The 143,469-nt window shown below is 47.7% G+C and overlaps 2 protein-coding genes and 1 non-coding gene across 3 annotated transcripts; 1 reads left to right on the top strand and 2 right to left on the bottom strand.

Moving 5' to 3' along the window:
* Positions 1–3,652: 3,652 nt before the first annotated feature.
* On the bottom strand, positions 3,653–3,721 carry TRNAT-UGU (transfer RNA threonine (anticodon UGU)). The gene has a single exon. It is a non-coding gene; the product is annotated as a tRNA-Thr (tRNA).
* An 8,182-nt stretch (positions 3,722–11,903) lies between these two features.
* ATP8B3 (ATPase phospholipid transporting 8B3) lies at positions 11,904–63,112 on the top strand. The gene is made up of 28 exons (XM_053293199.1): positions 11,904–11,972; positions 16,714–16,832; positions 28,404–28,545; positions 29,283–29,396; positions 29,955–30,053; positions 30,938–30,999; positions 31,507–31,579; positions 32,478–32,548; positions 32,923–33,005; positions 34,141–34,299; positions 37,433–37,521; positions 38,437–38,630; positions 39,032–39,240; positions 40,255–40,289; positions 41,232–41,388; positions 43,977–44,165; positions 48,296–48,408; positions 48,556–48,690; positions 49,282–49,393; positions 51,179–51,254; positions 52,280–52,421; positions 53,546–53,807; positions 54,804–55,027; positions 55,937–56,020; positions 57,471–57,710; positions 59,485–59,623; positions 60,767–60,897; positions 62,373–63,112. Exons 1-28 carry the CDS (start codon positions 11,904–11,906, stop codon positions 62,649–62,651), a joined length of 3,801 nt encoding a protein of 1,266 aa, XP_053149174.1. The 3' UTR covers positions 62,652–63,112.
* A 15,579-nt stretch (positions 63,113–78,691) lies between these two features.
* Positions 78,692–142,124, bottom strand: ONECUT3 (one cut homeobox 3). The gene is made up of 2 exons (XM_053300924.1): positions 141,035–142,124; positions 78,692–78,984 (listed from the first exon to the last, which is right to left on the bottom strand). Exons 1-2 carry the CDS (start codon positions 142,122–142,124, stop codon positions 78,692–78,694), a joined length of 1,383 nt encoding a protein of 460 aa, XP_053156899.1.
* Positions 142,125–143,469: the final 1,345 nt, after the last annotated feature.

Below are 143,469 nucleotides of genomic sequence, written 5' to 3'. Positions count from 1 at the left end.
TGGTGTGATGGGAGAGGGAGAAGAATTTCTCTCTATCCACTTTCTCCACTCCATGCATGATTTTATAGACCTCTATCAGGTCTCCCCTTAGTTGCTTCTTTTCCAAACTAAAAAGCCCCAAGTGTTGTAGCCTTGCCTCATAAGGAAGGTGCTCCAGGCCCCTGATCATCTTGGTTGCCCTCTTCTGCACCTTTTCCAGTTCTGCAATATCCTTTTTCAGATGTGGTGACCACAATTGTACGCAGTACTCCAGATGTGGCCGCACCATCATTTTGTATAAGGGCATTATAATGGAACATTTCTGGACACATAAAAACAGAGGTGAAATATCAGCACCATTCAGAGAGCTGACATTTCACGTCTGTTTTCATGTTTCCAGAAATATTTTTGAAGCCTTCCTTTTGGTCCCGAAGAAACGTTTTAATCCCCTCTCTCTTTGGCTTCCATCTCTCTCCAACACTTCCCTCCCTGAAACACACACATACCTGCCCCCCCCCCCAGAACTCTTGCTAGAACTTCACTGCAATCTACCCCAGAAACGACGCCGGAGCCGGACGGCGTTCACAGAGCAGCAACTGGAGGCTCTGGAGAGCACCTTTGAACGGAACCATTACCCAGATGTGGACACCAGGGAACGCCTGGCTGGATTCGTCAATCTGCCCGAGGCTCGGATCCAGGTAATATCTGGGGCACTGATTCCCTGGCTAGGGATAAAAGAGCAGCAGGGGCCCAGGAGTCGTGGAAGAAGGGTTCTATGCTCACAGGGAGCTAAGAAGAGCCCTGCTGGATCAAGGCCTCTCTAGTCCAGCACCCTGTTTCACACACTCAGTGGCCCATCAGCTGCCTCTGGGAAGCCCACAGGCAAGAGGTGAGGGCATGCCCTCTCTCCTGCTGTTGCTCTCCTGCAACTGATATTAAGAGGCATCTTGCCTCTGAGGCTGGAGGGGGCCCGTAGCCACCAGACTAGTGGCCATGGATAGACCTGTCCTCCATGAATTTATCTAAACCCCCATTTAAATATGTCTAAGTCACTTGAATGGCCTTGTTGAAGCCCATCCAAGCTAGTGGCCTTAGACCCTTGGTTCTAGCTCAGAATTGAGCCTAGCTCTCAGGGGTGTCCCCACCATTGTGCCAATGGGTTCAAAGAACCCGGGCCGCCAATGAAAAGGACCGCCGAAGCCCCATGGCCCGGGCTGCAGAGGAGCCCAGAGCGAACTCCCCCCTCCCTCGCCCAGGCTGCTGAGAGCCCGGGCGAATTCTTGGTTGGTTGTTTCAGGCAGCACTGGATGCCGGATAGGACATTTCCCCCTTTCTCTCCCTCTCTAGAGGGAGAGATAGGGGAAAACATCCTATCAGGCACCTGGCACTGCCTGAAATGATGAAGTGAGAGCTTGCTTGGGCTCTTGGCAGCCCGGGCCACGCCCCCTTTGTGCATGATGTCAAATGCAAAGGGGCGTGGCCTGGGCTGCCAAGAGCCCGAGTGAGCTCTCAGCTCGTCATATCAGGCAGCCGCCGGCGCTGCCTGAAATAACAGACGGAGAGTTTGCTCTGGGCTCCGAGCCACGTTCCTGTGCGCGTGACGTCACGCGCACGGGCATATGTGGAGGGGGCCGCCGAGCGGGGCAGGACCGGGCCCAGGCCACTGTACGGCTGGCTCCGTGACTGCTAGCTTCATCAGTGTTTGCTCTGACCGGCAGCAACCTTCCAAGGTCTCAAGCCAGGGTCTTTCCCCGCCCTAGCTGAAGATGCTGCCTGGGACTGAACCTGGGACCATCTGCATGCAAAGCCAGAGTGAGCTACAAAGGTGCTGTATACAGAGTCAGACCCTTGGTCCACATAGTCCACTGCTCGGACTGGCAGCGTTTCTCCGAGTTCTAAGAACATAAGGAGAGCCCTGCTGGGTCAGGCCCAAGGCCTATCTCGCCCAGCATCCTGTCCCACACTGCGGCCCACCAGTCTTTCCCAGGCAGGCCTACATGAAGATGCTGCCCTACAGATGAAGGGCTTTTTATCAGAGGCAGGCTAAAAAAATACCATGGTATGTCCCTAGTTAATAAGAGCCTTTGGGGGCACGTCTAACGCGGTGCAGAATGCCCTCGTTTTGTATAGAGCAGGGCTTTTTTGTTTGTTTTTGTTCGAATGCTGGTTGAACATCCAAACGTGGAACTGTCCCGCTTGCATTTGGAAGTGGTACAGTCCCAAGGAGGACTATACCACTTTTTTTAAAAAAGTGTCTTGTTTCCCTGCATAGGTGTGGTTCAAAAACCGCCGGGCGAAGTTCCGTAAGGGCCAGCAGGGGGCGCTGAGGAGATGCGTCCGCTCTGACCCCCCTGGACCCATGGGAGGAGACAGAGGGAGAGATCCAGAAGAACAGCGCTGTTTGCCGATGCCCTGGATCCGGCCCGTGTCCATGAGCGGTGCCTTGGGAAGAGAGCGGCTTGTGGTCTCCGTGGTGAAAGACGGTGCGGAAAATCCCGCGTGGTGCCCCTCGGGGGGCGCTTTGATAGCCCCAGGGACTCCCCGCCTGGGACAGGAGATGAGAAGCAGGCAGGATTTGGCCCTGCGGTATGGCTCTGCAGTGCCTTTGCACACCTGTTGGCTGGCCGCGTAGGCAGGGATCGGAGCGCTTCGTTCTGCATTCTCAGGGCTTCCCGCATCGGACCGAGGCAGCCTCGTTGAAACAAGGAGTGGGATTCCAACATTTCCCTACAAGCAAAGGCAAAACACTTTGGGGGCCTTTTAGTTTAGGTGACGGAGTGGGGGGATGTGGTAGAGGTTTATGACACGGTACATGGTGTGGAAGAAGTGGGGAGAGGGAAGAGGCTCATGCCCCTCACTCCCATAACCCGATTTCCAGTCAGTCCTCCTCACAATGGCCTGTTAACTCGTGGAACTCAAAGCCACAGGATGCGGCAGTGGCCACGGGTTTAGGCAGCCTTTTAAAAAGACTGGGACATACAAACATCTGAAGCTACCTTATACAGGGTCAGACTTATGAAGCTGCCTTCTACTGAGTAAGGCCTTTGGTCCACCTAGCTCAGTCTTGTCTACACTGACTGGCAGCAGCTTTCCAGGGTTTCAGGGAGAGACAATGACATTATTAAACAGATGTATCTCTTTTAAAAAACACCCTCCTCTGCCTTTCCAGGCTGAACAGAATGCTCAAGGCAGCTGAGGGCGTAAAAGAAAGACCAAAAACGACCACCAGACTGCGAGAACTTTAAAATATGTATGTTATTTTGTTTACTTCTGTGCTGCTTTTTCAAAGAATAAGTATCAAAACACACCAATGGATGTAACTGACTATCCTTGCTTCCATCTTACATCTGAAGAAGTAGGTTATAATGACCCACAAACGTTCATGTACTAAAACATCAGTCTAAAAGGTGTTACCTTATTCCATTTTGTTCTATCAAAATACATTGTCACGTTGCGAAAAGGTTCCCATTGTTCATTACAGAACAGCAAGTGCAGTTGATTAAGTCCAGTCCTTTCCACAGCAAGAAACGGACATAGAAATGAATAAATTAGGTCCATATGAAGCCCCCTGCTCCTGAGTCAGGCGCTTGGTCCATCTAGCTCAGTCTTGTCTACACTGACTGGCAGCAGCTCTCCCAGCTTTCAGGCAGGGGTCTTTCTCAGGCCTACCTGGAGATGCTGCCAGGGATTGAACCTGGGACCTTCTGCGTACAAAGCAGATGCTCCACCTCTGAGCCACACCCTATCAATTGAACTCAACATTGTCCAGGCCAAGTGGCAGTGAGTCTCCAAGGCCTTCTATAGAGCTCTTTCCCTGCTTTCACTGTCTGAGATGATTTTGAACTGTGCGCACGGAAAGTGTGTGCTCCGCTGAAACCTCCCCCTCCCCGGGTTTTGGGCTCTCCTCTGCTACACTCACAAGGACACATGACCAAAGGACAGCTGCCATCATACCCCAGTGGAACCTCCATGTACAGGAGAAGCCTATCCATGAGTAGCAGGTGCCGGGATAAACACCAGGGGAGGGCAGTTGCCGTCATCTTTATGCTGTGCTTGTGAGTTTAGCTTGCCTGGAGGTATCTGGCCAGCACCCGTTGTTGGAAACAGAAGACTGGGCTAGCTAGAAAGAATTTTGGTCTAATCTGATAGGCCTCTTCTTCTAGATCAGCAGCAGGGGCGGAGCCACCATTGGGCGAACGGGTTCAAAGAACTCGGGCCACCGCCAATCAGGGGCCGCACCTTGTGGCCTCGACACGCCCCCCCGCTTCTGACTTCAGACACGGGGGTTCTGGTTTAGCTCCCGAGCAGGGACTGTGTTGCCCCCGTTTGGGAGTTAAATGGTCGCTGCATTTGTGGCGCAGCCAGGAGTGGCTCTTCCCTGTCAGATGCAGGGGGCGGGGTGAGAGGGGCTGCCGCCGTGGCCAGACACTGGCCGCTGGCGGTCAGGCTCCGTGCCTGATCAGTCGCTACCATCTACTGATGGTAACTGCCCAGAGACGGAAGTTTGGGGCAGCGTGCAAATTTGACAAATAAATAAATAAATGAATGATAAATGAATACCATCTGCCAATGGAGCCCCCACATCCAGGGGCAGCGTAGCCCTGAAAATGACGCATGGGGGACAAACGGGGGTTTCGAAACCCTGCTCGCAGGCTCCCCTGCGGCCGGGGCTTCAAAAGAGCAGATGCCGCAGATAAGTAATGATCGAGGGAGGGCTGTTATCTTCATCAGGCCCTCCTTGGAGGCTTCCTGGAAATTTCGGACTCTCCTGCGTAGGAAGCGGGTTCCTGGGCTAGACCAGCCTCTGGCCTGACCCGTGACCCGTCAGAGGGCTAGGCGTGAGGAGAGCACGCCAACTATTCCTTCCCGGGGTTTTTTTTAGCAAGGTTTAAGCCATGCTTTCTCCTCTAGTCCTGCAAGGTTTTGCTTTTATTCCTCCTTCTCCACTCCGTTGAGCGATGCGAGGAGGTATCGGAAAACCTGCTGGCTGTGGAAGACCCCCACCCCGACCCGCTACCCTCCTGAAATTCTGTGCAAGCCCCTTGGGACTGGGAAGAACCCAGTTGTGCCCAGTGGGATAGGCAGAGCTGGTTATCGGACTGTAATCTTTGTGGCAATTAAAGAGTGTTCTTTTCTCCAGGTCCCTTCCTTCCCTCTCTTTCTTTTCCCCTTGCCCCTGGGCCAGTTTCTCTGAATCCTTTCCATCCCCTCCCACGCAGGCATCTCCCAGATTGCAGGTGTGGGAATCCCCTTTCTAGAATCGGTATTCAAGAAAGCGTATTCGCGGATTCTTGATTTCTCACAGAGAGAAGCTGCCATATACGGAGTCAGACCCTTGGTCCATCTAGCTCAGTATTGTCTTCACAGACTGGCAGCGGCTTCTCCAAGGTTGCAGGCAGGAGTCTCTCTCAGCCCTGTCTTGGAGATGCTGCTGCCAGGGAGGGAACTTGGAACCTAGGTGCTCTCCTCAGAGTGGCTTCATCCCCTGAGGGGAAGATCTTACAGTGCTCACACCTCAAATATCCCATTTGTATGCAACCAGATCAGACCCTGCGTAGCTAAGGGGACAAGTCCTGCTTGCTACCACCAGACCAGCTCTCCTGATATTTACAGGCATCTTGCCTCTGAGACTGCAGGCAGCTTGTAGCCACGAGAATAGTAGCCACTGATAGCCCTGTCCTCCACGAATTTGTCTAAAGCCCCTCTTAAAGCCATCTAGCCTGGTGGCCATCACCACATCCCATGGCAGAGAGTTCCATAGGTTAATTATACATGGTGTGGGAAAAGTCCTTCCTTTTCTTGGTCCTGAATTTCCTGGCAATCACTTTCATGTGATGACCCCTGGTTCTAGCGTTGTGAGAGAGGGAGAAAGTTCCCTGTCTCCAAAGGGCTTCCAAACTAAAAACAAACATAAGGGAGATACTAGCAACAGCTCCCAGAGAGATGCTATGCTGAGCTTAGGGGCAGTTACTCTCCCTCCGCTAGGAGAAGAACCCCCCCTTGCAGGCACCTCGTGGCCCACTTAGCAGAGGTGATTCCCAAACACAAGAGGGCCTGAAGTTGGTTCCCTGCCCCAAAGGGGTTACAATCCAAGTTCCCAAGATACAAGTTCCCTGCCCCAAAGAGGTTACAAAAGGCCGAAGGGAGATGGCAGCAAAAGCCGCTAGGAGAGAGGATGTGCTGGGCTTAGAGAGGGCCAGTTGCTCTCCGCTTGCTAACTGTAAGATAACCACCACCTGGGAAGGTGCCTCTTTGCCCAGTTAGCAGGGGAAATGTTTGTAAATATGGCACACTCAAAGCCGTTTGCAGTACATGAACCGACAAAGCAACTTTTGTAAATAAAGGTGAATCTGTATTGTGAGCAAAGCCAGGGATCCCTAAGAGTTTGCAACCCAGGGCTTCCAAAGCCTCCCATTTCGTGCTCTGAGCAGTGGGGCTAGCCCAGGGTTTCTTAACCATGGGCCCCCAGATGTTGTTGGACTACAACTCCCAGAACCCCCAGCCATGTCTGGGGATTCTGGGAGTTGTAGTCCAACAACATCTGGGGGCCCAAAGTTCAGAAACCCTGGGCTAGACTAGAAGAGGTCCCTCTGAGGTCCCTTCCCACTACATCCTTCTCCAGTTGTATGGTTCCACTTTGAAAATAAAGCCAGGAAGTTTCCCCCACCCGGCTTTTAGTTTGCATCTCCTCCGGCATGGAGGGGGTGCGTCCACATATCGACCCGATTTACCCAGAAGTCCCTGCAAGCTGTCAGTGGGGAAGCAACCTGCCTAGAGCGCAGGAGGCTGTTAGTTCGAATCCCCACTGGTGTTTTTCCCAGAATATGGGGAACTTTCTGATGCCCTAAGCTGCCTTGAGGCACCAAATGGCACAGCGGGGAAGTAACTTGCCTAGAGAGCAAGAGGTTGCTGGTTTGAATCCCCACTGGTATGTTCCCCAGACTGTGGGAAACACCTATATTGGGCAGCAGCGATATAGGAAGATGCTGAAAGGCATCGTCTCATACTGCGCGGGAGGAGGCAATGGTCAACCCCTCCTGTATCCTACCAGAGACAACCACAGGGCTCTGTGGGAGCCAGGAGTTGACACTGACTCGACGGCACAATCTTTCCAAGCTCTCAGGGAGCACTTCACACACAATTCGGGTTTTTCATTGTGCGTTAGAGAGCAGCTCGATTTATATCTGGGGTAAAAAAAAAATCCACTTTTTGCGTTGGTTTTTGGGGAGCCCTTTTGGGGACCCCTTTGAACTCACAGTAAAGCCACAAAAAACAAAAACAAAAACAAAAGACCCCCCGCAGTAAAACTGTTTGGGAAAGCACCTGGTCATTTGCGACTCCAAAATTCAGAAGAGGATAATGTTTAGCTGCATCTCTACGTCTTTGGCTCGGAGGAGTCTGGCAATAAGGCCCCAAGCAAAGAACGTGGATGAGATCCGGATGGCTGGCCTATCCACCTGGGGAAGTCAGGATATCCAACCAGATGCCGAAGGCCCTTTTGCAATGGGGCGGGCTGTGTTTAATTGCCTGGGTGTGCATGGCTGCCAGCATCCCGCTATCACAGGCTCTCATCAAGGAAACTGGATGCTCCCTTCAGAAGATCCAGCCCAGAGGTTTTTTCCCATGTGCCAGAGGGGCGCTTCGTTGGGCTTAAAAGGAGGGAACCTGTAGTCTGGGGGACACAGCAGCTGCTACACAGCGAGGACGAGGAGTGATTTCCAGGAAGCAGCCTGAGGTTTCTCCCAGGAAACGCGCGGATCCAGGTAAATTCCCTACCCCACTCCAGGACCTAATTTCTGCCATTGCTTTCTTGTTGGCTGGGGCCTGCTCTTAGGCACATTCATGGGTGAGAGGGGAGACCATTTCCTAATGGTCATGAATAAAGTGTGGACCCTCTTTGTTCAGAGACAGTCTACCTGTAAATACCAGTTGCTGCATGGCGAGGGGAGACTGTGGGCTAATGGTCATGAATACAGTGTGGAGCCTCCTTATTCAGGAACAGTCTGCCTGTAAATACTAGTTGCTGCATGGCGAGGGGAGACCGTGGGCTAATGGTCATGAATACAGTGCGGAGCCTCCTTATTCAGGAACAGTCTGCCTGTAAATACTAGTTGCTGCATGGCGAGGGGAGACCGTGGGCTAATGGTCATGAATACAGTGTGGAGCCTCCTTATTCAGGAACAGTCTGCCTGTAAATACTAGTTGCTGCATGGCGAGGGGAGACCGTGGGCTAATGGTCATGAATACAGCGTGGAGCCTCCTTATTCAGGAACAGTCTGCCTGTAAATACTAGTTGCTGCGTGGAGAGGGGAAACCGCGGGCTAATGGTCATGAATACAGTATCGAGCCTCCTTATTCAGGAACAGTCTGCCTGTAAATACTAGTTGCTGCATGGAGGGGGGACCATAGGCCAGTGGTCATGAATGCAGTGTGGAGCCTCCTTATTCAGGAGCAGTCTACCTGTAAATACTAGTTGCTGCGTGGTGAGCAACAGGGAGGGCAGTTGCCTTCATGCCATGCTTGGTATCTACTTTATATTTCTTTCTAGATATTTTGCGACAGGGAACCTTATTTATTTATTACTAATGTTTCTATGTGAAGTGCTTTGAGTTTTGCTGAAAAGCGGTATATAAGCAGTTGTGGGCTTTATGAACCCTTTGGTCTTATCTGGCAGGACTCTGCTGATGGAGAAGGGGCCTGTCGATAGCTATTAACCAGTGTAGCTAATAGAGCCTCCATGAACAGGAGCAGTCTAGCATTGAGTGTCGCCTGCTTGGGTGTAAACATGGGGGAAGGGCTTTTGCCTTCTTGCTCAGTCTGTGTGCTTCCCATAGGTCATTTGGGAAGATGGGGGTAAGATGGATCTCTGGGCTGATCTGGCAAGGTGATGCTTAGGAAACCATGGGACTTCAGGGCAAGTTTTGTGTGCCCTTCTGGTTTTGCAGAGCATGTTTTGAAGTCTTCAGCGGCCACATTTCCCAAACCATAACCAAAGTGTGCAACGTGGCCAGAAGGCAGGAGAGAAATCTTCTTTAAAATACAAGTGTTGATATATATTTTTTGCCTATATGATGATGATTTTAATTCAAAAATATTGGCAACACACCGCTTCTCATCCATCCCAAAGTCCCTGACGTGGTTTAGCCACTCACACTGATTCCTGGGAATGCATCGTTCTGCATTTCCGATTTTCACAACGGCGCTTCAGAGTCTGGGTCGCTTCTTTCCCGGAGTGTTGAGGGATCCCAAATCTGGACCCGTGTCAAATTGCTTGCAAACTGTAAAGCCTAAACGGAGTCTGCATCCAACTCCAGGGTTGAGGGAAGATCCAGATGAAGCAACCCAGATCCGCACCAGGGAGCTTTTGAACGAATGCAAAGTCACAAGATGAGCCGCTGAGAAAGGTGCCGGATGCACAGGGCAGTCTGAGCTGTGCAGAGGTGGGTGGTGAGGGTGCGGATACAGCTGTGTAGGCCCATGAACACTGATGATGCCTAGAAACTGGAAAAACAAGTTGGTCAGCTTCAGGACTGCCAAGCAGATCTGTTTGTTACGTATTTATTATGCACATGCCTGCCTTAAAATTTGGACCCATGTGTGCCTTAAATTATACACATGTGCGCCTTAAAGTTTTGATAACAGTGGCACACACAGGAGACCCTCCTTGCAAACTCATGTAGTTTGGGGAAGACAGGACTTTAGATAGCTTGTACCAAACCGTGCAGGGCTCTAAAGGTTGAAAAACCAGCGCTTTGGAGAGCACCCAGAAAGGAGATAGGCATGTGCAAATCGATTCGTGGCTGAATCGATTTGACTCAAATCTGGCCAATTCAAGTGATTCGACCTTGGATCGAATTACCTGAATCTGGTCGAATGACTGGATTCAAGGTTGAATCGAATCACCCTAGATTCGAGCTCGAATCGATTCGGTGATCGAGTAACTATTTTGTCCCCGCAATACAAGCCCTCCTCCGAGCCTCTCTGCCACTCTGGTTGGTTCTCACGACTGGCTGGCAGAATGCCTTGTTTCTTGGTGTGTATTCTCAGTTTGAAATAACTTCTTCATAGGGTTTCCCTATGAAGAACATATTTCTCAACTGAGAATCCACAACATATAAAATTTCCTAAAAGTTCACCCCTTTGCCTGATTACTTTGGGGATTGGGTGGTAGTTGGCACCAATGGGGCCCTACCACCCAACCCACTTTGCCGCCCCCTAGCCCTTAAAAATTAGGCCAGATTGATTCAAATTTGAATCGAATCAAATCAAATTCAAATTGAATCAGCCCCAGTTTCAGGGCAACAGATTCAGAATCGAATTGAATCGAATCAGGCCGATTCGATTTGAACTCGAATCAAATCGCAAAAATCGATTCATGCACATCCTTAACATGAGATGATCAGCAGTGCCGTTTACAAGAGACCGGCCTACTGTGGCCCAGTTGTAATCCAGTACTCTAACCACCACACCATATGGTTCTCTAGGGTTGGTGCACCCCGACAAAAAACAAACCCTGTTTCAGCCAGATATGTCTTTTGGTCCATGCCTAATGCTTCAGAAGGAGATGCCCCTCCCCCCTGCTCCCACACAACAAGGGTTAATTTTTTATAGTTCTGCTCCATAATCAAGTCAATCAAAGAAGGTAGATGGCATGCTCAATGAGACAGCTAAATAAATCTTCATGGATAGGCTGCCAGGGTTCCCAGCACGCTAGGTGCTGGTGATCAAACGCATTCTGACACAAATGACATCCTGGCACAGGGACTGATTAAATAGGCAGGAAAAACCTTAAACAAAGCCCAAACCACAAGGCCATTAATGTAGTCCTTTGGCTATACAATCACCTCCCCAAACACCCAAGGACTCAGCATCAGCTTCAGGATTCTGGGGACCTTGTGAATGCCGGTGGCTCAGACAGCATCCTTCTAATGCAAAACTGGCTTGTGGAACTCACTGCAACAAGATCATCCTTATCATGCAGAATTGACTTGTGGTACTCACTGTCGCAAGATGTGGTAACGGCCACCAGCTTAGATGGTGTTCAATGGGGGTTAGCCAAATGCATGAAGCAGCCAGCAGTGTGTGTGTGGTGGGGGTCTGTCAAGGCTTATAAGCCATGATGGCTTGAAGATGGAGCCTCTACACTCAGAGGCGGCCTACCTCTGAATGGCAATTGGTGAAGACAAGCTACAGGAGAGACTTCATTGCCTGCGCTCCCAGCTTCCCAGAATGGATGGCCCTTGTGGGAAACTGAGTAGAAGACCTCCAAGGTACCTGCCAAATGGGGTGATTCTTTTGGGCAGGATGCTGAACTCAGGCCATGATGTCACAGGCAAGGGGGTGTGGCCAGAGCCCGGAAGGGGCGTGAGACAGGAAAGAAAAGGAAACGGCAGATGGGATTGAGCAGGGGCGCACCTGGGTAATTTGGGTGCCCGGTAATTTTCGGAAGCATGCTGCCGCTGCCCCACAGAGGCTGGGGTGTATGTGGGGTGTGTGTGAGCTGAGCAGGCCTCCCCTACCCCTGTGGTGGTGGTGCTGGGCAGAGCGGAAGTGGCCGCTGCCACCACCACCACCATGAGAGTGGGGGAGGCCTGCTTGGCTTGCCCGCCACCCCCCAGCTGCGCACCTGGCGGCTAGAATTATTGACGTTTTCGGCACCATGGTCCGACGCCGTGGGCAAGCAGAAGGGCGTGTGTGGGGTGGGTTGGGGTGCTTGCAGGAGTCCCCCCGGGGCCTTGGAGGCCACGGACCGGGGCCCCAAGGTCTGGGGGTAATGAGCCCCAGAGAGCTCATGCAGGATCTCCGGGGCTTTGGAAGCTGCACGCAAGGGGGCATGGCCAAGGGCCCCGGAGGGCCGCGAGAGCTGTCCGAGTGAGGGAGAAAAAGGGAAATGCATCCACCCAGTAAGGAAACGCCAGCCGGGAATGAGCTCCAGAGAGTTCGCGCAGGCCCTCCAGGGCACAGGCCATGCCCCCTTGCGCATGACATCACACGTGAGGGTGTGTCGCTGGTGCGTGCATGCCAAAGAATCCAGCAGGGCCACTGGGATGAGAGTGGACACAAGCCCCCATTCCCTTAGCTACGCCAGTGCTGCTAACCCCTATGCTGCTAGCCCCTATGAGAGCAGAGACAGCAGAAGTGATAAGGTTCCAGCTTGCCTGGATGTCACGCCCTTTTGACCCGAGGGCTGCTTTTCCCTCTTGGGCCTGATGCCTACACGACAGTGATCACGCACAGGAGTTGCCAACTTAAAAACACGTCATAAGAACATAAGAACAGCCCTGCTGGATCAGGCCCAAGGAGGCCCATCTAGTCCAGCACCCTGTTTCGCACAGTGGCCCATCAGATGCCCCTGGAAGCCTACAAGCTGGAGTTGAGGGCATGCCCTCTCTCTCCTGCTGTTACTCCCCTGCAACTGGGACTCAGAGGCATCCTGCCTTGGAGGCTGGAGGTGGCCTTTCATCCTCCAACTAGTAGCTGATGATGATAGACCTCTCCTCCATGAAGTGATCCAAACCCCTCTTCAAGCCATCCAGGTTGTTGGCTGTCACCACATCATGTGGCAGGGCATTCCACAAGTGGATTATGCGTTGTATGAAAAAGTCCTTCCATTTGTTGGTCCTAGACCTCCTGGCAATCAATTTCATGGAGTGACCCCTGGTTCTAGTGTTATGGGAGAGGGAGAGAAATTTCTCTCTCTCCACTTTCTCCACACCATGCATGATTTTATAGACCTCTATCATGTCTCCCCACAGTTATCTTTTTTCTAAACCAAATAGGCCCGGGTATTGTAGCTTTGCCTCATAAGAAAGGTGCTCCAGGCCCCTGATCATCTTGGTTGCCCTCTTCTGCACCTTTCCCAGTTCTACAATGTGCTTTTTTAGATGTGGTGACCAGAATTGTTCACAGTATGCCAGGTGTGTACTTCCTTATTCCTTCACATATTTCAAGCGCATGAACTTCTAAAAACACACCCATATTTTTAAAAAGAAAAACAAACGCACACACAGGCTCTCCACTTCCGCTCTCCGAAAGCAGACACATCCGGAGTTCAATCCATCTAATTCAGGTTCTGGTTGCCAGCTGTCACTGTACTACAACTCCCATCATCCACAGCCCTCTGTGGCCATGGATGATGGGAGTAATAGGCCAATGACGCCTGGGGCCCCAACAGTGTATCTGGAGCATCTTAGCAACAACAACAACATATTTATATACCACTTTTTAACAAAAGTTTCCAAAGAGGTTTTAGAGACCTCATAATTAATAAGATGGATCCCTGTCCCCAAAGGGCTCACAATCTAGAAAGAAACATAAGACAGACACCAGCAACAGTCACTGGAGGTCCTGTGCTGGGGGTGGGTCGGGCCATTTACTCTCCCCCTGCTAAATAAAGAGATTATCACCACGTTAAAAAGGTGCCTCTTTGCCCAGTTAGCTCAGTGGGGAAGCATGGAAAAAGCCAACACCTTTTACAGGCTCAGCACCCGTAAAAGGGTCTCAGAAGGGCTGGGAAAGTTCCTCTCTGCCTTGAGGGCCTGGAGAGAGTAGACAGAGGCTTTCTTAGAGGAACCAAGAGTCCGATTAAAGGCAGATCTGCATGCAAAGAAGGAAACGTGATCTCTCCAAGAGTGACTGAAGCAGGGAGAAGAGGCGGGAGGGCCACAGCAAACATCTTTTGTTTTGCTTCTGTGGTCCCAGAATTTGTTCTAGCCGGCAGATTCTTTTTGTGGAGGTTGGCAAAGGGAGGGAGCGATTTTCATGCCTCCTCCAATGAGCAGTGGTGCTCTTTGGACCGGATTTGCGGGCGGAGGTCCAGTCCCATGCAGGCCTGGGGGACCTCCAAATGCTGGGGGGGGGGCTCCAAATGCTGAGTGTCCAAAATGTGGTATATCTCTGCAAGTCCATGGGAAGTACTGAATCTTATTCAGAATCTCTTCTAAAAATAGAAACAAAAAGTTTCCCACTTTCCCTGAGCATGTTCTGGTGTAAAGAATAGTGCACTACAGCTTATCTGGCAGTGGCAGAGGGTGGCAGGGAAGCCTTTTGGTCCAGGGTCCAAAATTACCTAGGTGCACCTCTGCCAATGAGTCCGTGCCCGTCATCTAGTCCAGCATCCCCCAAACTTGGGATGGTGGGCCTCACTAATCTTCTGAGTTAAAAGGAGCCTCACACTTCAGTCTGGCACCTGGTTTCTTCTTCTTAACTTTTAGAGTCTGTAAGAAGAATATAGATCACCCACAGAGGACCACTCATGTCTTTGCACAAGTCCTTCTCTGCATCAGGAGGACTGAATTACTGAATCGTAGTGAATGCAGAGACATGACAGAACAACAGACCTCCCCTCTACAAGGGCTGATTGGGAGGAGAAAAGCCAGACCAGTAACTCATGCAGAGAACCAATGAATAGCCTCCTTTGAAGGCTACTGATTCTGCATTATTTCACCTCTTCTCAGAGGAGTCTAACCTGGAGTGTCTACATGATTCATTGCTCTGAGATAGGCCCAGTTCAGACGTAATGTGGAACCGCGGCTCCATGCTCACTTCCCCCTGCTCTCCTGTCCGTGTTCGGACGACAGGGAATGCTGCCTCTCTGCAGTCACCGAGACTGCAGAGAGGAGGGAGAGCTGGCTGTGTGGGCTTCCTTCTTGACAGAAGGACAGCCCACACAGCCAATCAAGCCAGAGTGAGGGAGGAGATTCCTCCCTCAGCTCTGGTTCCATGTGGTCGAAATTGCAGTGCCAGTGTTTAGATGTAATGCTGGCACTGCAAAACTGGAGTTAATGGTGGCAAAACTCTACTCTGACCGAAGGTTCAGAATGGGGTTTGGCAAGGGAAACCACAGGTCCCTTTTTGCCCTTAAAAAATCTGGACATGCGGTTTTGGAAACTGGAGGTGAAATGAAACTCCAGTTTCAGATTTCATCTGAATTTGGCCATAGTTTCCTTCCACATAGTCTGCTGGTAGATGATTGGTTCAGGAGAGATGCAGAAGAGATTCCCTGCCATCCATGGAAGGAGCTATAGTGGGCTTAGACAAATGCATGCAGGTCCATCAGTGGCTACCAGTCTCATGCTATGGGCCACCTCATTTCTTGCCTGTGGGCTTCCCAGAGGCATCTATCTGGCGGGCCACTGTGGGAAACGGGATGCAAGACTAGATGGGCCTTGGGCTTGATCCAGGAGGGCTTTCCTTAGGTTCTCCCCCCCCCACTTTAAAATGTGTTCTGCCTTTCTTGGGGCAGTGCTTTCATGAGGCAAGGTGAGGCGGTCACCTCAGGGGGTGGATTATTGGGGCAGCAGCGGGGCATCGAGATACTATCCCAGAGCAGTTACTCATGCAGAGACCCAGAGATCCTCTGAGAGCAGGCCAGATGTTGTTTTCGATCCTCTATCTAGTCTTTTGTGTTTTGTTGATTGGAGGTTTGACCCTGGTCTGGGGGATCTTGTAGAGAGTACTGGGGGGTAGGGGGAGTCAGAAAGAAAAGGGAGGGAAAGGAGGAGGAGAAAATGGAGTTTCTTCTGAATAAAGTTTTAATTAAACCAGCATAAGATTGCTTCATCTCTACAAGGGAAGCAGTTCTAAAACTCCAGTCCTTCTCTGCCCGTAATATAAGAACATAAGAACAGCCCTGCTGGATCAGGCCCAAGAAGGCCCATCTAGTCCAGCATCCTGTTTCGCACAGTGGCCCACCAGATGCTGCTGGAAGCCACAGGCAGGAGTTGAGGGCATGCCCTCTCTCCTGCTGTTACTTCCCTGCAACTGGGACTCAGAGGCATCCTGCCTCTGAGGCTGGAGGTGGCCTACAGCCCTCCGACTAGTAGCCGTCTATAGACCTCTCCTCCATGAAGTGATCCAAACCCCTCTTCGAGACATCCAGGTTGTTGGCTGTCACCCCATCTTGTGGCAGAGAATTCCACAGGTAGATTATGCATTGTGTGAAAAAATACTTCCATTTGTTGGTCCTAGATTTCCTGGCCATCAATTCCATGGGATGACCCCTGGTTCTAATGTTATGGGAGAGGGAGAAGGATTTCTCCCTATCCATTTGCTCCACACCATGCATGATTTTATAGACCTCTCTCATGTCTCCTCCCTGCAGTCGTCTTTTTTCTAAACTCACCTGGAAATATTAAGCAATGTTCAGGTCAAAGAGAAGTGGGCTTCGGGTTGGCATTCAGCTCAACATTTATTTTTGAGTGACTGAAGTTTGGGTGGTAGCGGGTTACGCTTAAGTAGGGGGCAGCTCTTTTAGGCAGGCCCCCACAATACCATGACTATAATGCGTAATTAGACTTGGCGGAGCACGGAGGGAGATTTTTTCTACCGGAGATGGCCCAGGACGAAGGCCAAGAATGTGGCCAGGAATCTGGGGGGGGGGCAGTTGAGTGGCAGAGTGTGGATGCGGTCACTTGACCTGCTAGAGGAGGAGGAGGAGGAGGAGGAGGAGGAGAGGAGGAGGATGATGATGATGATGATGATGATGATGATGATGATGGGGTGTGTGTGCCGTGGGGTGCCCGGTTCAGGGAGAGGGCAAAATCGGAAAGGGATGCCCTGAGCCTGTCAGGGAGTGGAGTGGGTTTGTCTTCTCGGGAACAGGCGAGCCAATCTGTCAGGTAGGGTGCTTAGGAACAGGTGAGCGAGCCTGCAGGTATTCTCTTGGGAACGCTTCCCGGAGTGCGCGAGGGAGGAGTGTGGCGCTCTCCACCCCCCTCCCGTCTCTCTTAAAAGCCTCCCGCGCCCTGGCCAGGCCGGTCCCTCTTGGCCACGGCACGGAAAGCGCCGGAGGGCACTGGAAGCTTCCCCCAGGCCGGGAGGAGAGGGTACCCTGGGTTGACCCCGGCAGGCAGGTAAGACTTCCCAGCTCTCCGTTGCCAGGGACTCCCCGGGCGGGTTTGACTGGTATCTGCATCCTTTGTGAGCCCTCAGGGGGTGCAGGGAGAGAAATCAGAGCTCTCCAAGAATGTCATGGGGCTTGAGGGACTGGCCAGGGGGCTGGGTGCCAAGTGAGGTGTCGCAGCCTCTGCCTCCCAGCCGCCCGGTTGTGCCTGTATCTTCCATGCTGCTCCACGTTCAGGAGAGCCGTGCTGTATGCAGGCTCGCCATTCATCAGGTAGAGCGCGACCATCACAATGGCCTGCCTACAGGCTGCACCGCTCTCATTAACAGGTGCTGGGTGGCATGGGGAAATGGGCACAGTCGGGTCCCCCCACCCCACCCCGCCGCCCGGCTTGTTAGGATAAGCCACTGCTGACCGGGGGGTGTCTCATGGGAGCTGTGGTTGGTATGGATACCTTGAGACTCCAAGGACCGCCCGGGAGCCTCTTGGAGGGACAGCGCCGGAAAAGATGATCACAGGGACCCAGCAGTCGCCACATCTTCCTGACCAGGAAAGGCAAAAATTTGGGGATTTGAATTTAGGGTGGGGGGGAGGGAGGGAAGGGGCCCATTATGCACCACATGGAGAAAGTGGGTGGAGAGATGTGTTTTCTCCCTGTCGCCTAATACCGGGGACATGCAATCAAACTGGCGGAGAGGAGATTCAGGACAGATGAGAGACTGGGGCATTCTTCACCCAAGGCATAATTAATCTCTGGAACTCCACACCACAAGTGATGGCATAGATGGCTTTCAGAGGGGATAAAGCACCGAGAAGGAGGAGGAGGAGGTTATGACGATGAATATTTATATACAACAAATATTTATATACGATTAATATTTATATATGATTAATATTTATATACCACCTAATATTTATATACCACTTTTCAACAAAAGTTCCCAAAGCAGTTTACATACAGAAATGAATGAATGAATAAATAAATTAAATGGCTCCCTGTCCCCAAATGGCTCACAATCTAAAAATGAAACCAGCAACAGACACTGGAGGGATGCTGCGCTGGGGTTGGATAGGGCCAGTTGCTCTCCCCCTGCTCAATAAAGAGAGTCACCACAAGGTGCCTCTTTGCTCAGTTAGCAGAGGGTCAATCAATGATGGTGGCTGTGGGGAACAATAGAGGAATGGAGACTCCATGTTCAGAGGCAGGCTATCTGGGATGGGGTTAGGGCATGGGGTTAGCTAGCTGGGATGGGGTTAGGGCAGGCCTGCTCAACTTAGGCCCCCCAGCTGTTTTTGGACTACAACTCCCATAATCCCCAACCACAGTAGCCAATAGCCAGGGATTGTGGGAATTGTAGGCCAACATCTGCAGGAGGGCTAGAGTTGAGCAGGCCTGGGTTAGGGGATGGCTCTTGTCTTCAGGATCAGCTTGTGGGCTTCTCAGAGGCCCTGTTACAGACAGGACCAAGTTTGCCTTCAGGATATGATCCAGCAAAATTCGGCTTATGAGAGGAAGATGGTTTCAAAAACTAAAGCTGACACATTGGGACCAGTTGTACACATATCTTGGGAAAGGCAGAATATTCAGCGTTTGGCCACAGGTAGCAAAACTGCAATCAGCAAAAGGAACCGTGACTTCAGGGCACCTTGATGATTTCTTTGTTCCCCATTTCTCACTTCTTCATTCTGCTTTCCTCTTGGTTCTGCCTCCTGCTTTTTCACCTCTTGGTTCTCATCCTTCTCTGTGTTTGTCCTTTCTCCTCCACTGCTGAGACAACAGCATCCAGTGTGGGCCGTTTCTGTGTTTTAAATGGTTTTCATTTTTCAAACTGGAATGCACTGGTTTTTGAGCTGGGATGGAAGCCACCCTGAGCTCAAGGAGAGGCAAGATAAGATCGATATTCAGGGAATGAATAAGTAAGGTGTTCATCAATGTGGATTGTACTTTATAGCATAGGAGGGCAAAGCCCCAAGGAGATTACAGTGTAAAGTTTGCCGTGGAAAAGGAAGAGAGAGTGAGAAGAAATGGAATGAGGGAAAGGTAGGAAGGATTGGATACTTAGATTCTTTCTTTCTTTCTTTCTTTCTTTCTTTCTTTCTTTCTTTCTTTCTTTCTTTCTTTCTTTCTTTCTTTCTTTCTTTCTTTCTCCTTCCCTTCCTTCCCCTCCTTCCTTCTTTCTTTCCTTCCTTCCTTCCTTCCTCTCTTTCTTCTCCCTCCCTCTTCCTTCCTTCCTTCTTCCTTCCTTCCCCTTTCTCTCTCTCTTTCTTTCTCCCCCTCCCCCCTCTCTTTTTCTTTCTTTCATTTTTGTAACAGAGGAGATTACCTCGCAGACCAATGGACTCCCCCCACCACTTCCTTTTAACCATATAACGTTTAAAACAGCTCCCATTTTTGCTCCCAGAATTCCAGGGCATTCTGGCAATCCGCGCCAGCCCCTTTAAACTTGAACTTGTCCAAAGACCCTGCTAAACAGCTCAGGGACCTTTCCGCTGGTTACCCCCAAGTCGTCCCATTGAAGCAGTCCTTTTAGGCTACTCCCTGAGGAAGACTATTCAGTGAGTGTAACTGGGGCCTATGAATCGAGAACTTGGGCGGGGGGAGTGTTTAAAAAAAAAAAGCAAGCCAGGAAGATTCTGGTAGGCAGATGGAAAATGTCCGGAGAGATTCTTCCAGATAAAGCTGCACTTTGATGTCTGTCCAGTGCTTTGAATCAATGAGACGACTCTGGCTTGGGCTGCAGGTACCTTTGCTGGCAGTGGGCACTGGAGCAGGGCAGATTGGGTTGCCTTCAGAAGACTATGTACCTTGCTTTTAAAACAATACACGCACGCACACACACATACGCACGCACGCAACAATACCCTGCACTTCCTGCTGCAAATATTTGAAACTCGTGTTTTTCTCCATAAAGGAACAAGGAAGTTATTGGACAATGCGACCATTGTTTTTGTTAGAATCCTAGCATTTTATTATCCGTTTTGTTTGTTTGTTTATTTGATTTATTTTGTTTCTAGGCCGCCTGTAGTTGACAAGGGTAGTTGACAAGCAAAAGTTCAACCCCTTTAAAATTCAACCCCAAATACAAAATGAAAAGCAGTTCATTAAAAAAAAGAGAAGAACATAAAACTCATCTTTAAAACCATTTAAAACCAATCAAATATGGTTAAAAGCCAGGCTGAAAAGAGGGGTCTTTGTGGCTCTTCTGAAGGTCTCCCAAGAAGATAACTGAGCAAAATATAACATCCTCTGCTAACTGAGCAAAGAGGCACCTTTTTAAAGTGGTGATGCTCTTTCTCGAACAGGGGGGGAGCAACTGGCCCTCTCCATCCCCAGCACAGCACCCCTGCAGTGGCTGTTGCTGGTGTCTATCTTAGGTTTCTTTTTAAGATTGTGAGCCCTTTGGGGACATGGAGACTTTTTATTTATTTATATCTATGTAAACCACCTTGGGAACTTCTGTTGAAAAGCAGTATATAAATATTCATCATATTGGTATTTGTAAGATAAGCCCTTTTTTTTAAGAGTTGGAAGGGCCCCTTGAGGTCTTCTAGTCCAACCTCCGGCTACTCGCTGCAGGAATCAGCTGCAGCATCCCAGGCAGGCAGCTGGCCATCCAGCCTCTGTTCGGAAACTTCTACCAAAAGGGAGCCCATCACTGTATGGGCAGACTCTGCCAGTGCTCAACAGCTCTAACCATTATGGAATCCCTCCTAATGCCTAGCCTGAATCTGCAAAGGGACCCTGGGGGTCTTCTGGTCCAGCTCTCTGCTCAGTAGAAGAATCTGCTACAGCATCCCTGACAGATTCAGCCTGCCTCTGAACATCTCCCTAAAAAGAGAACCTGCCACTGCATGAGGCAGGTTGTTCCACTGTCCAACAGCTCTTACACCCAGGACATTTTTCTTAATTTCTAGCCTAAATTTGCTTCTGTGGCCTGTTGGTTTGATTCTCCTTTGGCCTGTTGGTTTGGATTCTCCTCCTCCTTTTGGCCCCGATTTGATTCTCCAGCTGTGTAGTTGTAGCTGTTTATTAATTGTTATTATTACTCTATAGCTATGCACTATGCAATTAGTTACTGGGTTGTAACATGTAACACCATCATTTTATGATAGCAGAGAAAGGGCAACTCCCTGCCTCAAGGAGCATACAGTGGGCAGCATTCAGAGTGAGTCAGGATTCCATTCCATTGAAACGAAGGGGACACAAGTTAGTCATTACTGGCTTGTCTCTGATCAATAGTGCTTAGTCATAACTAGCTAGAATGGATGATACCTGATATAAGTAGGATTAGCTTACTTAGTTTTTAATGTTAGAAGAGCTGGCAAGCAAGTTTGATAGAGAACCACCCACTCAGGTTAACAACATGCCCCACCCTGCAGAGTCCAGGGAATGTTACCCACACATGCTCAGAGGCACTCTTATCTTACTCAGTTTGCATTTCCAAGAGCAGATATGGACTATGCTTGACGCAGCTCCCGTCTTAGGATTTTTCAGGGTCAGTTGGTGAGGGAAAGGCAGAGGTCTGACGGTGCTCAGAAAAGTGTCAGGAGTGCTGAGAGATAGTGTGGATCCTGTCTGTGAGCGGCATTGTTGAACTTTGGGTTGCAACAGCTGATAGGCCAGAACCCAGTGGCAGATCTTATTCTATGCACACAGGAGGTCCTGGGTTCAGACCCTGGGAATGCCGGTGAAATGGAGCTCAAGCAGCAGCAAAGGAAAAGAGTCCCTCTGCAGGAGAGCTGCTGCCAGTCAGAGCAGAAAATACTGGGCTGGAGGGAACATTGCCTGACTCAGCAGGCAGCGGCTTGCGACATGATGCCACGAAAACCTGTTGACTTGCTCAGGGCCAGTCCAAGTTATTTCACTGCACGGTTCAAGAAACGTGCAGCCAGGAACCCGTGCCACATTGCAAAGGAAACTGAGGCACACCCCTCCGGAAGTACATAGCTGTATTCCATTGCAAAGGATTCTGGGATTCACCTCCCACATTCTGGCCTCACTTAGGCAGAGCCAGTTCATTTCTGGGCTGTGCCTGCTCCTCACACTGCCACTGGAGGCTCATGTGACTGGATGGAAAACATAGGAACACAGGAAGCGGCCTTGTGCTGAGTCAGACCTTTGGTCCATCTAGCTCAGTATTGTCTTCACAGACTGGCAGCGGCTTCTCCAAGGTTGCAGGCAGGAGTATCTCCCAGCCCTATCTTGGAGATGCTGCCAGGGAGGGAACTTGGAACCTTCTGCGCTTCCCAGAGCGGCCCCATCCCCTAAGGGGAATATCTTTTTTCTTTTTTGAAAATTTATTTATTTTTATTACAGAGAAGAAAGAAATTCCATCTCTTGAAATCAAAGCATACAAAGTTTTATGCCAAAAATCAATAGGATAAAATAAAAGGGGAATATCTTAGCAGTGCTCACACATGTAGTCTCCCATTCAAATGCAAACCAGGGTGGACCCTGCTTAGCACAGGGGACAATTCATGCTTGCTGCCACAAGAACAGCTCTCCTCCCATAATCACAGGATGTTAAAGCTGGAAGGAACCCTGGAGGTTTTCCAGTCCAACTCCATGCTCAGTGCAGGAATCTTCTCTCGCAGAGCGTCTCAAGCTTGGGTCCCTAGATGCTGTTTGACTACAGATCCCATCACCCCCAGCCACAATGGCTGGACTGTGCTGCAGCTTCCCTGAGATGGCCACCCAGCCTCTATTTGGAAGCCTCCAGCAAAGGAGCGCCCACAACTGCATGAGGCAGACGGTTCCACTGGCCAACAGCTCTTCCAGTCAGGAAATCCTTCCTAATGTCTAGCCTGAATCTGCTTCCTTGTCATTTCAGCACATGGGTTGAACCCTTGTCTCTCTTAGCCCTCTCTTGGAGATGCTGCCAGGGAGGGAAAGGAACTTGGAACCTCCTGCATGCAAGCAGGCAGGGGCTCTTCCCAGAGCACCCCCATCCCCTGAGGGGAAAATCTGGTAGTGCTCAACCAAGCTGATCAGAAGCCTGGAACTGGAGCACCTTCCTTATGAGGCTAGGCTACCGCATCTGGGGCTCTTTACTTTGGAAAAGAAGCGACTACAGGGGACATGACAGAGGTGTATACAATTATGCATGGAGTGGAGAGAGTGGACAGAGAGAAATGTTTCTCCCTCTCTCACAACACTAGAACCAGATGATCAGAGTATGCTCATATTCAGCATACATCTGAGGAGAGAATTGCCAAGGAAGTCTAACACAGACTTAAATATAGATATCGATTATAGATATAGATATATTCTGTGATATTTATTTATTTGTTTGTGTGTTTGTTTTCTCTTTATCTGTTTATTTTATTTAACATATTTTTATACTGTCCAAAACTTAAGTCTCTGGGCGGTCTACAACAAAATAAAAACAGAAATAAACATGAGTTAAAACAAAAGAAGTTTAAAACAACACAACAATTTAATATTTTTAAAGCAATATTGTAGAACAGCTTTAAAACCAGTAAAACAATATTAATTAAAAGCCTGGATAGGGCTGAGATGTTCTGAACGGAGGGCTTTATTGCCTAAAGAACACCTGCTCATTATCTGTTTTAAGAGGCAAAACAGAGGTTGGGCCATAGCTGCTCATTAATGCGTTTTGATGTGGCCTTCATCTCTGCTTTCCTCCTATATGGCACAAAAGACCTTTTAGGGTGGAGAACTTTCTCAGTTCCAGAGAAGGAAATTTGCTGCGGGTGCAAACGGCAATGAGCCAGCTGATTCTTTGGCAGGTTCACGTTTCAATCGGAGTCTCCCCACCTCCTCCTTGGCGTTGCTGCTTCCTTGCTCCTCTTAGGAGGGTGCTGGAGAATCTCCAAATGCATGATTTTATAGTGAATGAAGAGCCCTCCTGGTTTAGATCGGCTATCTGTCCTGGTGATCTCATTTCCCAGCAGAAGACTCCAAGGAGCTAATAAGCAAGCAGCCTCTCCCACACGTTTCCAGGTTGTACATATTCAGAGGTAGACTACCCTTGCAAATGGAAGCTCTCCTTGAGAACGTTGGAGGAGCCCTGCTGGGTCAGACCAAAGGTTCCCTCTAGTCCGAGGGCCAGCCCGACGCCTTCGGGAAGCCCATGAGCAGGCACAAAAGCAAGCCCTGTCACCTGGAAATGAAATTAGCAATGGCCACCAAAAACACAGAGATCCCCAGTGGCAGTGAATGTGATCATGTTTCCCCAGAGCGAGGCAAGCCAGGGTTCTCTCCTGTGTCTGGATGGTTTTCAGTCATCACTCTGTTGGCCTAGAGAGTTACACTAGGTTTCTCTCCAAAGTACCATTTATTTATTTATTTATTTATTTATTGTTATATTTATATACCACCTTTCATTAATGGTGTTTTAATGTAAACCTCCCTGAACCTTTTGGAAGGGCAGTATAAAAGTTTTAATCATCATCATCATCATCATCATCATTAAAAACAATCCCAAGGCAGTTTACAAAAGTTAAAAAAAACCATATAATAGAAATGACAGTTTAAAGTATTAAGCTAAAAATATGAAAACAAATCTGATTTAAAATATATAATATACAAACACACAAACTGTATATGGATAAAAAAACACAGAAACAGCAATAAAACCATCATGTAAAGGCCGGGGTAAAAAGCCACAATTTAACACGCTTTCTACAAGCTGTGATGGAGTCCGAGGAGCGAATGACCACTAGGATAGCATTCCAAAGTCTGGGGGCAGCAACAGAGAAGGCCCTGTCCCGCGAGCACAACAGCCGAGCCTCCCTCATGGTCAGCACCCGGAGCAGAGCCCCTCAGATGATCTCGTCAAGCGGGCAGCAACCCTTGGAAGCAGGCGGTCCCTCAAGTATCCCGGGCCCAAACCGTTAAGGGCTTTAAAGGTCAAAACTAGCACCTTGTATTGGACCCGGAAACACACTGGTAACCAGTGCAGCTCTTTCAAAATAGGTGTGATGTGACTTATGACTCCAAAATAGGTGTGGATAGGCTGATGACTCCTGGATCGAGGTGTGCCTCCCCGAAGAACAATTCCTCCCCTTTCCTCAGTAGGGTACCAGCCCCCTAGTTTTTGAGACTAGAAATGTCTCAAAGCAAGCTTTCGTTCTTTTCACAAAGCCGTCGCATCACAAACGCAGAAGTCAGTTTCTCGGAAATTCTGGAGCTGGGCGGATTGGTGTTCCACGGTGCCGGGGCGTAACTATCATAGGGCAAGGGGAGACAGTTGTCTGGGGGCCCACTGCCTTGGGGGGGGGGCCAAAGGCAAGTCACATGACTGACTCCCCCAGCTCGGGCTTCCTTCCGTTGTCTTCATCCTCCCAAATGGATGTGAGTGTTAAGACCCGGAGCGACCAGGACAGCCTGTCTTTCTCTAGTACCATGAAATGACTTGCATCGCCCACAATGTACAAAACCTTTTTAAAAATAATTTAGGATGATGTTCTATTGTGGCATATAGGTTATATATACATTTTACTATGCTTTTTGTTACCACTATTCAGCCTCATTTAAGACTTCCTTACTTCATGAGCTGAGCTTCAGTGCGGGGAGGGGGGGCATTTTAAAATCTTGTCTCTGGGCCCACTCCAACCTTGCTACGCCCCTTGCTACCGTGGTGGTGGGGGCGATGAATGCACCCCTTGCCTAAGCTCGGGCCCTGGGGCCAGAGGGAGTGGTGGCCGGGAAGCCCACACAGGTCCAGGGCTTGCCCAGGTATTTCCTCCTGGCTTTCGAGGCCTCGGGCTTGCCAAGGGGCGATTACGACATCCAACTGGGTGCCGACGATTTGCATGAACCCCGGTGGTTGTCCCAGGGCCCTGGGATGGTCTGATTCACACCGAGAAGGAAACGAGATCCCAATCATATGCTAATGCGATTAGGTAAGCGCTCTGTGCTTTGTTTTGCTACTGGTTTGGTCACTTGGATTAGAAGCACAGACCTGCCGGGAAAGAAGCCAGCTCTGGGAAGCACTCATTACCAAGACGGCGGCTTTATTTACGGTGCTAATTGGGCCCCCGAGGAGGACCGTGGCTCAGAGAAACGAAGGAGGCTGCCTCCTCCTGAGTCGGACCGCCGGTCCGTCTAGTTGCCTGCTCTGACTGGCAGCAGCTCCCCAAGGTCTCAGAGAAAGACTTGCCCAGGCTGACCTAGAGATGCTGCCTGGGAGTGAATCGGGGACCTTTGGCAGGCAAAGCAGGGGCGGTGATTTCGAGCGTGTCCATGCAAATCCCTCGACGATCTCCCAGGAGCCTGCAATGTCTCTTTTGCCCAACGTGGTACCAGAGAGACGCAGCTCGGGTTGCCAGCACCTCGGAACCTCCAGGAATCGGCATCCATCTCCAGGTGGCTCTCAAAAGCAGCCCTGGAGACCTCCATAGCTTGAGATGGTGCAAAAAACCCAGAGAGAGAGAGAGAGAGAGAGAGAGAGAGAGAGAGAGAGAGAGAGAGAGAGAGAGAGAGTTTTGGGGGGGAATCTCTCAGAATAGTTCCAATCAGAGCTGGCAACCCTGCTAACTGAGAGAAGAGGCACCTTTTAAAAGTGGTGATTCTCTTTATTAGGGAGAGCAACTGGCCCTATCCATCCCCAGCACAGCATCCCTCCAGTGGCTGTTGCTGGTGTCTGTCTTGTGTTTCTTTTTTAGACTGTGAGCCTTTTATGGATGGATGGAAGGATAGATAGATAGATAGATAGATAGATAGATAGATAGATAGATAGATAGATAGAAGATAAACACAAACACACACACACACCCCTTTGGGAACTTTTTGTTGAAAAGCGGCATATACATATTCGTCGTATTTGTATTTGTAAGCGTAGGGCTGAGGGTTGGGTATGGGTTTGAACCATGGCAGAGACAAAGGGTTCAACCCATGTGCTGAAATGACAAGGAAGCAGATTCAGGCTAGACATTAGGAAGGATTTCCTGACTGGAAGAGCTGTTGGCCAGTGGAACCGTCTGCCTCATGCAGTTGTGGGCGCTCCTTTGCTGGAGGCTTCCAAATAGAGGCTGGGTGGCCGTCTCAGGGAAGCTGCAGCACAGTCCAGCCATTGTGGCTGGGGGTGATGGGGTCTGTAGTCAAACAGCATCTGGAGACCCAAGCCTGAGAAGCTCTGCGAGAGAAGATCCCTGCACTGAGCATGGAGTTGGACTGGAAGACCTCCAGGGTTCCTTCCAGCTTTAACATCCTGTGATTATGGGAGGAGAGCTGGTCTTGTGGCAGCAGGCATGAATTGTCCCCTGTGCTAAGCAGGGTCCACCCTGGTTTGCATTTGAATGGGAGACTACATGTGTGAGCACAGCTAAGATATCCCCCTTTTATTTTATCCTATTGATTTTTGGCGTAAAACTTTGTATGCTTTGATTTCAAGAGATGGAATTTCTTTCTTCTCTGTAATAAAAATAAATAATTTTTTTAAAAAGAAAAAAGATATTCCCCTTAGGGGATGGGGCCGCTCTGGGAAGCGCAGAAGGTTCCAAGTTCGTTCCCTCACATCTCCAAGACAGGGCTGAGAGAGATTCCTGTCTGCAACCTTGGAGAAGCCGCTGCCAGTCTGTGAAGACAATACTGAGCTAGATAGGCCAATGGTCTGACTCAGTATATGGCAGCTTCCTAGATTCCTATGATTCTAAGGCCTCCTAGGTAGGTGATTTGGCTCAAGATGATTTCCATGGAGATTTAGAACTAGGGGTGCTTGAGATAACAGGTCCCAACAGGGCGAGATAACCCTACTTGTTCTCTCTCCTGCACAGATTCCAAAATGGACATCCAACTCCCTGCTGAGAATGACTTGAAAACAGCACAGCAAGGTAAGTGGAAGATGGGACCATCATGGGGGAGTACCTATGTTGTGGAAGCGTTTCTCCAAAAATTCATGCTCCCTTTCAAGAATCAATGTTCACTAAGAAGGCAAGGAACTCATTTAAATTAGATATCAACGGGCACCTACAAGGAATGGCTATGACATCTTGGACTTTTGGGTTTAGCGAAAAAGACACCTTAGTGTGGGGGGGGGGACACACCTGAGAGAGGTTTATAGAACAGTCTACAGTGAGGAATATTCGCCTCCCTCTCCTCATGCTGAAATCCGGGGCCATCCATTGAAATGGATTGGCAGTAAATCCAGGACCTACCCAAAGGAAAGACTCCATTGCAAAAAAAAAAAGAAAAAAAGCAAGATTATCCTATGGAACTCACTGCCACATGGTGGCCACCCCTTTTAGAAGGTCCTAAAAGGGGACTGGGCACATTCTTGGAGGAAGGGAGGGTCTATCGGTGGCTGTGCGGAGCCCCCAGGTCCACAGGCCTCTGAATTCAAGTGTTTGGGGGACAACCCCAGAGCTGGTGTGTTCGTGGCTGATGATGCTGATGGCAGGAGAGAGGGCACGCCCTCAACTCCTGCCTGTGGCTTCCAGCGGCATCTGGTGGGCCACTGTGAGAAACAGGATGCTGGGCTAGATGGGCTTCCTTGGGCCTGATCCAGCAGGGCTGTTCTTAGGTTCATATGGGGCTTCCATTTTTTTAAGGGTTATTTGGAGAGGATGATGTTTGGCATCTCCTGTCTGTGACATTTGGCTTTTTTTTTTTTTTTAGAGTTCTCAGCCTTTGTGTCTTGAGCAATTGCTTTGGGTCCTTTCTTCCAGATTTCACCTGGGTGGTGAAGGCGAACAACCGGGAATTCCACAACCAGTTCCGGAAGAGGTACGCCTGGTGTCTGAGCAAGAAAAAATATGCGGTAAGGCTTAAGTCGTTGAGTCACGTGGATGCCTTTGAAAGAGAGTTGGAGCGCAGAGGCTTGAGTCTTGAAGGGGAAAGAGTTGGGCCCTAGTTGGTCCATCTGCTGCCGCCGACTCTGACTGGCAGCAGCTCTCCAGCATCCAGCTAGGTCAGTGCTGTCTAGACTGACTGGCAGCAGCTCTCTAGTGTTGCAGACAAGGGATTTTTACTACCCTACCAGGCATCAGGAAATGAACCTGGGATCTTCTTCAAGCAAAGCAGGCTTTATTACTGGACTGCAGCCCCATTCAAGACCCTATATATACTCCCCCCCAGCCTCTGGTTTCTTGTTCTTTGAGCTTATGGTGAGGCCAGACACCTTCCTCTCATAAGCCTCGGCATTAAACGCAAGCCGGGTGCTTCAATTAGGGGTGCGCAGAACTGGTTCTATTCAAACGTGGTTCGAAAAGATCGGATCCGGTTCGACTGGTTCGGATTCGAACTGAACCAACCCCCCCCCCCAAAAGGGGTGCCAGTCCGAGTTCGAGCTGAACTGGCCCCGGTTCTGAACTGGGATCTCGAACCGAACTGCCGAAATCAGTTCTTGCACACCCCTAACTTCAATTAGAGCTGTAAACCCTGGAGAAACACTGCCAGTCAGAGTAAGCAATCAGAGGTGGACCGATTTTCTGACCTTGTGAGACAGTATAGCTATCCAGGGAACACACAATTCCTAACGTAACTATCTTCCACCAGGATAATGCCATCAAAACAGCCAAGTACAACATTCTGACTTTCATCCCTCTCAACCTCTTTGAGCAGTTTCACCGGCTGGCCAACCTCTATTTCCTCTTCGTCATTACATTACAGGTAAGAATCTCTACTTGCTAGCCAGCCATTTTAGGTAGGGGTACATTGTAGCAGAATGGATGTTGGATGGTTATTTTTGTCCGGTTAGATCTTCCTTCTCCTTTCTAAAGTGATCCTAATCAATCAGTAATCGATGTCCCCTCTTTTCTCCTGGTTTATGTCATTATTTTGTCTGGTTAGAGCTTCTTTCTGCTTCCTAGGGTGATCCTAGCCAATCAGGGATCATAGTGAATGTCGTGATTGATGTATGGCACAACAGCGTCAGATTTGGTTATACAATAAGGAGGCTGAAGGCAAACCCAATCGATACAGAATGCAGTGCTTCCTAGGCTGGTTATGTGGATCATCCCAACCAATCAGATCCTAGATTGCTCTCACTCTGAATGGTCAGACCCTTATGTCTGCTTTCCCTGCAGTCCCTGAAAAATCAGAGGAGAGACTTTTCATCACTGCTGGAAATGTTTGTGAAATGTAACTTCCTTGCAGCTTAGCCCTTATTATTACAATATCTGCACATATAAATATCTACAATATTTCCTCTTTTGTCTTGCATTCCAGACCATCCCGGAGATCTCCACCCTTCCATGGTTTGCACTGATTCTTCCTCTTACCATTCTGCTTGGCATCAGGGGCATTCGGGACTTGATTGATGACATTGTGAGTCCTGGGTTGGTTTCAGTGGTGCGTGGGAGTACATTATCCTATGGGAAAGGTTATCTGTAGTCTTATTACAATTAAAAATATGTATGCCCCACTTTTCAGCCAAAGGAAATTGGAAAAAACAATTAATCATCATCATCATCATTATTATTATTATTACATTTATATCCCGCTCTTCCTCCAGGAGCCCAGAGCGGTGTACTACATACTTGAGTTTCTCTTTCACAACAACCCTGTGAAGTAGGTTAGGCTGAGAGAGAAGTGACCGGCCCAGAGTCACCCAGCAAGTATCATGGCTGAATGGGGATTTGAACTCGGGTCTCCCCGGTCCTAGTCCAGCACTCTAGCCACTACACCACGCTGGCTCTTTACACCATAGGAACATAGGAAGCTGCCATATACTGAGTCAGACCATTGATCTATCTAGCTCAGTATTGTCTTCACAGACTGGCAGCAGCTTCTGCAAGGTTGCAGGCAGGAATCTCTCTCAGCCCTATCTTGGATTGGCCAGAGAGGGAACTTGAAACCTTCTGCTCTTCCCAGAGTGGCTCCATCCCCTAAGGGGAATATCTGACAGTGCTCACACTTCTAGTCTAAAAAAAGTCTACACTGTGCTCCTGCATGAATTGCTAAGCTGGAGGTACAGTATCTCCTGATTAGAAGGAGGCCAGACCAGGGCTGGTACTCCTGCAAAGAAGCAACAGACATTCTCCTCATGACACGCTAGTCAAGCTGCCTAGGCAAACATTTTGGGAATTAACTAGTGTAAACGAGAAGCTGTTGAGATGACAACTTCTAAGCGCTGATGAGCTTAAAAGCAAAAAGCTCCCAAATGCGTGTTCCTGGATGTACATCATTTGTTCTTCCTCTTTGCCTTGTAGGCACGGCACCGTAGCGACTGGGAAATTAACAGCCGGCCCTGTGAGATTTTGACTGGGAGAAGGTAAGGAAGGGCTGAGTTAAAAGGGGGTGCTTTGCTTCCATGAACAAGTTCTTCCCTATGAAAAGCGCACACACCCTTTGAACAATTTGTGCAGGGGAGAGGAGAGTGAGACCACACATTCCCTCCCTGACACCCACTCACAATGAGCGAAGTGTTTCCTTTCCTCGCTGTAAATTGGCTGTGTAATATCATCCAGTAGCTGGATGTAGCTGATTGGCTATCTGATGTTGTCACAAAGCCATTCCAGAGTGAGAGCAGGAAACATTACCATCACTCTGAGATAGCTTCATGGCATTGAAGAAACATTATAGATGAGACAACCAAATTATGACCCCACACTTCGTGTGTGTGTGTGTGTGTGTGTGTGTGTGTGTGTGTGTGTGTGTGTGTGTGTACCTACCTTATAGCAATGTGGATAGAGCCAGTGGTTGAAGCCTTTCTTACCCACCCTACATGACTGACTTCATGTTGTGGCTGGTCCTCTATCTACATTTCCTCTTTCCATAGTTTCAGTCAGAAGAAATGGCGGGACATCTGTGTGGGTGACATCGTATGCCTTCGCAAGGACACCTTTGTACCGGTAATCAAACCCCACTGCTTACTACATTTTTAAAATACAGCAGGATGTAAGTTGGAGCAGGATCACAGACATCTTGATTAAATTATAGGAACACAGGAAGTTGCTACATACTGAGTCAGGCTATTGGTCCGTCTAGCTCAGTATTGTCACTGCACAGACTGGCAGCAGCTTCTCTAAGGTTGCAGGCAGGAATCTCTCTCAGCCCTATCTTGGGGATGCCAGAGAGGGAACTTGAAACCTTCTGCTCTTCCCAGAGTAGCGACATCCCCTGAGGGGAATATCTTCCTGTGCTCACACATCAAGTCTCCCATTCATATACAACCAGGGTGGACCCTGCTTAGCTAAGGGGACAAGTCATGCTTGCTACCACAAGGCCAGCTCTCCTCTCTTTTATGGTTCTCCTCAGGTGTTCACTACAGTGAAAAAAACAACAGGTGGGGTATAGATTACTGCCACATTCCCCTTAGATTCAAAACTTTTGTTGACCAAATTATTTCATAATTCCAAGATTATGACAAACAAATAAACAAATCTCGCCCCATAAACACATCTAGGATTTCATAAAACTCAGCAGTCATTTCTCTGACAAAGAGGTCATCTTCCGACTTGGTATGAACTCACCTGGCTTGGGCTATAAGCCCAGAAGTGCCTCTGTGACTTGGTGATGTCATTCTATATCTTAATCTGATTGCCTATCATCCAATAGCCCTTTCAGAGGGAAGGCAAGAAGCACTGCCCTCACTCTGTAATGACTTTGTCCCATTCACAATGTGATCCACAGATCCAATTATGCTTGTGGTCCACTCCACTGTGTTATCCAAAGGTCAGGACATTGACAAGCAGTTACTGAGCTTCTATCTTCTACATGTCCTACACTTTCTCTGTTTTCCCCCCAAAGGCGGACCTCCTCTTACTCTCCAGTTCAGAGCCCAACAGCCTCTGCTATGTGGAGACAATGGACATAGATGGGTAATGACATTTCTTACATATGTATGACGTTTTGATCCTTTTGGTCATGACTGCACAGCTGCTTCAGCCCTCCAGTTGTTTTTGGACAACAACTCCCATCATCCTTAGCCACAGTAGCCAATAGTTGGCATGAGGGAGTTGTACTTCAGCATGTACAGAAGGCTGAAGCTGTGTGGCCCTGATTTAGGTAATTAAGTTGCTTGTTGCCTAACCTACCTTGCAAGTTTGTTGTGAAGCTAACAATTGGTCAAGCCTTTTGAGTACTCTTTCGATTGATTGATTGATTGATTGATTGATTGACAGAGTACTCTGGACATTAGTCATTAGTGGCTGACTTACTAATCTTTCTCTCCTTCTTCTAAACTGGTTTTAAGGGAGACGAATCTGAAGTACAGACAAGCCCTCCTGGAGACGCACAAAGAGCTGGCCAGGGAGGAGAAAATGGCCGCTTTTGACGGTGCGTATCAGTATCTACCTTTTTCTAAGGCTTCCAAGGAAGCTCTGTGTGGAGAGGTTTGGGCTCAAAATCCAGCAGGTGGGAGTCCACAGTTGCCCAGGGAGCCAGTGTGGTGTAGTGGCTAGAGTGCTGGACTAGGACCGGGGAGACCCGAGTTCAAATCCCCATTCAGCCATGAAACTAGCTGGGTGACTCTGGGCCAGTCACTTCTCTCTCAGCCTAACCTGCTTCACAGGGTTGTTGTTGTGAGGAGAAACCTAAGTATGTAGTACACTGCTCTGGGCTCCTTGGAGGAAGAGTGGGATATAAAATGTAATCATCATCATCATCATCATCCGTTCACCTGCCATGACCTCAAGTACTGGCATGAGGTCTCAGTCCCAGAAGACGTGGGGAGACAAAATGGCGGCCACAGAACACCGCCATGATTCAAAAATCCCCATTGGGTTTCCTTCTCATTCCTCTCCCATAAATGGCCAGAAAGCCCCTTGTTGTTGCCGCTGAGACATCGGAGGCAAGGGAGGCATTTCAGTTTTGCTTTCTTGATAGATAAACTCATGCCATGAGAGAGAGTGAAGTGGTGCATTTTGTGTACCTTGTCAGTTATTCAGCTTGTTTCCTAAGTGTGCCTTTTAATTCCACCTCATCTTTCAGCCTGAAACCAAGCCCCCAATAATGGCATTTGGTTTGGCACTTGGGAAGGGCCGCCATTTTCATTTTCTGTTCCCTAATTTCCCCTGTCAGATGAGGGGCGGGGGTGGGGAGGGGTGGGGAATGAAGCCGACGTTCAATGGTAGAGCATCTGATTTGTGTTCAGAAGGTCCCAGGTTCAATCCATGGGAGCATCTCCAGGTCAGGCTGGGAAAAACTCCTATGTAAAATGTTGGAGAGCTGCTGCCAGTCAGTGTAGGCAATATTGAGCTAGGTGGCCCAAGGGTCAGACTCAGATGGCAGTTGAAACAAAAGTAGTTCAGGAATATTTTAAATGCATAACATTCCTGAGTGGTCCAGATCCAGCACAATGGGAAGCTGGCCCCGAAAGGAAAATACTACTTCTTAGGGAGAAATCATACGGCCCCAACATGTGCCGAGAAGTAGGCCAACCAAATTTTCACATATTGTTTGGGTGCCCCAGGGACAGTAACTTGCGAGGAGCCGAACAGTCGGATGCACAGTTTCATCGGCACGCTGGAGTGGCGTGGGGAGAAGTACTCCCTTGACAGTGAGAAGATCTTGCTACGTGGCTCCAGGATCCGGAATACGGAGACCTGCTATGGTCTTGTTATCTACGCAGGTGAGTGGATGTGGCTGGGCCTGGACTGGAGTCAAGGTGATGCTGGAGTTTACCCCAGATGTAAGAACAAAAGAAATGGTCTTGCTGCATCAAGCCAAGGGTCCATTTAGTCTGGCCTCCTGACTGCTCCTGTACATGGAGGTTGAATTGATTTTATACTCAGCGAAGTTTGTGAGCACAAGCTTGTGAGCTCCATTTGTTCCTCACCAAAAGCTCTTGAATAAACTTAGCAGTCATAGGATAAGGGGACAGGTTCATGTGTGGATTGGTAACTGGATGAAGGACAGGAAACAGAAGGTAGGAATAAATGGACAGTTTTCACAATGGAGGGAAGTAAGAAGTGGGGTCTCCTGGGTATCTGTACTGGGACCAGTGATCACTGTACTGGGACCAGTGATCTTTAACTTATTCATAAATGATCAAGAAGTTGGGGTAAGCAGAGAAGTGGCCAGATTTGCAGATGACACTGAACTATTTAGGGTAGTGAAATCCACAACAGATTGTGAGAAACTCCAAAAGGATCTCTTCAAACTGGGTGAGTGGGCCTCAAAATGGCAAATGCGGTTCAATGGAAACAAGTGTAAAGTGATGCACATTTGGGGCAAAACTGCCTAACTTCACATATACACTGATGGGGTCTGAGCTGTCAGTGACTGACCAGGAGAGAGATTTTGGAGTCATGGTGGACAGCTTGTTGAAAGTGTCAACTCAGTGAACAGCAGCTGTGAAAAAGGCCAATGCCATGCTAGGAATCATTAGGAAGGGGACTGAAAATAAAAAGGCTAGTATTATAATGTCTGTATACAAATTGATGGTGCTGCCACATCTGGAATACTGTGTACAATTGCAGTCACTGCATCTTAAGAAGGACATTATAGAACTGGGAAAGGTACAGAAGAGGGCAACCAAGATGATCAGGGGCCTGGAGCACCTTCCTTAGGAGGCAAGGCTACAGCACCTGGGGCTTTTTAGTTTGGAAAAGAAGCGACTAAGGGTAGACATGATACAGGTGTATAATAATTATGCATGGTGTGGAGAGGGTAGACAGAGAGAAACGTTACTCCCTCTCTCACAACACCTGAACCAGGGGTCATCCCATGAAACTGAAGGCTGAGAAACGTAGGACCAACAAAAGGGAGGACAGCACGTAATTAATCTATGGAATTATCTGCCACAAGATGTGGTGATGTCCACTAGCTTGAATGGCTTTAAGAGGGACTTAGGCAAATTCACTGAGGTCTATCAAATGGCTACTAGTCTGGTGGCTAAAGGCCATCTCCAGCCTCAGAGGCAAGATGCCTCTCAATAGCAGTGGCAGGGGAGCAACAGCAGGAGAGAGGGCCTGCCCTCACCTCTGCCCTGTGGGCTTCTCAGAGGCATCTGGTGGGCTGCTATGTGAAGCAGGTTGCTGGACTAGATAGGGCTTGTGCCTAATCCAGCAGGGCCACCTAATGGTGCAGCGGGGAAGTAACTTGCCTAGGGAGCAAGAGGTTGCTGGTCTGAATCCCTGCTGGTGTGTTTCCCAGACTATGGGAGACACCTATATCGGGCAGCAGCAATATAGGAAGGTGCTGAAAGGCATAGTCTCATTCTGTGCGGGAGGAGGCAATGGCAAACTCCTCCTGTATTCTACCAAAGACAACCACAGGGTTCTGTGGGCGCCAGGAGTTGACACCGAGTTGATGGCACGACGACGACAATGGGAAAAGACATCAATGATCAGAAACCATGCCCAATTTCCTGTTCAAGATTTGGAATGTAAAAAATTGATAACAGAGTGTCAGTGAACTCCATTTATATCAGGAGGCAGGAATTAGGAGGGTTCTGTTTTTGACTGAATACCTAACCGTTCAAAATGAACCTCGACCGTGTCTAGTCCTCAGGGTCTGAAACTGCCTGAGGTTCAATCCTAGCTGTTTCTGCTCCCACCCCCACCCCCCGTCCGGAAATTGGTGATGGGGTCATAGCTCAGGGGCGGAACCCCTGCTTTGTAAGCAGAAGGTCTCAGGTCCAGTCTCTGGCTGGCAGCATTTCCAAGTAGGTCACCCCCTGCCTGAGCTTGTCAGTTCAGAACTGTTCACACTGATTCACATTGATGTTAGATGTGCTGGCTCAGCTTAAAGCCTCCTTCCAAGTACTCCGTCGTGGTTTATGTCCCAAGTGGGGGCGGAATGCCACAAAGGCCGCAATCCAACCAAAGCTGAGCACCTTTTATTCACTTCCTGATGAACAATTTGGTCATTTCAGTGGAGAAACTCAACGTGCAGGTGAGCCTCACCCTCTTAACATCAATCAGGCTTACTGTAAAGTCCCTGCACTGAGCAGGGATTGATCTCCAAGGTCACCTCCGATGCCAATTCTGTCTCCAGTTCTTTGGCTGGATCGTGCCCAAACATGGAAATAAGGCATAGAGAGTATAGAGTTCCTATGTAATTAAGAATAATCATTGGGGTTTTGTTGTGGTGGTGGTTTCTGCTGGTAAGAACATGACTGGACCGGCTACTAGGTGGAGAGTGCTGAATTGTTTTGTTTGCATGTAAAATATATTTATTTATCTATCTATCCTATTTATGTACTGCCTGATCTCTTGATCTCTCTCTAGGCAGAGTGCATAATCCAAATTACAATATAAAAATAAAAAACAAAAAACTTTCACAGAATAAAAACAAGGAAGAACAATTCACAGAACAACTGAAACAATTTCCCTTAAAAGGATTCATTAGACGCCTGAGAAAACAGGCGTGTCGAAAGCCTTGGGGCAGCCATGGAGAAGGTCGAGCCCCGAGTCTTGTATCTTAAAAAAAAAAAATTATGACAGATTTAATGGTGTGACTCAGTGTTCTCTCTAATTTTTTTCCACCTGTGTGAGGAATGAGTTTTGTTCTGGGTGGCAGTATCAATGCAGTGCGTCCACACATGCATTCAGAATGGGGTCTTCCTGATTCAACCTGAGCGGGATCTAAAATTAACTGAGCAGACATCAAGAAATGTGTGAGCGCGTGCATATGCGTATGCCTTAGAGGGAACACTGGTGTGACTGAATCTGTTGCCTACCTGGAAAAGGGCTGGGATTCTTTTTTGATGATGATGATGATGATTTGTATTCACATATCACAAACGCTTCTGCACGCAGGTTTTGATTCCAAAATAATGAGAAATTGTGGCAAAATCAAAGTGAAGAAAACCAAGCTCAGCCGCCTGATGGACCGCATCGTGCTTCTGGTAAAAAAACAAAACCCCAAAAGACAAACCAACAACCCTTCCAGAGATGTACAATTTGTCCAGAGCGAAGTGGGGAGGCAACTCGTTCCACACAATGAACAATTATTGCTGTAAATTCTCAAGCCTCACTCTCACAGAGGCAGTAAACCTGGGTTCCACTTACATAGGTACATGGGAAGCTGCCTAACACTCAGTCTTTCCCGTCTTAACAGAAGGCTCAAGGCCGGTTGAAGTAAAGTAAAGTTGTGCCCTCCAGTCGGTGTCAAATCCTGGCGCCCACAGAGCCCTGTGGTTGTCTTTGGCTAATACAGGAGGGGATGACCATTGCCATCTCCCACACATTATGAGATGATGCCTTTCAGCATCTTCCTATATTGCTGCTGCCCGATATAGGTGTTTCCCACAGTCTGGGGAACATACCAGCGGGAATTCAAACCAGCAACCTCTTGCTCTCTAGGCAAGTTACTTCCCCGCTGTGCCAAATAAATAAATAAATAAATAAATATCCCACAATTTCATTTATTTCTAGGCGGCTTTTTCAAGTTCCCCTTCATTCCAAAATAACAAATTCGATTTATTTGACAAGTTCGAAGAAAAGACAGCAAGAAACCGACATATGCTAACTGACAAGCTAAATCTCGATGAAGCTGCCTTCTGCGGAGTCAAACCTTTGGTCCATCTAGCTCAGACTTGTCTGCACTGACTGGCAGCGTCTCTCCACAGTTTAGGCAAGAGCGCTTCCCAGTCCTACTGGAGATGCTGCCAGGGGTTGAATCCGGGACTGAAGGTTCATTTATACCCCAAATCCCTGCAAGTAGAAAGCTAAGCGGTCAGGGGGAATCTCTCACTTGTAGCCTGCCTGCCTCGCAAGAAATCGCTCTCATAATTTAACCACTGTACCTTTCCCCCCCTCAGCTCTCCCTGAGTCTCATCCTTATCTCGTTCTGCTTCGCTATCGCCTCTGGAATCTGGGTTGAGAAGTTCCGCCAGGAACACAGTTACCTCGCCGTTTTCTTCGAGCACACCTCTGCAGCCAAACACGCCTTCTTTGCCTTCTGGGGGTTCATCATCCTCTTGAGTCTTGTCCTTCCAATGTCTATGCTCATCACGTATGTCCTGACTCTTCCTTTCCCTCTAGAAATGGGGCCAAAGACAGTTGGGGCAGGGCCTTGTGGCCGGGTGGGTTGCCCAAATGAAGGACCCTTTTGCAGAACCGTCTTAACAGTTTCCCAATTGGCTGGCTCTTCTTTCCTCCTACTAGTCAATGACAGTCATGTGACCACCCTCATAGAATTGAAAGGGGTGGGATCAGCCTTACAGCTGCATGAATTGCCTTACACCATGGATAAAGTGTGCCGTCGAGTCGGTGTTGACTCCTGGCGACCACAGAGCCCTGTGATTGTCTTTGGTAGAATACAGGAGGGGTTGACCTCCTGTATTCACCTCTGCTTGCCTAATGGGCAAGTCACCTCTGCTTGCCTAATGGGCCTTCTCTCTCCCCCTTTCCTAGCTTTGAGTTCATCTACCTGGTCAACAGCTGCTTCATCAACTGGGACGTGGAGATGTATTACGCCCCGAAGGACACTCCGGCCAAAGCCAGAAGCACGAGTCTGAACGACCAGCTGGGGCAGATTCAATACGTCTTCTCGGACAAGACTGGCACCTTGACTCAAAACATCATGACGTTCAAGAAATGTTGCATCAACGGGATGATATACGGTAAAATGTGGGATTTGAGACTCGTGATTCGGAAATATGAATTGGTACACCTTCGAAACCTGGGCTGCATTCTGAATACTATTCTCCCTTTGGGGTAGTCAGTGACCAGTATTCCATTTCCATTATGTTTCTTTCCACCTTCCCCCCCATGGTTTTATTTGGTGTCCTCTGGATTCTTCCTTTTCACTTCTCCTAAGATTCTTTTAAATTCTCCTGGATTCTCCTGTTTCAGTTCCCCTGTGTTCCTATTCTATCCTCTCAGTCTGTGCATTGATATGCAGGTGTCTTACTGTCCTAAACTGTGGTACTTTTTTGACTGTGCATAGGAAGGCATTATGTCTGCCACAAATTACCATTGGGATATATATTTGTAACTAGCAGGTGAGACCCATCATTAACCAGGCAAAATCATTTTGTGTATTTTACACTTCTAGGAAAGTTCAAGAAATTACATATATGTAATAGAATTTTTAATTAATGTGCTTGCAAAAGGGAAATAAAAGAACAGCTTGAAATTTGTGGGATTTCAACTTCAAATGAACGATAGTAAATTTGCATCTGAGAAAGATCTTCTGCTTCTCTTGGGCATGATGTCATTTTTGAATTATCGATCTGATTATTGAGTCTTAAGAATCTGTTGAGAATCATAACAGTTAAACTATAATTATTATATTCAGAATTTCTTCTAAAAGCATACAAAAGCATCTAAAACTTTCACCCAGCACATTCCAGTGTAAAAAGTAACGCACTTGGCAAATTTAAGTGTTGGGATTGTGTATGCAAAATCTGTAGGTCATTGGGAAGTATGACTTTATTTTGCACAAAAAAATTCTCTACAATATATAATAGAATACCACTATTACTAATATCGTTACATTAATAGCATTACTTTATTATGTGTGCTTTATCTTAAAAAGTCATATTGTTAATTTCCACTTATTTGCATAGGCTGTGTGTCTCATTTCTGCAGATTGCACTATTAATTAATCCGCCCCCCTCTTAAAACATTTGCAGGTTCAGACAACGGCAACACTACAGGCCAGTCAATGGTATGTCCAATATTCCTGCCACAGATTGCATGGTCCCTTTAAGACACTGTGGTCACATGAGAACTGGGAGGCGGAGCATGGCGCATGGCGGAGCATTCTCTGTCCACTGGGCTCTGTCTTGAAGAGTTACAAGCTGTCATTCCAGATTGCAGTGGAGTCAGTTTAAGCACCAAGGACTTCAGATCCTGGTGAAAGTTTGAGGTTTATCACAGACGCTTTGTGGGCACTAGAGCCAAAGATGCTTTTTTCCCTTCCAAATGTTTGCAGACATTTCAGAGCAGAACCTGTGAAGGCTGCTGCCCTGTGCTTTAAAAAATATCTGGTCCATGAGTGGACCTGGGAGTGGGTGGAGTCAAGGGAGGAGCTTGACCGGCCAGGGGGTGGAAGTCTAGTGAATCAGGGTGTGGAAATGACAGGGGAACGTACTATTCCTCTTTTATTTAACTAAAGGTCTCAATACTAACATCCTGAAGCAAAATATGAAACAAGCAAGTACAGTATCTGGCAGTGGGCAACCCTACTAGGGACAGGGCCTTTTCCGTGGTGGCACCCTGTTTCTGGAGTAGCCTCCTATTCTGTTCATGGAATAGCCTCCAGGCAAGTGAGGCTTGCCTGGTGCCTTTGTTCTTTTAGATGCCAGGTGAAGACCTTTCTGTTTACTCAGGCTTTTAAAAATTGATTTTTTAAAAAGTTTTTAAAAACATGTATTTTATTTATTTATTGTTCAGTTTTTATACTGCCTTTCATAATGCATCTCAAGGCGGTTATTTATTCTGTATTTTTTGTTTCATGTTGTGGTCTGTTTATTACGTTTTATGTGTTTTTATTGGATGTTTTTTAATGTTGTGTTGTGAGCCACCAATTTGCTATGGGGCGGCTAACAAATTACTACTACTGCTACTACTATTATTACCCCTCATCCCTATTTGCATTTTCATCCAGGAAGCCTTGTTGAACTGGAACAAGTACCACAACAGGAAGCTGGAGTTCTTCGACCAGTCGCTCATCGATATAATCCGGCAGAACAACGACGCTGCAGTGCGGGAGTTTATGTGCCTACTTGCCCTCTGCCACACCGTCATGGTGGAGGAGAAAGAGAGTACGCCGCACCATTTCCCCATCCCTTCCTTCACCCCACTGTCCCAGGATCTGGCCCTGGGAAGAGCAGCTTGCAAAACTGAGCAGCTGACTTAATTCCAGGGTATGCCACCCACAAAGCCGAGGAGGAAAAGGACCTTATTGTGTCGGGGGAGAAAAACAGCAGCCCAAAATCCCACAGATGTCCCGGCACACCTGGGATCCATTCTCCAAGAGCTCAGCTCTGGGTGGGTGGTTTCCATTTAAACCTCCAGTCTTCATGCATAGTGTGGGCTTCAAAAGCCACCAGTGATCTTGGAAACTCGTTTAATATACCATTTTCCAGAAGGATCGGAACAGACCCTGCCCATCAAGGTGGCCCAGGCATGTACTTGGGGGCTGGAATGATTGCCCTCTGTCCTCTGAGCCCGAAGATTCTGCCAAGGTCCATGGCAATCTGCTGCCAGTCACTACTGACATGATAAATTGCTGCCAAACAGAGTCAGTCCCTTGGTCTATCTAGCTTGGTATTGCCTACACTGACTGGCAGCAGCTCTTCTAACATGCCTTTCCTGGAGATGTCAGGGATTGAATCTGCAACTTTCTGTATGCAAAGCAGATCCTCTCCTGCTGAGCAACAGCCCTGAACTGGAGCGAAACCTAAACTTTCTTGGTTGCCTTGAACAGGAACTAAATCAAAATCATTAAACATACATAGTAATAACCAGTTCAAAGAAAGTGTTTCAGCAACCCAGCACCTAGCTTATTATTGTGTGATTGATGTTTTATTATGAATCATACTGTTGTAAGCAAAGTGCTGGTTTATTTTCATGAACTAGCTTTTGTTGTATGCATTCGGGTTCTTAAAATATTTAAAAGACTAAAAATAAACAGTTTCTCGTCAAAAGGTAGATATAGATATATTTTATTTACGACCCATGGTCAGCTTGCAAGTCAACTAGAAATAGTAGAATAAAAGGAATCCTACAAGAGGTTAACAGTTGCTAGAAAATAATAAAACATCAATCACATACAATACCAATCAAAGACTTAACTGGCAATTGCTAATGATAAAATATAAACTAAAAATTCAGGAAGAGCATACGCATGAAATAAAAGACTGACGTAACCACATAGCATTAGAGCAGAACTTCGCCACCTTATATGTAATAGATGGAGAATGATCTGCCAGAAGATAAGAAACACAAAAATCTCCTGAGTATTCTGGAAAGGGTGCCAGACAGGGAGATATCAGGGAACGTCTTAACTCTCTGTAAAACAGAGAGATAAATGATATTTCTCAAAACAGTTAGCCTTCTCTTCGTTGTAGAGTTACATCACAAACAAGAGTTTGATGCAACCAAGATGACCAGGGGCCTGGAGCACCTTCCTTTTACGAGGCTAGGCTGCAGCTTCTGAGACTCTTTACCTTGGAAAAGAGGCAGCAACAGGGAGACACAATGGAGGTGTATAAAATTATGCCTGGTGTAGTAAGAGTGGACAGAGAGTAATTTGTCTGCCACGTTCACAACACTAGAAGCAGGGGTCATCTCCTGAAACTGAAGGCCAGGACATTTAGAACCAACAAAAGGAAGTACTTTTTTTCACACAGTGCACCATTAATCTATGGAATTCTCTGCCACAGGATGTGGTGATGGCTACTAGCTTGGATGGCTTTAGGAACATAGGAAGCTGCCATATACTGAGTCAGACCATTCGTCTATCTAGCTCAGTATTATCTTCACAGACTGGCAGCGGCTTCTCCAAGGTGGCAGGCAGGAATCTCTCTCAGCCTGATCTGGAGATGCTGCCAGGGAGGGAACTTGGAACCTAGATGCTTTTGCCAGAGTGGCCCCATCCCCTATGGGGAATGTCTTCCAGTGCCCACACTTCTAGTCTCCCTTTCATATGCAACCATGGTGGATCCTGCTTAGCTAAGGGAGCCAGCATGGTGTAGTGGCTAGAGTGCCGGATTAGGACTGGGGAGACCCGAGTTCAAATCCCCATTCAGCCATGATACTAGCTGGGTGACCCTGGGCCAGTCACTCTCTCTCAGCCTAACCAACTTCACAAGGTTGTTGTTGTGAGGAGAAACCTAAGTATGTAGTACACCGCTCTGGGCTCCTTGGAAAAAGAGCGGGATATAAAATGTAAAAATAAAAATAAAAAAATAAGGAGACCAGTCATGCTTGCTACCACAAGACCAGCTTTCCTCTCCTTTAAAAGGGGCTTAGACAAATTCGTGGAGAGCAGGTCTTTCCATGGCTACTAGTCTGGTGACCGCAGGCCACCTCCAGCCTCAGAAGCAAGATGCCTCTAAATCCCAGTTGAAGGGGAGCAACAGCAGGAGGCAGGCCTCTTGCCTGTTGGCTCCCTAGAAGCATCTGGTGGGCCACTGTGGGAAACAGGATGCTGGACTAGATGGGCCTCCTTGGGCCTGATCCTGCAGGGCTGTTGATTCTAAACCAGTTCAGTAATACATCTGAACTGATTTCCAAATGACTTTTAAAAAGAGCTGGGTTGCTGAAACATGCAGATGACCCTGAACGGGAACTGAGGCCACGTTTTGAATGGTCTGATTGAGACCCTTGGATTCTGCCCTTCTCTTAGGTCAGCTGGTTTACCAAGCAGCGTCGCCGGACGAAGAAGCCTTGGTGACAGCAGCTAGGAACTTGGGGTATGCCTTCCTCTCCCGGACCCAAGACACCATCACGATCAGCGAGCTGGACATGGAAAGGACGTATAAGGTCTTGGCACTGTTGGATTTCAACAGTGTACGCAAACGGATGTCAATTCTGGGTGAGTGTTGGAGGAACGGGGACCTGGAAGTCCTTCTGGAAACCTTTCCCTGCATCTTATTATTATTTCTTGTTTACACAGTCAGACAGGTGTTATTGACTGGTTTGTTTTATCCAGACATCAAGTCCTTCCCAAGGACCTGGGATGCCAGAATTTTGTTGTCAATGGTTATAGATATCGTCACAGAATATAGGCTGTTCCCAGTAAAGCTGCTTTTTGGAATTGGCTGGTGGTGATTTCTGTGGCCCCTATGGTGTTGAGGTGCTCTTCAAGGTCTTTTGGAACTGCACCCAGGGCGCCAATGACCACTGGGATTATTTTGGTCTTCTTCTGCCACAGCCTTTCAATTTCAATTTGTAGATCTTTGTATTTGGTGGTTTTTTCTATTTCTTTTTCTTCTATTCTGCTATCCCCTGGTATTGCTATGTCGATTATTTTAACTTGTTTTTCTTTCTTCTCGACTACAGTGATATCTGGTGTATTGTGTGGCAGATGTTTGTCTGTTTGTAGTCGGAAGTCCCATAATATTTTTACATCTTCATTTTCTTCAACTTTTTCAATTTGATGGTCCCACCAATTCTTGGCTACAGGTAGCTTGTATTTTTTGCAGATGTTCCAGTGTATCATCCCTGCTACTTTGTCATGCCTTTGTTTGTAGTCAGTCTGTGCGATCTTCTTACAACAACTGATTAGGTGGTCCACTGTTTCATCTGCTTCTTTACAAAGGCAGCACTTGCTGTTTGTTGTGGATTTTTCGACTTTTGCTCTTATTGCATTTGTACTTAGTGCCTGTTCTTGTCCAGCCAGTATTAAACCTTCTGTTTCTTTCTTCAAGTTGCCATCCTTAAGCCATTGCCAGGTCTTGGTGTGTCTGATTTTCCACTTATATTGTGTAAATATTGACCATGCAGGGGCTTATTTCTCCATTTTTCTGCTCGGTTCTTGACTTGTTCTTTCTTGTAGGCCTGTTTTGTTTCATTGGTGTCGAATAGTTTCGCGTTCTTGACCATTTGAAGTGCATCTTCTTCACTGTCCCTTATATATTCTTCAAGGCCTCTTTTCTCCTCCTCTACTGTTTGATGGACTTGCAGCATTCCTCTTCCACCTGAGCTGCAAGGGAGGTATATCCAATCTACATCACTGCGGGGGTGCAGAGCATGATTGATGGTCATGATTTTCCTGGTCTTACGATCCAGCATCTCTAGCTCTGCCTGGGTCCAGTCTATTATTCCTGCAGTGTATCTAATAACAGGTATAGCCCAGGTGTTTATGGCTTGTATGATGTTCCCGCCATTGAGTTTGGATTTGAGGATTTTTCTGACTCTCCTGATGTATTCACTTCCAATTTTTCTTTTAACTTCAGTGTGTGCGATGTTATCAGCCTGGAGAATGCCCAAGTATTTGTAAGGTTCTTTCTCTTCCACGTTCTTGATCTTGCTTCCATTGGGCAGTTCTATTCCTTCTGTTTTTCTTATTTTCCCTCTGTTCATTATTAATGCAGCACACTTGTCTAGTCCAAACTCCATTGCTATATGGCTACTGAATATACGGACAGTGCTTAGCAGTGATTTGATTTCTGACTGGGACTTTCCATACAACTTCAGATCGTCCATGTACAGCAGATGGTTGATTTTACTGGATGTTTTAGATGTTTGGTATCCGAGGCTTGTTTTGTTTAGTATTTGTGAAAGCGGGGTCATGGCGATTACAAACAATAGAGGGGATAGTGAGTCCCCTTGGAAAATGCCTCTTCTCATGCTAACCTGTCCAAGTGCCTCGCCATTGATTGTTAACTGTGTACTCCACATGCTCATTGCTTTTTTAATAAATATCTGAATGTTTTTGCTGACACCAGTTGTTTCTAAACATTTTAGTATCCATGTATGAGGCAATGAATCGAAGGCTTTCTTGTAGTCAATCCATGCAACACTTAGATTGGTTTTTCTTCTCTTGCAATTTTCTAAAATCATTTTGTCAATCAGCAGCTGGTCTTTTGTGCCTCTGGTGTTCGGGCAATTTCCTTTCTGTTCAACTGGAAGCTGTTTGTTAGTTAATAAGTGTTGCATCACTTCATCTGCTATTATTCCAGATAATAATTTGAACATGGTTGGCAGGCAGGTTATTGGTCTATAATTACTTGGAACTGCACCTTTTGCTGGGTCTTTCATGATGAGATGAGTTTTCCCAGTTGTTAGCCATTGTTTAATATCACTGCCTTTCATAATGTGATTGAACTGTTTTGATAGTTGTTTATGAAGGCTTGTTAGGTGTTTAAGCCAAAAGCCATGCAGTTCATCGTCGCCTGGCGCAGTCCAATTTTTAATTTTCTTTGCTCTTTCACTTATTAATTCTGGTGTTATTATTAGATCTTGCATTTGTTGGTTACATTTTTGACCTCTTTCATCCAGCCTGCTTTTTTATTATAATCTATTTGATTGTCCCATAATTTCCGCCAGAATTGCACTGTTTCTTCTTTATTTGGTGTTTCTACGTTTCTTGCAGTTTCTCCTTCTATGCTTTGGTAGAAACGTCTCTGATTCGACTGGAATTGGAGATTCTGCCTGTGTTGTGTAATTCTGGCTTCATATCTGCTAATCTTCTTTGACACTGCTGTTATTTGCTGCTTTATTATTTCCAGGACTTCTCTAATTTTCCTTGAATCTAGGTGATATTTTTGGATTAGATACTGTTTGGTGTTTTCATTCTTCAGCTTCTTGTCTTTCATATCTTTCAATTTACTAGCATCTGATCTAAGCCTGGAGATTTTATTTTCTAATCTAATCTTCCATTTAGGTGATGTACTGCTTTCTTTTTTGACAGGTCCACTGATCTTATATCCGAGCTCTTGTGTTGTTATTGTTGCTGCACTGTACATTAGTTGGTTTGTTTCTTGCAAATTATTGGTTGTTATTTCTGCAAGTGCAGCACTGACATCTTTTAATGCCTGAGCAAGTTGTTTTTTGGCAACTGTTTTTAGAGCTGGAAGTCGAACCCTGGTGGTTGTTTGGTTCATGTGCTCAGTTATTTTTTGCTTTAGTTCTTGTTGCTTTTCTGTTAAACGGCATTCGGGTTTTTGAGGTGAAGGCAAAGGGGAGGTTGCCTGGTTTTGATTTTGAAACAGTTCAGCAACAGTGGCATCCTCGATTTCCAACACCTCCTCCACCTGCGCCTGAGCAACCGCTTCAGTTGGTGGTAATTCTTCTTCCATATCTTGAGCCTGTGTTGCTCTTTGCAGTTCTTAGAGCTCAACTCCTGTGAATACTTTATTTCTTATTATGAATCTTCTCTGGTCTGCTAGCCTTTGTTCTGTTATTTCTGTGTCTGGATGCTTCTCTTTCCAAATTTGGTACATTCTTTTAAAATAACCTATTATTATTATTATTATTATTATTATTATTATTATTATTATTATTATTATTAACCTCTTCTTCTTCTTCTTCTTATTATTATTAGTTTAGAGTTTGTTTCCGTTTTTTTGTTTTTTGAAACACGGGAATATAGAAAGCTGACTCAGACTTGCACATCTTTGTTTATGATCATTTCCTGAACTGGTCCTCTCTTAAATGGGAAGGGTCCGTCTTCTAGAACATTGACTTACACTCAGGAGCATAGCGAGGCTGGTGGTGGCCCATGTGTGGATGCCGCTGTCCCCTGGCCACGCCCCCTGCATCTGACATCATTTGGAAGGGATATGGGCCCGCGCTGTATTGTGCAGCGTGGGCCAGAACCACTCTCCCTGCCTTAAACGCACGGCCCCATTTGGGACCAATATAATGCCCCCACGGGGGGCCTGTCTGGGGCTGCGCTGGTGCCCCCGGATTGGTGGCGGCCCGGGTCCTTTGAACCCGTTCGCCCAATGGTGGCTCCGCCCCTGCTTACCCTGAATAGGTCCATCTGAAGCTGCCTTCTACTGAGTCAGACCATTGGTCTATCTAGCTCAGTCTTGTCTTCCCAGACTGGCAGTGGCTTCTCCAAGGTTGCAGGCAGGAGTCTCTCTCAGCCCTCTCTTGGAGATGCTGCCAGGGAGGGAACTTGGAACCTTGTTGCAGTTTAGGAATGCCTGGTTAAAACATCCGCCCTGGAGGTCCCTCTCTCCTAATTTCTTAAGAATGCTGGTCTCTTGCCCTCAGTGCGAGATCCTGAGGGCTGCATCAAGCTTTACACCAAAGGAGCCGACACGGTGATCCTGGAGAGACTCCACCAGGCACGGCTGAACGAGGCCACCACAGTCAAGGCGCTGGACGTAAGTGTGGCATTGCATGTAGGGAGTGAATTGGAGATGGGGGTGTGTGCTTTCTGCTCTAGCAAAGGGCCATCCTGGATGTGACCCCACACCAGACCCTTCATATAAGGCCCACCTCATAGCAACCCATATGGTTCTCTTCCCCAGAGCTTTGCCACGGATACCCTGAGGACGTTGTGCCTGGCGAGCAGAGAGGTGGACGAGGACGAATACAGCCTCTGGAGCAAGAAGTACCATGCTGCGAGCGTCCTGCTGCAGAATCGGGCCCAAGAACTGGACCAGGTGTATGAAGAGATCGAGAGAGATCTCAAGGTAAGAACTGGAGACGCTTAAGAAATGCTCTGGATTTCCCTCTGGATTCTGGAGTGCTGAATTAACTGCTTTTGTTTCTCAAGTGGATCCTCCAATCTTCCATTTTAAAAAAATTTCCTAACTGTATGCAGTGTATCGGGCAAGTGTAGTTTGCTGCGTCTCGTTCCCTCGCCACATTAATGACTGTGCATGTGCACATTGATGAAACACCACAAAGGAAAACCCTCTTGCTGCGATTCTGCATGCAGTTGTAACAAGAATCCCTCTCTGTGTGGTGTTTTACCAATCCTGAGTTGTGCATGGGCACATTACTGAAACACTGCACAGAGAGAATCCAGATGCGATCAAACAAAATGGTTGCTTTTTCCGCAGAGTTTCGGCAATCCAATCATTGTCCCTTTAATTCATTCATATTTCCTGCCCTGACTCTCATATTTTTGTTTGTTTTAAAATTATTATTATTTGTTTAAAAAAATTCAAATTCAGTGGGAGGAATGCTAAATTTGGAATTAGTTTTACATTTTCATCTCCATCCTTAACTTAGCTTGCTTGCTGTTTCAGCTTCTGGGTGCCACGGCCATAGAGGACAAGCTGCAGGACGGAGTCCCCGAGACCATCCAGATGCTCAAAAGGGGGGGCATCAAAGTGTGGGTGTTGACTGGAGACAAGCAAGGTATGGACCGTGTGGCTGACAGTGACCCAGCTCTTGTTCTGACATGACATGTTGGCCCCTATCCTGTAGGGATGTGCAAACCGGCACAAGCATGGAATTTTAATCAAATTCGAGCTAGGGTGGGAGGTGTTCAGGGATGCACAAAACCGAACATGCACAGTTCTGTTCGACTCTGGTTCGGACTCGAACTGAACCAGGCAAACCGGTTTTGTGCATACTCCTGCTATCCTGTGACTTCACTCTGTATCAATAAACAGAATTTTCGTGACCGGGTGGACATTTTGTGAAAAATGAAATTTGATGTGGATTTCAGTATTGCTCGCCACCCATGTGGGAAAACATTTTCCAGCCTTTTCTGAAATATTTTGACAGTGTCGACATGATTTCCTCATGTAACTTAAGAACCTAAGAACAGCCCTGCTGGATCAGGCCCAAGGGAGCCCATCTAGTCCGGCATCCTGTTTCACACAGTGGCCCGCCAGATGCCGTTGGAAGCCACAGGCAGGAATTGAAAGGGGCATGCCCTCCCTCTTGCTGTGACTCCCCTGCAAATGGGATTTAGAGGCACCTTCCGCTCCAGCAAAACTCCTCCAGAGTAGATGGTGGAAGCCAGAAAGCAGAAATTGGAAGTCAGCCTGTCATGGTTGCCTCTGGTGGATGACTCTTTACTCTCCAGTAGTTAGATTAGCTGTATGTGATATCAGGGAACTGTTATGAGCCAAGCGCCATTCTAGACATTACAGTGCAGGAGGGTTCATGTTCCACACGAGGGTATTGTCATCACAATGTCCAAGGAGAAAAGCTCGAGAGAAGAACTTATTATATAAGAGAAGTATTATTATATAATACTAGTTTACATATTTTATTTTATCTATATATTTAATTCTCTTAAACGTAACCCGTCACTAATCCGATGTGTGGCAGGTCAAAATGAAAAAGAGGAGAAGATTCAGTTTTATTCCTAACGTCACTGTTAGAATGTGTTGCTCACTCCGCCTTGTGTGTGCACAAATCGACCTACCTGCACTTGGGCTTCTGCGCATGCATCTCTCTTGTTCCTTCTTCTGCATGTGGCAAGCGTTGTTAAAAATAAACAGATATATTTATTATACAAGATATGGAGCGCAGAGCTGGTCTTGTGGTAGCAAGCATGACTTGTCCCCTTAGCTAAGCAGGGTCCACCCTGGTTATTGTTATTATTATTTTACATTTTATATCCCGCTCTTCCTCCAAGGACCCCGAGCGGTGTACTACATACTTCGGTTTCTGTTCACAACAACCCTGTAAAGCAGGTTAGGCTGAGAGAGAAGTGACTGGCCCAGAGTCACCCAGCTAGTATCGTGGCTGAATGGGGATTTGAACTCGGGTCTCCCCGGTCCTCGTCCAGCACTCTAACCACTACACCACGCTGGCTCCGTGGTTGCAATGGTTGCATATGAATGGGAGACTTGATGTATGAGCACCGCAAGATACTCCCCTCACGGGATGAAGCCGCTCTGGGAAGAGCATCTAGGTTCCATGTTCCCTCCCTGGCAGCATCTCCAAGATAGGGCTGAGAGAGACTCCTGCCTGCAACCTTGGAGAAGCCGCTGCCAGTCTGTGTAGACAATACTGAGCTTGATAGACCAATGGTCTGACTCAGTATATGGCAGCTTCCTATGTTCCTAAGATAAGCTTTAAAAAATTTAATGGTCCTATCATTCGGAGCAAGGGTGGAAGCAGCAAGGCTAAGGAACAAGACAAAGGTCTTCATGGGGCCACTTCTGGTCTGCTTTGTGTTTACAGAGACAGCTGTGAATATTGGCTTTGCATGTCAACTTCTGACGGACGACATGAATATCCTGGAGGAGAGTGAGATCCGGTATGGAGACATTGTGTGTGTGTGTGTGTGTGTGTGTGTGTGTGGCTTGCTTGGACCCAGGGGTCACTCTGTCTGCTTGTCTGTGTTAGCAATGCCCTGCCATAAACCTTGAGATCAGCATTGCAGCTAGGTACGTCTCGTGTGGGATCCTAGCTCTAAGCCCACTCTGCCCCAAGGATCAGATCTGGGGCTGTGGTGACTCAGTGGCAGAGGAGAGGTCCCAGGTTCATTCCTAGGCAGCATCTCCAGGTAGGGCTGAGAAAGGCTCCTGTCTGAGAGCCTGAAGACTACCTGCCAGTCAGAGCATGTGCTAGAGGGATTGAAGGGCTGACTCAGTAAGGCAGTTTCCTAAGTACCTATTCGGGATGAGTGACTGACCCTTCCCATCTAATAGGGGGCCAGTTTGGATGATTGTCTCACTGGCCCGCCCACTGTACAATTAGAAACAAACAATGCACCTATCTAGTGCACTGTTCCACCCCACATTTTCCTGTGCAGGGCGGGACCTCCGAATCACCATGAATTGTGTGCTTCCAGAGCTAGTAATATGGGGCCTATGGGTGCTCCAAATGGGCCCAAAGAGTTGTAATGAACATCTTGTGCTGTCACAACAGCTCAGTTAGCATGGAGTACCTTCGAAGAGTAGACCTTCCAAGTTCTCACTTCCTTGGTCGACTATTCCTTTCAGAAGCAGTTATGCCAAAAAAACCCAAATCAAACAAAAGCAAGAAGGCAAGAAAACAACAACAACCCCCATACACAAAATGTCAGAGCCTAGTTACAGCCGAGCTTCTTCTCCAAACCAAAGTGACCTTTTCCCTTTCACTGACCATTCCCTTTGAACAGTTAGAGTGTCAATGAACATTCCGTGGCTTCACAGCATTTTGGTAGTTTGCAAGGAGTGGTACAGCGTTGCAGGCTGGAAGCTGATGGAACATTTGTTTTGTTTTTCCTTTTGGCCAATTCTATTTATAAGGAGCTCAAGATGTCTGCCTTGTCCCTGTTTGTCCCACCCTCTTTTGCAGTGAGTTCCTTGAACCTTCTTGGTACAGCAACAACAGCTTGGCCAGCAGTGAGGAACCCCTGTATGAAAATGGCTCGATCCCACCTTTCCGGGCACCCGTTCTTCATGGAAAGACAGCACTGGTGGTCACCGGGGACTTCCTAGTAAGATGTGGTTTTTTATGGGCCCTCAATCTCCCCTCCTTTCAGGTCTTTTGGGAAATTGTTTCCTCCCATTTGGAAGCGTTGAAAGCATCTGCCTGCCTTCCAACCCCCCACAACATGCATAGCGAGTCTTGTTCGTGGGGAATTCTCCAGGTTAGCGATCCCTGGATATATTTTTATCTAGCTCTGATCTCGCTCAGGTTGGATCCATCATCACGGCCACCATTTTGAGGATGCTCTTCAAAATGGCAGGAAGACTGTTCCAGGCACAGACCTGTGCTTGCGCAAGCAGACCGCGGCATAGCTTGCTTGACCCACAAGCAAGTGGGTCAACAGCAACAACAGCAAATATTTCTATACCACTTTTCAACAAAAGTTCTCAAAGCAGTTTACACAGAGAAATAATAAATAAGATGGATCTCTGTCCCCAAAGTGCTCACAATCTAAAAAGAAACATAAGATAGACACGAGCAACAGCCACTGGAGGGTTGCTGTGCTGGGGGTGGATAGGGCCAGTTGCTCTCCCCCTGCTCAATAAAGAGAATCACCACTCTAAAAAGCGGCCTCTTTGCCCAGGGTCAAGCAAGAATGGTTTCTTACGTGACCCACAAGAAACTGTCTCATTTATTCATTTATATTTTTCAGTGTAAAAATTAAGCAAGAATGGTTTGGTTTGGTTTTGCTTGATTTTCATGGTTTGCCTGATTTGATTTTACTTGATATTTATGGTTTCTTCTTTGGTTCTTTGTTTGATTTCTTGCTTGACCCACAATTAGAACCATCTAATTAATTTATTTATATTTTTCTGTGTAAACCCCTTTAAGGACTTCTGTCGAAAAGTGGTATATAAATAGTAATAGTAGAAGGAGTAGGAGGAGGAGTTCTTGCTTGAAAAAAGAACATCAGAATGGTTGTGTGACTCACAGGGACAAATTTTCAGGAGGTTCTGACAGCTGCAGAGAGAACATGGGGGGCAGGGGGTCGCCTAAAACAAACCCCTCCTCTCTTGAGTGTCAGAAAATGTGATTCCACCAGCCTAGCATCAGTCTGGATGTTGGCCATTGATCGTCGGGACTGTCCAGGAACCATCGGAGTCAACATCTTTTTGTGTGGTTTCTTTGCAGGAGAAAATCCTCCATGATGAGGGAAAGAAGAAATCAAAGAAAAAGGGAGGCTGTTGGGACTGCCACAGGGCAGAGGTGGAGAAGGACCACAGGGTCCTGGCGGAGAAGGCGTTTGCAGAGCTGGCCACCTCCTGCCAGGCGGTGATCTGTTGCCGGGTGACACCCAAGCAAAAGGCTCTCATTGTCCAGATGGTGAAGAAGCACCAGAACACCATCTCCTTGGCCATCGGGGATGGGGCCAACGACGTGAACATGATTAAAAGTGAGGCCTTGTCCCATGTTCTGAGGTCTTGCTCTTCAGTTACCTCTTCGCCTCTGACTGAAGCTATTCTGGGAGATCCTTTGCTCCCGTTATGTTTCACAAGATCAAGCTATGAAAACCTCCAGGATGGCTTTCAAACAGCCACATGGAGATGGTTGCCAGTTGTCGTGCCCTCCCTCGGGTGGGTCCACAGGCAGGGGCTTGGGAGGCTCAGCCTCAGAGTGGTAGTAGTTGGGCAGTTTGAAATGCGTCTAGATAATAAGTATCATCCAAAACTGCCGGGAGCTGAGAGGCCACCACCTGTTCAATCACCTGCTCAATCACCAAGATTGGAAACGAGTCTGTAATTAGCTAACTCTGGGAGATCCAATGTAGGTTTCTTCAAATCAGGTCTAATAATCACCTCCTTAAGACAAGGAGGCATCCTGCCCAACCTCAGAGAAGCATTTATAATATTTACCAGACCTTCTCTGATAATACAATAACCAGATGAAATAAGCCAAGTTGGGCAAGGGTCAAGAGAACAGGTTGTAGGACATACAGTCCGAAGCAGTTTGTCCACCTTGGCATGGATTCACACAGTCACACTAATTTTGGTAACCCACATTGAGCCTTGATTCAGATGATGTGTCTAGTATCTAGGGTTGTTAACTGATGATCTTAAAAATACTCAGTTGCATGGGTCAGAGGCACTGTTCCCTCTAACCAGGATTTCCAGATGTTGTTGACTAGAACTCCCACCATCCCTAGCTACAATGGCCTTTGGCTGGGAATTATGGGAGTTGCAGTCAACAACATCTGGGAATCCCTATTAGAGGGAACACTGGTCAGAGGAGCAGAGACTGGTGATGTTTTGGCAGGTTGAAGTACAGCCTAGTGTGTTTTAGTGGGTCAGGAGAGGTGAGTTGAGCATGTCACGGGTAGAGCCAGACAGCTCCAAGTCTTTTGAGGAAATGTTGAAGAGCTCTTGCTCTCTCTCTCTCTCTCTCTCTTCAGCTGCTGACATTGGAGTTGGAATCAGCGGGCAGGAAGGGATGCAGGCCGTCCAGTGCAGCGATTATGCCTTGGCACAGTTCCGCTTCCTGCAACAGCTCCTCTTTGTCCACGGCCGGTGGTCCTACCTCCGGATCTGCAAGTTTCTCCGCTATTTCTTCTACAAGACATTTGCTGGCATGATGGTGCAGATCTGGTTTGCTTTCTACACAGGATTTTCAGCACAGGTGAATGTTTAAGATCCTTCCCCATACCCTTGAGTTGTTTTATGCTCACTATGTGATCCCTGATTGGCTTGAATCACCATGTGAAAAAGCCACCCATCTCTAAGCTAGTGTACCATAGAGCTAGATCTGGTTTCCTTTCTACACGGGATTTTCAGCGCAGTTGAATGTTTAACATTATTTTCCATAGTTCATACCCTTGAGTTCTTTATGCTCACTATGTGATCCCTGATTGGCTTGGATCACGAACTGAAAAAGCCATCCATATCTATGCCAATGTACTATAATTCTAGAACATAAGAACAGCCCTGCTGGATCAGGCCCAAGGAGGCCCATCTAGTCCAGCATCCTGTTTCACACAGTGGCCCACCAGATGCCGCAGGAAGCCTACAGGCAGGAGTTGAGGGCATGCCCTCTCTTCTGCTGTGACTCCCCCGCAATTGGTATTCAGAGGCATCCTGCCTTGGAGAATGGAGGTGGCCCTCCGACTAGTAGCCATTGATAGACCTCTCCTCCATGAAGTTATCCAAACCCGTCTTAAAGCCATCCAGGTTGTTGGTTTGCTTTCAACACAGAGTTTTTAGAGCAGGTAAATAGTTCATACCCTTGAGTTATTTTATGCTCACTATGTGATCCCTGATTGGCTTGGATCACGAAGTGAAAAAGCCATCTGTCTCAGCCAATGCACTATGGTGCTAAGCTGAGCTGTGAACCCTGAAATCTCTGACTCTTGGTGGGTGCTATATTAACTTTTTCTAAGCTGCCTCAAGAGTCTTTTTCCAAGCTGATAAGGCAGGATATGGATCTTAAAATACTTAATAAATGAAATAAATTACAGAAAAGCAAGCAACGGACACGTGTGTCGACCAACTGGCCCTTAATTCCGCTCTCCTTTTGCTCCTCCTTTTTCAGCCGCTGTTGGAGGGCTGGTTTCTCGCTCTTTATAATGTGTTCTATACTTCCTATCCCGTGTTCTTCATGGCGATCTTGGAACAGGTAAGTCACAGATAAATATCACAGATTAAATTAGGTGGATTTGTAAAGCCCCAAAGATCATTGCTCTTCTTGGCCTGCAGTGTGCAGCATCCATGTATTCTCATAGAATCTTAGAGTTGGGAGGGGGCCTTTGAGGTCTTATAGACTAACCCCCCACTTGAAGTAACCTATATGACTGAGGACTTGGAACTCCCCCCCATTCTGAGTTGTAGCGGACTCCAAATCCTAAAGACCACTATGCTTTCCCTCTGGACGTGCCACAGAGCTTGTGGAGCAAGGAATCTCCTCCAACTCCCTGCATGCCAGGAAGATAGCACCTGGGGAGCAGGGGTGTATCTAGAGTAGGGCAGGCAGGGCATGTGCCCCGGGCACCATTTCAAGGGGGGGTGCCATTTTTAAAATTAATTTTTTTAATGGCCACCAAAAACAAAATGGCCACCACACATGCTCAAATGGCTTCTGTGAGGCCCTAGGCCATGCCAGGCCTCACAGAGGCCATTTGAGCATGCGCAGTGGCCATTTTGTTTTCAGTGGCCTTAAAAAAAATTTTTTTTAATGGCCACGGCACATGCGGTGGTAAAGTTATCTGAAAGATGGGTGCTAGATGTTTGGACAGGGGGCGCAATATCAGTGCTTGCCCTAGGTGCTATTTTCCCTAGATACGCCTCTGGTGGGGAGCCTTTCCTCCTTAACATCATGGCCTGTCGGCCCCTGGGAAAGATGACTGTAAATCTCAAGGGTTGGGTGGGGGGAATTCTCCACTCCTTCACATGTCATAATTGGACATCAATCAATCAATCAATTTATTTATTTATTAATACTGCCTGATATGTAAATCTCTAGGAGGTGTACAGATGCCAACATTAAAATCACAGGTTAAAATACAGGAAACACAAAACAATATAAAACAAATTATGAAAATTCTAATTAAAAGCTTGAGAGAACAGGAAGGTCTGGAGGGTCTTCCTGAAAACAGACAGAGAAGGAGATGCTCTTATTTCAGCGGGGAGCATCTTCCAAAGCCCTGGGGTTTTGGAGGACCCTGGGGGATCATTTTCTGAGCCTCAGATTGCTTCAGAAAATGATCCAATTACTTCCCAGGCTTGTCCATCTCCACTCACAAATAACAAGGAATGAATATATATATCTGGTGGTTGTGCCAGCAGAGATGGAAGGGAAGCAGGACATGAATATTTGACATTCACTTCAAACTGAGGGCCTAAATTGGAGTTTAGTGAGTGAACCTTCGGGCTGAGTTAGGGTCTGGTTTCCCACATTCGGACGTTCAGGTTCGGGGACATCTGGCTGCTTTGCCCCCAGTTCCCCGTTATGTCTGGATCCGGCCTAAGTCTTTGGAAGAGGCTTCACAGCGGGGCTTTGGGAGCTGGGAAAGCCCCTCCGCCTCCTTCCGGGTGAACAGCTTCCCTCTCTTTCTCCCCGCAACCTCTAGGATGTGAGCGCCAAGAAAAGCTTGCAGTTTCCTGAGCTTTACAAGGTCGGCCAGAAGGACATGCTCTTCAACCTCTGGACCTTCTGCGTGTCCTTCATCCACGGCTCTTTCGTCTCCTTGGTCAACTTTTACATCGCGAGCTGGGCCTTTGGGGACCGCGCCAGCACCCACGTCGTGGGCGATTACCAGTCCTTCGCCATGATTATCGCAACCGCGGCCGTAGTGACCGTCACGGCTGAGGTGAATTTGGGGAGCGTTCAGGGGGTGTGATTTTCTGGGCTGACTTGAAATCTCTTCAGAGGGGCAGAAGAGGGCAGCCAAGGTGATCAGGGGCCTTCCTTGCGAGGCGAGGCTATAGCCTCTGGGGCTTTTTTGGTCTGGAAAAGAGGTGCTTACGGGGAGACACGATAGAGGTGTATCAAATTATGCATGGAGTGGGACAGAGAGAATTTTTCTCCCTCTCTCACAACACTAGAACCGGGGCTCATCCCATGAAACTGAAGGTTGGGAATTTTAGGACCAACAAGAGGAAGTACTTTCTCACACAGCACATAATTAACCTCCAGGTGCCACAGGATGTGGTGACGGCCACCAGCTTGGACTTGGTCCAGCACGCCTGCTCTTATAAAATATTCTATGTAAACATATGAAGCTGCCTTCCACTGAGTCAAACCATCCGTCCAACGGAATCAGTATTTTCTACATCAGGGCTGCACAATTTTCCCCCCTCTGGCTGTTGTTGGACTACAACGCCCATCATCCCCAGCCACAGTGACCAATGGGGGTGATGGGAGTTGTAGTTGGACATCTGCAAGGCGACTGAAGCCCTGGTCTACACTGACGGGCAGCAGCCCTCCAAGGTTTCAAGCAGGTGCCTTTCCCAGCCCTACCTCGAGGGAGGTTGTCAGGGTTGAACCCGGGCCCTTCAGTAGGAAGATGCTTCAACTTCGACTTTTCCCATGGATTCTCTGAAAGGTCTTCGAATGAGCAAGCCCATTCCAAACTGGGCGGGAGGGGTTAGGAGAACGGAGCAGGTTCCAAGAGCCCTAAAGGAGGAGTGGCTGAGGAAACAGAACACCTCTGCACCACGAACCGGGGAGCTCACAGCCTGGGCAGCCTCAATGAGGTCTAGTGAGCTGCCAAGTTTCACCCCCGCTCATGTTCTGGGTGTTCTTTTCAAGGGCAGAAGGGAACACTGCGGTTTGTGGCCGACAACCTCACATCATGCTCTGTGATTGGCAGATAGTGGGCCCATTCACACGACCATTTGAGAGGGTGGGAGGGAGGGCAGGCAGAGAGGAAGGCTGCATAACCTTACTTTTATTATTATTATTATAATTATTACATTTATATCCCACTCTTCCTCCAAGGAGCCCAGAGCAGTGTACTACATACTTGAGTTTCTCTTTCACAACAACCCTGTGAAGTTGGTTAGGCTGAGAGAGAAGTGACTGGCCCAGAGTCACCCAGCAAGTCTCATGGCTGAATGGGGATTTGAACTCGGGTCTCCCTGGTCCTAGTCCAGCACTCTAACCACTACACCACGCTGGCTCTCAACTTTCCCCACAGAGAATCCCTCAGCCCCTGCTGGGCATGCTGATCGTGGGCCCAGATGGTCTGCTGCTGCCCCAGACAGCAGAGAGGTGCATCGCCCCAGCCCACACAGGAGCAGTTAGCCCGAGTTAAGGGGCCGCTCATGCCCCTCACCTCAGCTAACCGGAGGGCTCTGTAGGTGGGTTTGCTGCCACCGCTGCGCCATAATCCATGTGGATCCTGGCAGTTCTCACAGCCAGCCAATTCCAGGCTTTGCTGCCTTAGCCTGGTCTTGACTGCTTATGAGGACGGCCTAAATATTGACCTTCTAGGTGGGCTAGGTATAAATGTTGGGAACATGACCTTCTGCCCTGGCCTGGTCTAGTCCTCAAAGGGAAGGATAGCACCAAGCAGATCACTTGGACGCAGGTTTGCAGAATGGCTGGCTCATGGGCCTTGTTCTGCTTCTTTCCCTGGGCAGATCATGATGGACATTAAATTCTGGACGGTGTTCAATGTGCTGGCGATCGTTGCCAGCTTCGCACTCTACAGCTTTTTCAGCTACCTCACTCAAAGTTTCCAGGCCTACCAGCAGGCACCCACCGCCTTCCAGTTCCCTGGTAAGTTTTCTTTAGAAGGAGCTTTGATTTCAGTTATTTTTCACTCACACACTACTTTGGGTTGCAATCAGGGCTGGGCTCCACAGCGAGGAGAAGTTGGGGATTTGTCATGAGGGACCGCCTCAACTGGGCAGCCATGCCGGTGAGCCAAAACACGTCACGTCAGAGGATGAGCATAGGAGTGAGGCATGAGGGGAGAATGAAATGAGCGTGAGAAAATTCTGCTTGCAGAAAAATGCAGAATTCTCTTTGTAAAAACTTCTGCCTGCAGAAGAATGCAGAATTCTGTTTTCAAAAACATGCTTGCAGAAAAATGTCCGATTTCTGTTTGCAAAAAATAAAAAAATAAAAAATCCTGCTTGCAGAAAAACGCTAAATTCTGTTTGCAAAAAAAAATTCCTCTTGCAGAAAAATGCCAAATTCTGTTTGCAGGCCCTATCAGGTAAGATAGGCTCCATGGAAGGTGCCTCATTCAAGGACCACCACCAGTTTTGGAGCCAGTGCTGACATCTGCCCTGCACATAGAAACTCACCGCATAAGTCACATCGAGATGAATGTGACTTAGCAACACTCAGTTGATGACACCATGTTGCTGTCTGTCCTGAAGTAAGAATTAGACAAATTTGAGGAGAATGGACCTATCAAGGGCTCCTAGCCATGGTGATAGCTTGATGGAACCTCCACTTGCAGGGAGAGTCTACCTAGGGTATATAACCTGGGAGAACTGTTGGCTTTCTTTATCTATAGAGGCCCATACTTTCATATAGCATACACTTGTTATTCCAAGCACAACATTTGAACTGCCTTCATACCATCATGTTTCTGGTGCCAGAGAAACAGAGTCTATTTGGCTGTCTCACAGGTCCAGATATTATCACACATGTACACACCACAGTAACTAGGGGTGTGCACAAACAGTTTGTGCCGAACCAGTTCGCCTCGAATTAGGGTCAGTTCAGGGGCTTGATCATGGACCGAACTGGGGCTGGTTCAGTGATTGAACCAACCTAGGTCTGGTTCCGGTGAACCGATTCAGCACGATAAGTGGACAGCTAGGTGGGGGCGGTGAACCGGGGGCCAAACCAGTTTGGTGCACACTCCTAACAGTAACTGATCTGCTCACAGCTTCCTTTTCCTTCCAGATGCTAGCAAGAATGCACTGACCGACCCAACTGCACTCCTTGTCGTCTTGCTCTGCTTAGTGGTGAACATCACCCCCTCCCTCACCGTCCGCTTTATACACAGCTTTGCAGGGCCCAGGACCATGACAGAGGTAAGCATCGCTCTGGGAATCTCAGCCAAAGGGCAGTGCCAAAGGGGCATTCTTGTTGGGAGATCCTTTGGTGGAGCTGGTCGAGAAGGCTGGCTGGCTGGAGGCAAAGATCAGGAACAGAGATGCATAAGCAGCTGCCGTATACCGAGTCCGACCCTTGGTCCATCTAGCTCAGTATTGTCTACACAGACTGGCAGCACCTTCCCCAAAATTACAGGCAGGAATCTCTCCCAGTTCTATTTGGAAATGCTGCCAGGGAGGGAACATGGAACCTTCTACATGCAAGCAGGCAGGTGTTCTTTTCAGAGCAGCCCCATATCTGAAGGGGAATAACTTATAGTGCTCACACATGTAGCCTCTCATTCAAATGCAACCAGGGTGGACCCTGCTTAGCAAAGGGGACAATGTTGTAGCCTTAGGAAGCAAGGCTAAACACTGCGGGATATTTAGTTTAGAAGAAAGCTGACTGAGGGGCAACATGAGAAAAGTCTATAAAAGCATGCATGGTGTAAAGAAAGTGGATAGAGAGAAATTTTTCTCCCTTTCGCATAACCAAGAACCAGGGGTCATCTTTAGGACTGACAAAAGGAAGTACTTTTTCACACAATGTATAATTAACCTATGGAATTCTTTGCCACAAGATGTGGTGACGGCCAATAGCCTGGATGGCTTTAAAAGGTACTTAGTCAAATTCATGGAGGACAGGTCTATCAATGACTACTAGTCTGGTGGCTATAGGCCACCTTCAGCCTAAGTAGCAAGATGCCTCTCAATACCATAAGAACATAAGAACAGCCCTGCAGGATCAGGCCCGAGGAAGCCCATCTAGTCCAGCATCCTGTTCCACACAGTGGCCCACCAGATGCCTCTGAGAAGCCCACAGGCAGGAGTTGAAGGCATGCCCTCTCTCCTGCTGTTACTCCCCTGCAACTGGTACTTAGGAACATAGGAAGCTGCCATATACTGAGTCAGACCATTGGTCCATCTAGCTCAGTATTGTCTTCCCAGACTGGCAGCGGCTTCTCCAAGGATGCAGGCAGGAATCTCTCTCAGCCCTATCTTGGAGAGGCTGCCAGAGGGAACTTGGAACCTAGATGCTCTTCTCCATCCCCTGAGGGGAATATCTTCCAGTGCTCACACATCCAGTCTCCCATTCCTATGCAACCAGGGCAGACCCTGCTTAGCTAATGGGACAAGTCATACTTCCTACCACCAGACCAGCTCTCCTCTCCTCAGAGGCATCCTGCCTCTGAGGCTGGAGGTGGCCTATAGCCCTCGAACTAGTGGCCGTTGATAGACCTCTCCGCCATAGAGGAGTTGCACCAGTTGCAGGGGAGCAACAGCATGAGAGAGAGCCGTGGGGGTTATGCACGGCGTTCCAATTTGGGTGAGGCTGGGCTAAGGAAGGGGCTTGATCAGCAAACTGGGCTGCCGTTTGTGCTTTGATACACCTGCACCCCGTTTTTTTCTGGCAGAATCTTCAGGCCAGGAACATGCAGGGGAAACAGAAGACGGTGGAGCTGACGTCTCACATCCGGCGGGACTCCCTGTGGAGGCGTTCCGGCTACGCCTTCTCGCACAGGGGAGGCTATGCCGACCTCATCTCCAGAGGAGCCAGCCTCCGGGTCAAGGACCCCCACGCCCGCCCTCAACTCAATGGCTTTTGCAGGGCCCCACTGCCCGGCAAGGGAAACCCCACCCCGGCCAAGGGCAATGCCGTCACCGCCGGTCACAACGTCGTCCAGTTGTGCTGAACAGACAAAGACAGAAGGCCGAGGACTTGGTTATTGCCACCAAAACCTGGCCGAACCAGCAGGCCTGGACACAGATCCGTTCCCCTCTGCACCTGCCGAGGACTGGAGCATCTGAGACCCGTCTGCAGACACTCAACGGGGCTCAGTCCCATTCCAGCGCAGGGAGTTGGGGGTTCCAATCCTGGTGCCAGGTTTTATTTATTGAGCTTTCCTCTTCTTGCCTACTGCCCACAGACTCTGCGGTATCCCCGCCAACGGCCAACCTTCCTGCGTATGCGCAGCAAGGAGCAAAGTGCAACCTCCCATACACCGTCAGGTGTGCCATTCACAAAACTCGTGCTTGCCTCACAGATGTACTTCGAAGGCTCATGGGGACTTGATTTGAGACTATCCCCCCCACAGAATCCGGGGATATGTAACGTCATTTTTTAAACCAAGGGGCCTCGGGGCTCGTAAATGCCTAAAAGCTGCCGCTTCCAAGCGTTGAGTTCCCTGAATTTCTGTTGCAGTGGAGGTGCATTGTGGAGGGGGGGTGCACTCTGCACATGCTCATGGGCATGCTTGCCTCCTGTTATTATGTCACCTATTTCAGGGGTAAGTCCTGGCCATCAAACCTATTCCTGGTACTAGTGTGCCAAAAAAGGAAAGAAAAACAAATTGGCTTACTGGATTAGAACAAGGCTCCACCCTTAAGAACATAATAATAGTCCTGCTGGATCAGGCCCAAGGAAGCCTCTCTAGTCCAGCATCCTGTTCCCCACAGTGGCCCACCAGAGAGATGCCTCTGAGAAGCCCACAGGCAAGAGCTGAGAGGGGCATGGCCTCTCTCCTGCTGTTGCTCCCCTGCAACTGGGATTCAGAGGCATCTTGCCTCTGAGGCTAGAGAGTTCTCTCTCAAATTGATGTCCTTGGACATCCACAAGTAGGGCATGAAGATGCTTGTCTCCCCCTGTTCCCCCACAGCTTTTGGTACTGGGACTCACAGGTAAACTGCCTATGTACATGGAGGTTCGATTTAGCAATCAATAGCTCTTGGTAGTCCTTCTGGGCAAGCTGGGCAAAGAAAAAAGCCCATGCGATTCCATCATTTCAAGGTCGCATTTATGCTGCAATGCTTTCACTAGCATTTCTCTCCTTACTTTTTACCTAAACTGCCCTGAGATTTTTCCTAGGAATGCGATATTTTGAAAATTTATTTATTTATGAATTAACATCACCTCCCTTCGGCCATCTTGCTCGTAAGGCCCAGCTTGTAAATCCTTCAGACTCAACAGCTGTTTTTTAAAAATGGTGTTAATGTCTGTGGGTTGCCAGTCCAGCTGAGTTACTGAATGGGTCCTCTAGGGGGCACCAAAACAACACAGTTGGGGAAACACGTGCTGGCTGTTGTGCACACCGCTGCCCTCTATTGGACACGTACAGTACAGCCACAGGACTGGATTTACAGATCTCACTGTCGCCTTTCCCGGAGGGGAGGGTTACGTGACAGCACTTTTTCTGATGCATTGGGGTCTGGACTAAAACTAGGTTTCTGTTCATGAATGCCCTGATGTTTCTGCTCCATCCTATGCTTTACAATAAAGCTGATTCAGTGGTTTTGAAAAATCCTGGAGGGTCCTGTGTTGCTTTGGTTGCATTGCAGGGAATGCTCAAGTGGGCGGTTCCGTCGTCTTGAGCAATGGCTTTCTCTCGGGGCGTCTGGAACTCCTTGGAAGCTGTTGGCAGCTTGGACGCTGTTGTTGAACTACAACCAGAGGCGCTCTTACGCCTGGACGTCAGGGTCTAGGGCCTCCACACCCCCTGGGGCCCCCAAATCCTCTTTAGTCTGTCCTGGGTGGTGTGGTTGGTGCCCCCAAGAACCTACGTGTCTAAAATGATGCTTAACTTGCAGTGGGGCGCCTCCAAAGGCCTTTAGGTCCAGGCTCCAAAATTACCCAGGTGCACCTCTGACTACAATTCCCATCATTCCAGAAAATCGGGCACTGTGGCTGGGGATGATGGGAGTTGTGGGCAGCTGGAAGACCCCAAGAACTGATGGGACGGAGTTGTGTCTCCCTGCCTTGAGAGGAAGATTTTGTGCAGGGGGGTCATGGAATCTGCTCTATCTGTGGTGCAACCCTAAACTGAGTGCTTGCATGGTGCAACTGATTTGGAAATTCCCACCTGTGCCCCCCCCCGGCTTAAGAAATCTGGCCTACCTGGCCTTATTCATTCATTCATTCATTCATTCATTCATTCATTTAAATTTTCTTATATACCGCCTACTCCAAAGACTCTAGGCAGTGAACAACAATACCAACAACAATTAATTAAAATATTAATAATTAATAATTGATAATTGATAATTAATTAAAGGGCAAATGCCTGGCAAAGCAGGCAGGGAGGGGGCTGAATGAATCTGGGGGGGTGAGTGTTCCAAAGAAGAGGGAACACTCAAAAACAAGAGGCCTTGTTTCTGGAGCGCAAACAACACATTCAAATTTCTCCATCTTTCCATTTTGCCCCAGTCTCCAGATTTTGTCCAGAGCACTGGGCTTCCTCAGTTTGTCATAACGTTCCATTCTCACTCTATCTGTGGCTTCCCCTTCTTCTGCTCTGCCAGTGTCCACATGTTGAGAACACACGCCAACAACCACTTTTTTTGGATCTGATCGTAGGTATGGTTGGCTCTTTTTGTGGGGTGTCTTATATATCCACCAAGAAGCACCCTCAGGCATTCTTAGTTGCACGGCTGCCTTTGTGTGTGTGTGTGTGTGTGTGCTTTTAGCAAAAGGTGCGTGTCATTAGTGCAGAGGGGCAGAAAGATGGACTTGAATGGAAGAAAGTGAAAATGGCAGCTAACTGTACAATGCAGTTTTAAGCATTCTCTCTCTCTCTCTCTCTCTTGCTGCAATGTTTTAGCGGTGCACACACAGAGTACTTTTTTTTTTTTTTTTGCAGTGGGGAAATGACTTGACTAGCAAGCCAGAGGTTGCCGGTTTGAATCCCCGCTGGTATGTTGCCCAGGCTATGGGAAACACCTATACCGGGCAGCAGCGATCTTGGAAGATGCTGAAATGAAAGGCATCCTCTCATACTACACAGGAGGAGGCAATAGTCAACCCCTCCTGTATTCTACCAAAGACAACCACAGGGCTCTGTGGGAGCCAGGAGCTGACACTGACTCAATGGCACACTTTACCTTTATGCACCAGTACTAAGTACCTGCACCTACCAGCACCTGGGATCACAGAGGCAGGGTTTTTTTTTGCCTTTGTTCCATGCAGGGACCCCTCCCCACTGCTGTGATCCCAAGTGGGGAGTGGGTTTCTGAGCACCGCAATGCACAGGGGGCATGGCCCAGCTCCTAAAACAACTGACGCTGTGCTCGGGAACTCACGCCCGGCCGGGGATTGCAGCAGTGGGGAGGGCTTTGCCATCAGGACCTGCAGGGAACGAAAGGCAAAGCCATCCCCTCCCCTCCCTGCAATCCCAGGCAGGGTGGGCTTATGAGCACTGCACCGGGCGCATTCAGAGCTTGACCATGCCCCCTGGGTGTGTGATGCACAGAAGGCGTGGCCAGGCTCAGCACTGAGGTAAGAGTACCAGCATTTTTTTAAAGCATTGCACAAGAAGAATTTGGAGGTGGTTGTATGTACAATCATCAAGATTCATTTTCTTTTGTAAAGGCTGGATGGAACTAAAAGGTGCCATAAACCACCTTTTATAAGAGCCAGTGTGGTGTAGTGGTTAGAGTGCGGGACTAGGACCGGGGAGACCCGAGTTCAAATCCCCATTCAGCCATGATACTAGCTAGGTGACTCTGGGCCAGTCACTTCTCTCTCAGCCTAACCTACTTCGCCGGGTTGTTGTGAAAGAGAAACTCAGGTATGTAGTACACCGCTCTGGGCTCCGTGGAGGAAGAGCGGGATATAAATGTAATAATAATAATAATAAAAGTAAATAATAAACGGGGCATGTGCTTTCATCGGAAGGACAAAGACCCCCTTGGCTTTCAGATCAACACAAGACAGGGGATTGCAGGATCAACTGATCTAGGAGGCCGGGGCGCTTTCCAGACTAGACCCTGCAATGGGGTCAGGACGAATCTCAGATGTGTGCTTCCACACTTCCTGTGTCATGACACCGCAGTCTCTACGCGGACAGCAGGGTGCTGTTCACATTTCCGATGCCTTGTCTCGAATTGAATCACTGCAATATAGAGCTAGGACGTCGTATATCCGGCGTAAGGACGTTGCTGTTTCTTCGGGTTGTTCGATACTGTGAGACTGCTCCCCCTGCTGTTTATGGCCTGAATGCAACTTTTTCCGGAGGCATTTTGCTGCTAATGAGCAGCTAATCTGGAAAGCGCCCAGAAGGAAACTTCAGCAAAGTGTAATAGCAGGAGTTGGGGGCAGAGAGGGGGCGTCATTCATTGTGTGAATGTTGGTTTCAGGAGCTTACGAAACAAGTATCCCAGTTTTCCTCTACAAAATATTGGACAGTATGTAGTTAACCATGCTAGGGGTCATTAGGAAGGGGACTGAAAATAAAACGGCTAATATTATAATGCCCTTATACAAAACGATGGTGCGGCCACACCTGGAGTACTGCATACAATTCTGGTCACCACCACATCTAAAAAAGGACATTGTAGAACTTGAAAACCTGCAGAAGAGGGCAACCAAGATGATCAGGGGCCTGGAGCACCTTCCTTATGAGGCAAGGCTACAACACCTGGGGCTTTTTAGTTTAGAAAAAAGACAACTGCGGGGAGACATGAGAGAGGTCTATAAAATCATGCATGGTGTGGAGAAAGTGGAGAGAGATAAATTCTTCTCCCTCTCATATCACACTAGAACCAGGGATCATCCTATGAAATTGGTTGCCAGGACATTTAGGACCAACAAACGGAGGTACTTTTTCACACAAAACATAATTAATCTATGGAATTCTATGCCCCATGATGTGGTGATGGCCACGTACTTGGACGGCTATAAAGGGGGCTTCAATAAATTCATGGAGGACAGGTCTACCAATGGCTACTAGTCTGGTGGTTGTGGGCCACCTCCAGCCTCCAAGGCAGGATGTCTCTGAGTACCAGTTGCAGGGGAGTCACAGCAGGAGAGGGGGCCTGCCCCTTTCAACTCCTGCCTGTGGCTTCCAGAGGCATCTGGTGGGCCACTGTGTGAAACAGGATGCTGGACTAGATGGGCCTCCTTGGGCCTGACCCGCCAGGGCTGTTCTTATGTTCTAACCCAATTCCCAGTGATAAACATCATTCCCAAATTGTGCTTGTGTGCTGCAATAAAAGCAGTTCGATTCAAGGATCTTGTGAAACCAAAGTCCCCACTCACAGAGGAGGCTGGCTGATGTACCTCTGCATGATTTTGCTGCTTAGCGTTACCTCCTTTCAATCAGCCTCCACTGTGAGGGCAGGGAATGAGGAATCCCACATCTGGGCATAGAGTGCAGTTAGAGAATCCAGTCTCTCCCAAAGCAGAGGAGGCTGCTGGTCACAGCTCTGTATGAGTCACTGTTCTTGTCAGGGCTTCTACTGGAAATGGTCTTTTGAATCTCATCTACAGCAGAGGAAACTGCCTGTCACCCCTCTGCATGAGTCAGTGGTCCGGGCTTCCCTTCCTGCAGCTGCGCGTTGAATGGGATTGGCTCACTCGGGGTGCCCAGACGCACTGTTTGGATCTGGTCTTGGCCTTCAGTGAGTGGACCTTGCCATCTCTCCCAGGGCAGAGGAGGGGGAAGCACGCTCCAGAACAGTGACTCATGCAGCAAGGAAGCAGGAGGAGGGCACCCTTGAGACTGGGTGGTTCTTACTTTGCAGCGCTCTAAAAGTAACCTTTCCAGGTCTGGTGCAGGTGTGGTGTGTGCGCCTCAGTATTCTGGGGGAACCTCTGACAGAAGCTTCGGCGGTGAGTTTGCTGCACGAAGAGGCTGCAGGAGCGGAGGTGAATGACAAAAAATAATTTATTGAAGAACCGAAATCTGTAGGAACATACAACACAATGATGGGACAATCGAGAACAACATGAACAAATAGAATTTCCCCCCTTTCAAAATTCTGCCAAGAGGATTGGAGCAGGACCGCCTAGATGCTGGGACTCAGCTCCAGATGACAGAAATGATTTCTAATTTTTATTTTTATTTTATTTTTTAATAAAGTGCCCAACACATAAGAATTCTCTTTATTTAAATAGCTAAAAACCAAACCGAGATTTTGAAAATCACTTAAATGTAGAATTGCGAAGATTCAGAAGAACAGGAATTGCGCATTTCTGATCACTAAAAAAGCAAAACCCTAGAACCCTTGAGAAACCAGAATGAAACTTAGGATCTATATTGGAACAAACGCCAGACCCAGTCCAAAATTCAGCATTTGGTATTCGGGCATCACTGTTGTTGTTAGAACCAGCTCCCCCCCCTCCAGAAATAAAACTTGAATTGGCCAGCATGGATTTGACAAAATGTGATCTTCGGGAATCCCAGATCATACCCAAGTTACCCCTGCTAACTTGGCAAAGAGGCACATTTAACGTGGTGATTCTCTTTTATTTAGCAGGGGGAGAGTAACTGGCCCTATCCACTCCCAGGACAGGACCTCCAGTGACTGTTGCTGGTGTCTATCTGATGTTTCTTTTTAGATTGTGAGCCCTTTGGAGACAGGGATCCCTCTTATTTATTTATTATTTCTCTCTGTGTTAATTCTCTTATTTTTGCAAGGGTGGTATAGAAATCAAATAAATAGATAAATAAATAAATAAACAAATAAATACTGAAAATGTTGAGGTGGTGGCGAAGCCCCAAACGTTGGGGACCATAACTAAACTTCTAAAATCTGAGACCTGGATCAGAAGTTCTCCAATAAGAAATTTCAACCATATTTGTTTCCCAAGAAGGCATTAAATTGCCTTGCTTCTTTCACATTTTCGGGGACCCGGGGGGTGGGGGGTGGGACAGAATTCACCGGCACTTTTCCCAGCTGGTCATCACCATTTCTGTCCCCTAGAATATACTATGTCATGATACAGAGGTGGTGGGGTGGGGGTGGGGGTGGATGGCAGAAGAATCTGGGAATTCAACAAATTCACCGAAAATCATCAAGATGTCACCGAATTTGGTGCATTCATCAAATTCACCAAAATGTCCCCCCACTTTCACAGCCTACAAATGGGACCATGGAACAGAGGGGCTGCATTCCAGCCCTTGTCTGTTTGATTTCCTGCATGGAATTGATGTACACAATTCCGTCATTTGGGATTCCAGACATTTTAAACCAGAAATATGTACCGGATTTCCAAGGCGGGTGAAATATGATCTCCAACAGGTACAGCCTACCCGTCCTCACCCCTCTCAAAAAGTCTGACTATCCTGCCTAGAATGTACCTATTGCTATCACAAAACTCAAGTTGGGTTTCCTTTGGCATTGTCTTAAGACCTCATTTGTGGGGAAAGAAGTCCGCAAAGATTCATAGCTCTTTTCTATTACAATTGTTTTTCCAATTCCGAAAGAATGATGTCATTTAAAAAACAAAATTCTCTGAGGTTTTGTTTTCCTTCTATAAAAACCGCAGAACCAAGAAAGGCTCTGGGAGCCACAAGGTATGAAGAGAATCGTAGGATTTGCTTCCAGAAATGGGAACCCACGAGTTGAGTTTCTCCTCTTCCAGCCTAACATTACGGAAACCTGTGAGGTCACAACACAGTCCCATGCTTCCTGCCCTCCTCCGTGACCGTCAGTAATGTGAAGCAGCAATCCTGCAAAGATACGCGAGGTGTGCTGATGTATAATGGGGCAGAGGAATGGGCAGCAATGGAGTCATCGGTTTGGGTAACGGCTAATGATGATAATGATAACTGCTATTTCCCATCATGTCTTAATCTGCCCTTTTAGGAAGAGGGACAGAATTCCTATCTCTGGCACTTGGACCCGTTTCAGATTGGTGGTGTCCTCTGAGACAAGGAGGAATGAATTCTTTCCCAATGGTCTGGCAAATAAGAGGTAGAAACACTTGGCTTTTACATTGCGAAGTTCCAATAGGTTAAGCCCAACAGGAGCAAAATTGCCGAGATCATCTCCTGTTGCTGTTGAAATTCGCAGAGCTTCGATGGCTCATTTTTTAGACAACTCGTTCTTGTTTTTGTTATCCAATCGCCTGACTCTTTGGTCTTTTGTACTTGGGAGCCGCTTTGAAACTTAGAGGGAAATTTTAAAATAAATGAGTAGAATAGATTGGCTACATGAGTGGGAGTGGATGTGCCAAGGTAGGTTGGATTGGATTGCACTTGGCTGCTGCTTTTGATGGACATGCTATTAATATTTATGCACCATTTATAAAAGAGCATTAGAAGGCACAAGCCAGGAAACGCTTGTAGAAAAGTGGCATTTGTTGAGAGGAGTTTGGAATGGCCACTTCTGAAACAAGAAATGCCTATTTGTATGCTTCTCTCTTTTGTAACAAGTTTATAGGGTGGGATAAAAAAGACTGTGGGGGTTTGGCAGTGGTTGTGGGGAAATTATACACAGATTTAGCACAACATGCCTTGGCTTTTTCTTCAGGTGAGGAAAAGAGAGAGAATCAAAATATGGGATTGCTTTGGTGTTCTCCCTCTGAAACACCTATGCTGCGTTCTCTCCTGCCAAATGTTTGTACATTTCCCCCTGTTCTCTGGGATAGCTGTAGCAAAGCCTGTCTCCAAAGGAAAAAAGGTTTCTTTCTTCTTCCTCACAGTTCCCCCCCCCCAAATGCATACCTGAGGAACGACCACTGCCACACTTTTGTGGTTGAGAGAATTGTCCGCAGGGCAAGAATTCAGATTGTCAATACTTCCGTGTTTTTTTTAAAAAAGAAAGAATCTTTGGTATATGGAGAAGATTGTTCCTGAAACCTGTTTGGGAACTGAGCAGATGTCGAGCTAATGTTGACCACAGCCATGCCTGTGGGAATTGGGAGAGAGCAAAGGATTCTGGGACTGACAGCCATGTTCTAAATAATTTTGGCCATCTCCATGCAAACCAGAACAGGCCTTCTCATAGTTGGCCACACTGTTAGAAAGCGTATATAATCCTGAGGCCTCTCTCTCGTTCGCCTTTAATTGCGGTCAATTGTTGTATGTTGTTCTGTAGGAACTGACACCATAGAAATGGGTCTGTTTCATCTCTTGAGCCCTTCATTTCAAGAGATGAATGGTCTGGCCCAACAAAAGTCATCTTTATTCTGAATCTGGAGTTCAAAGGAGGCACCATCTGGAAAAACTGCCCAAAGGTGCCCAACACCTGGTTACCATCTTTAATGAACTGTGACCCAGAAATACTGGAACGGAAAGACATTTGGACTATAGCCAATCTAGATGTGGTCTTGGCTACAGACAAAATGAATTTGAACCTATTTTCTATCCCTGGCATCTCCAGGGCTGGAGAAAAACTGGATGACTATTACCAAGATGCTGTGCGAGGTTGACCAATGTTGTGACGTGACCTATGTTCAAAATTTTCAACATTACCCTACACCAGAACATCAGTTTCAGACTTGAACTTCTGTGATCAAAGCCTCCTCATCTGAATTCACCAGCAAATTTCAGGATGTCCAGTGTTCTCCCTTGAGTTGCCTGACATGACATGATCATAGATATAAAAATATTTCTTTAGTGGGCCTCAGAATCCTCTAAGACTGTTGGATCAAATTGTCCCTTGAAGATGCCAGAGGAAGAAACGTGACTGCAACCAATAAAATACTTTCTGAAAATAAGGAGTACTCTCATTTTATTCCCCCAAACTGGGACTTTTAAAGTCATTGAAAGCGGATAGAAAAGGACTATGACATAGATGACTTGGAAATGTCCTTCCCTGATACTGGTTTGATTTTGGTTCAACATCCCAAGAAAAGTAAAGACAGTGTTGTGTTGAGCGTTCTTTTGGAGTGGTGCCCTATCATGTGTGGTTCCCCTTGTCTCAAAGGTCACCGGGGCGTCAGGGGTGGGGGTTACCCATGGAGAAACTGGATTAATTGCATTTTTGCAAATGATTGTCTCTCTCTTCTGTATAAAGACACTTGTGATTGGATGCTAAAACTGAACACACAGATCCGGATGAAGACGTCAACTTTGGTTTGTTGAATTTGTCAGAAAGGCAGGACAGCGGAACAGATTGGGTGAGCTTCCACCAAGACACACTTCTCTTATTTGGCGGGCCATGAGCACGATTTGTCTTCCATTATCAAGACGGTGCCCAATCTACTCTTGGACAAGCATCGCCCAACGCCCACTGTTTGAGTCCGTTTGGTTTCTGTGCTGTTGTTTTTTAACAACAGGCTAATACACAAAGGAAAGAAGACAGTGGAAGAGGGGAACCAAAAACAGAATTGACAAAGAAACATCCACAATCACATGAAAAAATTTGGCCCATGCATAGACCTCCGCGTCAAAATGAAATCTCAGACAAACAACATCCCCCATCCCATCCTCCCACCCCACCCACATCCCCAATAATTATTACATTACTTCAAGAAAGAGTATATTTCTTCATGCATAAATCAAATTTTCATTGCGTCGCCTTTTTTTTTTTTTTTTGGCCTTTTTCTTCTTCTTAAATTACATTTGAACACGTAAACACATATAATAAATACTCTTGTCAGACATGACTCAGCGGAAAAAGTAACACATCCCCAAAGCAAAGGGCATTAGTATTATTTGTGATTTTTTTTTAAAAGGACTTGTTTAAATATGAAATCTGTAAACTCCAAGGATCCTTCGTTTTCTCTCTCTCTCTCTCTCTTTCTCTCTCTCTCTCTTTTAAAAAAAATCATGAAACGAACCAGGTTTTCCCTTCCCTTTCCAAACATTCAATATGTCTCCCTTTGAGCACATCAACGAAATAACATGCCATCTTCTGCAAAATTATAATTTAACAGTATAAAGCTTCAAGTTGCAAGTTGCAAATACCAAAAACTAGCTAAGTAATTTTTTTTGTCACATAAACTATACATTAAATATTTTTGAGGTATTTCAGAGAACATTGTCAAAGACTTGACAGGTTTGTGCTGGAGAAGTGGGTTGATTTGTCGTCGTTTCCTCCTGAGGGGGAGAATATCTTTGGTATCAACAAGTCGTTTGGGTGCTGGAACAAGAGGGAGGTGTGATGCGGTTCAAAAGGGAGGGACAATTTGCTTGGGGAAGAGCAATCTCGGTGGAGAGATGGATTGACCGGTTGTGGTATTTGGGCTGGCTTAACCAAGAAGTGGGTCAGGTCACCATTTGAAACTTTAGCCAGTGTGGTCTAGCGCCGTGGTTCCCAACCTGGGGGCCTCCAGATGTTGCTGAACTACAACTCCCATCATCCCCAACCACAATAAATTGTAGCTGGGGCTGATGGGAGTTGTAGTTCAGCAACATCTGGGGGCCTCCAAGTTGGGAACCCCTGGTCTAGTGCTTAGACTAGGACTGAGGAGATCTGAATTCAAATCCCCATTCAGCCATGAAACCCACTGGGTGACTCTGGGCCAGTTGCTTCTCTTTCAGCCTTGCCTAACCTACCTCACAGGGTTGTTGTGAGGATAGACAGAACAGGAACAAGCTAATTTCCCCATACACCATTCTTTGTTTTAGAATTTCCTCTGTGTGGCATCCTCACTTTCCTAAATCCTGGATTAACTAGGAGGATTTCTACACTAAAACTGGTTTGGAGCCCTTGCGGTGTGCCGCAGGTTTCCTTTGCGCGGGTCCTTCAGCGCTTCGTTTCGGATGTCCCCCTTGGACCATGCAAAAGCACTGCAAGAAAGCCATCTGCATGTGACTGTATGGGGGTGTGTGCATTCTTTTTGTGCTTTAGCTGTGCTCAAGCGTGCATGTGTACACTGGTGCAACACAGCACTGCTTGATGGATGCACATGTCCGCTCTTGAGCTGAGGAGAAACACCAGACTCATGATACAATCATAGATGCATTTATTCCCAGAGTGCTTATCTGCAGTGTTTTAATCACAGGGGATGAATTCGAAAGAGGACAGTTGTTCTGCGAAAGTTCTGTTTTGCTTGACTTCAGGCCTATTTGCATCCCATCCTTAAGGAGTTTAAGGATGTATGCAAAGCAATCTCGGGTAACTTGCTGTTACCCAAGAAAAAACAACAAAAACACCAAGAAAAAAAACAAAAGGGGGGGGGGAAAGGGGGGGGAACAGCACTTGCTGGTTTTGGACTACAACTCCCATCATCCCCAATTACAGTATCCAAAGGCTGGGCTTGATGGGAGTTGTAGTCCTCCCCCACCCAAGAAAGTCCCCCAAGAATCTGGAGGCTGCCCAACCACTTCCACTGATATGTGGGCCAGAACCCATTTCTCACCTCAAGTTACTCTCTGCGCATGGATGGCCTAGGTGTGCCTTTGAACATTCATGCAGCATTGGGGTGTGTGTGTGTGTGTGTGTGTGTGTGTGTGGATCATTCAAGGCTGGTTGAGGAGGGAGGGAAACTTGGGGTAGGAAAGGTTGGTTTTTGTTCCATCACCCAAAGACCATGAGAGTCACCAGAATCCATCTGATTAAGAGAACTGAGGTAATATCATATGAGTTTGTCGGACAAAGAAACCAGAAGGAAATGGTTTACACCTTTGGTACAAGAAAAAGGCACTCATCTCTCATGCTAAAGATCACGTTCTCTCTCTTTCTCTCTCTCTTTCTCTCTCACTGGGAATTTGGAAGGGCTAGAAAGAGCAGGAGCCTCTTAGGAAAGGAAGAAGGGGCGGGGTGGACGAAGTTTCACAACGGTTAGCGGGGGGGGGTCCCGGGGGGGGGGGTCGTACATGCGTGTGTGGCGTCCAGCACAAACCGGGCAAGAGGAACAAAATCTTTGGTATCAGACGTGATTTTCAAATCACAAAAATCGAAAACTCAAGTGAGGTAGCCTATATTCTCGGGTTCTCACTAAAAATGTCTTTGCATGTTCGGGGGCCGTCCGTCAGAACGATGCCTTCCTTTCGCCGCCACGTGACGTTTCTTCTCGCCAAGGGCAGGCCCCGTCTCTTATTTTCATCTTTTGGGTGGCTTCACAGCCCTTAAATACTTCGCAAAATCAGGTGAGGGGATCCACCCTCATCATCGGCCTCCACCGCTCGCATCGACACATCACAACAAGACCAGAAGACACAGCGGGTGGGGATGCTTGAGGGGAACGGACACTGGGAGGGAGAGAAGAAGAATTCCTTTTGGCTTCCTCCCTTTTATACCTCTCTTACTTTTGGCAAAAAAATCACCTTGGCATTTGCTGTATTCCCTTTCCCGGCTCGGTTCTCTCCTTCGAAGCCATTGTCTTTTTGGTTGGTCCAGCCATCTCCCCCTCTGTTTCCCACACCCTGATGGTCACACCCAATAGACTAACTGGGACATTTGTTGTTGTTTTTAAAACAAAGAGTTGGGATAGATTGGTAGAGTCTATTGATTCCCCCCCCCCTTCCTCCTTTCTGCTGGAATATTATCATCTGGTGGGATTTTCATTTTGCCATTCCAGAAGGTGCCTAAAGCCATCACTCAACATCGTCTTCAATGTAAAGCGAATGCAAGAAACCGCAGCTCAAGAATGGTGCCCTTTTACCCGCATCAATTGGATATTGTTCCTTTTTTTAAATTAAAAAAATTAGAATCCCAAGTTACCAGGGAGGTGGCAAGGGTGAGATCCGCCCCCCATCATGGCACCTTCTCAACCTCTTTCCTCCTGGGCAGAGGAGGTGCTAAAACTTTGCCAACCAGACTTGGGGGAAATTTGATTGATGGTGGCATTTCTTGTCTGGTTGATTCTGCTGCTTTTGCTTTGCACTTGCTTGCAATATATGGTGCCAGTCACCATGGAGAAGACATGCTCCTTCCAGAGCTAAAGAGGAGTACCATCACGTATCCATGTCTGTATTTTTAAGGCAGGCTGTTAGTTGGCACACACAAAAAAATAGTCGGCCATCTTTTCTACGTTGCTGGAAATCCATTTGAGCTTTTTGTAGAGTTTATTATTCTGGGGCTGGCTGGGGAGGGGCTTGTTTTCTTTCACTCTTCCCCCTGCATGATTTATTCTCTGTATATCTATTTTTGCAATCAGATTCAAGGTCCTGCCCTCAAGTCGAACCATCCCACTATAGATGTCATTGTATTTCTAATTTGTATCTCCCCCGCCCCCTTTGTTGGTATCAGAAACAAGGAAAGGAGGCAGAACGCGGGTTAGTGGGTATCCTGGAAGGAGATGGACAGAACCAATCCAGCATAGGACTAGGAATGCTCGGAGACCAGAATGAAACCAAACGGAACGGAAGGTCAGCTGCCAATCCAGTGCCTGGGAAAGAGAACTCAACTCCTCCTAGTCAAAGGTCATCTTCCCTCTGATTTTTTAAAGCTTTATATATATTTTTTCAATACCCGATTTATGTATCTAAAATGTGCTTCGTGACCCGCTTTTAATTCTAGGTGACACAGTGCAACTTAGCTTGGATTCCCCATTACTGATTCCAGGGGAGAGGAGGGGGGGGATTTGATTTTCTAGAGTTTCTGTTCCCCCCTCCATGCTTTGGCTTGGAATTTCTTTGAGAGGAATCATCAAAGAACAAGAAGTCTTCTCTTGGGTGCATTTTGGTTGATTAGGACCGTGTCTGTACACTTGGCAAAAGTTATGGTGGATTTCCATGGGGTGTTGTCTGGAAGGTGGAGCCTTCAGCTAATGGACTGTGGAACATGGAATGAGAAAGGGTATTAAACTGAGGGACATGTGTGTGAGGACAGCATGGAGATGTTTAGATGGTGTTTTTGGAGGTGGATTTCCACGCCTTGCCCTTGTTGGCGATATGGACACTGCAGTAGAGACTTCTTTTTTGTTTTCTTTTAAATAAGCAAGCAAACAAAAACCCTCTCAGACCTCATATTTGGCTTGGGAACCAAGACACCCCTCTGGACCACACTCACATGATCCGCAGTTGATTCTCGTCGCCACTCGAAGGCAACTGCTGTTGCTTCAAAACAAATTGCAAATGATCTCCACACAATGCAGTCAGGTGCTTTTTTCGACACTGGAAATGCATTCCAGCTCAGCAACCATGACCTTTAAAAAAACATGTGGGCCGGGTAATGGATACTTCAGGCCTAAGATCTGCCCAGATGAGACTGCCTTATGCTGAGTCAGACCATTCTTGCTCAGCATTGTCTGCACTGTCTAGCAACAGCTCTCCAGGGTTTCAGAAAGAGCAGGGTCTTTTTTCCAGCCCTATGGCTGATGGTGCCTGGGCTTGAACCAGGGACCTGCCGCAGGCCAAGCAGGTGCGCTACCACGAAGCCATGGCCTCATCCATTTCTCATCCCAGAATGCAACCCTCTTATGTCTTGCTGGTGTCAACATAACCACGGGTGGGGGTGGGAGGGGGGAGTGAGCAGGGTGGAATTAAAATCCAGAAACTGGGGCAAATATAAGTGCATCTTAGTGAGCTGAACTAGTTTAACATGGAGACGAGTCCCTCACTTTCTTGCTGCGTGGTGCTGGGCTGTTTTTAAGGCATACACCACAAACTCACTCCTCAGAGGGCAAAGACATCAGCCCTCACGTTTGCGACTTCTGATCCCATCACCCCCACCTTGATGCCTGGGTCAGGCGTCCTTGGGAGGGCAGTGCAGACAATGCAAATCCAATGGCCCCCTCGCCCTCTTTCCAAACCCACAGCATGCAACCAGCTCACACTCTCTGGCCTGGAATCCTATGGAAAGGGAAACGGTCTCGCCACTAACCCTCCCACTCCACCAAGGGACTGTGGTTGCTCTGAAGACGAGTTGCAGGAACAGCCTTCCACAAGCCAGCTGTGGGCTACTGCAGTGCTGTAGATGGGAATCTGGGCTGGGTCCCTCCCAGGGATGGCGTGGCCTCCCCAGGGGCCTGCCACGGACAGTCATGAGGTATGAGCGGCTTGGCGTTGCTCGGCGTGTGTGTGGGTGGGGGTGGGTGCATGGGCGCGGGATGTGTGTCTGGACGCATGGAGAAGGGAATGGGCGCGTGTGGAGGTGGAGGGATGTAGGGAATGGCGAGTAAAAATCATGCTTTGGGGAAAGTGCTTGTCGATGAAGACGGGACTCCGGGGTTGGTGCCGGGCTCTTCCTGCCAGCGGTTCATACAGCGCCGGCGGGCGTTCATGAAGAAGTTGCTGACGGTGTTCAGCTCCAGGCCCAGCTGCTGGGAGATGGTCATTTGCATCTCTTTGGAAGGACGCTTGTTCTCTTTGAAGATGGCAATCAGGGTCCGGCGCTGGAGGTCCGTGAAGACCAGCCGCTGCTTCTTGGGCTGCAGATTCCGGTCCTTCTGCTGCTCCTGTTCTTTACGTTTGCACGCTACACGGTGGGAAAGAAGAAAAGAAACAAGGACACGGCCATTACACGGAGGCGGAGTGGGGCAGGGGGCTGCTGCCAACTTCCTGGGTAAGCACTTCCCCCCCGTTCTTGCCCCTCCCTTTGGCAACAACTCCCTCCCCCCCCCACCCGGGGAGCAAGCCATTCATGTCATGTCTGCAGTCCTTCATGGGGACTTTCCTAAAAAATAAAGTCAGGGGGAAAGCTATCATCCTTGATTGACCCCAATTGGGCGGGGGGGGGGAGGGAGGAAAGCTTCTCTTTCTCCACTTTCTTCATGCACAGTTTTACAAGTCATGCTCCCGCTTAGTCACTTTTCCTAAACTCAAAAGCCCACCACACTGCCGCCTTCCCTTGAAAGGAAGGTGCTTCGACCCCTTGATCACTTTGGTTCCCCGTTTTCTGCACGTTTTCCATCTCCAGGATATCCTTCGTTGGGAATCCACAGTATTGCCAGTGTGGCCACTCCACAGATTTCTATAAGGGGGTTACAGAGTCATAGAATGTTCGAGTTGGGAGGGACCTTGTCATCTAGTCCAGCCCACGGCTCAGAGCTAGAAAGTGCTGCAGCGTCTCTCACAGCTTCTTTCCAAACTTTATAATACTTTCTGTTTTACTTTTGGTCTAATGATTAGCATCAAATCTGCCTTTTTTGCAGCTGCCACACAAGCAGGGGCATAGCAGCCGTTGAGCAAACGGGTTCAAAGAACCCGGGCCACCATGCTCCGGGGGCCGCACCTGGTGCCTCAGCCACACCCCTGCATCTGACATCAGATGCAGGGTGTGTCTCCACGTTAGCAAATGGGGCTGCCTGCCCCATTCGGAAGTAAAATTCTGCCAGTGCCATGTTTGCAGCATGGCTAGGATGGCTTCTCCCTGCTTGCCAAGGCAGGGAGAGGTGTTCCCGGAGAGGCTTGTGAAGTTTCAGCCAGTTCTGGGCTCCCAGCCTGGCTGGGATTGCCTCTCCCTGCCTTTGCAAGCCGGGAGAAGCCATCCTGGCCACGCTGCAAATGCAGTGCTGGTCGGATTTTACTTCCAAAGGGGATGTGTGGCCCCGTTTACTAACGTGGCCACCTCCCCTGTGCAGGGAGCGTGGCTGGGGTGGCAGGGGGGACAGGGGCCACCGGTGTCCTCGCTACGCCACGGCACACATAGAGTTGGTTCTCTCCACCACTCATCTATTTCCGCCTCTGTTAAAGAGGTTCAAAAAACCTTTATTGCCTTTTGATCAGAGGTGACCGTGAGATCAGAGAAACTGGTGTGCACACCATATGAAGTCAAATCACTCGGGAAGCACCTTCAGTTCTCTTTTAAAAGTATTTTCTGTCTGCAGCCTTCTTTTTCTTTACAAACGACTGATATTTTAATTCATGTGTTGTTGTTTTTAGTTTGGGTACAGCCTGAATACCTCCATCAAACCCCCAGCAGATGAATGAACAACCTACCCTATGACCATCAGATGCTTGCAAGGGAAACAAACAAAAATAAACCTTTTTGGCACAGAACAGTAACTTTTTTTAAAAAAAATTTAAAAAGAGAAAGATACCAACATTTCTTTAAAATTAGGAAAAGGGGGGGAACAAAAAATAAATAAAGACAAATTTGCAAATTAGAACTTGGATTAAAGCATTTTCTACAGTCAACAAAGCTTTTTGACTCCCCCAGCCCCCATCAACCCACTCATACAACTGAAATGGGTGTTGATCTCCAGCAAACGCACCGGCATCATCGGCCAAATAGAACCCCCAAACTCCGAGTGCATGGGCTGTGTGGAGTGGAACCTATGCACATTACCACACGGATGTAACCTAGAAGGGTCTTACTGCTGGGGGCTTGTGGTCATAAGGACAGCCCTGCTGGATCAGGCCCAAGACCTTTCTAGCCCAGCATCCTCATTCCCCACAGTGGCCCACCAGATGCCTCCAGGAAGCCCACAGGCAAGAGGGGAGGGCCTCTCTCCTGCTGTTGCTCCCCTGCAACTGGTCCATTGCGGCCCACTGGTCAGCCTTGGCAAGGCGGTTTTGTACACACCCAGCTGGCGGGCAGAGGGCCAATAAGAAGCGAAACCAGTGCCGCAATTCCTGGCCTGCTGTCCTTGCTAGGCCTCTGAGCCACCTTGCCCTACCATGGCGGCTTCTGCACCGTCATCCCAAGAACTCTTGCTTCCTCAAATGGCTCCATCCGTGCTCCCCTGCCAACCCTTCCCAGAGGATGCCAACATGACTCCACCCTTTCCTCGGTCTCCCATCAAATCTCCCTTCAAAGCCACCACTTCCATGGAGCCGTTCAACGAGCCCCCTCGTCCCCGTCGCCAGTGGTAACCAAGAGCTAAAAGAGACACATAACGAGTTCTACAAATGGAGAATCCCCCAACTTTCATTTTTCAAACAACAGGTGTGATGAGGGGTGGAGAATTTTGCTTGGAGCTGCTTTCTGAGGGACCGGGGCGGACCACACACATTTCCCATGAACACACAGTGTGATGTTTTGCTTTCGCTTCTGATGTCACTTTATACGAAATTTCACCGCCAACCCTCCCTCAGTGACTCCACCATAGCTGTAGCCGTGAATGATGATACCTGAATATTTTGTTCTGGGACTCAACTAATGCTTCCCCTACCTGTATTTTCTGGGGTGTCTGGTCTCTCCAACACACACACACACACACACACACACACACACACACACACACACACCCCACCTGCATCAAGCAAACCACAAAATACCCAAATATTGTGCAAGAGCATAAGGTCATTCTCATGACCGTTCTGGGCAGGGCTGGGGAGGGTGGGTGGGAAAGCAGGACACAACCTCCCTCCCTCCACACGATCCACAGGACTCTGCTTTGCACCATGCACCCAAGTGACCAGGAAATGAGTGATCAACGAGTGGTGAGGGGTGGGCAGAGGCGTATCTAGAGAAAATAGTGCCTAGGGCAAGCACTGAAATTGCACCCCCTGTCCAAATATCTGACACACGTCTTTCAGATAACTTTACCATAATATCAGCTGAAAAATACAAGTCAAGCTTGTTAATCTTTTAATATTTCAAAAACTATTTAGCAGTGGATGTAGCCAGACCAAAAAATGCTGGAAAACTACGAATTTCAGTATGCTGGGGCTCATGAAATACCCAAATACTATGTGGAGATGTACTTGGAAAACTAAACAGAAGTGCCTGCCTAATTCTCTACTATGCATTGTAGCATAGCTATTATTTACGTTTTAAAAATAAATGGAGAATTTGACTTTTCCAAGATACTCTGAAAATAATTAAAGGTTATGCAGAGTAAACTGTGTCACTGCTTGGAATATATTCTAGTCTTTCAGAAAGACAGTTAAAATGAGAGAAAGAGAGCAAGAAACTCCCAGTGGGCCTTAATACTAAGGATTTCATACTGATTCAAAGACAAACTCACCATTAATAGCCATATTATTAAGACATCACATTTAACTCACTTATCACAAGAAGCAAAGTAAGAGCAAATGAATACAATTATAGCTCATAAGCTTCAGCTCAGTATTCACAAGCCCTGATTCTCTGTACATAGTGCCAAACTAAATATGTGTACAGATATAGATAGATAGATAGATAGATAGATAGATAGATAGATAGATAGATAGATAGATAGATAGACAGACACACACACCTGTAGCCCCTTTGGGGGGGATTCCTAAAGGCCATGTTTGGGGGGCTGCAAAGGTTACCCCTCCCCCCGCTGGCCTCTAGGGCCTCACAGAGACTATTTGAGCATGTGTGGTGGCTGTTTCTTAAAATAATTTTTTTTTTAAAAATGGCCGCTGAAAACAAAATGGCCACTGTGCGTGCTCAAATGGCCTCTGCAAGGCCTGGCATGGCCTAGGGACTCACAGAGGCCATTTAAATATGCACGGTGGCCATTTTGTTTTGGCAGCAATTTTTTTTTCATTTTTAAGAATGGCGCCCCCCCCCCTTCAAGTGGCGCCCAGGGCACGTTCCCTGCCTGACCCACCCTAGATACGCCCCTGGGGGTGGGGGAGGGGAAGCAGGCTGCTGCCTCCCACACCCCACAATGCACTACATGAGGAGCATGGTGTATTGGGGGGGTTTCCCGTCCACCTGGGCTCTCTGGCCATCCAGTTCTGTTGGGGACTGGGGTAGAAGTGTGTGCTTGTGCCCTTCTTCCTCAGTAAAAGGTAGAGAACTTGGACTACCCAGCAGGTAGGGATGCCCGAGGCCATGTAGGGCCACTCATGTGAATGCCCTCCCTGTTGTCAGGATCCTATCATGTTGAGAGTGCACTTGCCTGGTAGGCATAGCTGGACTTCACCACTCCAAGAAAAACTTCCCTCCTATTCCTAACCCTGCTTTATTTTGCTGCCAGTTTTTTTTTTTTTTTTGTCTGACTCCTTTCTTGAGACTGCAAAAATACCCTGACTTTGGGCCTCCCCCCCCGCCCACTTTGTATTTTAGGTGCGGATATGCTTTGTTGCTCCAAGGGGGGGAAAAGTCTTCCTAGCCCCTTTACATCCCTTTAAGAGATGTTTTAACCGGCAAGACTTCTTAAAATTGGAAATCAAGAAAAGGGGAGGCGGGAGGGAGGAAGGAAGGAAATGCAAATTTGTGCACCAAGCCAGGCAGAAAGTGAGGTTCCCATCACACTGCAAATGCAATTGGCTGGTAGGTGTGCTTAACACCAAGAAAATCTCCTTGCTGTTCCTTATTTCCATTCAGCCTTTTTTTCCTTTGGGGGTGGGGTGGCTGGGAGATTTCTGAAAATGACAAAGATGCCCCAACTTTATGCAGCAAAATTTTCATGCTGCATGGCTGGCGTCCTGTTGAAAGTTCCCTCGACTCATTGCTGTGGTTGTACTTAACAACACCCCCAAATCTCTACTTAGTATTCCTATCCCTTATATTTATTCAAAATATCGATAGACTGCTTTTCAACGAAAGGTTTTCAGAGCGGATTACATAGCAATGCTGTAAGACAAGGGGCCCCTGCCCCCAAAGGGCTCACAAGCTAAACACCCACAGGAGGAATGCTGTGTTGAGGTTGCTCTCTCCCGGCTAAATAGAAGAGAACCGCCACTTCAAAAGGTGCCTCGGCTCCGTATGCCAGGAAAAAACCTTTTAAGGCCCTTTTCTTCTGCCTGTCCCTGCGAGGGCTTGGCAGTGCCTCTTGCAGCTGCATTATGTGGAAAAGAAGGGCTTAGCCATGGATATTTCCCATGGAAACTCTCTGATGGTTTGTTTTTGCTTTGGATTTCACTTTGTGCAAAATTTCGGAGCCAACCCTTAATGACTCCACCCTGCCTGTAGCCGTCTTGGAGATGAAACCAGAATGCCAATCTTTTATTCTAGGACTCTGCCCACTTCTCCTTTTTCTGTTTTCTGAGATCTCTTCTGTGCACACAAACGCACACACACACAATTCACATGACCACTGGGTCTGGGGAAGGCTGGGAGGGAAGGCAGGATACTACCTGCCTTCCCACACACAATCTGGAGCCTGACCACTTGCGCACCCACAATAGCGGTGAAGCAGTCAGCAACGAGCAATGGGGAAAGCAAAGCCTGGCCGCCAGATATCCCACAATGCACTGTGTGAGCAGCACAGTGCATTGGGATATCTCCCAGCTGCCTCCCTTCCCTCCGGCTCGATGGTATTTTGGGGATTTTGCCATGGACATTGTCTCAGTTCTTTGTGCAGGGCATGCTTGTCTATGTTCGAATGTGTCTATGTACTGGCTTGCGGGGGTGGGTGGAGTCTCGGTTTGTTTGTCGGCTCCTCACTCGCTGTCTTGAATTCAAACTGAGAGGTTCTCCCTCTCTCTGCATAAGAAACAGTTAGTCTGTTTATTGTTTTCTTAGCCTATGAGCTAAGAAGTTTTGATTCACACAAAACTGTATTCTACCCGGGTTTGGGAGCTGTGTGTGCTCCCAATTTCTGGTTGTGTGGAAGCAAGGTAGGAGGAAAACCTGGGTAGAGGAGACTGTGTGGAAGCAAGAGAGGAGGAAAATCTGGATTGCCTTTTACTCCTACCTTGCTTCCCCACAACCACTTCTTCCCAGGTTTTCCTCCTCCCTTGCTTCCACACCGCTGAAAACTGGGAGCACACACAGCAGCCAAACCCAGATTTGACACTGTTGTTGACTGTGTGAATGACCTCTATGTTTTCGTTAGTAATAAATATCAAACTCTTGTTTCTCAGTTAGAGCTGGCTTCCTGTGTTATCGCTTAGACAAGAGAAGTAATTACTCTACAACAAATATGACTAAATTAAATGATTTTAATTGTAAACAGCCCAGAGACGCAGGTTTGGGGCAGTATAGAAATATTTTAAAGAAAGCAAGCAAGCAATAGATTAAATAAATAAATAAGTAAATAAATAAGGGTGCTGGCTGCCCACTCACACACATGACCAGGCAGGGAGGTAGAGGTGCGCGTGCCCTCTCTGACTTCGCTTTTAGGCAGAGGAGCGCCAGGATTGGGAGCAATCCCAGCGGTTCTCATGACCAGACCTACTCAGTTAGGGCTGGTTGGAGAATGACCTCTTAGTGCATGAAGTCAACTGTAAGCAAACTCATTATCACTATGAGTAACCTTCAGCAAGACTATCCCGTTTTACCCAGTGAGAAACAACAAAAATGAAAACTTGGCGTTTATATCTATTGACACAGCAACAGAATATTTTATTGCGGGCTGTCAACAAAGACTCAACATTCAACCAAAGGGGGTTCAGCACTTGTTGATTCAAGAGAAATTGCCATTGTGAATCAAATTATCACCAGTTCCTAAATATAAAGACGGTTTCTTAGAAGGCCCCTCCCAAGGCCTTGTGCTGTAGGGAGGGTGATTTGTCCCAGCCCCATCCCTAGCACAGGCCCTAGAAGACGCCATATTGGCCAGGGGCCTTGATGGGGGCAGGGCTAGCATGGCTGCTCCAGCAGCTCCCTGCCCCAAACATTCAGTCCCACGTTTGCTCTCCCCTCCCTCCCTTCCCTAGGGGCAGAACAGGTCTATGGGCTGGTCGTCCTTTTGGGGGCCGAGTAGGAATTTTTGGCTTCCAACGCATTGGCCTTGTTGGGGTTTTTCCCCCCGCCTACTCCGTTCTGCTATCCTAGCCCTTGTAGGTCACAGCTTGGCGGAGACAGGGCGGGCTGCGTGGTAAGGGGAAAGGGGTGTGACATCGGTGAGCACCCTTGGACAGTGAAATGGGCAAATTGGGCAATCAATCCCTTGTGGTTTGGGTGCGGCCCAGGGATGATGATTTGCCATGAAACCTGCTTCAGGGCTTCACAAATCCTAGGGCTGGGCGGTCCGGGGGTTGTGAAGGTCTAGAAGTGTCCGGACCCCTCCTGGGGTTGACTATGAAGGGAAAGGAGCGGGTTTTTACCTGCTTACTTCCAGAGTCAGGGTGTGTCGCCCATGCAAGGCACAGGGAAGGACTGTGAAGTCTGAACCTGATCTTTTCAGGCCCACACTGTCTGTGGGGCTGGAGTGCTAACCCTCCTACAGTCCGCTAACTCAAATTAATTTGATTAATAAAGTTGTGGCCCTTTATACCCACTATTTGGTTGTCAGTGTCCTCTGGGTGCTGGGGACAAAGAAGGTTGCCATTTTTGGCCTAATTTCTTTAAGCTTATGAGATCACCCGGCTGTGTGTATGTGTGTGTGTCCGTGTGTCCCTCACTATCAACTTCACAATGCCTGGACCAATATGAACCAAATTGGGTACAGTTGTAGGGACACATAGGGACACCTCAACGGTGTGGTTTGTGATGGTGCCAGTCACCCTGATTCAAGATGGCAGACATGCGGACATTTAAGGCTGAAGTGGGCTAACTTGTGAGGATGTTAATTCTCAATTAAGATTATAGTGAAAGGAAAGTATGCAGATTGGTACTCACCAGAACAACTTGCTAAATTATATTGACTAAACTAAAAAGACAGATAGTAGACCAGAGAGATTAGAAGTCATATCAAGTTTATGACGATAATATTCAATGTTGTATGTATATATCATAGTACTGAAACTGATATATTTCTAAAAAGCACAAAATAAGATAATATTCTTCTTTTAAGTTTTAAGTTATGATAAAAAGTGGTCAGTTATGTGTTTTTTTCGTATTCTTTCTTTAAACTGTGTTTTTTTGGGAAAAACAAAAGCATACCTAGGAATAAACTTCTTGAACATGTGAAATGGAGTCAGGTCCTCTGCCTCTCTCTCCCAGTACTGTCTGCTCTGACTGACAGCGACCTTCCACAGTCCAAGGCAGACAGAGGCCTTTCCCCGAATCCTTTAAAATTAGAAATGCATCTGCTCTAACATTGAGCTACTGCCTTCATTTGAAACTGTTATAAATCTTTTCAAAACAAATATCCTTTTTAAACTATTAATGTGGTTAAGGACTTATCCAAATCGCAGACTGAGCCAAGCATCGGAGGAACGAGTCATCACAGAGAGCTAAAGAGTATGCAGAAAAACCATCACCAGCCCACAGGCTTGAACTCCAGAGGGAAAGGGTGCAAATCCCCAGCATCTCTCAATGTGGAAATTGTGCACTGGTCATGGTGAAACTTAAAGAAATCTCTGCCATTCCTTTTTCTTTCTCTTTTAAAGAAGAATTCCTTTCTGCAAAACCAGTTTAACATGTCCTCTTCGCAGCTCAATATAATTACAGCTCCACAGAGCAGGAATCGATAGCAGCCCTCGTTGGATCTATAGACAGAGGCTCTCCGAAGCTGTCTCCAGTGGGGGTCTTTCATATTTCACATCCCCCGTGGATGGGCGCACTCCAGTGACAGCAGCTATCAAGAGACGCCGGGGCACTCGAGTCGGAAATGGCCGCACTTCTTTGCTCTACAGCTCATGAGGGGAGGGGACACCCTCTTTGGGGAAATATAATAATAATAAACAGGATCTATACACCTTTTTAAAAAAAATAAAAAGAGTGCTCCAAAGACTTCACAATCCTTACCACAACCCAGTAAGGTAGTACGATATTTCACGGTCCAAATTCAGATTCGGTCCGAATCCAGATTCTGTGGTAGATTCGGTCCGAATCCGAATTTGTTCTGCTTTGCAGCATGTCAGACAAGGCGTTAGTTTGTTTTAAGATATTTGTATCCCGCCCCTCCAGTACACTACAGCTTGGGGCCGCTCACAACATTAATAAAACAGATACAATATAAAGCAATAAAAAGTTAATAAAATTTAGAAGGTTAAAAGGTCAAGCTAAAAGCACATTTAAAAGTCACACATTTTGAAAGTTTCAAATTAAAAATTAAACATGCAGAAGCTAAAAACTAAGAAGCCTACCAGATATAAGCAGAGGATAGAACATTAACAAGCTTCTCTGAAAAGATGTCTTTGTTTAAAAATAATTTAAAAAAACCAAGGAGAGAGACATGTGCTAATAATTTTTTCCAAGGGATGGGGCCCAGAGTGTCCAAAACACTTTGCAAGATTCATTAACTCAGTGGACATTTTAAACACTGGTTCTGTCTGGATTCAGACTGTGCTTGCACGTCAGATTTGATTGCCTTCTGGCAAAGGAGGTTTTCCCGGATGCTGAATGGGTTTCTCTGCAGAAATGGCTGGGTTTTTGTACCAACAACAGAACCACAAACTTCCTACAGGTCCCAAACCCACCCTGAATGAAATGCCTAGAAAATGATGCAAAACCTAGGAAGAGTAGGAAGAGCCAGGAAAAAAGACACTTATATCCTGTGGAGCTGCTGCTAGTCAGTGCAGACAAAGGTGAATGGCTGTATTTACCTGGATCCAAGATGGGTGTCGTTCCAAGTTCTTTGATGTTAGAAATTGGAGGGTCACTTAAATTCCGAGTGCTGTTCCATTTGGGTAAATACAGTTGGAACCTGTTTTTTATGGGTATCATCTTAAAGTCAGGGTCTTCTATTTGAGTAAATGAAGCAGGTGGATCAAGGGTCTGACTCAGTGGAAGTCAGTTTCATGACTTCAAAAGAGCCCGTAGCTCAGTGGGAGAACAACTGTTTTGTATACTGACAGTCCCAGTTTCAATCCCTGGAAGCATCTCCAGGTAGGGCTAGGAAACCTGTCTGAAACTGTAGGGAGCTGCAGCCAGCCCGTGTAGACCAGGGATTCTCAGCCTTGGGTCCCCAGATGTTACTGGACTTCAGCTCCCATAATCCCCAGCCCCAATGGCCTTTGGTTGGGGATCCCTGTAGACCAGGGATTCTTAACGCTGGGTCCCCAGATGTTATAGCATTTATATTTATATACCGCTCTATAGCTGGAAGCTCTCGAAGCAGTTTACAATGGTTTAGCATATTGCTCCCAACATTCTGGGTACTCATTTTACCGACCTCGGAAGGATGGAAGGCTGAGTCAACCTTGAGCCCCTGGTCAGGATCGAACTTGTAACCTTCTGGTTACAGGGCAGCAGTTTTACCACTGCGCCACCAGGGGCTCATCAATTGGACTTCAATTCCCATAATTCCCAACCAAAGGCCACTGGGTTTGGGGATTATGGAAGTCCAATACCATCTGGGGACCCACCGTTGAGAATCCCTGGTGTAGACAATACTGAGCTAAGGGTCCAAGGGTAGGCTCATATACTTCCCAGATCAAACCCCTACCTCTGGGGATTCTGAGGGTAACCCTCCAAGGCTAAATATGGGCTAAGTGAGAGGCCTAGGCTCAAGCTGTAAGGAAAATCCAATACTTGTTGTGCACTTGAGATACCCTCCAATATTCCAGAGAAGAAAACAGAGACATCTTTCCCACAATCCTGTCCTCACATCAAGGAGTGCCCTCCTTGTACAGAAGAAATGTGTTACCGTTGAGCCATGGAGCCTCCCTTTATGAAGCTGCCAGAGTGGGATTGATTCTGGTCAGTTCTGGCTGGTAGCATCATTCCAAGTACTTTTCCAACCCTACGGCCCAACATTTTTTAGAGATCGAACCTAGGTCACCACATCTAAAAAAAAAAGACACTGTAGAACTGTAAAAGGTGCAGAAGAGGGAAACCGAGGTGATCAGGGGCCTAGAACACCTTTCTTATGAGGCAAGACTACAACACCTGGGGCTATTTAGTTTAGAAAAAAGACAACTGCAGGGAGATATGATAGAGGTCTAGAAAAAACATGCATGGTGTGGAGAAAGTGGATAGAGATAAATACTTATCCCTCTCCCATCGCACTAGAACCAGGGGTCATCCCATGAAATTGATTGCCAGGAAATCTAGGACCAGCGAATGGAAGTATTTTTTTCACACAACGCATAATCAACCCGTGGAATTCTCTGCCACAAGATGTGGTGACAGCCAACAACCCGGATGGCTTTAAGAGGGGCTTAGATAACTTCATGGAGGGGAGGTCTATCAAAGGCTTCTAGTCAGAGGGCTATAGGCCACCTCCAGCCTCTGAATGCATCCCCTCAGGGGATGGAGACGCTCTGGGAAGAGCAGAAGGACCCAAGTTCCCTCCCTGGCAGCCTCTCCAAGATAGGGCTGAGAGAGATTCCTGCCTGCAACCTGGGAGAAGCTGCTGCCAGTCTGTGTAGACAATGTTGAGCTAGATGGACCAATGGTCTGACTCAGTATATGGCCGCTTCCTATGTTCCTATGTACTTGTTGCAGGGGAGTCACAGCAGGAGGGAGGGCATGCCCTCAACTCCTGCCTGTGGCTTCCAGCGGCATCTGGTGGGCCACTGTGTGAAACAGGATGCTGGACTAGATGGGCCTCCTTGGGCCTGATCCAGCAGTGCTGTTCTTATGTTCTTATGACTATTTCTACCCAGCCAAGGCAGTCCTTTGGGTCAAGTGCGCATACACACAACCACTCTGAGTAACCCTGACTGGCAGCATCAAGCCTGCAAGTCAAGATATTTTAAGCCACCAAGATTTGAACCTGGGACTTTCCCCACCAAACCAAATCATCCCACTCATTCTGGCATGCTTTTGCCAAATAACCTGGGACGGATCATGATTTTTCCTCTGATTCCCTCAGCTGCTTCACCTTGGTGTCTCAAAGCAGGGGGGGAGGAAAAGGGGGGGGTTAAAATCCTTTGAATTGTTTCTAAAAGAGGGGGCTATATAATAGGGACAATCAAGGGACTTGCTGTGTACAGCCAGTGATTATCTCTCCCTATGTGAGCTCTTCAGAGCATTTCACTCAAGATACCTGACGACTCTCTACGCGGCAGAGGGTTGGGAGACAAGCAATTCTGCCATTGTGTCTGCAAATGCTTTCTGTTTTTCTCAGCCCTCTTCAACACAAACTATAATTTTCTCCCCTCCCCCCCTCCCCCGCTTAAGTGCCGGTGATTTGGAGCAGGCACAAAAGACCGCTGGGGGATTTCAATGCAGGCTGCCTGGTTGGAAAGTGGGGCAAGGGAAATGCGCGTGCACAAGGTTTCCTTTGTGTGTTGACAAAAGAAAAAAGTTTGAATTGCTGCAGAAGGTGAACATCCGGAGCTGCTGCCTACTGAGTCTGACCATTGGTCCACTAGGCTAGTATTGCCTGCACTGACTGGCAGCAGCTTGGCAAGGCCTTTCGCAACCTTGCAACTAGAAAGTATTTTTTTTTAAAAAATAATAAAAATAGGATAATTATTTATTTATTATTATTATTATTATTATTATTATTATTATTATTATTATTACATTTATATCCCACTCTTCCTCCAAGGAGCCCAGAGCGGTGTACTACATACTTGAGTTTCTCTTTCACAACAACCCTGTGAAGTAGGTTAGGCTGAGAGAGAAGTGACTGGCCCAGAGTCACCCAGCTAGTTTTATGGCTGAATGGGGATTTGAACTCGGGTCTCCTCGGTCCTAGTCCAGCACTCTAACCACTACACCATGCTGGCTCCATTCTGAACTATTCTGAACCATTCTGCATGCAAAGCAGCTGCTTTAACGGCCTGTAACAAGAGCTGAGAACTCCTGGGTGTGAAAGGGAAGCAGAGATGCTTACAGCATTCACCACATCTCAGCTGCTTCTTGGGTTTTGGAGCTCCACATTTTGTTTCTAAATTGGAATGGATATACGAAGAGCCCTCTTTTGTTCTGGTTTTTATTTCTGAATTTTGCACAGAGTGCTTTCCAAGTGCTGCTTATTACAGTTGGTTCCCCCTTCAGCATTAATGATGTGCCAATCAGGGGCATAAGTACTATTGGGCAAGGGGAGACATTTGTCTTGGTGCCCTCTGCCTCAGCCCCCCCCAAGGGTAGTCACATGATTATTGTCCCGGCTCCTCATCTATCTAGCTCATGATATCTTAGCATCTATCTAGCTAAGCAGCATAAATCCTCTTACCTCTAGTGTTTCTAGTGTGTTCTAGGCATTAAAAGTAGAACAAATATATAGTATTCAATGTATATCACTATATATTGTGAAGTGTGCATGTGTGTATTCAGTGAAATGTATTCCCAGCATACTTATTTTGAAATATCAGACTTAAACCCTTGTATTAGTTGGTTCTGCTGTTTTTTACACCTTGTAACTAGCTGGGATAGTTAGCAGAGACATTGGACCAGGAGAAGGAGAGGAAAGCAGTGTGTGTGTGTGTGTGTGTGTGTGTGTGTGTGTGTGTGTGTGTAATAAAATCTTATCTCTGGGCCCACTCCAACCTTGCTACGCCCATGTGCGTCAGGGAAGTACTAAAGAAACAGCAAATATAATGTAACTGTATGTGCAGGCATGCCAAAATTATTTTTGTGGGATGTTTTAACAATTTTTGGGAGTGCACATGCACATCAGTAAGCACACAAAAGGAAACTTCATGCGTTCAAAAAATCAACCATATCCCCCCCCCACCCCGCTTAGGGCTACCTGGGCACATGAGTATCAATGCTGCTAGGCACATGAATAACCTGAAGCAGAGTAAATCAACTGCCTGCTCCAACTCTGAAATTTCGTTTAGAAAAATACAAATAAAATCGTAATGACCATGGCAGCCACAGCCACAATAACAACTCACATATAGCTTTCGAATGTTCAGTGCCCCTCACAGACAGTATTGGATGAATCACAGTCACAGGAGAGCTGGTCTTGTGGTAGCAAGCATGGCTTGTCCCCATAGCTAAGCAGGGTCTGCCCTGGTTGCATCTGAATGGGAGACTTGATGTGTGAGCACTGCAAGATATTCCCCTCAGGGGATGAAGCTGCTCTGGGAAGAGCAGAAGGTTTCAAGTTCCCTCCCTGGCAGCATCTCCAAGATAGGACAGAGAGAGATTCCTGCCTGCAACCTTGGAGAAGCCGCTGCCAGTCTGTGAAGACAATACTGAGCTAGATAGACCAATGGTCTGACTCAGTATATAGCAGTTTCCTATGTTCCTATCAATATCTCCATTCAAGTCAAGGATGGGCTTTTAGCATTACAGTTGTCATAAACCCTGCTGGCCACTGGGTGGAACTATGGCTGCATGTGCAAACACCACACACAACTTGTGTCTCTCTCTCACACAGAGAGACAGAATCATAGAATCACAGACTCATAGAACTACCTGCTTTCGTTTCCTTGATGCCTTAGAAATCTCTCCATTGTTCACTTTTTAGCCTTCTTTCCAGTAGGCTTATGAGATCACCGACATTCCATGTGTGTGTGTGTGTGGTCACCATCAACTCCACAGTGCCTGGACCAATACAAACTAAATTGGGCACAGTTGTAGGGACATGTAGGGACTCTTCAATGGCGTAGTTTGTGATAATGTCATCCACCCCGATTCAAGATGGCAGAGGCACAAGCATTTGAGGCACAAGTGGGCTAATTAGTGGACCATCTAACCGATTTTAATCAAATTTCGTACAGCTGTAGTGACGGCTCAAGGGCGAAGGGACGGCTCAAGGGTGTAGTTTGTAATGATGTCATCCACCCTGATTCAAGATGGCGGACACATGAACGTTTGAGGTGCAAGTGGGAACCGATTTGGACCAAATTTGGCACAGTTGTAGGGACACCGCGAATGCATAGTTTGTGATGATGTCATCCACCCCATTTCGAGATGGCAGAGTGAGCTAATTTGTGAGCTGCCCAACTGATTTGGACCCAATTAAGTCCAGTTGTAGGGATAGTGAAAGGATATTAGGCAAGTTCATTCTTACTAGAACAACTTGTTTTATTTCTGGATTTTCCACCGCGCACTGCACATGCATGATCAGGCACTCCTCTGTGTTTTTTGCCCTCCTCTGCCTAGCTGATATGCTTATGAGTGCTGATGAAACACTGCAAAAAAAGCAGCCTTGCTGGGACCCTTCCCATCAATGCACCAAGGGACTTCTTTGTACAGTGTTTCCCTAATGCATATGTGCACTTATGCACACCCCAAGAATACTACACAAACAGAATCTCAATCCATCTACATGCATGCATGGTTTTATCAATGCGTAGAGGTGGAGAAGAACAGGGAGAAATAAACACTGAAGCAAATTGTACACATACAGCACAACATTCAGAAATTTTAAAAAGCACAGATGTTGGGTTTCCTAATGCAATGTCTGGATTTAAAAAGCAAGAACAGGTAATCTGAAATGCCCAAATCCGGGGAGATGAAGGTAATGCATTTCTATGCTAATTAAGTGAAAGGAAGTTTTCATGGCTAGGAGTGGAGAATTTATTTCTGTTCTCTCCAGTTTATATTTGCTCTGGGAACGGCAACCATTATCTCTAGAGGGCACCCTGTGGGTTCTTTATAGCGATGTTCCATTCTGCTTGTGGTTCACATAAGAACTCCTTAAGGGCTTGTTCAGAGGGGCGGCTTCGAAACTGCTGAGTGGTTGACCCCCCCACCCCCGGAACATCCTTCCCATGTGCAAGAACAAGGAGAGGATGCACAGCTGGCATAAGCAACTCCTGTGAGTTGGACATCTAGCTTTTAAAGGTGGGGGGCAGGGTGTGGATGACCCACAAGGCAGCAGCAAGAGGAAATCCATCCACTCTTGATGGAGAAATGTCACGATCCTATTATGAAGGAATTAGACAGATTTATGCAAGGGAGGTCTACCATTAAGCCAAAGAGTACCTCCATGTCTAGGCGCAATCTACCTTGGAATCTACCCAGTTGCTGGGGAGTAACCACTAGAGAGGATCTTCATGTCTCACTTACAAGCTTCCCAAAAACTGCTCGTTTGGCCATTGTTTGGAAGCCAGATGCTGTTCTAGATAGACCTTTAGTCTCCCTCAGCAGGTGAAAAGACAAAGCGGATCTCCATGTTGTGTTTCAGAAACCCTCTTCCGCTTTAGGAGCCTCTGCTGGAAACCGGAAGCCGGCCTAGAGAGCCCCGTTTGCCTGCCTGCTGGGACCGGTACCCTCGGAGCACGGGCAGCCTGCAGAGTCCGTCCCCAGGTTATTGATATGCAGCCGGCGTGCCCTGAATAAGCGTGCTCTCACTAGCAGACTGTCTGCGGCAAGGCAAATTAAATCTTCCTCTGAACTCTGCAAATTAGGATGTAAGACAATACAAAAAGCTCCTGAGCCTGTCGCTGGATCCGTCTTCACCTCTTTGGAAAGGGACTTAGCCATCTGTGAGAAGGGAAGGGGATGGAGAGGGAGAAGGCGGAGTGGGGGTGGAAGGAAGGAAGGAAGGAAGGAAGGAAGGAAGGAAGGAAGGAAGGAAGGAAGGAAGGAAGGAAGGAAGGAAGGAAGGAAGGAAGGAGATCAGGGGCGTAACTATCATAGGGCAAGGGGAGACAGTTGTCTGGGGGCCCACTGCCTTGGGGGGCCCCCAGAGGCAAGTCACATGACTGACTCCCCCAGCTGCACACTTGCTGGGCTTCCTTCAGTTGTATTCATCCTCCAAAATTGATGTGGGTGTTAAGACCTGGATCTACCAGAACCACATCTCTTTCTCTAGTACCATTAGATGACTTGCATCATCCACAATTTACAAAACCTTTTAAAACATAATTTAGGATGAAGTTCTATTGTGGCACATAGCTGTGTTATATTACTATGCTTTTTGTTACCACTATTCAGCCTCCTTTAAGATTTCTTTACTTCAGGAGCTGAGCTTCAGTGGGGGGGGAGGGCGCATTTTAAAATCTTGTCTCTGGGCCCAGTTCAACCTTGCTACGCCCCGGAAGGAGATGCAAACAAGGAAGGGTATGGATAGTCAGGTGCAGAGAGGGGTGGGAAGCACCTAGAGCACCTTCCTTATGAGGCAAGGCTACAACACGTGGGGCTATTTAGTTTAGAAAAAAGACGACTACGGGGAGACATGACGGAGGTCTATAAAATCATGCATGGAGTGGAGAAAATGGATAAAGTGAAATTCTTCTCCCTCTCCCATAACACTAGAACCAGGGGTCATCCTATGAAATTGAGTGCCAGGAAATTTAGGACCAGCAAACAGAAGTATTTTTTCACACAACGCATAATCAACCTGTGGAATTCTCTGCCACAAGATGTGGTGACAGCCAACAACCTGGATGACTTGAAGCGGGGTTTGGACCACTTCATGGAGGAGAGGTCTATCAGCGGCTATTAGTCGGAGGGCTCTAGGCTACCTCCAGCCTCCAAGGCAGGATGCCTCTGAGTACCAGTTGCAGGGGAGTAACAGCAGGAGAGAAGGCATGCCCTCAACTCCTGCTGCAGGCTTCCAGCGGCATCTGGTGGGCCACTGTGCGAAACAGGATGCTGGACTAGATGGGCTTCCTTGGGCTGATCCAGCAGGGCTGTTCTTATGTTCTTATGAAGTGAAGGGAGGGACACTGACAGGCGAGAGGAAGAAGGAAGAAGAGTCTGAGAAGCGATTTCTTCTCTGTTAGCAGGACCCCTGCTAACTGAGCAAAGAGGCCCCTTTTTAAAGTGGCGGTTCTCTTCATTTAAAAGGGGGAGAGCAACTGGCCTTCTCCATCCCCAGCACAGCACCCCTCCAGTGGCTGTTGCTGTCTTCTGTTTCTTTCTAGATTGTGAGCCCTTTGGGGACAGGAGGGAGCCCTCTTCTTTATGTCTTGTTGATTCTTCTCAGTAAACCCCTTGGAGAACTGTGGTTGAAGAGCAGTATATATTTGCAGTCGTCGCAGTAGTCGTGGATTCCCGTCCCTCTCCGGAGTGTCTCCTTTCTGTTTCTGCGCGTCCCCCCCCCTTCCCTCTTCTCCCTTCCCTCCTTCACTCCCAATCTCTTCTTCTGAGCCCGCGCCAGCTAATGCGAAGAGAGCCAATTGCTCCTAATAAACTGCCAGAGTAACACAGCATGGCAGGCAGAGTCTGCGTTGGGTGCCAGAGGGTACCGGGGGGGATCCGTGTGACAGCTCAATTTATACCTGGCGCACGTCGGGAGAGCAGAGCAGAGCCTGCTGGGATGCAAGGAGACGGCTGGCTGAGGCAGAGGAGCGAGGGTGGAAGGGGCTGGTGGGAGCCCCCTAGAAGCATCCCTTGGCCTGTTTTCAGGGCCGGGCGAAGACCTGGCTGCTCTACTCCCTGCGTGGAAAAAATAGGTCCCAGTATTGACAGACGAGGGTCTGCTTTTGCCAGAGGGAAGCTTGAGCATCACTCTTTTGTGCCAGGGGATCGCGAAGTTCTCCCCAACTGAAATCCAGAGTGGTTGGGGGAGAGCCCTCCCCAGGGGAAAAAAAACACATTAAGCCAGATGATTAGATCAGCACTAACTTCTTAGAGCTGGGGAGCAGGGAGTCTGCATATTCCTCGTTTCACATCAGAGATGGCCAGAAGCAAAATCCAACGAAAATCCAAGGGTTAAGAATATAAGAATGTAAAACACACACACATACACACACATTTCGGCCTCTTTAGAAGCACAGAAGCAGGGGTGTAGCGATAACTGAGTGGATAGGTTCAAAGAACCCCGGGTCCCCAGCTCCTAAGGGCCCTCAGCAACACCCCTCCCTATTTTATTCATCATCTCCCTCACTCTGAAGGGCCACCGGGAAGTGGGGTGAATATAGGCCCCCTCTCCCCTAGCTACACCCCTGCACAGAAGAAGGCAGGAAGGGAGCCACTTTCCCCTCTTTCCTGTCTCCAGCAATTGGTATTCAAAGACAGGCTGCCCCTGATAATGGAGGTTCCATTTAGCCATCATGCACATAGCTTTTGACAGAGCTCTTCTCCTCCAAGAATCTGCTTAATCTGCTTAAAGCCATTTACACAGCGGCCCTCGCCACGTCTTGTGGCCATGAGTTCCATAGATTAATTCTGCATTGTTTGAAAAAGAGCCCTTTCTGTTTTCCATCCTATGCCTCCTTCCAGTTACTTTGACTGGATGTCCCTATGTTCTCGTATTATAAGAGAGGGAGAAAAAGAGCTCTCTATCCACTTTCCCCCACGTCACACACAATTTTATAAACCTCTGCTGTGACCCCCCAAATCTTCTTTTTTCTAATTTTAAGGTCTCCAAGAGCCAACCTGTCCTCAATGACAAGGGCTCCAACCCTTGGTTTATTTGGTCACCTTTGGGTGCACCTATTTTTTGCAGGTTCTGAAGAACCTCGCGGTTTTTTGAGAAGCAACATCTCCGACACTTCCTGACAAATGGTTGCACCTCACGCAGCATTCTGAGAGGCAACAACCCTTGAAACATGCAGCGACGGAAACTGTACATTTGCTCTTGCTGAGCATATTCATAGGCTTCCGTGAAATTTCCCCCCGAGCTGGGCTTTTGGCGAATCATGTTGTGGGGCACCCCAACCGGCAAAAAGATCCCAAATTGGCTCTGCAGCCATTTGCTGCATGATGATGGGGAGGGGAAGGAGGAAGAGGAAGAGGAAGAGGAAGGGGAGGAGGAAGAACAGGAGGAAGAGGTGGGGAGGAGGAGGAGGAGGAGGTGAGCGTGATTAAGGATGGCACCGTCCACCTGCATGAGTGTCCAAAAACAATCAAGTTGACAAGGCTTGGCACAGCGAATTCCGGCTGTCCGTTCACGCCTTCTAACAAGCGTTGTGGCCATATAACAAGCTCCTGGCAGGCTGGGCAAGGCTTCACACTGTCCCCGGGTGCCTGGCTCAAAATCCCACGAGCAAGATTGATGGGGAAAGATTTCCTCTTGGTGCAAGGGAGAGCACGAGCCCCAGACGCTGGGGCTTCCCAATAAATCTGCACATGGCACAGTCCTCCAACTAGAAATACCCTACGCCAAAGCTATTCATTAGAGGGGCCGATCAATGGGCTCTTTTTTTTTTATTATTCATCCACCAAGTGCATTCCAAGGCCAAATGCTGCAAATATGTCAGCGTAATTAGAGGCCAAGGGAAGCACTCTGCCACACGGACTCCGTCCCCTCGCTAGGCTGGGTTTGATCTCTTAATATGAATGCATATGCAAAATTATTGGTACTTCACTGATCATTAGGAAACATTAAATGCTCAGTTGCTCTGCAGAAGAGGCCTGCCTTTGAGCTACTGGTCAGCCGCAGTGGGCAAACTCCCCGCGGCTCAGTTCAGTATCGGCTTGGCAATTAGGAGCTTTCTTGAAGAAATCTTGGGGGGGATTCCACCTTTTCCTGAGAGTTCCAGAAACAGGGGAAGCTGCTATCTACTGAGTCAGACCCTGGGCCCATCTAGCTCAGTATCGTCCACCCTGACTGGCAGCAGCTCCCCAAGGTTCCAGAGAGGGAGCCTTTCCCAGCAGTCTTGTTGTCAGCCTAAACCAGGGCTTCGCAACTCAAATGCCCTAGTGGGCCGAAACCATCCACAACTTGGCGTGCAGGGGCCAACGTCAATTTTTAGCACATTACATTGAAATTAAAAAATATTATTAGTTACTTCTGGATCTATTCCCCATCAATGGACCCAAGAATAGTGGCCAGAAAATAGGTCCTGTCCCTGCTTAATCAGTGGGGCCCTTGGAGCGCATGTCAGCCGCAAATAAAAGCCAAATCCTCTCCTCTTCCAAACTTGTCATTGCTTTCAGGCTGCAACCCTAGGCCTGAATACATGGGAGTAAACCTCGCTGGGAATACCATGGAACATATTTATGAGCAAACATGCGTAGGATGGTGCTATAAGGAAGTTTCCAGCTCCTGTGTTGCTGCAGCATATTTGGGGGCCAGTAAAATAGTCTGTGCAGGCCAAATACGGCCCCCGGGCCTTATGTTGTGCAGGCCTGGCCTAAACATTTGCAGGGATGCAAAAAAAAAAAAAAAAAAGTAGGGGGCAGTTTATCAGGCTTTTAAAAGACAATATTCAAGCAACATTCCGTTTGGTTTTTGGGGTTTTTTTTTAATTGCTTGTTTAAAAAAAGTGTAGGGAAGCAAAGAACAATTTGGTGGTGCAGGACCACTCTAGACCCCATCCCCGGCGATGGGTTTGTTTCCCAAACCAACCGGGAGATTGCCAAGGATTGATCATGGTAAGAAGATGCTGTACCGCTGACCTAGGAGTGATCCAAACTGAACACCAAACGCAAGTGATCAATGGGAGTTTTCACCAAAGTTTCAAGAGAGTTCATCATGTGGGTGGGGGGCGGATATGGAAGAATTCCTGTGGGGATGCCCACAAAACAATCTGAACACAAACTGCAGCTGTGCCAAACCTCACCTTGCATTCTTAGCCAGCGAAGAGCTCCCGACAATGCACCACATGGACATCTCAGGCTGAAGCAGTCAAGAGCCGCCTAATAGGACCCAGCTCCAGCACCAGAAGCGGATTAAGCCTTTTGCCGCACGTAGGCATCCAAGAACTTGCCGCCCCTTTCTGGGGCTGCCATATACTGAGTCAGACCATTGGTCTATCTAGCTCAGTATTGTCTTCACAGACTGGCAGCGGCTTCTCCAAGGTTGCAGGCAGGAATCTCTCTCAGCCCTCTCTTGGAGATGCTGCCAGGGAGGGAACTTGGAACCTAGATGCTCTTCCCAGAGCTGCTCCATCCCCTAAGAAGGGGAATATCTTGCAGTGCTCACACATCAAGTCTCCCATTCATATGCAACCAGGGCAGACCCTGCTTAGCTATGGGGACAAGTCATGTTTGCTACCACCAGACCAGCTCTCCTCCTCCGTGGACTCACGGCTGAGAACCCCTTGTCTTCCGTTAAAGAGCCCCCAGAACAGGGTGGGTTAATGAGGGATTTCTGGGGAAACCTCGAGAAATTTCACTCATAGGAACTTGGGTTCCCTGCAGGGAGGGTACAGTTGCTGGAAGAAACAGGGCACTCGGACATACAGACATCCTGGTCCAATGACTCGGAGGAGGCAAATCAGGGTGGGCAAACTATCCCCCCGACTCAATTACACTGCCCCTCCTGCTCTCTGTTCCCCCTGGCACAGATGCAGCCCAGAATGACGTTCCAAAGAGATCCCCTAATCTCATTTTTCAGGTGCTTGAGGCCCGGCCTGGCTGTGCCGACATCTTCTCAGCGCCATCAAAACCCTCTCCGGCGTAACGAGCGATCAATTTCCCTGTTCAGCTGTCGAAATATTTAACAGATATTATAGCTAATGGGCGAGAGAGAACCTCTACCGGCAGCCAGACAGGGGCGGAGGGAGGGGGATGGATGACACAAATTGCTTCACAACCGTGATGCAAATGAGGAAGCGGTTCTGGCGCTAGGCAATAGGTGCTCAGTGCCAAGGTCTTGGCAAGGCAAAAAAAAAAAAAATGGATGAGCAGAGGGGGTGAGGTGCACTGAGTGACCATATTGCACAGTCCTGAGAGAGAGAGAGAGAGAGTGTCTGTTTCTGTTAAGCATTTATGCTTAGGCCCTAAGTGTGTATGCAGGACCTCACAGGTGGAAGATTATTGGTTCCTCTGTATCACCTGACTATGAGAGTTCTGCCCAGGGAAGACAGCTGGTCTTGTGGTAGCAAACATGAATTGTTCCCTTTGCTAAGCAGAGTCCACCCTGGTTTGCTTTTGAATGGGAGACTACATGTGTGAGCATTGCAAAATATTCCCCTTAGGGGATGGGGCTGCTCTGGGAAGAGCACCTGCCTGCTTGCATGCAAAAGGTCCCAAAAAGTTCCCCCCCTGCCAGCATCTCCAAGATAGGGCTGAGCGAGACTCCTGCCTGCAACCTTGGAGAAGCCGCTGCCAGTCTGTGTAGGCAAGACTGAGATGGACGAATGGTCTGACTCGGCAGAAGGCAGCTTCCGGTATGTGCCTATGATTGCATTGGGGGCCTTCTATACGCAAAGCAGGGACTCTTCCACGGAACACAGAAGACTTCCTTCTACCAAGTCAGACCTCAGGAAATAACTCACCCAGGTTGGGCACCGCTCTCTTTCCCAGCCCTACCTGTGGATTGAACCTGGGACCTTTTGCCTGCAAAGCACAGGGGCCCCACCACTAAGCTATGGCCTGGCAGGGGCGTAGCAAGGTTGGAGTGGGCCCAGAGACAAGATTTTAAAATGGGCTCCCCCTCTCTCTCTATATATATATCTATGTTGCGGGCAAGCCGAGGGGCTTCCCTTCATATATATATATATATATATATATATATATATATATATATATATATATATATATATAATCTGACTTGCCTCTGGGGGGGGCCAAGGCAGTGGGCCCCCAGACAACTGTCTCCCCTTGCCCCATGATAGTTACACCCCTGATGGGTGGCCCTGGTGAATGTAGGAAGCTGCCTTCTCTTGAGTCAGGCCTTTCATCCATCTAGCTCAATATTGCTTGCACAGACTGGCAGCATCCCTCCCGTGTTTCAGAGAAGGCCTTTCCCAGGCCGACTGGGAGATCCTGCCAGGGACTGGAACGCGGACTTCCTGCAGGCAAAGCAGAGGGCCTGCCACTGAGCGATGGATGGTCCTGGTGAGTTGGGACCTTGTCCCTCTAGCTCAATATTGCCTGCACTGACCGGCAGCAGCTTCTCCAGGGTTGCAGGCAGGAGTTTTTCCCAGCCCTACCTGGAGATGCTGCCAGGGACCGAACCGGGGACCTTCTACATGGAAAGCAAGTGAGCTCCCACAAAGCTACACCCAAGCCTCTTCACTCGGGCCGAAGACCCATCCGCTTCCTCCCTCCTTCCCAGAGTTTTCACGCAGCCGGTCACGTTGCGATCAAAAGGAGGCCGGCAGCAGCCACATTCGGCACGGACTTGAAGCTACTCCTGGGGGTTTCGATAGTATCGACAGCTTCAGGGATCAATGTTCCATTCTGGGGTTCCCTCCCCCCTCCCACCAGTGTCCACAGAAGTTGGACCAGAGGACGAGGCCTGCGGGGGGGGGGCGGTTGTGGGCAGAAAATGGCAATTGGAAATCCATCACCTCCTTCCCATGATTTATGGCTGCTTTGCCCGAAGGAACACCTCCACTGGAGGGTGGTTTTTAAAGGCAACATTAGGATTTCTCTCTGGAAAGGACGGTGGGATCTGTCCCCAAGAAGAGAATGGTTCATACAGGAGGGGTTCTGCCCCTCTACCCCTCCCCAAACAGTTTGCATGGCTGACATGCAAGGCCGTAAGAACAGCCCTGCGGGATCAGGCCCAAGGAGGCCCATCTAATCCAGCATCCTGTTTCCCACAGTGGCCCACCAGATGCCTCCAAGAAGCCCACAGGCAGGGGGTGAGGGCACGCCCTCTCTCCTGCGGTTGCTCCTCTGCAACTGGTATTCGGAGGCCTCTTGCCTCGGAGGCTGGAGGTGGCCCACAGGCACCAGACTAGAAGCCACTGATGAACCTGTCTAAGACTCTGCCTTAAGACCGAATGTGTCTGCTTTTAAAGCCATCCAGACCAGGGTTTCTTAACTTTGGGCCCGCAGAGGTTGTTGGACTACAACTCCCAGAATCCTCAGCTGCAATGGCTTTTGCTTGGGGATTCTGGGAGTTGTAGTCCAACAACATCCGGGGGCCCAAAGTTAAGAAACCCTGATCCAGGCTGGTGGCCACCAGTCACCACTTCATGGGGGCCGGGAATTCCACAGATTCACTGTGCACGGTGTTAAAAAGGTACTTCCTTCTGTTGGCCCTATATTTCCTGGCAACCCCTTTCACGGAACAACCTCCTGGTTCAAAGCATTGTGAGAGAGGGAGAAAAAGGAAGCAGACGTCTAAAGTGCATTTTCAAAAAGCAGCTGCCAGGAGGGGGAGGCGATGGAGATCAGGGCTGCAGTGCAGCGTGAAGGAGGCGCCAGCCCCAGACTTCTCTACCTCCGTTTAGATTCTGTCTGTTTCCATCACTGAGGAACAACCATGACATGAGCACCCACATGTCATTCCCCGCCCCCCGTAATGCAGCGGTTCCCAATTTGGGGCCCCCAGATTTTAGACTACAAAGCCCATCATTCGCAGCCACCATGGTGGTTGGGGGGTGACAGGGTTTGTAGTCCAGTGACATCTGAGAACCCAAAGTTGGGGATTCCTCATCAGTTGGGCAAAGAAGCCGCTCCAAGAGCTTCGGTCTAATTTCAGCTGCGGGACGTTGGGGGGTGGGGTGGGGGTGGGGGCTGCCCTATGTCATGTCTTGCACATGAGCTTCCCAGAAGACTGAAGGATCCTGCAGAAGCCCTATTGGACCTGGAGGCAGATAGGAACATAGGAAGCTGCCATATACTGAGTCAGACCATTGGTCTATCTAGCTCAGTATTGTCTTCACAGACTGGCAGCGGCTTCTCCAAGGTTGCAGGCAGGAATCTCTCTCAGCCCTATCTTGGAGATGCTGCCAGGGAGGGAACGTGGAGCCTTCTGCTCTTCCCAGAGCGTCTCCATCCCCTGAGGGGAAGATCTGACAGTGCTCACACTTCTAGTCTCCCATTCATATGCAACCAGGGCAAACCCTGCTTAGCAAAGGGGACAAGTCATGCTTGCTACCACAAGACCAGCTCTCCTCATGCGTCTCATGCGTCATGCATGAGTGAGGGAGAAAGAGACCAACGTCCCTTTGGTCACCGTGTCTTAAGAAGGATATTGTAGAACTGGAAAAGGTGCAGAAGAGGGCAACCCAGATGATCAGGGGCCTGGAGCACCTTCCTTATGAGGCTAGGCTGCAACACCTGGGGCTTTTTAGTCTGGAAAAGGGGTGACTATGGGGAGACATGACAGAGATGTATAAAATTGTGCTTGGAGTGGAGAGGGTGGAAAGAAAGCAATTTTTCTCCCTCTCACACAACACTAGAACCAGGGGTCATCCCATGAAACTGAAGGTTGGGAAATTTAGGACCGACAAGAGGAAGTCGACAGCACAGAATTAATCTGTGGAATTCTTTGCCATGGGATGTGGGGGTGGCCACCAGCTTGGATGGCCTTAAAGGGGGCTTAGACCAATCCATGGAGGACAGAGCTATCTGTGACTACTAGCCTGGTGGCTGTGGGTCACCTCCAGCCTCAGAGGCAAGATGCCTCTGAATACTGGTTGCAGGGAACATAGGAACTTAGGAAGCTGCCATATACTGAGTCAGACCATTGGTCTATCTAGCTCAGTATTGTCTTCACAGACTGGCAGCAGCTTCTCCAAGGTTGCAGGCAGGAATCTCTCTCAGCCCTACCTTGGAGATGCTGCCAGGGAGGGAACTTGGAACCTTCTTCTGCTCTTCCCAGAGCGGCTTCATCCCCTGAGGGGAAGATCTTACAGTGCTCACACATCAAGTCTCCCATTCTTATGCAACCAGGGCAGACCCTGCTTAGCTATGGGAACAAGGCATGCTTGCTACCACCAGACCAGCTCTCCTCTCCAAGAGGAGCAACCGCAGGAGAGAGGGCATATAACCCCTGGGCTCCCCAGAGGCGTCTATCTGGTGGGCCACTGTGTGAAACAGGATGCTGGACTAGATTGGCCTCCGTGGACCCGATCCAGCAGAGCAGTTCTTGTGTTCTATGTTCTTAATGTCACCACAGATCACGGCCATATGACTCTAACTTGTGGAATGGCAAGAAATGTTTGTTGAGAGAACTGGGATCACAGCCTCATCACAACCGTGATGCTCTCTAAATCTTTTTTTTTTTTTAAGTTATAGATGCTCCCATCTTTTCATTGAAAAGCAGTATGCAAATATTTTGCCATCGTGTTCGTAAGCACAAATTGCCTGCCTGGCTCTGACCAGAGGCCCATTTAACCCAGCACTGTGTGTCCAACAGGGGACTGCTATAAACTTCTGGGAAGCTCACAAGCCCTCCACACAGCACCTGATTGAAGGTAGACTCTGCTAGGACATGGAGGCTCCACTTAGTGATCAGCGATCATAGTAGTTCATGAGAAGTGCCTCGCCAGATAAGAGCAAAACCTCTACCCTGTTTCCAACAGCACCCAGCCAGATACTTGGAGAAATCCACCAGCAGGCACTGAAGGCAAGAAGGCAACTCTCTGATGTCCTGTTTATGGACTATTTTGAATTCTAAAAAATAAATCAAAACGTCTGATTTAAAGAAACCCTGTGTTGAGAATTCTAGTTTGCTATTTTCCTTTCCCGCTCCAAATAAGCAGAAGGTGGCTTACCCTATATGTAAAACGCAGACCATAAAAATGTGATCGACCCATCCCAAAAAGTTTCACTTCATTCTGGGGGACACCACATATGGGTATATGTTTAGATTATTCTTGTTAGATATGTTTAGATTATTCTTGTTAGGTCCTGTAGTAGTGGTTGTAGATTCTTTTCAATCTCGTTGTTCTGCACAGGACAATGACAATAAAGATTTATCTATCTATCTATCTATCTATCTACCACGTTGCCTTGCTACATTAGACAACGGCCGGCATTCTTGGTCTAGGATGGGAGAGATCTTTGAGGATGGGAGGAAATGAAGTCATGGCAGGGGTTGAGTGGAGACGGACTGGGGAATCCTGACCTCCTGTATTGGTGCGGAATCTGGACTGGGTGCCAGCAAGGAACAGCACCCAAGGTGAAAGTGGAATGGTACCCAACCCAACTCCTTTGATTCCGGCTAGGACCCTGAGCCGTTTTTGAAAGGGTGGTATATAAATCAGAGAGAGAGAGAGTTGCCATTAACTAGAACCCGAAGTGAAACAGGGGTTTGGGACTGACCCAGAGACAGCATGGGGGCTCAGTGGGTTCAGCCAATTACTGGGTAATCTCATGACTGGGTAATTATTCGGTAATCTCCAGTTACTGGGTCATCTCAGCCTCTCATGAAATAAGATGGGTGACTTCCATACCCACGAGGAGAAACCTGCACCTGAGTTTCAGCAGATCCAGGATTCGAACCCAAAACTCTTCAGCTTTGAGCTGCCCAAAGACCTGGTCAAAGGAATGCATGCATGCTCCCATGTTACAAAGGAGGAATACTGAATTGTCAGGTTTTAGAGCTGGAAGGGGCCTTAGATCTCCTCTAGCCCAACCCCTTGTTCAGTGCAGGAGTCTGCTACAGAATCCCTGACAAATGGCTGCCCGGCCTCTGTTGGAAACCTCCAGCAAAGAAGGCCCACCACTGCATGAGGTGGGCTGTTCCACTGACTCCAGCAGCTATTGACTGACTGATTGACTGAGTGCCGTCAAGTCGGCGTCGGCTCTTGGAGACCACAAAGATAGATTTTCTCCAGGATGATCTGTCATCAACTTGGCCGTTCAGGTCTCTCAGTGGTGCATTCATTGCTGTCGTCATCAAGTCCAGCAGCTCTTATAGTTAAGAAATTCTTCCTAATGTCTAGCGTGGGGCAGGGAGAGAAGCAATTAGCCAAAGGCCACCAGGGCAGATGGTTTTTTTTTAAAAAAAAATTTGCGTGATTAAGGAACAGCGACGAGTGTCGGAATGTTGAAAATAACTCCCCATTTTACAGAGAGGGAAGACTGAGGCTCAGAGAGAGAGAGAACTTGACAACAGATGAGGCAATGAAGGGTGCAGGAAATGAGAGCCTTTTGGTTGAACGATGGGAAATCTGGAGTCCGTGCCCATCTGCTGCATGTTACCTGGAGATGCCAACGGATACACAATTGTGATCATCTCCGATTCCAAATGTGGTTTTCCTCTTCTCTCCCCGCCACCCTCAGAAAGCAAGCTACATTTGGGCTTTATGATAGATATAATTTAAAGATCCAAGAGGTGTTAAAACGCATCCGTCACTCCCTGGCTGAGCTTAAATCTTCTCCGAGATGATCTATATCGCTTGAGGTATTAACGAGTTTTCCAATTTCCATTCAATCAGCAAATCCTGTCCCGTCTCCTGGCACAGACCCCGCGTTAGGTCATTAATAATTGCGACGGAAAGCAGCGGCCATGGAAACACACCCACACCCACACATGCACACCCGTGCTATTTTATGATGCGATTTCCCCTTACACTCGTTATGGCCAGTTTGTTTATAAGATGTCAGGGTCTGCTCCTCTTTCTTTCTCGCTTGGGAGTTTTGCCCTGGCCTTCCTTCAAACACTGGAGAAGAAGACACTGGGAGGCAGAGAAGACGTGTTCTCTGCTGCTTCTGAAGGCAGGACTAGAACCCATGGTTTGAAATGGCAAGGCAGCAGATTCAGCCTAGACATGAGGAAGACTGTCCTGACTGCAAGAGCTGTTCAACAGTGGAACCGCCTGCCACATGAAATGGTGGGGGTCTCCTTCCCTGGGGTTTTTCCAACAGAGGCTGGATGGCCATCTTGTCTGGGATGCTGTTTCAGATTCCTGCATTGAGCAAAGTGTTGGACTAGAAGATTGCCCAGGTCATAGGAACCTAGGGAGCTGCTTTATACTGAGTCAGACTCTTGATCCATCTAGCGCAGTGTTGTCTGCACTGGCTGGCAGCAGCTCACCATTGGTTTCAGGCAGGAATGTTTTTGAGTTTGCGGAGTAGTATATTCAGCCACTTGCTCTTGCTTGTGGGCTTCTCGGGGGCATCTGGTGGGCCACTGTGTGAAACAGGATGCTGGACTAGATGGGCCTCCTTGGGCCTGATCCAGCAGGGCTGTTCTTATGAATCACTCCCAGCCCTACCTGGAGATGCTACCAGGCAGGGCCAGACTGTGACATTCTGAGGCCTTAAACTATGCCAAGCTTAAAAAGCCCCATAGCAGTACAAAAAAGTGGTGGTGTTGTTGTTCTAACAAAAAGAAGAATGAAAATAGAAATAATAAAACTGTATTTTTACAAAGATGCAATTTTGGCAAAGATGCAAATATTTTGGCAAAGATGCAATGAAAAACTAAGAGCCTGACAAAAGCAGTTCTCTGGCAGTGAGGCTATTTGCATTAGAAATACCTCTAAATGAAAAGCACACTATGGAAAACATTAAATTTAAATCACGTTTTTGTATTCAGAGGACCCTCATACTGCGAGGGCCTAAGCGCTGTGGCCAGGGACGCGACTTAGGACCTTCTGCGTGCAAAAAAGATGCCCGGCCACTGAACAGAGCCAATGGTCCCTTCCAACATGACGCTGACATTCTGTTATACCTCCCCTGGACTGCGTTTCACTAGGGGAATTTCTAACACCGACTTACCAACATGCACATAAATAAAACACTACAAAAATGCCCTCTCAACATGACGGTGTGTCTCACTGCCTGTGATTTATTTTGGTGCTGTACATACAGTACACACACAGCACTTCTGCACAGCACTAGAACACCCAGCAGAATTTTGCAGCCCAATTCTATCCAGCCTGGTCTTTTGTTGTTGCTTATAAACTACTCCTCAATTTAAAAATATATATATTCTAAGGCAATTCTTTACTTAAAAGGAAGTCTGAGTTAAGTTAAACTTATTTGCAGGCCCATGTGTGGCCATCTTTGATTAACTCTTCAAAATGTTTTCATCAAGCACTCACTCATTTTAGAAGGGAAAAATGGTTTGGGTTTTTTTCCTAAATGGTGCCTAATTGCGGTGCCGGAGCCTCTGATGTGGAAAAGGCCATTTCTGCTATGAGAGAATATTATTTTGTTTTATCTGGTAGGTTCTTTAGCTTCGTTAGCTCTTTATAATTTTCAGTTTTAATTTGAACCTAATAATTGTTTTTAATCTGACTTTTTTAAAAAATTTAATTTTATTACTTGTATGTGTGTCTATCTTATTGTTGTAAGCTGCCCCGAGCAGTATTGCACTGGAGTGGCAGGGTATAAATATTTATTATTATTATTATTAATAATAATAATATTTATTTAATCGTATTTCTATACAGCATGATAATAATCTCCAGGTGGTGTACAAGTTAAAACATAATATAAAAACAATATAATAGCAATAGCACTTACATATAATATATATAAAACAGTTAAACATTCATAAAACAGGAAAAACCCAGTCTCAATAAGTAAAAACATATGGAAATTAGATTTCAGTTAGAAGCCTGGGGAAACAGGTACATCTTGAGGGTCTTCCTAAAAGCAAGCAGAGAAGGAGATGCTCTTATTTCAGCAGAGGGCGTATTCCAAAGCCCCGGGGCAGCCACAGAGAAGGCCCAGTCCTGAGTTGTCACCAAACAAGCTGGTGGCAACTGTAACTAGACTTCTCCAGATTATTTTAATAGGTGACAGGGTTCATGACAGAGAAGGCACTCTCTTAGTACCCTGGACCCAAGCCGTTGTTTGAGGGGAATCTCTCTTCTAAGACAAGATCAATTCTCTGTTTTTCAGTACTGTATTTGCCTGATATTTAGATGCCGTGACGTGTCTATACCTACAAAGATTAGAATCGTTCAGACAATGGTTTTCCTCATGACACTCTATAGATGCGAATGCTGGACTTTGAAGAAGCAAGATAGAAAAAGCATTGATGCTTTTGAACTTTGGTGCTGGAGAAGACTTTTGAGGAGACCATGGACAGCCAATCAATCCAGAATTTTCACTCGAGGCACAAATGACCCAGTTCAAACTATCATACTTCAGACACATTATGGAAAAACCCAGCTCCCTTGAGAAGTCCATAATGCTGGGGAAAGTGAAGGAAAGAGAAGAAAAGGACAACCAGCAGCAAGGTGGATAAACTCTATTACGACAGCAATGAATGCACCATTGAGAGACCTTCAAGGCCAAGTTGAAGACAGATCATCCTGGAGCGAATCTATCTATGTGGTCGCTAAGAGTTGACACCGTCTTGACGGCACTTAATCAATCAATCAGTCAATTTACCTGTATCCAAGACTTGGTTTTCCAAATTCTTAGATGTTATAAATTGCTACCAATAGGTATCCGGGCAATATACAAAGTGCTAGTTACAACTTATAATAAAGCCCTAAATGGCTTAGGCCCTGGGTATCTAAGAGAGCGTCTTCTTCATTATGAGCCCCACCACCCATTGAGGTCATCTGAGGAGGTCCGTCTCCAGTTACCGCCAACTCGTTTGGTGGCTACACAGAGATGGGCCTTCTAGGTCGGTCGCTGCCCTGAGATTGTGGAATGCGCTCCCTGCTGAGATACGATCCTCCCCATCTCTGGAAGTTTAAAAAAAAAACCTGAAAACCCATCTTTTTGCCCAAGCTTTCTCTGCTTCCTAATATTTTTGGGTTTTAATTTCTGGTTATTTTTAAATTGTTAAATTGTTTTAAAGTTTTTGTATATGTTTTTAACTGGTTTTATGTTATTGTAAACCACCCAAAGATGAAAGTTTGGGGTGGTGTACAAATTTGATAAATGAATGAACGAATGAATGAAATTGGGAGAGGTTGTCTTAAATACAGACTCCTCTTCCTTTGGGATAAATACAAATATAACCTGTATTTAATCTGTATTTTTAAAGAGAATTGTCTTAAATTCAGAGTCCTCTTCTATTCAAGTAAATATGGGTACTTCTATTCAAAACAGTTAACTTGCTTTAAAATATAAGTTGACCATTAGCTTATAGCTCAGTGCTAACATGACTGCTCAGATCCTGTGATCCTGTGATCCTAGGAAGTAGGGCATATGGAATCCAATGGGATGCACACAAACCAGAATACATAGACTTGCAATATAATTTTTGCAACTTTTCTTAAATTATGTCCTGGAGAGGTACTGCCCCAAAGGTCAGAGGGAGGACGCCAGGCTGGATATTCAACCCGCAAAAATGTATATGTTTGGGGCACTGATTATTGGGAGTAATCCATTGATTGTTTTAATGATTTGGCCAATATCTCCCTTTTCTTATTATTTTAATGTCAGCTGCCTTGGAGAGCCTTCCTGAAGTTGGTTTGCAGCCAGAAATTCTATGTTTGCAGGTCAAATGCAGCAATGAATCACTGCTGAACACTTGGAACAGAAATACAGATAGCCCCGATAGGTTTAAAGTTATTTAATTGCATTGTTTTAGTGTGGAGAATTGGACAGAACCTGCCCGCATGCTGATATATCTAGCAAATCTAATCAAATCTAATTAAAGGGACTTGAGTCTTGATTTTGGAAATGAACACTGAATTTTCAGGAAGGACCCGTGGAATATCCCTGAGAGGGGCACAGTGGCTGTAGAAATAGAATAGAAATATTCAGTTAATTTATTGGCTTGGACCCTGTCCGACAAATACTTCTGGTTTGGATTTCACTTTCTTTCCAACACCTCAAACCTTGGGCCAATACAGCAGCACCAGAACCCCCAACGTAGACTGTCTGCCTGATTTTGTTTTTGACCGCTTTGAACCCTGCACTGGCAAGCAAGCTGTCTCCTCACTCTCCCAGCTGCTTGTAGAAAGTTTATGGTCATATAGGCCTACCTCACAGGGCTGTTGTACTGATTAACATTATAAATGCCTGAACAGAAGCACTTTGAAGGCATCTATCAATTCTATCAGCAGTGCAGTGTCCAGAAGCAGAAGGACTCCGAATGTAGGCTACTCAAAGACAAAGAACTTCTCGAAACAGAATGCTGGACTAGATAAACTCTTATTTTGATAGCTGAATGAAGCCTGCTTGTTCTCTGAAAGACCAGAGAATGGAGCTAAACAGCAGGAGAGGCCTGCTTGTGGGCTTCCCAGAGGTGCATCTGGCAGTCCCCCACTGGAAACAGGATACTAGACTGCAATCTGATTTCTTCATTTTCCTCCTTTGCAATTCTTTGCAAAGGACCTTTGCTCCACTTCATTTGAGATGTGAACTCCCACCACTCTCAGTGTGTTATTTACTGCAAATGCTAAACTGGAATTAAACCACATAGTCATTGCATAAAAGGAAAGTTCACCTGTGTTTTAGATCACTGCTTTCCATTCAGTGGTGCCCAGCCCCACTGTTAAAACTTATCTGAATAATAACAGATTTACTTAAAAGCCAATATTCTGTCTCTCTGGCTCCCGGGGAAAATGAATTGTCCCTGACCCAACCTAACCCATTAAGCAGGAGCAGAAGAGAGGCCTATACGTTTACATTAACCCGCATAATTTCTTTTCCTTTTTTTTTTTTTTTTTGCAGAGCAAAAGTCTCATTTCTTTGTTGACCATTTCTGCCCATGCCCTGGGCCCAGAGCAGACAGAACGGCTTTTCCAACTCCAGCTCAGGCACCAGGAATGGGATTTTAATAGATGTATTTTCAAATTAGTTCTGGGGCTTTCAGGAGTTATCAGTTAAATGAGCTTTTTCAAATTGATTCAAAGGTCACCCAGAGAAGTTTTCACGTCTCTGTTATCTCTCCCTTAAGGTTCTTAAGCAAGCGGTAAGAGGTAATGGGGGAGGGAAGAAAAAAAGGGGGGGAGGGAACAAAATGGAAAGGAGGGAAAAGAAAAACAGGGATCCAACATGGAGAAAACAGAAGGAAGAAAATTGCAAAGGAGAAAAATGAAGAAATCAGATGGACTGGAGACAGAGGAAAAGAACAGAAGAGGTGGGGGAGAGGAAGATGAACAGAGAAAAAAGAACAGAATTGGAAGAAAGAGGAAAATGGGAAGGAAAGAAAAAGACAAGGAAGGAAGAGGGAAGGCTGAAGGGGGAGGGAGAGAGGGAAAGCAATTGATCTAGGAAAGGTGTTATTCAGATTGTCAACTCTGAAAAGGTTGTTTTCTCGTGTTTACATCAAGCAGCACACGTTTTTAGATCCCTAGGAAATAAGAATAATAAGTTGAAAATGTAAATCAGTGTTAAAGCAACTCAATGCAAGCGCGAAAGAAAGAAAGAAAGAAAGAAAGAAAGAAAGAAAGAAAGAAAGAAAGAAAGAAAGAAAGAAAGAAAGAAAGGAGCTCCCCCCAAAAGGGAAATGAGAAAAAGAAAGGAAGGAACCTGCGAAGGCAGAGAGGGAAAGAGAATAAATCCGGCCGAAAGGAAGCGAATCCAGGAGGCAGGAAAGGTGGCCTCTCTCTTACTTCGCTGCGAGGAAATTAAGTGGAAACCCTGATATGAATTTGACAAGCCCTTTGGAACAGCGAGGCAAAGATTTATCAGTTAATTATTTATCATAATTAAGTCCCGCTAATAGATTGGGCTGCTGCGGTTCTGAGGATATTTCTATTTATAATTAATGCGCGGGGGAGTAAATTAGCCGGGTCTTAAGTGGGTTTGGGCGGTTGATTTCCTGGGCGCTTGGGAAACTGCTCTTGGTCTGAAAAGCCAAAATATTGTTTCCTTGAACTGAGACGCTGGGTCCTCTTCGCGAAGCAGTAGCCCGCGGGAGCTTCATGGTCGTGATATTTTAAAAATTCGGGGCACCGTAAACGGAAGATTTAATTCGGATACGCTCCGAAATTTAATCCGGATTGAAGGCTAGGAGTTTACTATATGCTCTTTAGATCTTGGGAAAGGATGATGATGATGATGATGATTAAATTCACTCACCCGAGAGATTTTTTTTTAATTGCTAGATGATACAGAATAAATATGTAAAGACCTCGCCAAAAATGCCCCAGTCCCTCACGGCATACCTGAAACTGGCCGACCGAGAACTGAGCGGGGGGTGGATCACCATAAACACACAAACGAACACACACAAAACAAAAGTTAAATCAATGGTTAATTGTTTGTCGTAAAACCTGTCAAAAGATCCCTCCGACCGCGGTGGAGGCAAGATGAAACGCGTTTTACATAATAAACACGAGAATTAAATAGGATGGGAAAGGGTCAGTGGGGCGATCAGGTTATTAAAATAATATTAATTGTCAATATTATCGATCTTACTCCTCCTCTACTACCAACAGTGACATTATTGATCCTGCAACTACTGCTATACTACCAATAGTCCGTATCAATACTACTCTACTACCAACAGTAGTAACCAGCGGTAACTCTACTACCAATAGTAATGTAATGGATCCTACTCCTCTACTACCAGTATTTACCTTATTTATTTATTTTACATTTTATATCCCGCTCTTCCTCCAAGGAGCCCAGAGGGGTGTACTACATGCTTAAGTTTATCCTCACAACAACCCTGTGAGGTAGGTTAAGCTGAGAGAGAAGTGACTGGCCCAGAGTCACCCAGCAAGTCTCATGGCTGAATGGGGACTTGAACTCGGGTCTCCCCAGTCCTAGTCCAGCCCTCTAACCACTACACCACACTGGCTCTCTCTCAATAGTATTATCGAGCCTACGACTCTTCTCTACTACTGGTAGCAACAATAGTCAATATTATCAACCCTGCTTCTACATGCAAATCAGCATAATCCATCCACTGTCTTGTCCGACTAATCTGGGACGCCTTCTTGAACCGATCAGAACGTTCGAAATCGATTCCCCAAATGATACATTAACTGAAGGTTGGAGCAGGTCTGGTGTACACGCCTCTCATCATTTGGGGCGGCCATTCAGACCTTTTGACTAGCTGTGCTCTAAGCTACGGAGCGTATTTTATCTCTTGGCTCTTTTATGTGTGTATTCTTCAGGGTCTCTGTTTTGGCCAGCTCCCCAGGAAAACAAAACACACACACACACACACACACACACACACACACAACAAAAAAACAAAAACCCGAGGGCGATCAAAGACAGTGAGCATTGTATGCCCCCCAATCTGTCGGTCTTGAAGACGCCCCCCGATTTCTGTGTTAGGTTTAGAGAACCTCCGCTTGCTCCCCATCCTGACGACGCAGCAAACACGCAACACACACCCTCGGGACCCCTCCTCCCAGCTTCTTTAAAAAAATCAGCAAATGCAACGAAGCGGACCAAGCAACACAAATTCACTTTCCAAAGCCTGTCTCTCCCCCGCCTCCCCACCCCTCCCCCAGGTAAGATCGACTCGGCCGTAAATTCTCGGCTGCACTTCAAAGGCGGTTCTCACGTCCTCCTTAACGCTGGGCTTCGCTCCTCAGGAGCGGCGGGAAAGGAGATTTACTAGGGGCAAGTCGATTCGATTTAAGGGCCAGCAAAAAACAGGTTTCACACGGGGAGGGGGCTTCGAGGATCGTCTCGCCTGCCCAGTGAGTGAACAGCGCAGCACGCACAGCTAATTCCTGCCTTCTCTCTCCCGAAGAGAAAAGCAGAAGAAAACTTTGTGGCAATGATTTCCAGCAACAAATTCCATCCCATCTGTGGCCTCCTCTATACGGATATTTACGGCAGATACATTCTAATCTAAAGCATAGGACAGAAAGGCGCATAATGCGAGCCTAAATATTTATTTCTGAAAAGAAAGAAAAAAACAAATCGTTTCCCCCTTAAAAAAGAAAGAAAGAAAGAAAAGAAAAACCTGGCAAAATGGCTTTGGGTGTCTAGCAGGGAGAGTGACTGGCAGAAACCTCCGTTGCAGTTAGGTCTGAACTGGGTCAGCAATTTCCTTCCATTTTGGAGGGAAGTACCCAACGCTACAGCAGCCAAGATTATATACCAGGAAATTAACCAGAAAGGGCGCCCAGCCTCCTGAAACTGGAGACAAATCAAAGGGGAGGGGAGGGGGAATTTGGAGGGACAGAGAGAGAAAAGGAAGACGAAAAGCAAAGAGGGAAAGAAATTGAGAGATGAAGAGGAAAAAGAGGGAGGAAAGAAAGAAAGAAAGAAGGAGAGAGAGAAAGGGAGAGAGAAAGGGAAAGGGAGAAAAAGGAAAGGAAGTGAGAGATGAGGAGGAAAAAGAGTGGGAAAGAAAGAAAGAAAGAAAGAGAAAGAAAGAAAGAAAAAGGAAAGGAAGTGAGAGATGAGGAGGAAAAAGTGGGAAAGAAAGAAAGAAAGAAAGAAAGGGAAAGAGAGAAAAAGGAAAGGAAGTGAGAGATGAAGAGGAAAAGGGGAAAAAATTGAAAGATGAAGAGAAGAGAAGAGAAGAGAAGAGAAGAGAAGAGGCACAGGAAATTCTCTACACATCGAATGCCACATTATATTGTTTTCAATATCCCACCATATATTTTACATAGAGTAAAACATGAAGAAGGCTGGTTTCAACTACAATATAGCTGGGAGGGGGGGACGGGACATGATGACATAATGCTTAGGTGGGTTTGAGTTTGATGGGTAAAAGGGGGGGGCTAGTGTTTAGCCTTCTTTCTCCCCTACAAAGAAAGTAGGCAGCACACAGGCCCAAGCAAAAGTGTCCTCTGAGTTTGTGTTACCTGCAGAGCTGAAAAGATTTGAAGAATAGCTTTGCTTCCCTTCCCTCTTCGTTAGCCCTCTCTCCTTCCCTCCCTTCAAACAGCTCTGCCATCATATGCCCTCTCTCTGCAACACACACACACACACACACACACACCTTCTCTGATTATCCACCTTTGTAAATATTCACATACTCCACATGCTCAGAAACAAGCCTCACATTCTTCTGTGGTGTTTATTCCCAGGTTAGGGTCCATAGGATGCAACATGCCCCCCACCCCACCCACTCCACACATGCACACCATATAGATGCTAATAAACACACACAATTATTTTCATATGGCCTGTTCTCTCTTGCTCTCTCTCTCTGCATGCACAGTGTATGATTGCACACACAGAGAAATATCATTTGTTTGCATTAAAATCTCCCCAACTCAGCTCTGTTCTCTCCTCTTCTTTCTGTTTCTCTTTGTCCTTTCCCCCACAGTTCCCCACCACCACCACTGCTTTTATTCCCTCCCAGACTGAGGGTGGAGGAGATGTTTTTGTCAATATTGCTGCTTGCTGTTTTCTGCTGAGAATCGATCGGCGGTGATTTTTAGATTTCTGGCCTATTCATTTCATCTAGCAGTATATAGGTTTGATTTTCTTCCCTCCTCTTTCTCTCCACAGCAAACACACCCCCACTCCATCATTTTAAAGTGGGGGGGATGAAGAAACACACACACCTACTGAAGAATGCACCTTAAAAAAAAACCCCACCTCTGTTGGTGGGGAAATAAGCTAACTGGAAAAGCAGAGAGGAGAAATCAAGTATCCTGCAGTTAAAATTGCAACTCTGAGGAAGGCAGAGTGGGGAGGAGGGAAAGCAGCAAAAAGTGCCTTAACTGCTCCAGATACCCCCACCCCCCACCCCAAACCACTCTGGAATGATGACTAAAGATTTGTCTGGAAGCCACCCAATATTTGCAGGGAAATGGTCCCTTCTCAAGACTTCTGCTGCCTTTCAAAAGCTGAATTTGAGATCCGGTTAAACCTAAAACACAGATGCATTGGGACGTGCAGGCCCATTGGAGACCAGGTGAGCCTCTGAGCATGTGGAGAGAGCAAGCATAACCCATGCTGAGTCACCCTGGACAGCCACGCTGGGATCTGGGCATGGGGTGGGGTGGGGAGCAGGTTGGTTTTCAGGTGGAGGAGAGGTGGGCGGAGTCTTCCATTCTGAAAGCTGGGTCTTGCATCAGTCAAGAGAGAGAAAACAAGGGAGGGGGGAAATCTACAGTCTGGAAGGTGTAAAATCCACAAGAGGAATTCAGTCCCCAGTTTGGTTTTCCCTACCTTAAGTAAAAACGTTTCTCACCCACTGCACTCTACTCCTAACACACTCCTCTGGTTGATTCTGTGATTTTGCTCCTGGCAAAAAGTTGCCTTTTGGGGGAACTGTGCCAACCTGGGCATGTTCCCAGAACCCTTTCAAAGTCACTTCAGGCACCCTGCTAACTGAGCAAAGAGTCACCTTTCTAAATGGTGCTTCTCTTACATTTAGCAGTGGGGGAGCAACTGGCCCTATCCAGCCCCAACACAGCATCCCTCCAGTGGCTGCTTTTGGTGTCTACCTTATGTTACTGTTTAGATTGTGAGCCCTTTGGGGACAAGGTGCCTTCTTGTTTGTTTGTTTGTTTGTTTGTTTGTTTGTTTGTTTGTGGTGTTGTTGTTTTTTAAATTTTATGTAAACCACTTTGGAAACTTTTGTTGAAAAGTGGTATATAAATATTTGTTTATTACATTTATATCCTGCTCTTCCTCCAAGGAGCCCAGAGCTGTGTACATGGTTATGTTTGTCCTCACAACAACCCTGTGAGGTAGGTTAGGCTGAGAAATATTTGCGTGGCCCACGGTCACCCAGTGAGTTTCATGGCTGAATGGGGATTTGAGCTCAGGTCTCCTGAGTTCAAAATACTAGTAATAGGAGGAGGAGCTCTGGGGAGCTGGCCAAAACAGAGACCCTGAAGAATACACACATATGGAGCAAATATGTTCAGCCCTACTATCACATCTGGTGAATTTCATCAAGATAGGAAGCAGGTTGTCTTACCAGACCACGTGCAAAATGGGTGTTTGTTTGCATGCCCACAATATTTTAAGTACTACTAGGCCAAGTTGCCTTGACTGCAACTCCATGCCATATAATAAACATATGAAGCTACTAGGGATGTGCAATTTGATTCATGTGTGAATCGATTCAGGCCAAACTGGTGGCAATTCACAGATTCAACCACAAATCAACTTGCCCCTTAAATGAAGGGGCTGATTTGAGGCTGAATCAAATCAGCCCCAATTCGGTGTGAATCGATTTGTGATTGATTCGTGCAGCCATTATGGCAGGTTCCCCGCTTGCTGATTGGTTTCTGGCACTGGCTTCCAATTGGCTTAAGATCTCCTTGCTTCTTCATTGGCTTGTTGTCATTAAAATCAAGTGTTGGCATGGGCAGCTGTGCCCCCATTGGCTGGGTGGGGAGGGGGAACACTTTTGGAGGGAATTTCAAATTTTATTCAAAGAGACTGGGAGGCAGAGAGAGCCCTTACATCAGGAGAGGCAAGAAGGTTTTATTTTGTGGGTTTTTTCCTCAGTACTGAGAATAATGCTGTGCTACCTATTGCTGCTTTAACTACCTGGTTTGGCTGGATTTCAGATTGTCAAAGACAGAACTTGAGTGCCTGCCTGCCTGCCCACTTTCCTTGAGCTGTGGTTGGTCTGTTTGTGAGATGGTGTTGTGGTGAGAAATGGACAGTGGCAACTCAGCTCTATGTGTCTCTGTGTAATATTTGTTGGTGATTGCTGTGATGAGCTCCATGCCTGGCCTTGAGAGTAACTTGTGCTTCACTCCCTGTTCTGATCTGCATTCTGTATTGCAGAGCAGGTGTACTCACTCAGTCAAAATGTGGCTGAAGATGTTCTAGTTGAGCTTATGGCTATGCTTGGTGACTGCTAAGGGTGCTGCTGTGCTGTGGCAGCTGTGGCAAGTAAGGACTGAGTCATAACTGTGTGTGAGAGCAGAGCAACTTGTGCTAAAATGATGTCACTGTGGCTAGCAGTGGATTCTGGGTCAGTGATTCTTTTTTTGGCCATCTTTGGACCATGTGTTTGGCAAAATGTGGTGTTCTGTGTTGGGAGGTACTGTGTGTGCTGCTTCTGTTCTGCTGTGTTCTTTTTCAAGGCAGGTTTGCAAAATGTTTGCACACTGCCCTCTGCTTGTTTTGCCCATAAGGAACAATGGGGAACTCAAATCACCCCATTGTTCCCCATGGGTAGGTCCTAGGAACACCAAAGTGGGTTGGGTGGTACAGCATGATGGGTGCTACCTACCACCCAACCCATAAAAGAAACGGGCAAGCAGGTGATATTTAAAAATTGTTTCAACCGAAACCCCAATAGGATCCTAAGGGTTTTTGGGGGGAAGTGTAAATAAAATTAAAAATCACCCACTTGCCCATTTCTTTTGTGGGTTGGGTAGTAGGTAGCATCCATCATGCCCTACCACACAACCCACTTTGGTGTCCCCCCCTAAGACCTTCTCATGGGGAACAATGAGGTGATTCGAGTTCCCCATTGTTCCCTATGGCCAAACTGCAAATTTCTCATGAATCTTCAGTTTGATTCAATGAAACGGACAGCAATGGCCAGCCGGTTTGATGAATTGATTCAATTTTTTCACAATTCAATTTGAGATTGATTCAAATTGCAAATATCTATTCTTGCACACCCCTAGAAGCTACCTTTACCGACACTGACTGGCAGCACTTTCCAGGGTGAAGAAGCACCATTCCCCAGCCATTACCTGGAGACATCAGAAATTGAACCTGGGACTTACTGCATGGAAAGTAAGGATTCTACCATCGAACCACAAGTACCCCTGCAAACATACAAAACTTCCTCCTGCTGAGTCAGACTATTAGCCAGCTAGCCTAATATTGTCTTCTCAGACTGGCAGCAGCTCTCCAAGGTATTTCCAGTCCTGCTACCTGAGAATGTTTTTCAGCGGAGATGCCAGGAATAGAACCTGAGGCCTTCTGCATGCAAAATATCTGCCACTGGTATCTGTAGTGGCAGATAAATACACCAAATAAATACACATACACACCCAATGGCCCTCATCGCACACACACAGAATCCAGACACCACTTGTGTAATGGTGAGGGAAAAGGTAACAATAGTGTTCCACATCCCCAACTAATTTTTTTCTCTTTTCCTCCTTGGTTTTATAGCATCATAAAATGCTTCTGACTCTGTGTGTGCCAAAATTTAGGTTTCTGGCAGGAGAGGAAGAATCATCAGGCTCTGGATAGCCTTTTCTAATGAGTGTTCAAGATGAGCCAGCACACAACAATCTCACTTTCCCTCTGTGAAGCAGCTCTACCATCGTATCCTGAAAATGCACCAGGAAAAGCATATCCAAAGGCACTGTCCTACTTGGTTAGAAGGCTTAGATAACCCTGGTTATTGTACATAGTAGCTCCTGAAAATGAACGCTGTGCACTAACATCTTGTTCGGGAAATGCACTAGAAAAACATCTCCTAAGAGAGGGCCCTGCTGGGTTAGAAGGCTGCGTTCTAATACAGACATAGTCCAAGATTAAGATAACCCTGGTTATTGTACATAATATCTCCTGGAAATGAATGCTGTGCACATATTAATACATTATAGTATATTACAGATACAATGTAAAATAAAACTAATAAAATTAACTAAATTTACCAAGATCAGATTACTTAGGTAATTTTGGAGCCTGGACCTAAAGGCCTTTGGAGGACCCCCAGGCACTGGAGCCCCCCCCCCACCCGCTGCAAGTTAAGCATCATCCCCTTACACACACACACACACACACACTGATACATGCAGTATTTTTAACACATGGGTTCTTGTGGGCACACACAGCAACTGAATTCACAACAATGTAAGAAAATAAAACAGGTATATTTATGCAAATATGCATGATCAGAAACATTTCAACAAGCCACTTAACATATTCCCATCTCACATATTTCTTTCCCCACTCCTCTCACTGACTCTAAAGCACTTAGCACAGGTCATAATCACACTCGGCCGCCCAGTGCAGTGCAGGCCAGCGGTGACCACACCACCCAGGACAGACTGAGGAGGATTTGGGGGAGTGGAGGCCTTGGACTTCAGCCCCAAAGTCCAGGGGTAAGAGCACGACTGACCAAGATAACCCTGGTTATAGTACATAGTAGCTTCTGGAAATGTACACTGCGTGCTACCGTCTTGTTTGGAAAAGGCACTAGAAAGCATCTCCAAAGAGACGGCCCCGCTCGCTTAGAGGAGGCAATCTAGTACAGACATAGTCCAAGATAACCCTGGTTATTAAGCCCCAGTTTTCCAAAGGGTGCCGGGATGTTAGTTTATTCTCTGCATCCTTCTACTGCATTTCCTTGGAAGCCAGACAGATGGACAAATGAGAGAAAACTACAGACAAAATGACACACTAGCAAATTCAGAGTAGACTGCAGCAATGCACGCTATGGGGGAGGGGCTGCCCTTGAAGACAGTCCTGGAGATTCAGCTGGTACAGAATGAGGCTGCTGAGTGGGCACAGATGGTCTGGAATTGGTTCCATGTGCTTTGGTCAAGCTTCATGGACTGCTGCCAATACACTTCTGGGTTCAGTATGGAGCTACCTAATGGGGCAGCAGGGAAGTAACTTGCCTAGGGAGCAAGAGGTTGCTGGTTCGAATCCCCGCTGGTATGTTCCCCAGACTATGGGAAACGCGTATATCGGGCAGCAGTGATATAGGAAGATGCTGAAAGGCATCATCTCATACTGCACGGGAGATGGCAATGGCGAACCCCTCTACCAAAGACAACCACAGGGCTCTGTGGTCACCAGGACCAGGGAGTCGACACCGAAGGCACAACTTTCCCTTTATGAAGCAACATGCTTTAGCCTCTGATGATTAGGAGCCTGGGATCTGGTCACTAGGCCTGTGGACCAGAGAAAATGCCACATCCCACATGGTTTGATAGGACAGTAACATTGTCAGATTTGGTATAATGTCCCTGGATCTGCTTAGATTTTAGCTAGAAACATCACATGGGTTGAAATTCCCCAGGTGGGGAATGACACCAGAATATCAGGAATGCTGTCACAATTTCCTGCAATGACCTGGGGTTTGGACAGTCAGACAGGTGTTATTGACTGGTTTGTTTTATCCAGACATCGAGTCCTTCCCAAGGACCTGGGATGGCTGGATTTTATTGTTAATATTATTATTGTTGTTAATATTGTCATATTGTTAATATTATTGTTGTTAATATTATTGTTGTTGTTGTTGTTGTTATTGTTGTTGTTAATATTATTATTATTTCTTGTTTACACAGTCAGACAGGTGTTATTGACTGGTTTGTTTTATCCAGACATCGAGTCCTTCCCAAGGACCTGGGATGCCAGAATTTTATTGTCAATGGTTATAGATATTGTCGCAGAATATAGGCTGTTCCCAGTAAAGCTGCTTTTTGTAATTGGCTGAGGTCTTTTGGAACTGCACCCAGGGCGCCTATTACCATTGGGATTATTTTGGTCTTTTTCTGCCACAGCCTTTCAATTTCAATTTGTAGATCTTTGTATTTGGTGATTTTTTTCTATTTCTTTTTCTTCTATTCTGCTATCCCCTGGTATTGCTATGTCGATTATTTTGACTTGTTTTTCTTTCTTCACAACTACAGTTATATCTGGTGTATTGCGTGGCAGATGTTTGTCTGTTTGTAGTCGGAAGTCCCATAATATTTTTACATCTTCATTTTCTTCAACTTTTTCAATTTGATGGTCCCACCAATTTTTGGCTACAGGTAGCTTGTATTTTTTGCAGATGTTCCAGTGTATCATCCCTGCTACTTTGTCATGCCTTTGTTTGTAGTCAGTCTGTGCGATCTTTTTACAACAACTGATTAGGTGGTCCACTGTTTCATCTGCTTCTTTACAAAGGCGACACTTGCTGTTTGTTGTGGATTTTTCAACTTTTGCTCTTATTGCATTTGTTCTTAGTGCCTGTTCTTGTCCAGCCAGTATTAAACCCTCGGTTTCTTTCTTCAAGTTGCCATCTTAAGCCACTGCCAGGTCTTGGTGATGTCTGATTTTCCACTTATATTGTGCAAAGATTGACCATGCAGGGGCTTCTTTTTCCATTTTTCTGCTCGGTTCTTGACTTGTTCTTTCTTGTAGGCCTGCTTTCTTTCATTGGTGTTGAATAGTTTTGCGTTATTGACCATTTGACCATTATTCACTGTCCTTGATATATTCTTCAAGGCCTCTTTTCTCCTCCTCTACTGTTTGATGGACTTGCAGCATTCCTCTTCCACCTGAGCTGCAAGGGAGGTATATCCAATCTACATCACTGCGGGGGTGCAGAGCATGATTGATGGTCATGATTTTCCTGGTCTTACAATCTAGCGTCTCTAGCTCTGCCTGGGTCCAGTCTATTATTCCTGCAGTGTATCTGATAACAGGTATAGCCCAGGTGTTTATGGCTTGTATAGTGTTCCCGCCATTGAGTTTGGATTTGAGGATCTTTCTAACTCTCCTGATGTATTCACTTCCAATTTTTCTTTTAACTTCAGTGTGTGCGATGTTATTAATAATTATTATTTTGTTATTATTATTATTGTTGTTGTTGTTGTTGTTGTTGTTTTATTAGACTGGACTAGAAGACCTCCCGAGGTCTCTTCTGACGTCTATGGTTCTACACTGCAGCCAGTCCGTTTTCTGGCTTCTCCATCCCAAAAGAAGCCATCTGACTCCGGAGTGGCAACCGAAGCCGCCTTTGGAGACGTTGTGGGGGAGGAAAGGAGGCGGATGAAAGCTGCATCCAAGGAAAGCGAGGAGGGATCGATCGGGGAGACGGTGATGAATTAGGGATAGTAATCGATGGGGATCGGAATGCCAAACCGCCCTCCCCCACTGCCGGCCCCAGCTCTGGATAATGGCGCGTTTAAATGCAATCAGGGAAATGGGAGTGGGGCGGGAGAAGGAACACGGAATAAATACAAATAAAGAGGCAGCCCGGACACCACCACCCCCCTCGTGTTCAGACTTGGACGCTAGTGGGCTGGGGGGGAGAAAGCAAGGGGGGGGCATGGAGAAGGAGGAACGGCTCCGATCCACCGCACTCAGTGACTGAACTGGGCCTTTCCATTCCTTTGCTTATTTGGAGCACAAACCTAGGCAGGACTTACTCAGAAGCAAAGCAAACCCCACCGCTTTCACTGCGATCGACTCTCCGCTCGTGTAAGCGTGCAATAGCATTGCAGCCTTCAAGACCTCCCTTCTTTCCTTTCACTGTTTCTCAGTCTTCCCTTTCCTGCCATTTCCCCTTCCTTCCTTTCTCTTTTCTCTCTTTTCGTTCCCCATCGGGGTTCTGCTCTTCCTTCTCTATTCTTTTATTTCTATCACTCCCCCCCACCTCTTCCTTTCCTTCCTATTTCCATCCATCCATTTTCTCTTTCCCCCTCTCCCTCCTCCTTCCTCCCTTTCTTCCTCTCTCTCTTTACAGTTCCTTCCTTCCGCACCCATGAAGTCAACCGTACTCAGATCCGATCGGGATCTCTCTGGGTTTGCCCTCGAAAAATCTTTCTCCAGGGAAGTTTCCTTCCTTCCTTCCTTCCTTCCTTCCTTCCTTCCTTGTTTTTGTTCCTTCCCTTGTTTTAAAGAACCATTTAGTTCTTCAGTCTCATAATCAGCTTTTAGAAAAACATCTCTCTCTCTCTCTCTCTCTCTCTCTCTCTCTCTCTCTCTCTCTCATTCCTGTCTATACCTTGTAGCCCAAATGCACTGCAGGCTGAACTCCAGGCTTACTCAAGAGGAGTCCTGCTGAAAGCAATTGCGCTCGAGTAAGTTTGCTGTGAGTTACAGTCCACATTTTCGTCGAATTTAAAATAAAAATTAAATCCCTCCAGGCATCTACTTTGCTGGCGGCAGTGATTTCCCTCCTTAAAATGGGTCTTTAAAAAAAAAAAAAATCCTCCCATGGAAATGCGCAAATCCTTTTTCTTGACACCTTTAAGTACTTGCCTTTCCCCAGGAATCTTGTTTTGTTTTGCTTTAAAATAAGTAGATTATGAAAAAGGCTTTAAAAATAAAAATAAAGTGGGGGGGTTCTTTTTTTAAAAAAGCAAATGCTCCCCTCCTCAATTAGTTTTTAGCAATTAGTCAATTAGACAGTGCAATAAATTTAACGTATTGTTTTAGTGGAGTCCGGTAGGGCAATATTTTGACTGGGTTTCAGGAGATCCTCTCTCAAGCTGCCTTTGTGTGGGGGGTGGAGGGGTTAGCCCTTGCCTTTGTTGTGGGGGGTGGGTTAACCCTTCGGAAAAGGTATTTTATTGAAAATGAATTTTACACATTCAAAAACAAAACCATCCAGACAGCTGCCCTGACGTGGGTGGCATTTAATACACGGTTGTTGGGCTGAAATAAATGGCACGTCTGGGGCATGATCCAATGCTCAGAAGCCCAGAACAAGGATGGACAAGGTAGTCTTCAAATAAAATCCAGGCGAACTGTTCAGCATTCATCTGGTCACTCGTCTGGCTGGCTACAAAATATTGGATACTCGCTTCCAGGATTTCCTCCTGTTCACACGTTCAGTCTGTGGCTTGTAACTAGTTACCAATTCTTCCAAAAGACTTCCTTCCCTCCCAAGCTAGGAAGTCTTTCTGTCCTTTTTTGTTTCCCCCTTCCCTCCGTCTTTCGAGCAACCTGTCTACATTCCGACTGCCTAGAGCTTTGCCCCCTGCTAATTGGGCAAAGAAACACTTTTTTTTAACATGGTGATTCTCTTTAGCAGGGGGAGAGTAACTGGCCCTATCCACCCCCAGCACAGCATCCCTCCAGTGACTGTTGCTGGTGTCGATCTTATGTTTCTTTTTAGATTGTGAGCCCTTTGGGGACAGGGATCTATTGTATTTATTGTTTGTTTCTCTATGTAAACCACTTTGGAAACTTTTGTTGAAAAGCGGTATATAAATATTTTTTGTTGTTGATCGGCTCACACGTTCAAATCAAATGAAACCCTTGAACTGTCCATCTAAGCAGATTTCCCTGGGCCCAACCGAAGACAGCTTGTCTCACCTACCAACACATATTAGGAAATCTTGATTACTAAAACCTTCCTATTCTGGATAGATTTATTTGGGGATGACATTCCTTTGTTTCCACGGATCAAAATTTTGCACTGCATCATTGTTAGTATTAAGCTTTACAATAACCTTGTAAAAAAGGATTTTTTTAAAAAACCCTTTTAGAGAGAGAGAAAGAAAGGGTTGTGGGCGGGTTTTTTCTCTCACTACAATTTTTATTAAATTTGTGTGGCAATAAAGTGCAGGAGGCTACTAGGTCACCTGGAGAGTTTATGGTTGAGGGCGGAATCGGGGCCTTGAAGGACGTTCCCAGTTCGGATTCCAGAGGCACAAAACCAGTCGGCCATCATGTCTCCATTAAACCTGTGATTCTTAAGAGCATTTCACTGGAGTAACACAACGCTTTGGTGAACGGATCCTAGACACGTTTCCTCGGGGGTCAAAGTCTCCCCAGGAACAGGCAGGAGCCCCTTCAGCACCGTCCCTCTGCGCTTTTACTCGGGAGGAAGCCCCACTGCGTTCAGCGAACCTTATTCCCTAGTACACCTGTTGAAGGCTGCTTCCAGAGAAGCAAAGATTTGGATTCACTGCGAGAATTCTCTCCCTTGCAACCCTCCCTTCGGGCTGTACTTTAGACCTTACTTTAACACTTTGGGGCGGCGCGTATTATTCTGCAAACAGCCGCAGAATCGGGCCCCCAGGATCGTAGGCAAGAGCCAAACTCCTCTACTCCCTGCTTGGCATCTTAATCAGAGGCCCCAGGAGGAGATGTGATTTTTAGGGTTGCTTTGATTCTCGCATGAATTCAATAATTTTAATTTTGAAAGACTGAGTCAAGGGGGGAGAGAGAGAGGTCTCTATGGCCGACTGAAAAAAATTCTCTTTTTCGGCTCCCTGTTGGGTGATTTTAAAAGGGTTTTGATTTTTAACAGGCACCCACCTCTCTCAAAATAAAACCAGATCGTCCATCCTGAATTCGTATCTTTAGAAAGAATTATCCCCACTGACTTCAGCGGGCCCTCTTTTTTACCTAAATGCCTGGCGTTTGCCGGAAGGAAGGCTGATGACCACGGTTGGAGCTGTGGATCGTGGACAATGTAGATCCAAAGTGGATCCAGTTGTAGGTAGTGGGGAATTCCTCTTGTGTTACTTCAGAGGAAATAGCCTTTGATGCAACTAAGAGAGCATCTGCCGAGGAAAGAAAGAAAGAGCTGGATATAAAGAGGAAGGAAGGAAATTCGTCACGGTCTCTCCGTTTTGGGCAACCGAATCTCTCCTAAATGGTGTAAACAAGGGATCTAAAAACGGCTTCAAGTAGATTCGGAGGTCCCCCAATTTCCTTGGTGTATCTGGTATTCTGGCCCACTTCCTGGCCTTGAATTCGTGGCCGGCTTTTCATCCTTCCAAAAATGTATCCAGAGTAAAAAGAAAGGATTTCAGATGGAATACGGACTCAGCGCTTACTGTAAACGTAGCCACGCTGAGGAGTAGGCCTCATAGGACTTTGTGGACCTTACTTCAGAGGAAATACCCCATTTCTACCACGAAACGAATTAATATTTCATATAACTGGGAGTCTGTTTTAATAATAAGTAAGGTTTTAATATTTCATAGAGGTGGAAGTTTATTCTTAGATTTTTCTAACCTCCGTATGTTTAAATACATGCACGTATTTTGCTTCAATGCTGTTTAGTTTGATGATAGATACATAGATTAAAAAGACGACTGATCACAGAGATAGATGAAATCAAATATATAGATAGGTATAATTTTAATGCATACGCTCTTAGGAGGGAAAGGCTGGCTTGCTCGCTCGCTCGCTGGATCCTTCCTTCCTTCCTTCCTTCAGAACAGGAATCGAAATCGATTGCACACAATTTATTTTTCAGAAACCAAAAGTCTACCTACCAACCGTCTAAACCGGCCTTTCAATTCCCGCTTCAGTTTCACTTCGATTAGACGGAAGTGAGCAAATCTAAACATGCCTGGTTCAAAATATTATCTAACCAGTGATGTGGCTGCCAGTTCAGAAGTGCAGAAGGCTCTAAATAGCAGCCCGCCTGGCCTTACCTACACCAACAGCCAGAAAAGCCGAGAAATACCGGCGCACGGTCCCTGCGCGTCCCCTCTCCACGACACCCCTGTATCTGACTATATACTGTACATTTAGGGCGCAATCTAGCCGAGTATAAGTGCCTTTCTGTCCATCTGGCGCTCAATTTCGGCTGGATCGTGGCCGCCCCAAATCCCTAGCATCCGGCTGGGCTGGCGTTCCTAACACGCTTGCTAGAAAACAAGCGGGGCGGGGGGCGTTATTTTCCGAGTAAAAATATTTAGGATCGTGCTGCAAATCTTAAGCGCTTGCTTTTAGCCCAGGCAGCTGTTATAATTGCCAGGGCCCAATCTGGGAACCCATGTCGAGCAAGAAGGGATGCCGGCGCCCCTGAGCAAGTGCAGAGCGCAATTCAAGCATGGCTGAGGAACTGGGGGTGGGGTGGGGGACAAACAAACAAACAAAAAACCCAACAACAACCCTAGCCTATTAGGCACAGCGCGAAAGATGAAGTGCAAAATATAAAATAAGAATTCCTAGCCGATTAGGGACAGAGTGAGATGATTTCTAGAGGACAGCGGCGTGTTTCCAGACACACATGAACCCCAATATGTCTCTCCCCCGCCATGAAATTGAGCCCTGAAAAGGTGGGTCCCCCGTTTAAAAACAAAACAAAACACCAAGGACCTTCAAGGTACGGTAATAATAACTGGATTTTTATCCTCGGTTTCTCTCCCCCCGCCCCCCGCCCCCACTATTTAAATTATTATTTATTTGGTGGAATCGGAAATAAAACATGGACGGCTCAATTAGAGTGAACAACAGGGGTACTTAAAGAGCCAATTGTGGCGAGTGCTTAAATCTTTATTTACCAGAACCTTGTAAAGGCAGAGGGGGACCATTTGCATGCTATTAACTGCTTTTCAATAGGGCATTGACTGGAACTAAAGGATGCCACTCGCCCGCCCTAATTAAACACCAACGGAATTACTCTAAATACATATGAATACCGCTTGGACCCCGTAAATAATTCTCCCCGACACCTTGGCAAGCGGGAGAGAGCGAGGATCGGGGAGGCAAGCCCGCCGCTGAGACGCACCCAGAGGAGGGATCGAGGCCTTCCCCCCTCCCCCATATTGTCTTCTGCATTATGCACAGTTCAAATTCATAGAAACTAGCTGGGTAAATGTCTTTTGTCCTTCCTCCATTCTTATTCTTCAGTCTTATTCTCTCCATCTCTGTCTCTCTCGCACTTGTGCCCCTGTACACACAAACACTTTATTAATATCTTCCTTCCTTCCTTCCTTCCTTCCTTCCTTCCTTCCTTCCTTCCTTCCTTCCTTCCTTCCTTTTCTCTCTCAGTTCATCCATTTATTTATTTCTCCAACTCTCTCTCTCTCTCTCTTTCTTCTCTCTCTCTCTCCATCCATCCATCCATTTCTGTCTCTTGATCCCTCCCTCCCTTTCTTTCTTTCTTTCTTTCTTTCTTTCTTTCTTTCTTTCTTTCTTTCTTTCTTTCTTTCTTTCTTTCTTTCTCTCTCTCTCTCTCTCTCCATCCATCCTCTCTCCATCCATTTCTGTCTCTCTTAATCCATTTATTTCTTCAATTTCCTTCCTTCCTTCCTCCATTTATTTTATCCGTCTCTCTTTCCATCCATTTATTTCCTTCCTTCCTTCCTTCCTTTCCTTCCTTTCTCCATCTATTTATCCCTCTCTCTTTCCATCCATTTATTACTTTCCTTCCTTCTCCCACATGTCTCAGTTTCCCCCTTTGATTCTTGCTTCCCTCCACACACGCACACACTTCAACTCCTCTCCCATTACTTTATTGTGTATTGTCACCTTGATCTTATGCATGGTTACTCTGAAAGTAAAACCCCTCTGATATCAATCAGGGCAGATACTTCCAAATTTAGGATTGACGCTATAGTCAAATCAGCATTTAAAGACTCAGGAAGACCCGTACAGTGCTCTTGTGTTCACACGCACACCCCAGTGTAAATAACAGTAATAGCAATAATAATAGAAATAATAATAATGATAAATGTGTGATTGTTGCTATGATCATTGTTAACATAGCCCACATTTTCTCTTTCCTTCTCTGCATGCATGCTATTTTTGTTGTATAGGGCACGGTGATCCGAAGCAGACTCGTGGTGGTTTTCAGGGCACCTGCTGAACCTCTGCCCAGGGAAACAAGAGGGACTCCTGCTCTTCCCTTCTGGGCCATCTGGGCCTCCCTCCTTGCCTTCTCTCTCTGCATCACAACTCTCGGTGTCTCTAGCGCGGCAACCCGCCGTCCCTGCTGGGGGCTTCTCTTGGGAAAGGAGTTCCCTGGCAATCAATTCAGTTCGGCTTCCATCCCCAGCCGCAACACCCCACCCTGTCCGGGAAGCCAGTCCTTCAGCCGCCTGGTGGGACCGAGGACAGGGTTTGCTCCTGGGCGAAATTCTCCCCCTCTCACAGGGAAATGATGACTTCCACAGGAGGAGGCAAGAGGGAAATGTCACTTGTGTCTTTGTCACTTGTGAAGGCCAGGCAGGCGCTCCGTTCGGGCTTTGCAACGGGGTTCTCTCGTGCTAGGAAGGTTCACGTCTGTGTCCTCAGCGCGCCTCCTCCCACAAGCAACTGGAGTTTTCCGGTGGGTCTCCATGAAAACTGGAGTTTTCCGGTGTGTGTGTGTGTGGGGGGTCACCCCTGCTGTACCAGTCACTTTAGGGACATGGGAAGCTACCGAGTCAGGTCCATCTAGCTCAGGACGGTCTACCCAGACTGGCAGCGGCTTCTCCAAGGTTGCAGGCAGGAGTCTCTCTCAGCCCAATCTTGGAGATGCTGCCAGGGAGGGAATTTGAAGCTTTCTGCATGCAAACAAGCAGGTGCCCTTCCCAGAGCTGCCCCCATCCTCGAAAAAGGGAATATCTTATACACTGCTCAGGCATGTAGTTTCCCTTTCAAATGCAAACCCAGAAGACCCTTCTTAGCAAAGGGGACAATTCATGCTCGCTGCCACAAGACCAGCTCTCCTTCTCTGAACTTTAGAGTTCAGAGTCTACCCAATGGACTTAGAGCCCAGCACTGGTATCTGAAACCGGTTTGACATCAGTTGGTGGAGACTTTTCAGGAGCCGGGGGGAGGAGGAGGAGGAGGCGGAGGAGGAGGAGGAGTGTGAGGTCATATAACTCAGTAGCAAGCGCCTACTGGACTCCCATCTGAAACCCTGCTGCCTCTCAGTCGGTAGAAAAAAAACGACTGCGGGGAGACACATGAGAAATTGGAGAGAAAGAAGTGGAGAAATTGGAGAGAGAGAAATTCTTCTCCCTCTCACATATTATAACACTAGAACCAGGGGTCATCCCATGAAATTGATGGCTAGGAAATTTAGGGCCAGCAAACGCAAGTACTTCTTCATACAACGCGTGATCCACTTGTGGAATTCTCTGCCACAAGATGTGGTGACAGACAACAACCTGGATGGCTTGAAGAGGGGTTTGGATGACTTCATGGAGGAGAGGTCTATCAACCGCTACTAGTCGGAGGGCTGTGGGCCACCTCCAGCCTCCAAGGCAGGATGCCTCTGAGTACCAGTTGCCAGGGAGCAACAGCAGGAGGGAGGGCATGCCCTCAACTCCTGCCTGTAGGTTTCCAGCGGCATCTGGTGGGCCACTGCGCGAAACAGGATGCTGGACTAGATGGGCCTCCTTGGGCCTGATCCAGCAAGGCTCTTCTTATGTTCTTATGATTGCTCCCAAGGTAGGGAGAGTGCATTTAGGAGAATGCTCCATCCCTCTCGGCATGAGTTACTATCCCAGCCTCCTTAACAGCCTGCACAGAGGGCGGACAGTTCTGTCCTGTCTCTGCAGGGTGGGATCGAATCGTTAGGTTCCTCGGCTGGAGAGGCAGCTACTCGCCGCGAGAAAGGTGCCGCAGCAGACAATCCTGAGCTAGGTGAACCAAAGCCCCCCCCCCCCCCCGCTCAGTACCAAGCAGTTACCCATCTGTCCTTCTCTCCCTGCATAAACTGAGCACCTTCCAGGTGGCGGTCCTGCCTGGATCCCTGCCTGATTCAGAGTCGCAAGACACATAGCCGCCTCTGAGGATGGATCGCTCTTCCTCTTACAAGCGCCCAAGTCAGCCTTTCCAGGGGTAAGGAAAGTAGGTGGGCCTCCATTTTTCAAAGCTTGCCTGAGGACAGTCCCGCTCTCTGTGCGCACGCACCCCCCCCACACACACACAGATCTCCCAGACGCAGGGTCTGTGCAGAGGAGCCACTGGCCTCGGCTCCAGGGAGCCTGGGGGCGACAGACCTGTCTCCTCTCCACACTGGGTGTAAGAAGATACTACTGGTGTAAGAGACAGAGAGGCGGGATGCGCCGATGAACTTGCATGGCCAGTGAGCAGTACATCTTTGCATGGCAGGTCCAAGAAGTCCCTCCTTTTGCATCTTTGCTGGGTTTACATATGATAGATAGACAGATAGATAGATAGATAGATAGATAGATAGATAGATAGATAGATAGATAGAACACGCAATTGTATTAAGATCCACTGATAAACGGCCCATTTGACCCAGCAACATCCTGTTTTCGACAGGCGACAGCCAATTGCCTCTGGGAAGCCCACATGAGGAGCATGAAAACAGCAGCCCCTGCTTCCTCATTCTTTGTCTCCCAGAATCCTGAATTTAGAAGTAGACTGTTTCTGAACATGGAGGTTCTGTGTGGCCATCATAGCTAGTGACAGACTTCTCCCTCTATCATAAGAAGGATGTGTCTGTTTTCATCTCCCCTTTCAAGCGGGGAGAGAAGAGCTGGTCTGGTGGTAGCAAGCATGACTGTTCCCCTTAGCTAAGCAGGGTCTGACCTGGTTGCATATGAATGGGAGAGGAGAAGTGTAAGCACTGTAAGATATTTCCCCTCAGGGGATGGCGCCTCTCTGAAAGAGCATCTAGGTTCCAAGTTCCCTCCCTGGCAGCTTCTCCAAGATAGGGCTGAGAGAGATTCCTGCCTACAACCCTGGAGAAGCCGCCGCCAGTCTGTGTAGACAATACTGAGCTAGATGGACCAATGGTCTGACTCAGTATATGGCAGCTTCCTATATTCCTATATAAGCGATCTAAACTGGTTCTGCTTGGAAGGGAAACAGCTGAGAGTGGGATGAAGGAGGGAGGCAGTATCCCAGTGGGGTTGGCTCACACATATGTATGCCCAATTGGCTGAGCACTGGGAAGAACTGGTATTGTGGTAGCAGGCACAAGTTGTCCCCTTAGCTAAGCAGGGTCCACCTTGGTTTGCATTTGGATGGGATACTATATGTGTGAGCACTGGACGAGATTGGGCCCTCGCCCAATGGAAGAGCATCTGCATGCTTGCATGCAGAAGGTCCCAGGTTCACTCCCTGGCAACTCCAAGTAGGGGAGACTTCAGCCTGTAACCTTGGAGAGTGAAGCTAATACTGAGCTAGATGGATCAAAGGTCTGACTCCATATCAATAGCTTCCTAAGTTTCCTATCCTACAACCAGCAACATTTTGGTCATCAAATGTAGAGAATGGAGTGTTGGACGCCCAGCATGTGAGCCCAGCCAAAGTCTAATGGGTACAAAGAAAATAGGTAACCCCACCACCACCACCACCACCTCATCAACCAAGGGAACTCCAAGCTGAGCTTTCAGCCAGGGGGAGGGGATACATTCCTGAATCTTCCCCCAGCCCCACCACCTTGGGTCTGCTTTAGGAAGGAGAAGAAGAGAAGCCAGTGAATCAGAGCAAGATGAGAAGGGGTCCTCCTAACACTTGCCCCAAAGTGCCCCTAAACCTGGTGGCGATTCAGAGGCTTTTCACAAACACTGTAACAAAACTTAAATGGCAAATCCCTTGCAATAATGCTTTCTTGCATTACTCCACAACACACTGAATTTCTTTGCTGGAGTCACTCTGCAGAGTATGATAGACAAACATGGGATATATACGAATAAGAATAAGATCTGCTCTTTCGTGGGTAGGGGTTAAAAGGCATAAAGGGGTCTGCATTTAACCCACACAAAATAGAGATTTTTTTTTTCTGTGTTCACACACACACACACACACACACGTTAATACATTTGCTATGACAAATATTTTGAGTAAAAGAAATAATTTCACACCAAGGCAGAAACTCTGTGTCATGCCAAACAATGCTTCAGAAATACATATCCTGTGATGTAATAATGCCTGTGTTTTTTATTTGATAACTATTAACACAGCACCATATATAAGATCTTAAATATTCACTGCCTTGAAGGAGGTGAAATATACACATAAAAATAATAATAGTCTCTGCCTTTTTGGTCACACTAATTTCCAAATGCTAGGCTGGCCTGACACCAAATTTAGTTCACATTCACACCCTTGTTATTCCGTATTAATCTGGGCATTACATGCATGTGCAATTCACACTTGCAACGAGCAATGCGGATCTGAATCCCCTTACATACATTTTACCCATAAATATGCATTGAAAGGAGGGAGAGGATTCCTGCTGTTAACCAACCCCGATGGTGACTATGACAAGGTAATTAAAGAAAGGATACTGAAAGGCAATTGATCTATTTGAAGTGATTGCTGAAGATGGATAGATAGACAGAGACTATTAAAATCAAATTAAGACTGCAATCCTACACAGAGTTACGAGGAAGTAAATCCTGTGGAACTCACGGAAGGATTTACTCCCATCCTCGCTTACTTTTGAGTAAATATGCTTAGAACAGAATGGAGGCTGTTGAATTCTATGCCCTGTTTCTTTTTCTGATTCTTTTTGTTTTCACTGGGTTTGATCCAGACAAGAATCATGCACTTTGATTTCAAGAGGAGGACCTTCAGCAAGTGATAAATTTTGTCTTGGAATTGCTTAAATTTGGATTGATTCTGCCAGCTTGTTCATCTTTCATTTTCATTTTTATTTTTTTTAGGAAGTTGACCACTACAATGCTTTGTATGCATTTTAGTTGGTCAGATTTTACCATGAATGTTGTGATTAATATCAACGATACATTCCAAATCCACTTGACTAGAGCTTGTACAAACTATAGATCATCATCTTAGCAATATTGTTACTAGCCACAATAATAAATTAGCAGAGGTTTGCAATAATAATACACTTAACAATTGTTCATATAGCTCTTAGCTAAGTGGGTTTAAAATGCATTGTTAATAATATTAATATTAATATTAATTTAATATTAATAATGAAAACACCCAGTTAAAGTCCATATTGGCCATTGCTAATGTATTTGTTGACATTATTATAAATATGTTGAAAATGCACTCAACTAAATTCCATATAGAGCATTGCTAAGTATTTATTATTGTTGTTGTTGTTATTGTTAATTTATTATTATTATTGTTGTTGTTGTTGTTAGCTATTGATGCAGAAAATATTATTGTGATTATGATTATTTAGGACAGACTCCAGCATTATGGGTTTCAGGTTGTTATTGGAGTTACAGCATATGAATGGTAGTGATTATAGGGCTATCCATGCCTATGGTGTTTGCCTAGTCCCAGGCCCCGAAGGGCTTTAAGTTCTAAGTTTGAGACAGTGCAGGGAGGGACAGAGGAGGGCGAGGGGCGGGCGACAGCAGAACTTTATTCGAATTGAGTCCTGGGGTTGACTGCATGCCTCTAAAGGGGCAGGGGCGGAGAGCAGGGACGGACCCCCGGATGGGTGGGAGGGACGACAAATGGTCAGAGAGACAGAGAGTCAAGGATTCCCCCGAAGAGGGAAAGAGAAGGCGAGAAAGAGGAAAGAAAGAGAGGCAGAGAATTATTATTATTATTATTACATTTATATCCCGCTCTTCCTCCCAGGAGCCCAGAGCGGTGTACTACATACTTGAGTTTCTCTTTCACAACAACCCTGTGAAGTAGGTGAGGCTGAGAGAGAAGTGACTGGCCCAGAGTCACCCAGCTAGTTTCATGGCTGAATGGGGATTTGAACTCGGGTCTCCTCGGTCCTAGTCCAGCACTCTAACCACTACACCAGGCACAGAAGGAGGGGAGAGAAAAAGAAGGGGAAACGGGTAAATATAATGGAGGGAGGAAGGCAGCAAAAGACAAAACGGGTGGATAAGAGGGGGACGGAGGAAATGATGAGTGAGGAGAAAGAAAGAAAGAAAGAAAGAAAGAAAGAAAGAAAGAAAGAAAGAAAGAAAGAAAGAAAGAAAGAAAGAAAGAAAGAAAGAAAGAAAGAAAGATGTAGTGGGGATAAGAAAGGCGGAGAGGAAAGAAGAAAAGAAAGAAGCAGAGAAGGGGGGAGAGCGTGAACCTCCCCTCCATGATGCGCCTCGTCTACACACATCTGAAAAAGATGACGCTCCGCCCCCCTCCCGCGAGTCCAGCACAGATGTCACGATCAATCGATCTATAGATCCACAACCGACCGGAACCCGCACATTGTCCTGGGTCAGCAGGGCCTCCTGCGAGCTGGCCTCTTTCAGAGCACGTCCCTGAACCCCTCCCTTGGCTCCGGCCCAGTATGCACACGAGCCTCCCTGTTCAGACGTTGTGAGTGGGAACTTGTACTGAGGAAACCTGGGGTGCTTTTGTCCTCCCTAGCAGAAGGCGGGATCGATCAAGGAAGCCAATTGGTTCGGCAAAGGGAAGCTTTGCCCCCGGGAGGGAGAATGGGGCTTGTGGCACTCACCGCCACAAAATGTGGCACTCGCTTAGAAAGGAAAAGAATGGACAAGGTCAGAGAGGTCTGTGGGAGAGGTCATTGGCCGTGATAGCTAAAGGCAGAGCCTCCACCTTCAAAGGCAGTCTGGGATACAAGCAGGTGTGTCGTAGAGGGGGGACCCGCAGGGACGGAGCGCCGGTACTTCTCGGCTTCTCCAGCTGTCGGGGTGTCACAGAGAGCGCCTGCCCTTCTGAACTGGCCACTACATCACTGGTTGCAAGTGAGGAGAGATTCGGCTTTCACGCCCTGCTTGTGCTGAAAACTGAATTATGGACTTTGATCCGATTCGGCAGAGCAGTTTACGATTTCCCCGGGGTAGATCACAGGCAGCAAACCAGAAGTTCAAAATCCCAATTCGAATCAAGCAAGCAACCCCGGGCTTCTTAGCAGGAAAATGGATTGGAACGGGCCCCCCTCTTCTTAAGGCGAGGTTCCCCGGGTCTGAGCGCTTCTCGTTCGTAGGCAACGCGTTGCCTTGGTTATAGATAATTGATCGGCGCTGCCATTTGTAAAATGAAGGAGCTGATATTGATCCGCAGGAGCGGGGAGGGGGAGCAAGAAGGGAGGCGGGGGCGGGAGGTCAAGCGAGACCAGCTGACTTGGAGCTATTCAGCAACATCCACGCCTGGTGTGTGCGCTGCTGTGTGTGTGTCATGAGATTGGTTCAACCTTGGTTCCCCTGGCCCTGGATGTTTCAAGAAGGAAAGAAATTGATGACAGATTGGTGAAATATGGGAATCCACGGTCCACCCCCATATCTGACCGTGCAGGGACGGTCTCCCCCTCTAACACTCAAAGTCACCCAGTGAATCTGACTGGCGGCGAAAGGAAGCCCTTCTTCACCCAATGCATGGCAGCGAGCCGATGGAACTCACTGCCACAAGATTGTGGCGAAGGCCGCTGGTTTCAAAGGGCCTTAAAAGAGGAACGGAGACACTTTGATGGATGAGGAAGAGAGGGCTGCCATCGGGGATTCGCCACCAACAGAAAATGGAACCTTCATACTCGGAGGCAGCCTACCTCTCCGAGCTTTGAACAGAGGACGCCTCTTCCCCTCCTACCGCTGCTTCTGGGCTTTCTCCGAACCTCTCCTTCTGGAAGCAGTACGGCCGACGACCAATAGACAGCCTCCCAGTCTTATCCACCAGGATCCTTGGCATTATTTCTTGTGGAGGGGGGGGATGAATTCTCCTCCTTCGAAGCCCCCTCCCCCCCAATTTGGCATAAATCCCAGAGGAAATCAACCCTGTGCCTCTTGCCCCCATCAAGCAGGGTGGGTTTTTTTGGCGGGGCGGGAAGTGAGTGTATACTTGGGTGACACACGTGTCAAGAGAAAACATTTGCTTAAAAGACTCTCTCTCTCTCTCTCTCTCTCTCTCTCTCTCTCTCTCTCTCTCTCTCTCTCTCTCTCACACACACACACACACACACACACACACACACACACACACACACAGCCTTTCCATCCGTGAGCCTATAAGTACACCCAAACCACAGATATGTGTTTGCTTTTGCTTTCTTTTTTCTCTCCCACCAATTAAAGGTCAAATCACTTCTGCCTCCATAAAACAGCTCCAGAATCCACCGCAATAGTAAAACCACTTTTTAAACTGGTGTGTGTGTGTGTGTGTGTGTGTGTGTGTGTGTGTGTGTTCCTCGTGGTTTTGAAGACCTGCTTTAAAGCAAATTAATACTCCTACTCCTACTCCTACTCTTCCTACTCTTTACACACCGCTTTTCAAAACGTTTCCAGTGTGGTTTACACAGATAGATAAATAAATAAATAAATAAATAAGAGAGATTATTTGAAATCAATGGAGTGATCTGGCGTGCCTGTGATGAAACCTTCTCTTGTTTGAAAGACATTCTCCCCCTGCTGCCCGCCCACCCACCCTCCCTCCCCGCACGAAGTTCCTGCCCTTTTGACACCACCGACTGTTCTGCCTCTGGCACGGACGGATCGACGAGTCCGTTCTAGACCGCCCCGGCCTGTTCCTATGTAACAGAGACACATACGTCTGAACAGGTAGCCCGAAGAGCTGCAGGTTCCCTGGGCTGGGCTTCGTTCGACTGTTGCCTGTTGTATTAAGAGGGCTCAGGGATGGATTTCAACCTGCTCAAAAGTGGGACTGTTAACCTCTAAGAGATGGTACCAGAGAGGAGGGAGGGAGAAGGGGGGGAGAGGGAGGGGGAGAGAGATGCAGGGAAGGAAGGAAGGAAGGAAGGAAGGAAGGAAATATATGCAGAGGAGGAAGGAAGAGACAGACTCAGGAAGGCACCAAGGTAGGAAGAGAGGTAGAGAACTGTTGCTTGAAAAGGTTACAAGCTTGCGGGTGGGGACTGTATTCATTTCCATAGCTGCCCAGCGCCTAGCATTGGAAGTACTACAGTCGTCATGCTGGTAGTAATAAATACACATACTAAAACGACTATTGCTACGGTAATAAGGGTTTATAAGTAGCATAAATGGCGAGGCAAGAAAGAGAGGAGGTGGAAGATATCTAATAACCATCGATCGGGTGATCTCTGTGCTCGGGCGGCGGGGAGGCGGGCGGGTGAGTACCAATCCCTCCGCATTTCTCGATCTAGCATCCTCCTCCCAGCGCTTGTTCTCTTTCCCCGGGAGATGACGGGCAGCCGAACGTGTGAAGAAGAAGGGGCTGCTTTGCAACGCCACTTGAGGAGGCGAAAGGAAGGTTCTGCCGGCGCGGCGTGCCCCTGAGGACTCCATTCACACCAGTGACCCGTCGGCAGGGGCCACCCACACACTGGCACGCACGGCAGACACGCGTGTCTCCCTCCACCTAGTTTCCTTTCTCGGAGCTCTCTCCCCGCCGCGCCAGTTTCCTTCGGAGGCCGCCCCACACCCCCCACGCACCCGCCCTCTCTCCCTCTGCTGGGGCTGGCGCGAAGGCGCCAAGGCGGCTGCGCTCCGGCCCCGTTCCCACGAGACGCGCCTACCTGCCAGCCGGAGGGCGGACATCCTCTGGAACTCGGGCTCCTGCAGCCATTTCCACATCCTGCGGAAGGTCTCGCGGCCAGACTTGAGCTTACTCCAGGGCTTGGGGTTGCGCAGCAGGTCGGAGAGGGTGCCCTGCGAGCGGCACAAGATCCGCTGGGCGAAGATGGCCTGCGGGATGCTGTAGCGCTTCAGCTCGGCCGTGATGCGCTGCGCCACCTCCTTGGTGTTGATCTCCTCCACCTGGCCCCCGGGGCCGCCGGCCTGCGAGCCCGAGGCGGACGCCTGCCGCTCCCGCTCGCCCAGCAGGGCGCCGTTGGCCTGCCCGTGCGGGTGCCCGTGGGGGTGCATGCCGTTGAGCGGGGGCATCATGCCGGCGGCGCCCGGCGCCCCCAGCCCCCGCGCCAGGTGCTCCTCGCTCCGGGAGAGCATGTGAGCCTCGAAGCCGCCGGGCGTGAGCAGCTTGTCGCCGCCGCCGCCGCCGCCGCCGGCCAGGTGGCCTCCCGGCCCGTAGGGGGCCAGCGACTGCTGGCTGTTGTGCAGCGAGCCCAGGCCGTTGGAGAGGGGCGAGAGGGGCTGCCCCATGGCGGGCATGTCTTTGGGGTAGTGCCCGTAGAGGTTGCCCATGGAGGCGGCCAGGCTGCGCTCCTCGCGCATCAGGGTGAAGCTGCCGCTGACGTTGCCCGACAGGCGCTGGTGGTGCGGGTGGTGGTGGTGGTGGTGCGGGTGGTGGTGGTGGTGATGGTGGTGGAACTTCTCCGAGACGGTGGAGATGGGCGGCAGGTGCTGCAGGGGCGTCAGCGTGGTGTAGGTGCTCATGCCCGACGGCGACTCGCAGGCCATGCTCATGGCCGGGTGCAGCGCCGCCGGGGCGCCCAGCGTGTGCTCCGGCCGGTACTCGCCCGCCCCGTCCAGGATCGACGCCATGGTGGAGACCATCGCCGGCCGGCCGTGCGACGAGACCAGGTTGCGGTGAGCTGACGGCGGAGGAGGAGGAGGCGGCGGCGGCGGCTGCCGGCCGTGTGCCCCGGCGGGGCTCAGCAGCTCGCCGGCCTGGTGGAGGCTGCCCAGCCCGTCGAGGCTCAGCTCCATCGCGCGCTGGCTCGCCCCCTGCAAGGCGATCTTCCCCCACCCACCCACCCCCTCCTCCTCCTCCTCCTCCTCCTGGATCTCCGCCTCCTCCCCCCTCCTCCTCCTCCTTCCTCCTCCTCCTCCTCCTCCCCCCGCCGCCTCAATCCAGATCGCCAGACATCTCAAGAGATCTCCATGCGATCCCTCGGCGCAGGCGGTGGCTGGGTGCGCAAGCCAGCCCGGCAGGTCGCCTGCTCCTGCCAAGGCTGCTGCGGGGACGGGCGCGCTCGCCTGAGCTCCCTCTCCCTCTTTCCTCCTCCTCCTCCTCCGACGTTCCCCGTAACTGCAAATCGCAGCCCGGCCTCTCCGCTCTGCCTCCCTCTGGCCTTGACGTCACGGCTCCCAGCACTCGGTCTGTCCTCCCTCTCCGCGCCCCCCCCCCCCCCGCCGCCCAATCGCTGGAGCAGGCTGGCCGCCTTGGCAGCAGAGAAGGCTCCCCCACCTGCCCGCCTGGCGCTGGCTGGCGCGTGGATCGGGCACCTCCTGGGTCTCTCGCGCGCTCTCCTTCACACCCACAAGCGACCAGGAGCGCCCTCCTCCTCCCGGCTCTTACACACGCGGAGGGGGGCAGGCCGACGGAGGGAGAGCTGGCGGGAGGGAGGGGGAAGCGCCAGCGACGACAGCAGCAGCAGCAGCAGCAGCAGCAGCAGCAGCAGCAGGGGGCAAGGGGAAATAGCGATATAAAATCAATTCTGGCTGGAGGGAGAGCGAGGGGGAGGGATGGGGGGAGGGAGGGGGGACGGGAGAGAGGAATAAGACGGCGGGAAAGAAAGAAAGAAAGAAAGAAAGAAAGAAAGAAAGGAAGGAAGGAAGGAAGGAAGGAAGGAAGGAAGGAAGGAAGGAAGGAAGGAAGCCAAGCCGAGGGCTAGGCAGGTTTGAGGCCGGTCTGTCTCTGGGTGCAGGTAGGCTGAGCTCGCAGGTTGGCGCCCAGGTTCCTGCCTGTCGTGTCTGGGGCTCTGCCCGGGACTGCGCCGGCAGCGGGCCATGCGCCAGGGCGCCCCGTCGCTTCTAATCTCGCTCCCCATCTATCACGGGGCGTTTCGGCCTTATTGGTCTCTCCATCCCGGCCTGGGAGGAAGAAGGGGGCAGTGCGCTGGCTGTCCACACTGGGGGCAAAGCACACACACGGACCCACCCTCCCCGGCCTGTTGGTGCGCCTGCCTTTGTGAGGGCGGTGTGTCCCGCTCCCCCCGCCCCGCCCGCCGCTCAGCACCGGCCTCTCTAGTCCTAAGCTGACCTCCCTCCTGTCTTCCCACAGCGTCCCGCCCCCCCACCCGCCCCACGGCCGCCGTGGGAGCTAGCTAGG

This window comes from Hemicordylus capensis, chromosome 2, assembly GCF_027244095.1.
Source record: "Hemicordylus capensis ecotype Gifberg chromosome 2, rHemCap1.1.pri, whole genome shotgun sequence".
Taxonomy (NCBI): domain Eukaryota; kingdom Metazoa; phylum Chordata; class Lepidosauria; order Squamata; family Cordylidae; genus Hemicordylus; species Hemicordylus capensis.
This window is presented reverse-complemented; position numbering and strand designations above follow the sequence as displayed.

What these genes read in the sequence shown, in the direction of transcription:
- ATP8B3 (XM_053293199.1), top strand. Translation starts at nt 11,904, where the DNA reads ATGAGCTCCAGAGAGTTCGCGCAGGCCCTCCAGGGCACAGGCCATGCC. An exon ending in GAGACAATGGACATAGATGG is followed by an intron (nt 32,549 to 32,922) that starts GTAATGACATTT and finishes ACTGGTTTTAAG; the next exon opens with GGAGACGAATCTGAAGTACA. An exon ending in CATCAACGGGATGATATACG is followed by an intron (nt 39,241 to 40,254) that starts GTAAAATGTGGG and finishes AAACATTTGCAG; the next exon opens with GTTCAGACAACGGCAACACT.
- ONECUT3 (XM_053300924.1), bottom strand. Translation starts at nt 142,124, where the DNA reads ATGGAGCTGAGCCTCGACGGGCTGGGCAGCCTCCACCAGGCCGGCGAG. An exon ending in GTCCGCCCTCCGGCTGGCAG is followed by an intron (nt 78,985 to 141,034) that starts GTAGGCGCGTCT and finishes CCCACCGTGTAG; the next exon opens with CGTGCAAACGTAAAGAACAG.